The sequence below is a fragment of the Trichoplusia ni genome, chromosome 6 (genome assembly GCF_003590095.1).
Source record: "Trichoplusia ni isolate ovarian cell line Hi5 chromosome 6, tn1, whole genome shotgun sequence".
Classification (NCBI taxonomy): Eukaryota; Metazoa; Arthropoda; class Insecta; order Lepidoptera; family Noctuidae; genus Trichoplusia; species Trichoplusia ni.
In genome coordinates, this window is record NC_039483.1 from 14,687,141 (window position 1) to 14,830,257 (window position 143,117).

The 143,117-nt window shown below is 34.5% G+C and overlaps 9 protein-coding genes across 12 annotated transcripts; 6 read left to right on the forward strand and 3 right to left on the reverse strand.

The window, feature by feature from the left end:
• Window positions 1–31,958: 31,958 nt before the first annotated feature.
• LOC113495113 (inducible metalloproteinase inhibitor protein-like) lies at window positions 31,959–36,326 on the forward strand. Its single transcript, XM_026873707.1, has 5 exons — window positions 31,959–32,543; window positions 33,056–33,244; window positions 35,076–35,279; window positions 35,592–35,638; window positions 36,104–36,326. Exons 1-4 carry the CDS (start codon window positions 32,486–32,488, stop codon window positions 35,624–35,626), a joined length of 486 nt encoding a protein of 161 aa, XP_026729508.1. The 5' UTR covers window positions 31,959–32,485; the 3' UTR covers window positions 35,627–35,638; window positions 36,104–36,326.
• Window positions 36,327–39,809: 3,483 nt separating this feature from the next.
• LOC113495108 (zonadhesin-like) lies at window positions 39,810–47,543 on the forward strand. The gene is made up of 12 exons (XM_026873703.1): window positions 39,810–39,898; window positions 40,129–40,242; window positions 41,856–42,047; window positions 42,329–42,520; window positions 43,460–43,669; window positions 43,770–43,964; window positions 44,409–44,603; window positions 45,041–45,229; window positions 45,677–45,862; window positions 46,165–46,365; window positions 46,628–46,822; window positions 47,188–47,543. Exons 1-12 carry the CDS (start codon window positions 39,832–39,834, stop codon window positions 47,415–47,417), a joined length of 2,166 nt encoding a protein of 721 aa, XP_026729504.1. The 5' UTR covers window positions 39,810–39,831; the 3' UTR covers window positions 47,418–47,543.
• A 351-nt stretch (window positions 47,544–47,894) lies between these two features.
• LOC113495178 (zonadhesin-like) lies at window positions 47,895–58,453 on the forward strand. Its single transcript, XM_026873787.1, has 7 exons — window positions 47,895–48,201; window positions 48,503–48,694; window positions 48,995–49,194; window positions 56,630–56,729; window positions 57,094–57,282; window positions 57,809–58,000; window positions 58,278–58,453. Exons 1-7 carry the CDS (start codon window positions 48,129–48,131, stop codon window positions 58,370–58,372), a joined length of 1,041 nt encoding a protein of 346 aa, XP_026729588.1. The 5' UTR covers window positions 47,895–48,128; the 3' UTR covers window positions 58,373–58,453.
• A 170-nt stretch (window positions 58,454–58,623) lies between these two features.
• LOC113495109 (von Willebrand factor-like) lies at window positions 58,624–61,004 on the forward strand. The gene is made up of 4 exons (XM_026873704.1): window positions 58,624–58,955; window positions 59,427–59,615; window positions 60,099–60,296; window positions 60,860–61,004. Exons 1-4 carry the CDS (start codon window positions 58,880–58,882, stop codon window positions 60,910–60,912), a joined length of 516 nt encoding a protein of 171 aa, XP_026729505.1. The 5' UTR covers window positions 58,624–58,879; the 3' UTR covers window positions 60,913–61,004.
• Window positions 61,005–63,212: 2,208 nt separating this feature from the next.
• On the forward strand, window positions 63,213–64,750 carry LOC113495111 (SCO-spondin-like). The gene is made up of 4 exons (XM_026873705.1): window positions 63,213–63,538; window positions 64,016–64,201; window positions 64,357–64,560; window positions 64,637–64,750. The coding sequence occupies exons 1-4, from the start codon at window positions 63,445–63,447 to the stop codon at window positions 64,654–64,656; spliced, it is 504 nt and encodes a 167-aa protein (XP_026729506.1). The 5' UTR covers window positions 63,213–63,444; the 3' UTR covers window positions 64,657–64,750.
• An 815-nt stretch (window positions 64,751–65,565) lies between these two features.
• Window positions 65,566–67,457, forward strand: LOC113495112 (SCO-spondin-like). The gene is made up of 4 exons (XM_026873706.1): window positions 65,566–65,719; window positions 66,236–66,424; window positions 66,809–67,012; window positions 67,288–67,457. The coding sequence occupies exons 1-4, from the start codon at window positions 65,647–65,649 to the stop codon at window positions 67,320–67,322; spliced, it is 501 nt and encodes a 166-aa protein (XP_026729507.1). The 5' UTR covers window positions 65,566–65,646; the 3' UTR covers window positions 67,323–67,457.
• Window positions 67,458–72,394: 4,937 nt separating this feature from the next.
• LOC113495187 (aspartate--tRNA ligase, mitochondrial) lies at window positions 72,395–74,512 on the reverse strand. Its single transcript, XM_026873796.1, has one exon. The coding sequence runs from the start codon at window positions 74,317–74,319 to the stop codon at window positions 72,427–72,429; it is 1,893 nt and encodes a 630-aa protein (XP_026729597.1). The 5' UTR covers window positions 74,320–74,512; the 3' UTR covers window positions 72,395–72,426.
• Window positions 74,513–75,786: 1,274 nt separating this feature from the next.
• LOC113494959 (probable RNA-binding protein 46) lies at window positions 75,787–78,356 on the reverse strand. 2 transcript variants are annotated; one of them, XM_026873504.1, is made up of 4 exons: window positions 77,456–78,356; window positions 76,580–77,067; window positions 76,204–76,411; window positions 75,787–75,992 (listed from the first exon to the last, which is right to left on the reverse strand). In XM_026873504.1, exons 1-4 carry the CDS (start codon window positions 78,113–78,115, stop codon window positions 75,798–75,800), a joined length of 1,551 nt encoding a protein of 516 aa, XP_026729305.1. In that variant the 5' UTR covers window positions 78,116–78,356; the 3' UTR covers window positions 75,787–75,797. The 2 variants fall into 2 exon arrangements, with proteins under 2 accessions (XP_026729305.1, XP_026729304.1); XM_026873503.1 differs by having other exon boundaries at window positions 76,580–77,073.
• Window positions 78,357–79,213: 857 nt separating this feature from the next.
• LOC113495115 (vesicular glutamate transporter 1) lies at window positions 79,214–118,228 on the reverse strand. Of its 3 annotated transcripts, none has more exons than XM_026873711.1 (11): window positions 117,994–118,228; window positions 88,676–88,856; window positions 86,782–86,900; window positions 86,094–86,208; window positions 85,628–85,802; window positions 84,954–85,054; window positions 84,239–84,395; window positions 83,671–83,843; window positions 83,336–83,439; window positions 82,795–82,915; window positions 79,214–82,036 (listed from the first exon to the last, which is right to left on the reverse strand). In XM_026873711.1, the coding sequence occupies exons 1-11, from the start codon at window positions 118,047–118,049 to the stop codon at window positions 81,830–81,832; spliced, it is 1,509 nt and encodes a 502-aa protein (XP_026729512.1). In that variant the 5' UTR covers window positions 118,050–118,228; the 3' UTR covers window positions 79,214–81,829. The 3 variants fall into 3 exon arrangements, with proteins under 3 accessions (XP_026729512.1, XP_026729511.1, XP_026729513.1); XM_026873710.1 differs by lacking the exon at window positions 117,994–118,228 and adding an exon at window positions 115,296–115,632; XM_026873712.1 differs by lacking the exon at window positions 117,994–118,228 and adding an exon at window positions 91,926–92,025.
• Between the last annotated feature and the right edge of the window lie 24,889 nt (window positions 118,229–143,117).

Sequence of the window (143,117 nt, forward strand, 5' to 3'; positions counted from 1 at the left end):
TATAACATTTTCTTAAACCTTATTTAAAGCAAAGGAAATAATTTCATGACCTAGATTCTAAAATCAAAACCACAATCATTAAAAGGAATATTAAAGCGCATAAAAGCATTTATGAAGGCTTTTACGGCAGACAGCTTCAATATATTAATGTCGGGAATCCAAAGGCGCCTATCACCACCTCTCAGAGCAGACCTGGTTCAGTAGAGGAAGAGAGATGCCATGACTATCAAGTAATACACTATCTCGCTTTTACACTTACTTATCTTACATAGAAGGTTGTATTAGGTCATGTTTCTAATACCCAGATAAGTTTACTACTAATGCCATACCATACAAACCTTTGATATTTGCCGCAATATTTTGCTATTCTATTTTCTATCGATGTATCGTAACCGCAAACGCTTTGCCAAGCGTGGTTATGGCAGCTTTACCGCATGACAATTTATTATAGCAAGGTTCAAAATCGATGACTCAAATCTCAAAACAGTACGAAATGTAGTGTTTGAAATGTGGTGCTATTTTGAACTGCATGCCAAAAGGTGATCATGTTGCTTGATGTATGAACAATTGTATGAGACTAGAAAATTTGTTTATTCCAAAATATAACTATTATTATGTATTGGTTTAAAGACATGTTCAGGTAGTCTAAATAATAATGGATACGGTTTTTTTCTTCTATCCGCCAAACATAATTTGATCAAATCACAGTGACTGGAAATAACGCGTGACGTCACTTCTGTGTATGAATTTTCATTGTTCAAATTAAGGCCAAAGTACGAGTCTAATATTTTTAGATATCCATCTGACTCTGACAGACTCAATATATGTATATTTACTTTTTAGACTCAATCGTGATCCCTATTTATATTTATTCAGTTTTAGAGTTTATATAACCATAAACATTTTCAGCAAGAGCATTCAAAAGACAGTAAGTAAACCAAAAGAATATTTAACGGAATCATGTTGAACATTTAGTAAAAGATTGAAAAAAGAACAAAAGAGTTATTAGGTTATAAATTCAACCTCAAGGTGACCTCCTCTTTCATAAAACATTTAAAGCCAAAGTGTTTCGAAGGGTTAATAAAACATTATTTTTATCTAATTAAAAATTAATAAGGGCTAAATTTAATCCCCTCCCAAGGAAGTGCTTGATCCTCTTAAGATTAAGACTGTGGAATATTAATTTCCTAAGATGGTATCTCGGAAAATGGAAAAATATGCGACATTAAAACTGCGGCGTGTCACGACCCAGCCGACCTTTTAAAGCTAAATTAAAAGAGTGCGTAATAAAATAGAAAGTATATTAAAAATTGTTTGTAAAAAAATAATTTAAAAAAACGATATTTCATATTCTTGGTGCTTTTTCTTGAGACGTTGGTGTTGTTTGAATAAAGTAACCTGAGATCAATAATAAACATCAATGTTTGTTGCAATTTTTATTGATCTATAAAAGTCACTTCTATCTTTTTTAAGTCTTCGAGAAGCACTTTTAAGTCTGAGGACCTAACTTCAAATATGAAATTATTATGATTGCAGTTGTAACATAATATAATAACAAAACTTTAAAATAGAAATGAATGGCCCCCGAAATGAGTGTCGTTAATAATTGTTACCTTCTCAAAAATTTTAACCTTAATGTAAATACAAAAGTTTTGTTACAAAAGTTTTTTAAAACTCGCGAAGCCCATGGTCGACTCTACTCGTGATCTGAACGCTGGCCTTTTCTTTGTACAATGGATTAGCATTGCTATTCAATGATGTAATGCTGCCTCCTGGGCACGTTTTCCGCCTTTAGCAGGGATGAGGACGGATTTTTTGATACTTTTTAAATAGTACATTGCTATTATTTCCTATTTGTATATGCATTTAGTTTAATATAGTTTAAAATGAAATATACTAATTATAAGATAGTGAATGCACGGATAATGGACTGGTATAGGTTATGCCAAAGATTCGATCCCAGTGTAAGTAAGACAAGTATTTAATTTTGTGTAATCAATGAAGGTTTGTTCTGAGTCTGAGTGACTTTGTGCCTGTGACTTGAATGTTTGTCAAACTCCCCGCGATATAAGGATTAAAGAACTTACTCTGGAAATTGCTAAAAAAAAAAGCTCTGTTTAAAAATTAAATTATAGAGGAAAATCGTTATCCCTAGGTAACATACCACTTTTCAGTATAACGTTTTCAGTGAAAATATTTTTATATATTATTTTGATATGCGTTATAAAATAAAAATGCCAGTTCGGCCGTTCAATAGGGATTTGCGATGTGATACGATTTCGAGCTCCGATGCTTTAATCATATCAACATTCGGTACTCGACTACGTATTATTGTCATGACGATATTTTTGCATACCTATTTGTATTGCCAAAAATAACTTGAATGGTTTATATATTGGGCCTTATAGTTGAAGAGTTTTAGGTCTGAATGAATGACAATAAGTGTGTTTGTAATAAGGACATATTGGATATCATCTTTAGAGACCTATATCCGACAGTGGACAACAATAAGCTAAGTTGATGTATTGATTGAAATACAAAAGGATTGTATTTTGTATTTTCCATTTACTTTTCGACTTTTGTACTATTTTTCCAAGATTAATAATGTTAATATCCCTTTTCAGAATGACCATTTAATGCTATGTGTATAAATTCCAGGGTCCAGGTGAACGAATAAAAACACCACACTCACTATTAACAAAGATATTATAATGATATATAATAATACTGGCGATTCACACAAAAATTTACAAAAATAAATAGTTTTACATGTAACGAAACCATAGCGCGATCTAATTCGATCCCAACGCCATCTATGGAGGCTTGGGTCAAACCTTTTTACAATGAATGTTGAACTATATTTAAAAATGCAATTGATCGCGCTACGGCTTCGCATACAACGTTGAACACTATGTATTAAGTAATTTACAATCAATTTTAGATTTGATTTTTGTGGCCTTTTACGTCTGTACGTCTTATTAAAATCAATACCAACGATATCTTATCGTTAACCAGTTCAACTCTTTCAATAAAAATAAATTCAAAAACCTAACAGAAGATCACACGACCTTTATTTCGCAAGCTTCTATAGAACATCCGAAATTTTTGCGGCGATTCAAACAACAACGATTGCACACAACAGTATCATGTTATTCCTTTCGTTTTCTTCCAACCTCTAAAGTGGGACTACGAACGGTAAAAAACAGAAATCCCATTTCAATAGACTCTTGAAATTTGAACTGATTGAAGGTATTGCAGAAATACGCTGTCCGTAATAATAAAAGTTCTCGGAATCTGATTAACCAATCCCTGTCAGTCTTCGTTCGTCGGAATGCCATGAAAGTCGACTTTTGTTTTATAACCACAAAAAAAGTAGAGAGAAATGTAATCAACACGGACAGCCGGATTTTTATTCAAATAATGTAATATCGTAGTATTTTTTACCTTTAAATCATCAATCAAACCGTCATTTTTTTATACCGGCAAGTTATATTCGTGGATATGTTACCTTTAAGTCCAGAAAGTATAGAACTTGAAGCAAGACTTTATTATGAAAGTGAGACGCCACTCTACGGTAACGGTGAGTATTCGCTGTCTCGCTTTAACAAGACGGCAAGAAGTTTTTTCTCTAGGAGGCGATACGTACCTATTAATGATAGATAGATAGTTTAATATCACACCTCTTTTATTTCTCCCTAAGCTTGACATGTAAAGGAAGTAGTCCTTCTACATTTTCTTGCAACACGTCGAAAGAGACTCAACCAAACAAATCTAATAAAGTGACGTCACAAAAAGAAATTGCATTTTCCTTGTTTCATTGTATCGACTGGAATGTTATTCCGTCTGGGTAACGTTTCAATTTGCGAAGGTGAAATCTCTAGAAAACGTTTTTGAAACAATATAAACGGGATTAATCCGTTCAATTGTGTAAAAGAGGAGATAAAAGCAAATAGAATAAAAACAAATGAGGAATAAGAGGATATTGTAATTGGCGGGGTAGCTTTGACTTTGCAGTCAGATTTGTTGCTTTTTTGTGACTTTTGCCTATATTGCTCTGAAAGAAATTACTTTAGTCTGTCTGGTTTAGAGGCTATCTATATTTCAATAAAATAAAATAGATAGTAGTTAAAATAGTCACCCCCTACAACATTAGTTTATGACCTATTTTAAGCTGAAAACGGTGATGATCTTCAGTCAATCGGTACAAAGGCACAAATTATTTCAACGACACTCATAAAAGAATTTATTTAACATCAACCTTCAATACTGAACCAAGTATCTCGGGAAAACTTTTTGGAATCCTTCATTTCTCTTAATCGCGAATACTAAGTCTGTGATCGAAGTTCTCTGAATGCTATTTAGATTCTAAAGACAACTTCGTTTATTCGAAAAGTTATGTTTTCCAATTTGCAGCTATTAAACTACTTGAATCTAACTTACATTTGAGTTGAGTGGAGGATTATTATTATTTCTACTGTACCTTAAGCGCGCCAAGATTCGGATTGCTTTTTTAATTCTTTCAGCAATTAAGTATAGAGACTTAAAAGAAAAGCAATAAAAGAACATACCAAAACATTAACTACGTTTGTATCAATTGTTATTGAGTACAAAAAACGACAGAGGAACTGTAATTTAGAAGATTTCCAGTCTAACTCCTCATCGACTCGGACACCCCAACTACTACATCTAAGATTTTGGGCCATCACATGTCATGTGGGCCAAATGTTCAATAGATCAATATTTGTTTCTTTCAATTCATGACGTTATTTCTGGACTGGACGTGATTAAAAAAAATATCTAGCAAAAAGTTCACTTTTAAAAGCACAAATAAAATCTAATATTCAGAAGACCAGTTAAAACAATAAAAAATAACTGTTGAAAATAATGTTATGCTCCATTTACGTAACCATCTCGAGAGGTCTAAGCTACATTAAGGAAGCCAGAAGTTCTTAACGCGAAGTAAACGATGCACTACGTTTTAATTGCATTAATTACTGTGCAATGCTCGGAAGCCGAACAATGCTAGAATTTGCATCGCTAGCAGGGTGCCGAGGCATTTGTGGAGAATCTTGTGGCGCCTAAAAATATTAATTATAAAAAAATTGTGTTTGAGCTTTGAAATTCATATTTTTTAATGTCTTGAATTTGAGAGAAATCATTTTAAAGCAAATTCTAATTAAAAAAATAAACTTTTTGGTTATTAATATCATCAAATTTTATTGATATTATGCAGGGGTATCATTCCACCCATTTCCAAATATTTAGTTTTGTAAGTTAGTCATTTTCTTAGTTACTGTCGATAGTATATGCATCAATAAAATCATCTTTTTATAAATAAACAGTTAATAACAATAATTACTTTTAATTTATAATTTGTAATTAAATCCTAAACGCTACCGTTTACGCTGCATTAAACCTACAGTTTTTCTTCTAACAGAAAGTTTTAGCACTTAATATCTAAACTTTAAGTAACAAGTAATAAATAATGTAATAATTTTGCTCTAGTAACGCAAGTTTATCGTTAACCTGTACTGTGTACAGGTGAGCACAATTCTATTATTAAGAGCATGAGTTTGAACAAATACAATGTTTTGTTGGAAAACTAAAAAGTGTTGAACTCGCTAAGCACGCAATGTGTTGTCCCGCTCCTAATGGATATAATGATAGATAAAAACCCATCAAGTGCGAGAAGGAATTGAGGCACTACGGTTATAGTATTAATAGGCTATAGAAAAACTTGACTGCCTAAAGATATAGACTATAGATACCAATCGTTGCCTTCATTTGATTTTTTTATGAACAGGATTAACACGTAATATGTGAAACTTTCAATTGTCTATTTTAGGTATCACGGCTCACGAGATACAGCTTAGTGACAGAACAATTGCCAGACAGCGGGTTTTGGTTTAATTTTTTGGGTAGAGAATCCAAAAATATTGTTAACCTGCGACACAAAAACGACTAGGTGTTAAAAGTTGTCTGTGTGTCTTTGTGCCTTTGGCATCGTTACTGAAGGTACACCAATTTTATTGTGTTTATTATTTGCTCCTGAAAGATGAACTAGTTAACTTTTCTTAGCAATGATACCAAGATGGCCTTCACAAAACGACCGCGGAGTGCACTATACGCATTTTAATAGCCTATCTTCAAAGTCACAAATTACCTATATTACGACGCTTCATATTTACATAAGTACTCGATTACAATTAATACGGAGACCTCATTAAACGGGAATCGCGTAAGCTTCATCTGCATGTGTTGCATTATAATTAAAGGAATGCCGGCGAATATTCTCGTGGGAGCTCACGAATGAAACACAAGTGTTGTGTGCTCAGTTTTAACGCAGAACAATACAATTTTATTAACAAAATACTGGAAAGGTATATCATTTTAAACGATCTCAAATATTTGTTTTGTTAATGAGATTTTCGTGTAATATTTACTAAGGTTAATTATGTTATCATCATGTTATTTTTTTTACAACTATGTTGGGTTCAGCTTCCAGAAGGGGATGTAGCTAAGTAGGTTCCCATGTATAACTGACCTCCTCAACCATGTTACCTGGGCTACACGATACCCCTTAGTAAGACTGGTTGTCAGACTTTCTTGCTTCTGACAACCCGCGACGACTATAAAAGATTTATGAATAACAGCCGGGATACACAATTCAGAATGCCTTACGAAACACGGTGGAACTCGTTATGACATACATGGTCATCCATCTCCTGACCGATTGCCATGAAGAGGACAGACATTTGATGAACCTTTAGTAAAAGAAGCTTAAAGGTGCTTATTTTTATCAGTTACCATTGAATTAGCAAGATGGCGCATTACAGTGAGCTTAACGGCGTCTCATTTCAAAACTTTAACAGTTTTACTTTAAGATATCAAAATAAGGGCTCTATACATAACAATTGTAACAACGAAGAGCCCTTACCCGTAATGCCACAATGTGTTACTGACTGCGCCTAATTAGAGCCATTATCATACTAAAACACGAAATTATAAAAACATTTACGATATCAAAAACAATGGTAACAAAATTATACGTTAACCCACTTCGCAGGGAACAAATCGAAAACTGATTGCTATTCCCTTTAGAGAGCCTAGCATTACCTCTTGAAGTAACACTCTTGCAATTGTAGAAGTGAGACAGAACACTACACGTTGTAGAACGCTATCTCGCTTCCACGTTAACAAAAATGTTGGTTTAAGACGAGGTGGTGGGATCCCTGATTGGTTCATTGTAGCGTGGACGGGCGCTAATGAAAAACTAACAACACGACGAGATACAAATGACTGGCGTCGTCCCAATGAATCTATTTAATTCTGACTCGCTGACACAATTCCATTTTAATATCTCGTCAATTTCGTAACTAGTTTGGAGAATTTAACGAAGCTTAACGAATCGAATGTTATTTTTGCTTTTTATGTTTTTAAAGTGAAGTGTTTATTTTAATGTTTTTATTGAGTCTTAATTCGGGTTGTTATATGACAGTTGATATTATGATAAAAGTCCGTAACTTTTATTTTTTTGATACTGATGTTGTACCGTCAAAATATTTGGTTACAGAAATAAAAGATTTAATCCTTTGGGTTTTTATTAGAAAAAATCAACAATTGGTTGAATGGTTTTGAGAAAATGTGGAAGAAGTTAAGATATACTCAAACAAAAACTTTTGATTGGTCATTACGTTTAAGTATTTATTTTTCAATAGAAAGGGCTGATAATGTCGACAAATATAGAAAATGATACTCAATTGTTTTCCGCGATACTACAAGATGTTTTTTTTTTTTGCTTTGTCTACTAGAAGAATTAATCCGTCAAACACTCACAACATCTTTTATTCTATTTATTCACTTGTATAAAATAAAGATCTTTTCTTTCGATAATTTTTACATTAGTCCTGTTTTTCAAACTATGTGTTTTTGTCTGACATTGACAAATGAAGTGCCAATGAAATCTTACAAATGTTCCGTAGGTACTTATTTGAAGTACTTAAGGACTGATATTTTTCTTTTTATATTTTTTTTCTGAAATAGGTAGGATAATCTACTTTATTGTCAAAGTTAATTAAATTTTGTTCTTAGACTATTTGAATGGACTCTTGAAGCTTGCTTGTAGATTATTCATATGACGATTTTAAAGAAGCTTAAATATTTGGTATTTTTTCGTATCCGAGAAATATATGAATCCCACATGTATTTTTTTCATTCAGAATCATTTCCTTAATAATTATGAAAATTGCATGCATCACCTTATAAATGAACTACACGTCCGAAGTTTATTTTTTTTAATAAAATTCATTTGTCACACGACATATTACTTTTGCTTGGTCCTATTTGTGTGGAACCCTCAGTTTCGCCAGTGTGGCTCGCACTTCACAGGTTTACTGATTTAATGTGAAACTCGTATGTCATTCAGAAACCGATTATATTTTATTTTTGAAGAAACAATTATGGCCTCTTGAATTCTAGGAAAATTCGTGTTAAAAAAAAACATTTTATCTTTCATAAAAAACAGAATTACTTAATATCTACTATATTATGTCTCCGCATCGTGATATGGGGACATTCTATGATATAAACTCTCAATCAATAATATCGATCAATACACTATTTATGAAAGGAATAAACAAATTTGCAAGCAAAACACGCTTTTTAGAATATACTAGCTGTTGCCCGCGACTTCGTCCCCGTGGGTAGAAGATATAAGTTTTGATTTATACCTGCCCTGTTTTTTTCACATTTTCCATTGTATCTTCGCTCCTATTAGTCGCAGCGTGATGTTATATAGCCTATAGCCTTCCTCGATAAATGGTCTATTCAACACAAAAAGAATTTTTCAAATCGAACCAGTGGTTCCCGAGATTAGCGCGTTCAAACAAACAAACTCTTCAGCTTTATATATTAGTATATAGATAAGTATATTAGTATATAGATGCCAACGATATCTTCGCTACGTTTCATCGATTTTTAATTTCTCGCGCGGAGATTTTAATATTACGATAACTCATTACCTATTCACTTTTTTGGTGTAGTGTAAAAGGCAATTTTGTTCTATATTACATGTATAATATATCTAACTTATTTATTTGGATAAGGATTAATACTGTATTGTTAAAAATAGGTTCGTAAATAACCCATAATTTTACTGTATTAAGAAAACACATAAAAATGGTTATTGTGGGTTATCCTTGGAAGATAGACATATACCACCGCGGACTTTTTTGTAGATTTATTAAAGAGGTACAAACCCGCCATACATAGTTTTGTTGTAACTCAAAAGGTTTTGGCAGCGTTCTCGAGGAAAGCTCTCGAATGGCTTAATTTTTTCCGACATGTTTAACTAATATCGTTGTAATATTGTCAGTTTACACAAAACCTAAACTTATTATACACTAAAACCTTCCTCAAGAATTGCTCTATCTATTGTTGAAAACCGCATCAAAATCCGTTGCGTAGTTTTAAAGATTTAAGCGTTCATAGGGACATACAACATGATGACAGAAAAAGCGACTTTGTTTTATACTATGTAGTGATTCAATATTACTACATGAATGCAAAATCTACCAAAGGAATTAAATGTACTATAAGATTATATTTGACGGAGTTCTTGGACAAATAGTAAGCGATGTCAGTCGTCTCGCCCGCGGCACAGCTGTTGACAATCTCTAAGTGCTTTTCCACTTTAAAAGATAACTAGCTATTTATTCAGACTAGTATTACATTGGGCAAATTGTTTCTGATATTTTCTGACTTCTCCACGAGGAGTTTAAAAAGAATATTATGGTATCCAATTTTAATAACGGGAGTATTATGGTAAGCGTACGTTCCTTTCGGATTGTTACGACTTTAGCGCTAAGTACTAGCAGTTCATTTTTTTAATGGTGTTGCTTTACATTTTTATGAAGAAGATTGAACAAAAATGATAAGGTTTCCTGACAACACCACTAAGCTGAGTGTGTGCGTAAAGTATACTGAAGCTATAGTGAAAACGTTTTTGTTACATAACCAAAATTAAGCCGTCCCAAACTATAAATTATTTCTCAAACTAAACAACTACTCTTAAACCTCAAACGTCAACAAAAACCAAGAAAAACAACATTACAAATATCATTAAATCCCCGAGAACCGCAAAATCCAATTGATAGTCGATCCCAACTATAAATCAATCGTCGGACAACAAAAAGTTTCTACCCTATTCTGTTGGTACGCAGTTAATAATATCAGTCTTCTTCTAAGGCGTTCCCACGCTGTCCTGAAGCACAGATAATTATTCTTTCACCCTTTTGAACAGCCTACTATCAGATTTTAAAACAAAAATATTGTCATCGTGGAAAAGAGATGAGGTTCTACGGCGAATAGAGCACTTTCTTGCTTACACAACCTTAGCATTCTTACTTGAAATGGTAGACGTCTAGACTTCTTACGTCACCGTCGTCGTTTGTTGAAAATAATACATTTCAGGTGAGATCTTGTTCCTGGAAATAAATGTTTGTCAAGCACAGGAACCGCGGATTCACTTTATTATTGTAACTTGCTTGAGGAACTCCCGACTATTGTTAGTTTAAACTGGAAAGGCTTACAACTTGGTGTATATTTTAAAATGAATTTGCTTTTAAAATAACAGAGTTGAGAAACGGTTATTATTTTTACTGTATAAAGCACCTGTTAGGTTGGGGATTATTTCCTATTATGAATTAAATTGTTTGGACAACTATTTTGGCCATGTTTCACATAACATATGTATATTTTATAGCTACTTTAACATTAAATCGAGGTTAAGCATCGACTTTTTACGGGCATAAATTTAATGGGAGACTAATTTGCTTTTTTTACACTACATGTTCAGAAACGTAGAAAAATTAAAAGTCAAGACAAACCAAGTCAACTGAACAAAAGACGACAAATTTAATGACTTCAACACACAGCCTACTAGATCAGCAGCAACGGAACTTTATCAAGCCATACATACATCGGTTTGCTCTTTAATTTCTGTGTGTGCGATCCCGAGAGATTACTTCAAACTGTCGAGGAAGCCTCAGGGGTCAGCCTTATCCTGTGCCACCCCTGACATCGCCGTTGAAAATGTGTCAGAATGGGGATACTCTGACACATTTTCACCTGTGACGTTGCTTGCAAAACGGCTTTTATTCTTGAATGTCTCAAGAGATTATACACTGAATTTTTTGCCTTTATTTTTACATTTATAGAAAAATATTTCATAAACAAAGAAAAAATGTGGCGTGACTTCATTTTACGATAACTAGCATTCTCTAAGGAAGTAAAAGGCGTTCTTTTATATTTTCGTAAGGGTCATTTGATAAGCTGCGCCCACAATTTTCGGGGTTCTGAATCTAAAGGATAAAAATAGAACCCTATTACTACGGCAGCGCTATCTTTCCGTCTGCCACCAGGCTGTATCTCTTAAACTAGACACTAGAAATTTATACAGATAAAATGCAACTGTTACCGCTAAAACAGCAAATAATTTAAACATTAAGGTTAATTAACGCTTGTTACAGATGCTGATATGTAGCTACTTAAAACAAAAATCGATTTAAAAGTTTCATAATTATAAACGAAAATTTTCTAGCCTTATTTGAAAGCAACTTTACAAAATTTAACTAACTAATTAAAATAAGTAGTAAAACCACAAACATAACAAATAACAGGACAGTTGTAAAGTTGTTACAATTAAAAGGTTGTTACCGCCTCCTGTTGGTATTAACAAACTTGCGAACTCATTGTGTCACAAATAATGTTACACAAAACGTAATTTTGTTTAATTATGTTCGTGTGTAACCTGCCTACGTGACATATTTAGGTTGCGTTATGTACGTACGTACGTACGTAATGAATAAAGATAAAATAATTAAAATAGCCTCGTGCGAATGTACCAGGAAAAGAAGAAGAATTTACAAAAACTACATAATTTCTTACATTTTTGTTTGTATATACCTAATTTTGTTGTATTTAGACAATATTGAAATAATTTACAAAAACGTATTAACATGAAGTACATTAACTGTTTTTTACATATTAAAACCTAAACTAATTTTAGTTTTAAAACCTCGCCGTAAAAAACAAATACAAAGTGAAATATTTTAACCCTTATATTTAAAACAAACAATACATCATACGATTCAAACGTAGCGATCATTATTTTACATCCCGCCTCTTAACTTTACTATCAACTGTTAGAACTAAAGCTAGGACTATAATATTCTCAGGACCAATTTATATTCCTGGACAATAAATGGGTATGTATTAGGCTAGCCTAAAACTCCATTGTAATGGGTAAATGTCGTCTATTAATAAGTAAAGACCTCTCCATCAGAATGTCAGAGTTAAAGGTCGATTCAAGTTGATTCATTTCAACTTTTTTCTATGAAATAGTAAAATGGCCTGTTGGTCTAGTGGTGAGTGTCCCTGACTGCTATACCGGAGGTCGTGGGTTCGATTCCCACCCAGAACAAATGTTTGTGTGATGAGCACGATCATTTGTTCTGTGTCTCGGTGTAATTTATTTATAATATGTATGTATTTAGAAATAGATGAGTAACTTTATCAGTTGTCTGGTTACCATAACACAAGCTCTGCTTAGCTTGGGATCAGATGACTGTGTGTGAGTTGTCCCCGGATATATATATATTTTTTTGGACGTAATGTAAAAATCTAAGTAAGTGTCAATGTTCAGCGTACATTTAAATTAGTACTTTAAAGTTTTTTTTCATCATTTAAGGTTTTTCTACCTTCTTTTTGCAATCGGTTCTTTTATTTTTTATGTTTGTTACTTCGTTAATCTGGGTGAATAATTTTGTTGATTCTTTTTTATTTAACGAAAAATAACTGCAATTTCGTCAAGTTTAGCTTAGTTGTTTTTTCTTTCAAGTCGGTTGTATGTTTATGTTGTTAAATTAATATTATTTCAACAAACAGAAATTCTAATGAACACAATGGTTGCCGTGCTAAGAACAGGCCACTCGGATCATCCCGTGGCGTGGTGTATACTAAATATGCGATGAACTTTAAAGCAGCGTTGATTCGCCAGCGGGGAGCGTTAAAATTTTACGTGGCTCTCAGCGTCAGTAAACGAACCGCACAGTGCGGGCTTGCAGAACTATTGTAAAACCTACTTTACATACAGGAGGTTCTATTTTTAAAGGAGCGGTCGTACGGAAAAATTTGGTGGAGTCAAGTTGTTGATTCTAAACTTTGTTGCTTATTTTGATCTTAAGTTGTAGTAATAAATGTCTTCCGTGTCGAGTTTTGAAACTTACTTTTTTTATCCAGCTCACTGTTGGGCAAAGGTTTCCCCTAAATCCTCCTACGATTTCCTATTCTACGAAAGTACTAAACAATTTTTTTGTAGGTTCTGCTACTGCGCATTATTTTGTGCAGGCTATTTTAGTTAAATAATGTTATATAGACATTCATTTTTACTAAATACCCTTTTTCAGTAATGTGAACAAAAATTTTATAAAAACAATACGATTTTAATCATTAAAAACAATAGCACCATGTAGATATCCTGATAAAATTTAAATACTCACTAACTATCTAAAACCCATCAGGCAGATTTTGGTCCGACCGCCTATTGTAATGTCTATTTACCCAATGTTTCATTTATTAGAGTACTTTCCTCGAATGGGATTAAACAAAAGCTTTAAGAATAAGTTTATTTAAATAATTATGGATATTATTTTCTCTCTCTTTGCGGTTCTTAATTACGGTGACATTGATTAACAATCATCGAAGAATCTTTGAAAAACAAAACCAGTTATTGATCTCTTAAATGCTACACTCAACAAATAATTGTTTCCCATTGATTCGACAAGAAGAAGTAATTTAACCGTACCTTGTAAAAAGCTCTCCTTTCAATATCAATAGGACAACCCAACATGAATATACAATTAAGGCGTGAATAGAACGGACGCATTCATGCTCAAAACATGTCCGAAACATAAGAACGTTCCAAAATGTTGTGTACACTAGAATATAGAATATTTAGCCTCAGGATGTGGGGCATGTCTAGTGTTTGGTCTGTGGACGTATCACAGCTTAAGTGACTGGAAAACGTGTCACGTGAACGTGAAAAGTGACTATGATGATCGTGTAAGAATAAATAATAAATTAAAAATACTACTTATAAGGCTCTTAATAAAACCCAAATTACGATTCCACTTTGTGATCGATGGGAAAACCCCTTTAGGACTTCTGTTTTCAATAGAAATCGTGCCATACATGCACCCATTGTATGTACGACAATTACGTACAAGTCAGCATAAATCGAGTGTCGCATAGCAACAAGCATGTTATCAGTTTGGGCGGTCATTTGGACGGTTGCCATGGTAACCCTGAGAGACCAATTCCTTTGAACTAACATGAGTCTCGCTCAAGAACTCTTAGCATTTATGTTAACGATTCCATTGATCACAATGTTGAGATGTATTTATACGAATTTACATTTACATTACTTTAAGTCATGACTTTAATCAAAAGTTCTTAGCTAAGATACATACATAGGTTTAAAATATATATTTAAGAAAACGTTATAAGATATAATAATTTAAAAAATACTCACGAGCAGCGGTGATTACTTTTCCACTTTTAAAATATCAGAAGTAGGTTCAATACTAGCTTCAGAATTCTGACATCACGAAGCAGACACATATTATATTTGAAAAACATTCTCACAAAAGCGGATTAATTCAATTCATTTTCTAAACAAAACAAAGCATTTGTTTGCTAAGCAATAAAATCTGTTTAATTTAAAAGCGAAAATATTTACGACAATTATTTGGAACAAAAGTTTTATTAATTATTACGGCATTAGCTTTTTTGTTTTAAACTTGTTGGCAGAATGGCGGTCACATTTCATTTGATATTTGGGGCAGCATTTCGAATAACCCTGTCTCGTTAATAGTCATTTTATTTCCTCCATTATTGGGTAAAGTATAATACGGTCAATTTTAAAGCAACCAGTGAAGTGTTAATTGCCATAAGTTATTCGTTCAGGTCATTTACGTATCAACATTTAAATTATGTTGATCTTTATGAAAATGTGTACATATATTGAGTCTTGCAACACCGATTTTCATTACAATATGTTAATTTGCAAAGCTTATTTCGGGCGTATTCTGTGAAAGGTTATTTTTTGAATAAACACAAAAATAATATAGTTATATAGGTAACTAGTTGTTGCCCGCGACTCCGTCTGCACGGACTTTAGTTGACAGCGTTCGGTGGACCCCGTTTCCATGGAAATACATCCCCTTAGTGATCTTATAGCAGCTTTTACACACCTTTTCAATTTTCCCTCGGGAATTATTTCAAAAATCGGGATAGAAGGTAGCCATGTTCTTTTCCATGTCAATGGCTATATGCATGATAAATTTACAACAAACATCCACACTTTCACATTTATAATATTAGTAAGGATAACTAAAGCATTATTCACATTACTAAAATCTGCGTCGAATTCTGTTTTCGTCCAAATTATAGTATCTAACACTACTTTACAATTAATTGTCTCAACAGATGTTAAGTCCTCATTTTAAGATGATCTATATCTATATCTATACTAATATATAAAGCTGAAGAGTTTGTTTGTTTGTTTGTTTGAACGCGCTAATCTCAGGAACTACTGGTCCAAATTGAAAAAATCTTTTTGTGTTGAATAGACCGTTCATCGAGGAAGGCTTTAGGCTATAAACCATCACGCTGCGACTAATAGGAGCGAAGATACAATGGAAAATGTGAAAAAAAAGGGCAGGTATAAATCATAACTTATATCTTCTACCCTCGGGGACGAAGTCGCGGGCATCATCTAGTTGGATAATAAAATCCAAAACATATCGCTAAAACTTTAAATAATTACGAAGACAAACTGACTAAATAAATATCTAAAGTTAGCCTAAATTATTACGATCTATTATCAAATAACCTTAAACTACCAAAGGTTGTTTAGCGACATTCAAAAGCACTTTGATATAGACCGAGTCTTGCTCCATTTGTTTGGGCACTATTCCAAAACTAGACAAAAGCATAACCATTTCGTAAAAAAAATAGATTATCTAGCCCTAGACATAACAGCGTAGACGTTCCCACGGAGATTTTTGTAATAATGACTTATGTAATCTGTTTAAGCTGAAAGACAATTAAAATAACAACTCTTTGTAGACTTTGAAGTATGTTACTTGACAGCTATAATGTTTTTGGAAAGATAAGATTCTAAAAAACATAAAAATGTATTACAGGGACACACCCATGAAATTATGACCGCAACTAGATTGCTTTACCTCCATTGTCTTTTTGAGTATTTGTTGCTATAGCATGTCATACAACATTATTATCTACGAAGATTTCAAATACTAGCCGCTACTGTTCATGAGAAGCCTGGTGACAGACGGATAGACAAACAGACAGCGGAGCCTCAAAAATGCTGAAACTACTTCATACGTAGGTATTAATACTAATTAATTCTGTACAGCCAGTCAGACTAAAAATGTAGGTATAATTTGTATAAAATCTAAATGTAGAAGGCCATCTGAACCACTCAAGAAACATGTAGCGACGGGACGGAGGCGGGTCAATTATCTCCCTTTGTACGTTTTCAAAGCATTCCAATACAAATTCTAGGTACAACGTGCGAAGCAATCCTGAATGAGAAAATAAAAACCGTTTTTGTAAGAAACGTGATTAAATTTGTAATTTTGTTCAATCAGTAAATTTGATTAAGAAGTAAAAATGTAACTTTCATTACCCTTAGAAAATTTAATAAGGCCGTCAGGTAAATTTCTAAAAATATTGAAAATGTATTTTTTTTTATATTAAATCAATGAAACTACGAGTACTTTAATTTATTAACCGACTTCAAAAAAAGGAGGAGGTTCTCAATTCGACTGTATTTTTTTTTTTTTTTTTATGTTTGTTACCTCGTAACTTGCGATTGGGTGAACCGATTTTCATGTTTCTTTTTTTATTTGAAAGCTTGTGCTTCCCGTGTGGTCCCATTATCACCATTTCAATATCTGATGATGGGATCTTGTGGAAATCGGGGGAACTCTTCAATAAATAACAGCAGAATAACCGCAATTGTTGCTATAGCATATCTAAGCGTTGTTTACACCATCATACAACATATTATCACGTCTGTACTCACTACAAAGGTTATAAAAACTATTTCGAAAAAAAATAATGTTCAAGGTCACTTACAAAGTTTTACAAAAAACGCAATACTGAAACTAAAATAAACATAATTAGATGTTTGTTCTGATGAGATATTCGGTTATTCAAAATGGCCTCCATAATTAACAACACTCTCAAATGGTAACAGACTGGGTGGAGGCTTTCGAACAAATATCACTGGGAATTCTGGGCAGTTTCACGGGGGCAAAGAACTCATTTGGGCAGCGCGTTTAGTAGGCCTACCCATACTAAAAATCACTAACTTTCCACTAAAAAGTGAAAAATAAAATTAATTTTGGAAAAAAATAAAAACCGACTTCAAGACTACACTTACAATATATACAATTGAACTAAAAAGTATAAAATAATATTTTAATTACAAGCCAAAGAACACTAAAGGAAAATCAACGAAATTATTGATACTTATGCATACTATTTACATTTTAAAATCAGTTATTTTTGGAGTCGGTGCCAGCCAGAACAAAAACAATATATTAATGACACAAAAATAAATTATATAAATAATTGAAAAACAACCGATAATTGAAAAGAAGACAATAAAATAATTTATCTATTAATAACACAAAAAGAAACATAAACTAATACATACAAACATAAAACACAACCATCAGCGTCTTCTGCCCTCACGCGTCTGCCCGCATTTAGCACCGACCTCAAAAATAACTGATTTTAAAATGTAAATAGTATGCATAAGTATCAATAATTTCGTTGATTTTGCCTTTAGTGTTCTTTGGCTTGTAATTAAAATATTATTTTATACTTTTTAGTTCAATTGTATATATTGTAAGTGTAGTCTTGAAGTCGGTTTTTATTTTTTTCCAAAATTAATTTTATGTACACACAAAGTAGACTTAAAAATAGAACATAAGAAATAAGATTATTCTTACTGAATCACCTTAACTTTTTTCACGATAATTTTATTTTTATAATGCGCACTAAGCCTACTATCTGTCAATAATATCTACATGAGTATTCACCGAGAAATTATAGGCAACTTCGCAATCCACAGATTGTGCTCCATTTCCATGAAAGAAAATTCGTATTTAAACATGGAACGCAGAACTATAGAATAAATATTTATTATACAAATAGTTGAGCAATAAAACATCTCAACATTTTCTTACATAAAGGCCAGCATTCATTGTTCGATTTATTTTCCTCTCACTACTTTTCCACTTCGTTCGTCGCCATCATGTCTAAGTCTTTAAGGCTGATTTAGACCCGGCGACAAATATCGCGCGTGTTGCGATACACTGCCGGTCCAAATATGTGACTTTTTTATACTAAGGCTTAGCTATTCCGCAATGTAATACAACTTGCACGAAAATTCTCGACGCGTCTAAATGTGCCTTAAGTCCGTATACTCCTTATGCTGCCATTATTCTATATAATAAAATGTCCATGCCGTAAATAAAAAAAACAAGTGAATAAATCTCGTTGCCAATTATTCTCTGTATTCGATATTTCAATATATTTTCGATCAAGTCATGCTCCGCCAATTCGAAATATAAATGATTTACTTGGCATAAAATGGTGCTTGATGATGCGTGTATGACGGACAGTTGTCATGGTGCGAACTGAATTTTATTAAAAACTTTTTAATGAACTTTATTTGTCTTTATCATTTGTTTAACGAGCATTTACTTTTCAATGAAAATTTGTAGGCAAACCTTAGTTTAAAGATCCAATCAAAATCGCATGTCATACATAGGTACATGAACAAACTTTCAATGTATATTATCATGAGACTGAACGTAAATGGTAGGTACCTACCGTCAAAAAATGTTTCAAGAAATGTACAAATTAATAGGAACCTTTTCTGTAAAAAGGACGCAATTTTCACTAAGATATTCTCTGGATATGCTCAGTAATTGTATTAACATATTTGAGTAAGGTCGAATTATTTTTCTGCCTACGAATAACATTGCTTAAATTGTTTAAAATTACGACCTGAATCACGAATTACGACGAATGGTCGTTGTTAATATTTTCACCCATTAGAGAATGTTATGAAAAACTTTATGACTGAAATTAATTATTCACGTTTAATAAGCGACATTTTTTTTTAAGATTCTTTATGAACACTTATTTTAGTACAATTTAATTATTATGTGCCAAGTTTGTTTATTAACTAGGATCCAAATTATTCGACCACACCAATTTTTAACTCCATAAAAATCTGATCAGTTCTGGAGATGACGGAAAGGCGTACCGGACGACTAACAGCTAAAATCAGCATTCTTCGTTTCCTATTGCCAAATATTTCATAACTTAAAATATGCATTTTTAGACATATTGTATTGTATTGCAACCTCCATCTTATCACTAATCATACTTACACATATATTGAAATTATTCATCAGTGTAAATGCAAAGCCATTTTCTTAATAAAACTCGACCTCTGTTCAACTTATTTTTCACTGAATATGCTTAAGAGAAAAATAAAAACAACAATATTTTTTTGCTCAGTGAAATGAAAAATCTCTTGGGAGCTGCGGACGACCTCTACTATTTCCAGTCTTTTTTCTTAGTTTTACTATTTTTCTAAGAACAACCGAACATAATGATCAACAACAAAAAAAGACAAGGAAGTCCGTTCTGTGGTAGAATTTCGCTTGCGATTGACATTTTCGATTTAGTTGTTCGACAAAAGCTCGTAGAAGGAAACGCAACATCATCAATCTTGAGTCACGTCACGAAAATAACGATAAAACGCTACAAAGAGAAATGGGTTTCTTCTGGGACACCGTTATAAACAATTTGATGGGAAATTACAGGCTCTTACTTAACGTCCCGATAAGTACGGAGAAGCTTTTTGATGCTATGCCATGACAGTCCGCGAATGAAGCTGTTATTACATCGTTGTATTTAGAGTTTCCTGATGAAAAATACGACTTGTTTATGTAATATCAAAAACAAAATCAAATCAATTATCATCAATAAATCAATTACCGAATAAAAATTTAATCAAATAAAATTTTATAGAAATTACAGGTATTACACGGTTTACACGTATAATTCAATGACGGTAGTAGAAAAAAGTACTGTAAACTGATTGTATTCCAAAGGTAAAGAAATTAAAGTGTCATCAAATCATGTAACTTTTTTAAAAACTTAACTTTTGTAAATCACTTACTTAAAACATTCGTCCACTTCTTACACTCAATTGGCCACTATATGAAACAAAAAAGACAAACAGAAGCCTGTCGAAAGCTGTCGAACATTAAAAAAAAAGAACTAAGAACAATTAAACTTCGTGACGTTTTTATCATTAATCACGAGACAGATAAATCACTGCGACTTAGACATGTCGGTGTCAAACTTCCTCACTCCGAACACATGTTGAAATAAAAAACTTGAACAAGTTAAATAGCTTTCTACCGCAGAACAAAGTTGTGCCGCATTGTTATCTCGTGGTTGCAAATGTTTTCGTTTTAATTAGATTCCGAAATAAATGGGCCATTGTGTCTTTAGTATTATACGTTTAATTGCAATTATAATTTGCAAGGGTTATTGAGTTTTAGTTAAGCGCAAGTACATAATAAATTTCAATAATTTTACAAATCAGTAACTTAATTTTTTAAACCTTATTAAGACAGATAATTCTGCCAGCCGAGGTTGAGGTCACAATACCACTCTCCACAACGTGTTGTGGGTTCGATCCATGCGTAGAACAAGCGTTTATGTGATTCTCGAATGCTTGCCGTGGGTCTAGGCGTCCTTGTGCATGTGATTAAAATGTTTAAAGTTTAAATTCCTCAGTGCAGAAGTCGTATCTTATTAAGTAAATTGAATCGGTAAACCAAAACCATATTTTTATTTGTACGACGATGACGTAATCAATGACTACAATAACGACTACAATTAAATATACGTAGACACCTGCCGGAATTAATTTTGTATTTGGAACGCTGACAAATTCATACCGATTCTCCGAATTCACACCATTTGTATTTAATTTGGGATTGGATGTATAAAATAATTTCGTAAACTCCTAGAAATCTATTATTTGATTTTGAATTGAAGTAATAACGTAATGTTTTTAATCCTTCTTTGCTTATCTGGCTGCCACTGGCCGAGTTCCGATTAATCTCATGGGGTAGAGCCTTTTCGAGAATTAACCCATATCATAAATCAAACTGTCTGTAAACATCATCATCTAAACCCCACTTAACTTTTGGGTAACAAAGTAATTATAACTATATAACAGAAAAGTTAACTCAGGCGCATTTAAAAAACAAACCGTCTCGTACCTGGCCAAAGCCTTCGGATGAGTATTATAATAGGACCATACTTTTACGTAAGCTTGAAGTATTAAAAAAAATTGACTTGAAAATGTACGTACAGCCTTAGTCATTGCTATTAATCTATCAAAAAACTGAAAGTTCTGAAGTAAACAATTTCAGCGGTAGTTGGAGAGATTGCCTCAAGGCAGTATTCTAGGTTCCAATCTAGTGCAACATAAAAATTCTTCGGAAATTGTCTTCGAGCCTGTGAATTCCTTAGGTACTAAATTAACCCATCTTATATGTGTCAAAATGTATACAAACATCATCTAAACCGCACTTAATTATCGTACATCATGCGTAGTTGCGTATTAATTAATCTAAGGTATTAATTAATTAATGAATCTCGAGCCGGGAGCGTTCCAACAACTCAAGCGTCGCGCTTATAAATTGATTTATTATTAAAATCAGCAACAAACTTTATGTACTGTCGAACGCGTGACAGTGATTACACTTTGATAGGAACGTCTTTAGTTAAAAGATTTTTGAAGGCTTGTCACATTTCTTTAAGGTTACATGTAGGTCAATATACTTGTAAATACTCGTATCACACAAATCAATCAATGTAAGATTATCTTTTAATTGGGAAGGACCTTATCAAATTTCTGTAATAGTTTTTTACACCATTTTATTTTATTGAATGAAATAAAAATGTGGTCAATTTACTTTTAGTTTATTATTATTTTTTGTGAAACTTCATCTATTCCAAACGATAAGTGCTGTTTAACTCAATTGTTATTTTTAAAACAATGGATGACCAATACCATGCGTCGGACTGTACTTCGTCTTTATATCCCGAGAGAGAACGATTAATTTCGCCGAGACTCGTTTTGCAGGCGACACTAAAGTACAGACTCGGCGATAATAAGATTAAATTAGAACTTCAAGATGGGTGTTGCGAAATGTAATTCTTTTACGTCAGGGAGAATACAATCTAAACGGTTGCCATGGTAACAAGGCACACAAGATTGCCTGACATTTTTAGGGCCACTATAACTATTGAGCTTGTGTTTTTCGTCTTCTACGTCACGTATTCTTTAGAAGCCTTCCTCTGAAACGTTTCATTAAAATCCCATAATGAAAATGAAACAAAAATGATGCATATTAGTTAAAGTAAGTACTTGGTCAGCTTTCAACAAGGCACTGTAATCATTGGTAACAAAGCCCAAAAATAAATACAAATCACACACACTCAAATATAATTAATAACAGTGTGACGTGATGCCAAAATGTGTGACAACTTAACACAGATTTCCACTTTTCATTTACACATTTTTCGTAGCGCTACGAGCGCTTGACATGTAACGTTACCGCTACGGCCGCTACGTTATGAATGGTACGTCATATTCTGTCAAATCAAGCCATAGCTAGGCCGTGTTTTTTTAATTTTCCCCTTTTAGATTATAATGCACGGATAATTAACACGTAGAGAAATAAAAGACAATAATGGCAGTGCTGCTGAAATGTGTGTCATTTGAACAAGGATTTTACACTTATCTTTTCTATAGTAAGTACTTTTCTATACTAAGCTACGACCACAAGGTCTACACAGTAGTTACAGTGCAATAGATCTAGATTTACCTTTTTCCGGTATATAGTCATTTTATGACTTCATACCAACATTACTATACCTGGAAGTCGTAATGAAACCTATTAAACAGCACGATTCCATTGAAACCACATTTAAACTGGTGATAATTTCGTCATAAATATCTAAATTAATCTGCTTACTGCACTAATCCCTATAAAGCATCGGCTAATATTGTTTATATTCATCGGCTGGGGGCCTACCATCATCTGTTATGGTTATGGAAAAGAGAAAATGCAACGCCATCTCGCTTTAAAAAACATAATTATCATCAGCCCATATTCGTCCACTGCTGGACATAAAAAAAGATTTCATTTTAAGTAGACCGTTTGCCGGGCAATTTTAAATCGTTACAGTAATGGCAGAAGGTAAGGTTAGAAAATGACATTCCTACGGAGAAAAAACTTCTAAAGTTACTATTTTAAAAATAAGCATACGAATATAATTATACAGTATATGTTACAGATTATTTTTTACATATGCAAGAACAGCGTATAACAGTAAAATAAGCTTGATCTTTCAGTATCAAAACATTCCTAATGTTAGAGACGGTAGTATGCCCCCGAATTTAATAGCATTAATATTCGTTGTTTTACTCCACAAACATAAACATCACTAATACGGAATAACCCAATATTTCACCTAATTTGAAACTGAAATAGGAATTTACGTTACAATTTGTACCAAAATATATGTAATTGCACCTCATTTGTTGGTATCGGGGGAATATTTCAACTGGATGAAGTATTTAGGGCAAATATTGGTTTTTGAGGTTAATACAGTATTGAAGCATTTTAATCAATTTGGTATGATGTTATTTAAAAGTGGTTACAGATTATATGGTTAATATTTGATGTATTAAGCACGTGCGCTATTTTGAGCGCAATAGCGCGCATACCGCAGTAATCCGAATACGCTTTTAAACCTCTACGCTTTACATGGTGCTTGATAGGAGATTAACAAATTAACGGAAGCATTTTGTATCGACTAGCTACATTCTACACCATTCCTGCAATAAATACTATAGGTGCAGCATTCAGCGTTGAGGACACACCATTGAAATCCGTCACATATGTCTGTTAGGTTTTGCATATAGCTATATATTATTTAATGTCATAGCTTTTCCCACACTCTTCGTTCTCTTGACTCCTTCATAACGAGCTGCTGAGGCGTGTCGTGATTGAAATGTCACTTATAAGGCTATTTAGTAAACTTTTATCTCAGACACTTGAAAACGGTTTTAAAATCATAATAAAGGCATAAATGCGATATATACAGAAAAAGAAATGAGAGACTGAACTGCACACGCTTGTTTCACCTGTCTCTCATTATCAGTTATAAATTACCAATTCGGCAGAATCTAATCCAGCACAAACAAAACAAAAGTCCATATTCAGAGAAAACAAAAATTCAAAAATGTGAATGCCCTTTAACCGTCACATAAAGCAGATCGTTGTGAAGCGCACTCACGCGCCATCCTATCTTATGTGCATGTTGAATGTCGCGGTGCATTGTCAGTATCCAATAACCCGGTCGCGAGGCGCCGAGGCGTGCCAATTAGCCTTCAGCTCAACCTTCATTGTGCAGCCGATGCACTATTCATAGATTATATTGGAACCTTTAGTACGTTTCGTTATATATTATTTTCAGAGACTGCGTTTACGTGGTAAAAGCCTGCGCGGTTGCTTTATGCTCTTGGGGTAGGGTTTGGTTATTGTAAAAACATTGTGATGGAGAAGGTAAGACGCGCAAAGGCAGAACAAAGTGGAAGAACATTTCTAAAAAAAAAGCCGATTGTCAATCAGGCACCTATGAAAGTATTGCGAGATTACAGATAGGTTAAGGGATATAGGACTAACTTCAAAAGCAGTAATTTCTATAATTTAACACCAACCAAGTTATAACCATACAAAAACAAATAAAATAGCTTAAATTGTAATGCTTTTTATGGACCACCTTACATAAATAGGTAACACTGCTTAATTATATTAACCAACCTAAAACAACTGAAACTCTACATCAAAATTATTCTATTGTAAAACTCAACGTGCCTAATTATTACGATTTAATTATAACTCATTCTTTCATATTTACATTCCGTAATGAATTGCGTCTGTTAAGGCCTTTTCAAACCAGAAGAACCACTACGTCTTAAAGTAATATTTATCTGGTTGTGGAAGCGTGACAGTGCTTTACACGCTGTTGAGCGGCATCTCTGTTCCACACCCGCCATTATAGCGCCTCTAGAGCGATATAAACTACAGCTGTGGGTAGAGGTACGTAACGGGTGGGCTTCGCTCAATGACTCTATTACAATCTCTACGTTATATCAGTTCCGTTGTGGAAGCACGACAGTGCACAACACGGCCCTCTGGAATATAGTATATATCTCACAAGGTATTCCACACACGACGCTTGCAAAATCTGCTTTGGTGTTAATAGTCATCATTATCCATAGCTCTACATGGGCCTCCCATATTGCTCGCCAACGAGATCTATCTTTGTCTACTCGCATCCAGCTCCTACCAACAGATCTGCAGATCATCACTCCACCGTGCCTGAGGACGCCCTGCACTGCGTTTGCCGAGACGCGGTCTCCACTCGAAAACTCGTTTTATCCAACCCTAATAGTAATACGCAGACCGTGATGAATACCGATAATGTAGTCATAATGAGTCCTTAAAGCACTGAAGTGTTTTTTTAATTTATTGTCTTTAACATGTAAATGTAAAATTTAGTATTAATTTTTATCCCACGTAAATGTCGCTTATCCTCAAAAATTAGGAATAAAAAATGTTTCGTGAAAATGTAGAGCCAGCAGCAAAATTCCAGGAGCAAGTAAAAATTACAAAGCACCAGTATTTTTTGCTATCTTCTTATCGTTTAACAATTCTTTTGCCTGGTTGCCACTATGCAATATCTGCCTGCCCAAGGACAGACAGATGAACAACGTAAACGACAAAGTAGTCAATAGCGTTCCGTTTTTACTTTTTGGGTAAAGTACCCTAAAAAAAGGTTATATGTAAAGTTGTCCTAAAAATCTAATTATGGTTACCCGCTTTCATCTCTGCCTGTACTGTACCGGTATAATTATATTTTTCAGCGAAAATCTTATCGTACCGGTCTTTTATTTAATAAGTATGGGATTTATAAAATAAAAGACCAGAACTCCATTGTATTTAGTTTGAAAACGCGTTCCGCTTTTAAACCAACCATTTTTTTAAGGTTATTATAATTTGTATTTTAGTGCTACGCACAATATTACACGGGATTAAAACCTTTTTGCTTTAGCTATTACCCTAAAACGAAATTGAGTACGAAAGTTCAGACATTATCCGGGATACTAACAATTTTCGTGAAAACGAAAATTGTTACTGAGGTTTAAGCCGTGATTTTTACGAAAGATTGACAAAAATAATCTGTTTTAAGCTTATACGAATCATCTACAGATTTTTAAATCATAGGTTCCTTTATTTAAACCTCTTAAAAAAACTAAATTTCCTGGGCAACACAATACACCTTATTCAAACCGGTTGTCAGACTTTCTAGCTTGAAAATACCGGTAACGACTGTCAAATAAAATGTGTGACCCACAATTTAACGTGCTTTCCGAAACACGGAGGGACTTATTTTGACATGGATGGTGGACCCACGGATCAATCGATTCAAGCGAAGCTGTGAACCTGTGATCGATCAAATAGTGCAGTTTTAGTTGAACCAAAAGCTCCACCTAAAAACGACTCCGACCCTAAGGAATTTAGTTGCTCAGTACGGGGGTCGATTTAAAAAACAAATATAAAACAAAAAACGTAACATGTTAAAAGGTTGACAAACGAAGCTTAAAAATAACCTCCTAAAATTTCATTGCTTTATCAAAGTAGAAAATTTAAAAACAAATAAAATTCTGTCTGGCCATTTAAAAACATTACTTCAAACAATAGAGCACTCAAGTTTTTCAGTACAGCAAACGACGCCAAATACTATTTAAGCAAGTTTATTCAACGTGCGCATATTTTAATACAAGGCATGTTTAAATGAAAATTATTTCGTTAGGCGCCGCTGAATAAATATGATAACGCATACTCAGTGTACACTCCTTAGTTATGAATATTATCTACGGAGGCGGGCTGTGTGAGAAATGAGGTAGATAGTTTTACTCGGACTCATTCGTGTGAGCATTTTGTGTATGTAGGTGTGTGTAATGTGTATCTATGAATAATTTGCCTGTGTGTATTTATACTATTTATACACTAACATCAAAGTTCCTGGTTCGAGTCAAACATACGTATGCTTTGGGTACCTAAGGTTTTGGGTGGACTTAAATGATCTACGAGCTTCAAAGAAACTATAATCATTATGTATTTGTAAATAAGTAAGTAATAGTAGAGTTTTGACTCAAACCCCCTGTTCGGCTGCCATTCGTGGGTTGCTAAAAAATGGTGATCATTCGTTAATTTTATGTTCTATAGCACGTCGACATAAGACTATTCACAGTAGTCAGTTTAATTTAATGCTAAAATTTCACCTAATTTTATGAACACAATGCTCGAATAAACAGAGGTAGAATGTATTAGTTAAAGTCAACATTAAAATTATCTTTCAAAATCAACAATGTCAGTACCAAGACATCCGTTATTAACATAAGAAAATCCTTTGTTAAGTGTGCTTACGTCTTCGTCTTTATTTACCCAAGACCCTAAAATTAGCCACGTAACCTAGCTTTAGTACCTAACTAATCAAATTTACACCCAAAGGCGTCAACTACGATAACAATTGCTGCTAATAAATAAAACACTTATAGAAATGAAATTTTATTCTGCACTTCTTTCACTGAGTAATTCAATCACCGCTTAAAATTATTAATTTCAATTTTTCTGAAGCAACAATGAAAATATTTCAGAAACTCCAAGTGATGTCGAATTTACTGCAGCACTCAAAACAATTGAATAGCATCAAGTCAAAAGTCAAGCTATACAAATCCACGGGAAATAGGCGTGAAGGAAAATCACAAGCTAACAGAATGAGCTTGTTACTCTACAAATATCAAACAAAGGTTATTCTCGTTCGAGTCTAGTCTGCATATCAAAGGCGGAGCGCTGACGAACACCCTGACACTGCAAAATCTGTGACACGTAGAGATTAGTTCGTCAAACAGATGAAACGGAGCTTGTGCTAATCTGGTAACCTTGTTGTCATTGTAGATACTACGGCAGGAACACCATTCCTGGAATAAATGTTAGTTGATACCTCTAAAGTGCTCTTGGCAGGCGTATAATAACAATACGGCAATGATAAGCTAGACTAAGATAAGCTATAAATTAAACGACATATCATAGTTAGGAAAGTATCTTCAGCAACATCCAAATTAAAGATGAATATGTACAGAGTACCAACACGATCGGATTCACCAGAATCCAAATGAACCTCAATTTTATTTTAAACATTTCACAAACCACGTCAGAAAAAAACTTAAAGCACCTAAACTCGAGAACCAAACTACAGAACAAAGAAGTAACAAAGTCAATTTCAACGAGCATCATTTATCCCGTTATCTTTTATCGTAAAATATACACATATACAGTTTCTACTTCGTCCCGGCCTCATAACATTCTACTAAAGGCAACACATAAACTAACATAACGTAACATTAAGTTATAAGCGTGGCAAACCCCGAATGTTTTCTTTCAATTCCTCGGGGGCGACCACAAAATTGCCTTCGTGTATATTTTAGCGAAACGATATGGTTCCGCGCGAGCACTGAATGTTGGTGATGATGAGCATTTATATTTTACGATTTGATACTATCGCTTTTCACGATCTTTGGAACTGAGAGCGGTCGCAGTAGCATATCTTTAAGTCAAGTATATTTCAGTTGTGAGAGCAAGACGTTCTTCTACGCCGTGCTAAAGCTATCACGGTTACGCAGCTACTACAGTCTTACTTAAGGACTGCTGACCATCTGTTTATTTTCGTTTACGATTTGTAAAAGTTTTAAACGATATTGTAATATCGAGTGAGGCACTTCATAACTCAAAAATGGTTGATTTTATCTTTAATTTTATTTTCCATCCTCCCAGCCAGCCCAGTGAATTTAAAGCCAAAGCCGCGAGCAACAACTAGTTAAGAAATCGATTGTTTCTCGACTACTGAGAGATAACATTAATTAAAATAAGGTGACCCTTTTGTTAGACTAACGATTATAAGAGAAAGATAATGAACAAGCATGATTCAGTAGCAAATACTTACTATAAAAACACAATCTCTGTATCGTTAGACAGTTCGTCGCCAGACATACAAGGCTATTCGGAAAACCGAAATCTGTGTTACAGACAAGCAAAAACAAAGTTATACATCACCCGGTAGTTATTCATAACGAACATCAATCTCATCAAGCAATACAACAATTTATGCAGAGAATCCTTTATAACATAGCGGTACAAGGGAAATGTACAAGATAAGAAATATAAATAAAAGAATACAAAAAGCATGTTACAATATGAAGCGGCAAAAAGCGCGCGCGAGGCAATTTCGGTAAAAAACAAAAACAACGCAAACATGTGGCGATTCTGACACTTTTTTTTTTTTTCCAGTTAGGTCGAGTATTTTCTTTTTTTATGTAAAGGAGTTTTTATTCGGTTTGTGTTTAATGAAAATTCAGGAATTCACTTGAAAAAGTAAACAAATTTTGTCGTGAGTATGCTGTTTTGCATTGATACCGTTAACTTGAATGCGAAAGATATAAGATAAGATATATCCTTGACTGGCAGTTTTAAAGTTGAAAGTAGGAATATTCTAATAAAACAACGTTTCCCTTTTTGAAGAGTTCGACAATACATGATTATTAGGAAGTCCATTAAAAAAAGTTTCAAGTCTTGGCTGATGTCATAAAAATGAAAATAAGGCACTCAGTTTTTTGAACAAACCATCCAAACACTTAGCTAAATTAATCTAGTTCGCTCTAGCGAAAACACTGATTCACTAAAAACAAGCTCCTACCTAGAAAAATAAACTGAACTGTTCACGAAAATGTGTGAAGATATTTTAAATTTAACAAAGCAATGCCTTTATGTCCTATGTATGGATTTGAATGCACGAGGGGCAGGTTCGATCGAAAGGCAAGCAACTACCATGGTGATTTTGAAGTTGCAGGTACTTTCTTAAGAATTCTATGAAACCATGACTAATAATTTAGGAAATCGTAGTGAGAAATAAAGTTATCTAAAGTAGTTATCAATGCTCAAACCTCCTCTCTTTGCAAAGAACCCTGGGCCCAGCAGTGAGGACGTTACTTGTAGTCTGGTATTATTTTATACTAGCTGTTGCCCGCGACTTCGTCCCCGTGGGTAGAAGATAAAGTTATGATTTAGGTATACCTGCCCGGTTTTTTTTCACATTTTCCATTATATCTTAGCTCCTATTAGTCGCAGCGTGATGGTTCATAGCCTAAAGCCTTCCTCGATGAATGGCCTATTCAACACAAAAATAATTTTTCAATTTGGACCAGTATTAGAGATTGAGATTAGCGCGTTCAAACAAACAAACAAACAAACAAACTCTTCAGTTTTATATATTAGTATAGAGTATAGATTTTTCGACACGAAAATTATTAAAACGCCTGTAACCGTATCAAGATTATTTAATCACATGTTAAAACCGACTAGGAATATCGACGTAGACGTAAAAACATACTTACACGAAACTCTTACAAAATTATATTTACTTAACGTTCTAAAAATAGACAGCTAACCTTTCACGAGGTAAGCACCTAGTGACACATAACTCAACGGGAGAGTGACGAGAAACGGAAAACCAATATTTCTCAGTAAATATATAAAGGAGACGTCGCGTAAGAAGACCTGAAATAATGGCAGACACAAAAACAATAATGTGTTTCTTATAGACGATGTCTATAGTAAATTGGATATTTCTTTATTTCCAACGTTAATAGGATCTAATTTATTATCTATTGAGAGAAATAGGTAATGAGTATAAAGATATAATGCATGTATTTCATTTATTAGCTTCAGCAACTTTTGTTTTAATTGGTAATAGGCGGCAAAATATCTGTTTTTGCTTGTGCTTAAACCATTAACTTAGGTTTAATGAGACAATAATTTGTTTGGAGAACATGGTCTTAATATTAAAAGTTCACACTAATGGTAACGCTTACTTTACGAGTACATTGCCAACTGTCAATTGCAGTGTTTCTGGTATGTGCTTACACCAGTGTTGGTAAAAAGATAGCCAACAATAAAAAGCTACATTTCATTCCACTAGATCTGAAATCCCTTGACGAATTCGGGCCCAAAAAACTTGTAATAAATAAATCTCCCTTATCATTTTGTCCGAATGAAAGAGTTGTGACAAGAATTGCCTTATCACGCTCCTTTCAGACGATGAGCGAGCAACTTGTCACTTTTATTAAAAAAATATCCAGTGAGTTGGACAAATTACTGTTGCTTCCTTCTTTTACGGAGTTGCTTCGTTTTCGTGCATTTTAAAGGATGGAAGGTTAATCTCGAGTATTGTTTTCTGATTAGTGGCATATTTAATTTGTTTTATGCCACAACCTGCGTGATCTGTGTGCTTTTCATTCATTAAGCTTTGGATGTTCATGAGACTTGTTATTATAAAGCTCTTTTTGGGATACTTCTTTTTTAATTTATTTGTGCAAAACATATTGGAACTGCATAAACAATTAGTAACATTACTTTCAACTAATATCAAAGCTTTATATGTAGATATATATGACCTTCATGTATGGTTCCTAAAATAACCTTTTTGCAAATATATTTTTTTGTAAGTAAGTTGCCAACGTTAGCACATCGGGCGACAAAATGTTCAGGACGGTCAAATGTTCGATTAGATTAGTTCGGTAAACTTAATTACTTCACGGTCAGTAGTGATGTCTCCCAAAAATAGTTTTTACTTGATTAAAATTACCCACCGTTGCAGTCAAAATACTTATCATTCGTTTTCCAATTTAGACAAGTGGTGCTTGTTGTCATGTTTTTATCATGTAACATTCTAGCTTAAGTGTTTTGTCTATATTCTTATTATATTATCTTTTTTTGTTTCCATATTTTATAATTATAAATAAATTCATATTTGAAAAATACACATATTTTGAAAGTGCGCCTGACAAAAATGCACCTGCAGTTTGTTACCTGTCTAATTTTTAACAGCAGCATACAGCGCCATCTCTATCCGCAACACGTAACTAATTCATTTTCAAACAAATGATACAGGATACTGGTTCTATTCGTAAATCATAGATGGCGTTTTTCCCAAGAAAAATGTGTAAATATTTAGAGTAAATAGTCACAAAGACGTCGTAATAAATAGTACATCTTTCGTGTGCTAAGCTCATTATCACAATAAGAGCAGTTACGAGATGACTGGGACTGTGTTTTTTAGTTTGTGCATCATTTTCCTTTCAATTGGTTTTTCTAGTAAGTGTCACAATAAAGTATTTTAGTATTGTTCGCTAATATGTTAAACTTAAATGATTTATGCTCAAACGGCGTCCGTTAATTACCTTTTATAGGAGTGAATGCTTAAACTCTAGTAAACATTATTATGTCCAGGCTAAATAATTGTTTCGTAACTCTAACCATGAAAAGTTTTTTTATGGACTCTTACTGCTTTTAACAATTCGCAACAATTAATGTGTCTCTTATTTTCAATAATTAAACACAAACTTTTTAAATACTAAAATTACAATTTCGCGAAAAATCCTAGTGGAACTTATAAAGAGTTATGCTAAAAATAGTAACAAAAGGACGTGGATCAGCTGGTGCTGTACCAGTAGCACGCCCGTCACAGCGCTGGTTGTCAGCCACTAATCAAATATTCATTTGTTTCACACATTGTTTTCAGTGCACAAAAATACTCTTCTTGAAATCCGGCTTTGGACGTTTTGACTACATAATACCTTAACTTTTTTAAACATAATATTTTCCAGGACAACTATCATGTGGCCCAGGAGAAGTAGTGGACAATTGTCTATCGAACTGTCTCGACTACTGTCCTGTCAAAGAGAACCAGGATCGCGACTGCTTCGCACCTGTAGTGTGCGGAACCCCAAGGTGCAAGTGTGCCATCAATAGAAGACGAGATGTCAATGGAACGTGTATCCCAACGACAGAATGCCGTGAGTAAAAAGTTTTACATAATATTAAAAATGACAGATTTTATCCATCTGGTGACTCTTAAAAATTTTGACAATAGAATTATGCCTCCTACCTGAAGCTTTTTCTCCTTTTTCGTATAGTTTTGGTAAAGGATTTTTGTCCGAGCTTTTCTAAGAAGACGGGTGGACGTGAAGGATGTGCGAATCTTGATGCTGTCCATCTATTTTGACCTTCAAAACGTGCTGCTTAGTAACCTAATTTGAGTTCATGACTTTTAATTTTAGGATTTGCACCGTACCAATGTTATTTTTTTATTTTGCGTAAGTACATCCTAATGGGTATAGGCATGCAGAAGCTAAGGAGTAACAAACAAATCGACAAACACATCTAAATAGTAAAATGTTTCATAGCAGTAATTGAAAAATCATTACACATATTTCACACATAGGTGATATTTTTTCTAAGAGAAGTATAATGAATATAATAACCATTTTAATATCCTGTGTTAACACCTGCTATAAAATACAGGGAGGTATGACTAGTGCATTAATAATGACTACAGCAATTAAGTCACACCTCTTGATCGAGTAAGTTTCATAAAAAGTTATTGATAGTCAACTGTTTAAATTGCATTTATCTAGAACGCTTCCCTAGAGAGCGCTAGACCATAGAGTATACACTATAGAGTCCACTTCTGCTCAATGATTTAAAAAGATATATCCAAGAAAGCAATGGTCTCCTGCCATCCAACATTCATTTATCAATAGATGAAAATTTCGTGGTTATTTTTTTATTATTATTTAATACTTGACTAATTTTCTTGAAGAAAGTTTTCCAGATTAATTAAAACAAGACGAAAGTTTCTAAGTATGTGTGTTTGACACTAGCAGTCACAAACAGAGTCACAGTCTCCAAAAAGTAGCTCAATTTTTATACAATTTAATGTGGAATTAGCTAATATATAAAAGAAGGAAAATTCTAGTAATACAGAATCGTATAGTATTGTTAATTATCATATATATCTATCTATCGCGGATAACTATCCGTGATAATGTAAAAAGTTTAGCTGGTAATAATTTCAATTTGTTTTTTGCCGTCATGACCCATGTTAGCAATTTCCTACTGTCACGTGTTGAATAATAATCCGTTAAATTGATTACGTAATTCATAATTGATAAACAACGGTAGCCGAATTGATTGCGAATTCCTCTGACTTGAGTACAATGACGCCTAATATCTGATAACGTAACATCGTACTCACTATTATGTCAACGAATGTTAAAGAAAACAAATAAACAACTATCAATTAGGTTTTCGAACACAATCACAACATCTGAATAATTGAATAAACATTTTCTTACGAGTAAATTTGTAATTGGTTTACGAATCACCGAATCTCTATTGTTTACAAACAATTGAATACAATGGAATCTTTTATTGGATTAATCTGATCTTTGCGTGCTATTGTTTTCGCATAGTTATGTCAGACCCAAATGCATACAGTGAAATAATGAATCCCAAATAAACGTAATGTATCGCTGTCCCTTAGAAAAAAAGTTAAGATTTATAATGTAAGAAGTATAATCGCAAGAATCAAACCGTGTAAGGATTATTGAAAATTCTACGTAACAAATTAATAATTAAGCGTTACTAGCTGCTGAACAAGTCGAAAACGATCCGACGGGTACATAAAATCGGGATTAAAACTATCCTACGCTAAACTTAAAGTTAAGGTTTTATAAACTATCTGTGTACCGAATCCGTGCAATGATTTTTGTGTAAAAGAGGAACAGACTTCCATACAGACTTTGTCGTTTATAATATTAATAATTATTCGTTATACATTTTCAGCTCCATTCAAATGCAATCGTCCTAATGAGGAATACGTCGCGTGTCCGCCATATTGCCCTACCGATGACTGCAAGCAAGCCACGCCTGATGGAAAATGTCCACTACTGGGTCGCATACTCATAGTGGTGGAGTGCATACCAGCCTGCCGGTGTATTAAAGGATACTGGAGAAGAAATGGCGTCTGTGTACCTTATGAAGAATGTCGTAAGTGTCAAAATCGTTTAACAGACGTATTAGTAAGGATTACCTTATGAAGAAAGTCGTAAGTGCCAAAATCGTTTAGCAGACGTATAAGATTTAGTATTTGAATCAGTTCATGACTTTATCAATGAAATAGTTGTGAAGTAACTTATTTAAATAGTAGGTACTTTTTCAGTCTAGTTCTAGTCTTTTAGACCTTAGTTCCTGTTACATAGTTTGCTCTAGATCCTAAACTTATTTAGATTTAATCTAAATAAAACGAAGTCGCATTCGACATAAACATTTAATTACCTAAGCGTTTTCTTTTCTTTTCAGCGCTACAATTCTTACCAAAACTTTTGATTGGTTAAACGTGGAAAAAGGTCAGTCTAATGAGTTTCTAATGACCAAATAACGTCAATACCGTTGTGGATTAATACAAATTCAATAAGAAGAATTGTTGAGAAGTCTTCAGTCCCCCTCTAAAGACATGCTCGTCTTCCCACTAAAGACATGTTCGTCTATGTACTTAAATGGGTTTTCCCCCATAACTGTTAAAGAGAATATCTAGTACTATTATAAATATTAGAAGTTATGTTCAATGAAGTGGTAATCATGGTAGTTAAGAAATGAAAGCACTTTTTGCTCGATGGTCCATACTGACTGGCTTATGGCCTAGTGGTTAGTGGCATTAACTGCTATACCAGCAGTCATACGTTCGATTCTCACTCAGGACAAATGTTTTTGTCATTTCATATTAAGCAAGATCACTTTTTCCATATCTGGGTGTAATTAATCTACGAGTATATTATGTACATATTTAGAAATATATCTTTCATCATTTACAGACATAGCGGTACACAAGGAGGACTGGCAAACTCGTGCCCTAGAAAGAGGAAGCTAGGGCCTTAGCCCAGCAGTGGGACAACTTGAACTGATTGATATTAAAAATATAACCTCTATAATATTCAATCCGAAAATTTGGACTACACCTACTAAGAAAACCAATAAATGGAAAGCAATTTAAATTAACCAACAAAATGTTATTTTTAACGCACTGGTTCACACACACTTTATTATTAACAAATTCCTATGTGTTAAGACTTAAAACATTATTTTAGTTTTCTGAAACTAAACTTTACTAATATTATAAACGCCAATATTTGTATATTCGGATGTATGTCTGTTTGTTACTTTTTCACGCTCTAATATCTACACCATAAGCTAAACTTATTAAAGATTCAGCTTATTACTTGTAAAATTACTTTCGGTGGCCTATCACCCTCATTTAAAGAAATATTATTTCTGTTGTAAGAGAAGGACGCCGCTCTACATTATGTCATGCGCTGTCACGCTTCCACAGTCAGAATAATGTTATCTTAAGATGTGATGATAGACCCCCTGAAAACTGAATAACTAATAATTTAATTTTAATTAATTTATAATTGTTTTTTTAGTTAAGTGCTGTCTTATAATATTGTAAAAAGCTTTATATAAAATCGTTTTTATTACTCACGTTGTTGTATTTACCACATTTATTATTAATGTTTGTTATTGATTGTTATATTATAATAAATAGCTTTTTATTAATGTTTTATTTTTTTTGAGTTATTCGTATTTCACGACAATTATACAGTTTAGATTTTTATACAATCAAGAATATACACTGATATGTACTAAATTCAAGAAACCTCATAGTTTTTAATGGATATCAGGATATCAAATGGTAGTCTAACCCACTGTGCGCTACGCTTTGCGGGTTCGATCCCCGCGTAGTACACGCGTTTGTGTGATCCACGAATACTTGTCCTGAGTGAGTGTGAGCACATGACTTGAATATTTCTGAAACCCTCGCAAAACAAAAACTAAAACTGTTTGCTGCGTAAGGTAAAGCAAAACGCAGAAGAAAAAAAAGGTTGGGTGAAAACGATTTCCCATACCTAATGTTACACTCGCATAGTTTAATGAAAAAGTAAACTAAAAGGGACCAGAAAGCCTACCACCACATCCCCAAGAAATATTATTGCCATTATGGAAGCCTACCAGCACTACATAGTCAAGAAACGTCTCTTTTACACAACGGGCAACATTACACTCATTCTTCATAATATCTTGGTAGGTCTTCAGTGATCGAATGCTAAATAAAACCATTTTTTTTCTTAAGGTAAATTCATAAATGACTGCACGGATATCCAAGTGGTAAAGGTCACCACGCTAATCCCACCATGCATGACGTTTCACGGGTTCAATCCCGTACGGGTCCAACATATGAAAATACATAAAATATTAAGAAATCACTGTTGGAAAAAACACATCCAGTCAGACTAACTCACTACGGATCACATTGCTGTAATTTAGACATTATGATAGTAACTATATGACTCAATAGTATTAAACAATGCCCCAGTGACGAAATACTACACACAATACATATGTGTGAATCAGTAAAATCATAAAATAATACTGGCCATGACTACATAGTACCTACTATTTTATATTCTGTGCCACGAAGCGGTCGGAATCGAACATTTTTTTTTTAATAATCTTAAACACGCCTCAACGCGACGCGGCCCAAACAAATTTGCAACTTCAAGTTGTCATGCACTGTAGTTGATCATCGCGTAGGTATAGGCGTGTGACGGAGGCCTAGAAAAATACACAGCGACGCCAAGCCAAATTAAATTAATTACAGAATCTAAAAAAGGAAATCATGTTATTAGGTTGTGTGTTGTCGGGAAATTCTCAAATTTTCCCCCTCTTTATAAAACAAGGGGCTTATTGCTTGTGACGTATCTGTGACGTCATACTGTGGTCATACGCGACGCAATGCTGGTTTTGTCATTGTTATGTATACAATGTAATACTATTATGTTTTTTTAATGACGTCACAAGTTTTCTGACCGTGTGTAAGGTGTATATTATTATGATTACGTTCGTTTTCCTTATTATACTGACGTATTTCATCTTATGACATGATCAGGGGATCACTTATTAAAGTACTTCGGTTATAGTTGGGAAATTGAGACGGCGTCTTATAATCGGTCCAGTGCGAGTTGGGGTTTCTAACAAATAGGTTTCTTGGTTTAACAAAATAAAATTAAAAATATAAATTCTCTGTAAATGTGTCTGTAAAACCTTACCCAACCTACAAATAACTCGTATTTTTATCAAAACGCAAACACAAGACAAATTAAATTGAAAACCGTCAATCCGTTCGGGAGCTGTGGTGCCAAAGACACACAGGGCGTCACATGAAACTTATTTTTCTCGTTGGGGTTTATAAAACAAATCGATTCGATATATTTGGCACTCAAATATGTATCACTGTAACAACCGTTGCTTATCCTTGAACCTCATTCAGTAGTTCTGGTAATAGTGGCAACAACAATACACAATCTGCGAAAATTTGAAACATGGGAATCGTAAATAGTAAGGATTTCATATTTAGGAGAAAAGTGGATGAAGCAACAAGCAATTCCAGGAGGAGCAATGATAGGCATGTGTATCAGGCTAACTTATTGCCTATGCATCAGAATTATCAGAAAATTGCATATTAAAGCAGTTGCTGGAATTTAGACCTGCAACTATGTGCAAAATAATTCAATCTTTGAAACCCTAGTTCACATAAATACCTTTGTTTAGTCCTAGCTACCGCATTAGGTTAAGTAACCTGTAATGGTAGATTAGTGTGATAATTAAATAAATAAATAAATTTCAACTGTTTAGGCAATTTCGGTTCATGATATACATCCCGGTGGCAAACACATGGATAGATAGCGAGGCGGCGTAATAGGCTTTCTATCCTTGGTTTGAACCCTAAATAGCTCTAGACTTATGTCTCTTAATATGAATCTGTGTATGATTTTTAAAGTATTTATTTCTTTTCTTCGCTTCTTAGTAGTAAATATAACAACTGTCCGTAAGAAAGTTATCGTAAAGTCACTTAATCAAAAAGTTAGAGACGATTGTACTTACATTTTGTTTACCCCTTAACAAACATCGATATGTTCATACAAGAATAATAAAAAATGTAATGTGTAAACAAACTTAAATACTCTTTAACAATTCGTGTAACAGGTGGTAATAAATTAATCCGGTTTTGCGATTATCATACGAACGATGATAACGGGTTCAGTACCATGGTAACCAACTCATTGACGGGTACTTAAAACATGTAATACAATGCCTTTTAAGTTTATTGTTTTTGAATTAATTTTGTTTTCTTGACAAATATAATTTTAAGACGGTGACTATGACGAAAAAGCAATTATACGTTGTATTCACAAATTTCTTATGGCGACGTTAACAGAGCATTGCGGAAAAGGTATTTTTTTATTTCTATTACTACATTCAAAGAAATCATAGCTATATATAAACCATTCAATATAGGAAAATCCGCTGTCTTGTACGAATACAAAATTACATTTTTTATTAGTCACGGCAGAATTGTGACGTCACTACACTTGTATCAGGCATTAGTCGCCGGTACCCTAAAATACAACTATGTAATATGTATATGTTTGTATGTATATATAAAGTAAGTTAATTACGTACGAACAGACGGTGCTAAGTCGCGATGGAGGTCAGAGGACTGCTTGTTTTAGTTTTAATAGCCAATGTGTTTGTTTTAGTTTCAAGTTCAGGTAAGATACGCGTCTTATTTTATTAAAACATAATTTAATGAACGAAAGTAAATAGTTTATGCCAAAAAGGCGATGTTAGGCCTTGCTTTAAATTTTTAATTGAATTATCATTTTTTTACAGTCACGTTTTTTAAGAACCGTTCGATAAAAAGGACTGACAGTCGTCTTATAATTTAAATAAAAAATGAGTTTTTTTTTAATTGAATCGTTTTGCTTTTAAATATGTTCAGGCGAGGAAAATAGCAATTCAAGTGAAGTAGAAAAATCTTCCAGTGGCCATGGACGCGCTGCTTTTCTTCCACCAAGGAGAAGAAGACACACCAAACCAAGAAGATGTCGAAGAGGTAAGTGAGATACAAATAATATAATAATATTACGAGGCTGCCCGCACCCCACTGCTGGGCAAAAACCTTCCATTGGGAAAGGTTTGAGCATGATTATTGATTAAATATATTGACTGTATGAACGCCATGTGGTAATGGCATAAGGTAACCCCGGCAAGGACGAAGTGATTAACGTGACGCTAGTTCGATCTCCGCAAAGGATCGTGTGTCACAAATTCCTGTTTTTTTAACTTCTTTTTATAGGATTTGAATTTCAGTAATCGGAATATTTGCGGTCTTAACACATATTATAATCTGCTCCAGATAACCGTAAAAGTTATTTTAGCTATTTTACAAAAAAAAAATCCCAGTTTATTTTTTAAACAAAAAATTCGTCCCACTTTTGAGTTACTAAACGAAAATAGAATATAGAATCAGTCAGTAATCAGTTGTTAAAATATTGTATCGTGATTATATTCAAACGTGATATAGCCATAAACTTAGACTTTTTTTTATTACCAGTAATAGCATATTTTTTACACTAGTCAATAAGTACTATACTTAAAATTGAATATGTTTAAATTTTATCTTCCATGCTTGTTTGTCACCAAAAGACCGAGTACGACGAGCATATGCTAATTATTTTCCCCTGAATTAGTTTAGCTTCATTTAGAATCATCAATTGAATTAAATGTTCTTCGATTTTTTTATTCAAATATTATTAACGTGTCAAAAAGCTTGACGATTTTTATAACAAATACGGTAGTAACGATAATTTATTATGCTGCTTTTCTCGTATCGGTAGATATTAAAAATACTATTGCCGAAAACTGAAAAAAAACAATTCGTACACACAATGTAACGGTAAAAAAATGACGTCTTTAAGTAATTAATTATTCTATAACATGTATACAAGTGTGAACAAATCAATAAATGATATCACCCAATAAAGGATAAAAAAATCTGTTTCACACAATACGTTGAATAGATTCTTACGTCAAATAATTGTATGAAAACAATACAGTAATTGTTTTTTCGAATTTTTATTGATTTTGATATATTTTTTTAATAGTACAATTCATTTATTCAAAAACTTGTCACGTGTAACTAGCTGAATCGAGTTTACTTATTGTAAAGGCATTTAAAATTTGTGTCGCGGGTTTATTTACAAACATACACTCAGGCTCAGAACAAGCATTCGAGACCACACAATTGCTATGCTAATGTCCCACATGGGGATCGAGCCCGCGACACATAGCGCACATAGGCTTTTTGATGTGACAGACAATGTCACTCGGGTATCCTTGCAAACTGGATTTAAAAAATAAATGAAAAAGAAATCTAAACCACTGTTGATATTTTTTGAACACTCATTTTTGCATCGTAGCCGCTAAAGACTCTATACCATACCTTTAAATCAAACTTTATAACCACTACCGCTTTAAGTACCTACAATTTGTGCAGTCCTTAACAAAAGATGCAGCTCTACAACAAAACGGTACCATCTCGCTTCTACTACTGTAAAAGTCTTACTTCAAGAGACAGAGGCCCAGAGCCTTTATGGACAAATGAACACATGTAATACTCAAAGTACTTAATACACTATTAGTTTAAATATTTCTTTAAAATTTCAGGAAGTAGATGTGGCAAAGGAGAAGAGTTTTCCACGTGTATCCAATCAATAGTTAGGCCGCAATATTGCGCGGAAGAGGAAAACCAGGGAGTCCGTTCAATGGATCCAGTTAATGCATCGTGCAAGAAGGGCTGCGTCTGCAAAGTTGATTACTTGAGAGCCGATAACGGGACTTGCATACCTAAGGACCAATGTAAGTCTATATTGTTTCATAGCAGATAAATACATTTCTAAAGCCGAACGGTCGACTTTTTGAATCTAATCCGAGGAACGAACTTTTTCAATGTAATCCTAACCCGTAACCTTCTGCATTACGTTGCTAGGTGTCGGACGTCCTATAAGACCATATTAATGAATTAACTTTGCATGAGTAAAGTGGCCAAAATTAATTATTGAACTTTAAGTAGTAGAAACTCTGAAGTATAATTTTCCTAAGCTGAAAGATGACCTTTCTAAATGTATGTTTTTGCTTAGGTGTACCGAAGTGCTGTAATAACGAAGTATTAGACACCTGTCCAGGTCCATGTGATAATGATTATTGTCCTAAGAAGGAAAATGAAAATGCTGACTGCATAGGAGCTACAGTCTGTCTTAAACCCAGATGCAAATGTGCCTTCAACCATCGACGAGATGAGAACGGGAAATGTATACCAACCACTAGCTGCCGTAAGTACTGCATATCTTCAAAACCTGCAGCTAACATTACATATTCAATGTAAAATATAAATAAATTGGAGAGATTGAAGTGGACCATCGACATCGCTTTCACGTAGAAGCATGTCTGGAGAAGACTTTGTATATTCCACCTGTACTATCTGTATCTATGCAAGTAACTTGAATGTTTGCGAATCAGAAGCAACACAATAATTACATACTTTAGTGTGTCATTTGAAAAATACATTAAATTTTGTTTATTTTAATTATATGTAGCTGTTGCCCGCGACTTCGTCCCCGTGGGTAGAATATATAAGTTATGATTTATACCTGCCCTGTTTTCTTTTCACATTTTCCATTGTAACTTCGCTCCTATTAGTCGCGAGTGGTTTATAGCATAAAGCCTTCCTCGATGAATGGTCTATTCAAACCAAAAATAATTTTTCAATTTGGACCAGTAGTTCCTGAGATTAGCGCGTTCAAACAAACAAACTATTTAATTATATAAGAATGATTGTAATCACAATGTTATCCATGTTTATATTAATTATTATTGTATACCTAGTGGGATCCTTATAAAATGCTGTGCTTACCTTTAATTTAGATGCATGCAATGCTATTCTATATGTAATGATGTACTATAAATGTCTTTGTGTGTATTTAGTTGGTTTGCCTAATCAAATAAATAAATATAAACCATCACGCTGCGACTAATAGGAGCGAAGATACAATGGAAAATGTGAAAAAAACAGGACGGGTATAAATCATAACTTATACCCACGGGAACGAAGTCGCGGGCAACAGCTAGTATTAGTATAGATTGATAGTGTTGTAAATTGACTTGGGAAGAAATGCTACTGTGTGGCATGTAGTGGCTAGTCGCAAAAGTACTAGCTACATTATATAATTTTATATTGACAGTAATTCATATTATTAGCCTTGCTTTCACAGCTCCCTTCGACTGCAGCGCCCGCCCGAATGAAGAGTTTGATGCTTGCCCTCCGCTCTGCCCCACTGACGACTGCAGTCAAGCTTCACCTTCTGGCAAATGCCCAGCTCTCTTTGGCAATATCGGCATAGTTCTACCTTGTAACCCAAAATGCAGGTGCATCAAAGGCTACTGGAGAAACAATGGAACGTGTGTGCCTTATGGACAATGTCGTAAGTTACATTAAATAAAATATTTGTGACGGTATTTATGATGAAATGGTTTCGTCGCTATTGAAATAGAGATAATCCATGAGTTCTTTTGGTTTTACAGCTGGTGTCTGTCCTACCAATGAGAGGTATTCGGAATGTATTCAAGGTGAATGTAGAGCACTCAGTTGTACCGAAAAGGACAAATCAATACCGTGTCCGAGGATCAAAACAGAAAATTGTTTGAAGGGATGTGTGTGCGAGGAAAACTATTTGCGAGCAGCAAACGGCACATGTGTACCGAAAGACCAATGTGAAAGTGAGTACCCATACAAAATTTCATATTTCAATACCAGTAGATAACAGTGCCTGTAATATAAAATTGGACTTAAAAGAGCTGTACGTAAATTACATTGGGCATAGTGGCATCTTACTTCAACCACAATCTTGTAGCAAAATTTAGTTTCAAATTTTTTCACCAGTAAGAAAAATCGTTTCAGTAAATAACTGTCCAATTAACGAAAAATATGTAGAGCCAAGGATTGTTTCCAAAAAGGACAGCATGTGCCTTGTCCAGATGTACCAAAAGAAAAATGTGATAGTGGATGCATTTGCAAAGAACAATATTTGAGAAGTGAAGACGGTTTTTGTGTCCCAGAAGAAAGTGTGAAAGTAATCAAACTTATTTGACTAGAATGAGCTCCAAAACAAATGTGTTTTTGTTTATTTATTACTTTTTTAATAAAATGTTTTCAAATTACAGATAACGTGTGCCCTGCTAACGAAGAATGGTCAGAATGTACGCAAGGGGTTTGTAGAGCATTGAATTGCTCTCAAAGAGGAATCCAAGTGCCCTGTCCTGGCATCGTAGCGGGGAGCTGCATAAAAGGATGTGTTTGTAAAGAAAATTACTTAAGAGATGATAGTGGAGCTTGTATACCGGCTGATCAGTGTTACGGTAAGATTTTTGGCAAAACGATTTTACTTTTTTTTTAACTTCGACAAGGAGTTTCTTAATTCGTCCCTATTTTTCTTTGTTAGAACTTACTGAACTGAGTCGTTGATCCTGTTTTTTTTAACGTGAAATAGCTAAAATATTGCTTCTTTTATAAATTCTTACTCCTTTTTATTGTGTAACTATCCGTATCAAACAAATTACAAAGACTTGGTGGATCCCAAAAATGCTAGTCCCATGAGGAAAAAAGATTTTTGGCAACAACTTGGCAAAAATCTTTTAGGATCAATTCGAATTTTCTACGCTATGCCACTTAATTACTTATATGACGTCGACTTCTGTTTCGTATTAAAAAGGAATCTTAATCGCGAACTTTCAATGTTAATAGACAAAAAAACACGTCTTTATAAATTTAATGACATCCAAATGATTGTTTACAGCCGGTGTGTGTCCAAACGACGAAGAATACGTCGCATGTAGTCAAGCGTTACGAAGACTAACGAATTGTTCTCAACGAGGACATTACATTAACTTTGACAGCCCCGAACCGTGTGAAGGTGCATGTGTCTGCAAAGAAGGCCTTTTGAGGACAAACGAAGGGCTTTGTGTACCAGAAGACAAGTGTGGAAGTAAGTTTAAGCTTATTTTCGTATGATTGACATACAATGTGTCAAACGGTGTCGGTTCTAAACACCCGTGGGCACCGACTGCACGGCATCTGACGTGGCTTGGGTGTGCTAGTTTCCTCGACATTTTTTTCTTTACCGTTTTTAGCAAGTCGTAATTACCTTGTACTACGCACATAAAATTGAAAAGACATTGGTGCGTAATTGGATTTAAACCTACGACCTTAGTTTCAACCAGTGATATTGGTAGCTACTAGGGTATAAAAAAAACTCTTTCACTTAAATTTTACCTTCTGTAAAATCGAAGTGGCCTTGCAAAAACTTAGGCGCTTTCTTTGATTATTTTCCAAAAAAGGTTTAAGAATTCTAATAAACTGCTAATCTTCTTCAGAGGCAAATAAAAAAAAACTAAAAGCTATCGACTACTTATGTACCTTAACTTCTTTACAGACATCACTTGTTTCGATAATGAAATTCTGGACAACTGCGCCAAGGATTGCAACTCCGACTACTGTCCGTTTGCGCCTGATGTTGAAGATTACTGCTATAAACCAGAACCTTGCCAGCCTAAATGTAAATGCAGATTCAACTATAGGAGATCAAGCAACGGTACTTGCATCCCCACGAGAGATTGTCGTAAGTACTATTTTAAGTAAAGGTGTATTCATGATTAAGAAGAATAAAAAACCACTTCTCTCCATGAGAAAACTGTCTTAAAATCAAAACTAATCACAACGATTTCCCCTTATTAGATCGAATAAAATTAAATAAAAAAGAATTATATTAGATCTATATAAATTACGTCACTTTGTTAGTATCCAAGCTAAAGTATCCAATCATGTGCATTTTGCTGATTGTACATTACCTACAACTACATCATTGAAAAGTAATAAAATATGCCCTAAGTATTACCTCACAAGATACATTTTTATTTACAGCCCCTTTTGACTGCTCTGATCGACCAAACGAGGAATATAAATCCTGCCCACCGCTTTGTCCCACCGACGAGTGTTCTCTTCCAAGGGTAAACGGCAAGTGTCCGTTCAGGATAGGTGTAACCCTGGAGTGCAATCCAAAATGCCAATGTAAAGAGGGCTATGGAAGAGTCAATGGCACCTGCACCCCATATGAGCAATGTCGTAAGTAGTTTAAAATTGAACTTTATTTCAATAGCAGTAAGATTTCCTTTTGTTTTTCCCTTCTTGCAGATGTTAACAGTTGTAATAATAAGGATATTCTAGGAATCAGCAGTTTATGAGAGGCGGCAAAATTTATGTAAATAATGAAAAGCTTTTCAAACAAAATTATCCCTTAGTTATTGAGCACTTGGTCCATTTTTAATTGTCAGGTTTCAACCATGCTCCACTTCTTCGATAAAACAATACTTTGATGAATTCCCAGCGGATCTTTGCCCAGCCAACGAGGAATACTCTTCGTGTACACAGGCAACGTGCCAGCCACAAAACTGCACCGATAGAGACACCCTCGTCCCCTGTCCGGGATACGACAAAAACTCCTGTAAAAGGGGATGTATATGTAAGAAGGATGACTACAGAAACGAAATTGGAAAATGTGTCTCATACAAGGAGTGTGGAGGTAAGACTTGGCATTATTTGAATAATAGGACTTGTATTATAAACAAAAAAAAATAAAGACGATAAGATGCTTTTTATATCAACAAGCGCAAATAAAGCAGTATTTTGTTATTATTAATATGTTTTCTTACAAACACTTATTCTAAAAATAAACGACATTCAAATGGTTTGATACCCGCGTATCGGAAGTCAAAATACATTTTGGACGACTGAAAATAAAGTCGTAAATTAATAAAGATTATCGGATATTCCAATATGGCATTCGGCATACGGCCATTACAAACTCGAGTAAAATAGAGTAATAACGTTAGTAAAGATTGTCTCAAACCTGTCTTATTTTAAAACAAATGTTATCTTTTGTTCTAGGTCCAATCTGCCCCTACAAAAATGAAGTGTTCACTAGCAAAAAGGTCGGATGTCCACCGAACACGTGCATATCTCTAGTCGCCAAATTCAAATGTGATGCAGATCAAAAAGTGGAGCCTGGCTGCGTCTGCCAATCTGGATACTTGAGGCTTAATGAGACCTCACCCTGTATACCTATATGCCAGTGCCCACAAATGTCTAGTTCACCCGATTGTATTGGGAAACAGTGAAATAAGACTTCTAGCAATAATAGGGGAAACTATGCTAAAATGTAGCTATTAGTAGAGGATAAATGTATATTAATTTAAAAGTACAATGCTATGTTTTGTGCGCAATAAAAAAATAAGAGAAATCAATTGTGTTTTTTTTAATATATAATATAAATATATTTTAACTATTACCCGATATTTACTATTTACGAAACAGTAAAAGGCAAAGGACAAATCAACCATCGACGACACAAAAATAACAAACGTGACATTGGCAATGACGAGGTGCTTCCCCTGACTTCACGAATACAACAAATAAGTTATTTAAAAACAGCGTCATACAAAGTTCAAAACAGGTTTCTGTCTAACTAGTTAAAAGAATTTACTCACCAAACAACATAAGCAAATGACCTATTTTTAATGTTTTTTTCCCAATTTGGATTTGTACTGTGTATAATTATTTCGAGCTTGGATTTTTTGTTAAATTTATTGCTAACCGAAAAAATACCTTCCAATATCCTTATTTATTTCCTCTCAATTTTAGAGGTTTTTCCGTCCTGGTTACACATTTAATGTATTCAAAGTTTATGTGCAGTCCTAATTATATTCCTTCATGGAATATAATAGAAGCACAAAACAAGATTTCGCGCCTTAAGCTTCAGGTGCGCTAACCAAGTGGCTATGAATTTAAAGTTGAACTAAATCATTGTCAGTTCATTTCAAGCCGTCAACATGATAAGGTTATTCTTCATTTTGTTTTGCTGTCACATTGCGCTGTGTCGTAATTTCTTTGAATATGATGAAGGTAAGTGATCTTTATACTATTCGCGTATTAGCGTACAGTGAGTATATGTCCCCCAAAATTTACTAAAGCATTATAATGGGTCACATGTGTGACACTACACAATTAGTTACTTATGGTTGGAACCTCTTTATTATAACTTTACATACGATGTTATTTTTATATTGAATACGTCATGCAACGCATTCAGCTTCTGTTAACACTAATAACAGCTTTAGTTTTCTACAATGCTGATGAGTAAAACGAATAATCTTCCGGGATCTAAGAAAGTTATGTTAAAGACGGGTTTTTTTTTTCTTTTTAGCCCCGCTGAACTGTAGGCCAGACGAAGAGGTCCAGTGCTTACAATGCCCGGGAGAAAAAACTTGCAGACGACCTGGCGATCCAGGGATAGCATGTCCAGCCTGGATTAATGCACCATGTTACAGACAATGTGCTTGCAAGGACGGCCGCTTGAGAAACCGGGACGGTTCGTGTATTACTGATGAAGAATGTGGTGAGTGTTTTGAACTATATGGACAGCCGAGGGACATGTATGATTCTATCACGTCCATTGCCAATATGTAGGTACGACGTGTTGCGGGTTCAATCCCCAGGTATAACAAATTCCTGTGTTTTGCGTTTATAATTTTAAGTTCGATCGAAGTTAAAAAGCGTTGACTTTAAATAATTCAAGGATAAAAAGTTCTAAGACAAATGTTTAGCATCATGGATCCTTTTTTAAGCAAGCATGGTATAAAAATGACCGACTTATTAACAGGTCAAAGTTACCTTATAACGGTTCCTTCTTTTTCAGATAGCCTGAAGTGTCCAGGTGCACACGAGAACCTAGAATGCCATGGCATCTGTGATAACGCGTGCGAAACAATACACAGACAGAATAAGACAAACTGTCCGTCAACACCGTATCGTTGTATAAAACAATGCTACTGCGAAGATGGATACGCGAGAGACGAACAAAATAATTGTATTCCTATTGAACAATGCGGTACGTCTTAAGAAAATCGGTATATCCAGTAACTTTTGTACAGAATATCCACAATATATCATTTTTATATTAAAAGACACTTTATAAAAGTTACCCTTCAAACTCATCTCACAGTTAGATATTCACCGACGGCAATAACTAAAGCATAGTTTTCCACTTGTTTTTATTTTGTAACAGTTTACTCGCAAGTATTTATCGGGATAACACGACTAGTTTCGAACCCAACCGGTGTCCTTTATTAGTATCCGAGGCAACAGATGCGACACGACGGACAGTCGAGTCACTTTTTGGTAATTTGCGAAACTAGTCGGGTGACTCCAATAAAAGAGCAAACCGTTATTGTATAAATAAATAATCGTCCACCACATGACATTTTTTTTAATTAACGCTTGACTTGTGACCCATTTCTCATGCCTTAAAGCAATTAACCAGTGATGACGCTGGTAAACAAAAGGGGAAGTACTTGGGTATTTCAAAATTAGGTAGGCTTACATTAAATTTGCATGGAAAAACATACATATATGTAAATCCTTATAATAAGGCGAATTAAACTGTAACCGATGGGGCAAATCTATGTTCTAAATCTATGTTTATTAAAGTTGTAGTTATGAACATGTTGCAAAGAAACTAACAAAGCAATGATGCAATGTGTACGTATTATTAGTCATCATAGTCTCGTGATTAATGTACACGGATGGAAAAAAATAGCTCCGCGTGTTTTTTCCAATGATATGCTATGTACATATGAGGTTTTGTATATTTTTTACCACTGACATTTGAAAAACAACGATACCTATAGTCCGATTTTAATTTGAGGCAGTAAAATGACAATTGCAACTGTCATGTATACAAAAAAGGGTGACCCGCTACAATAGTGATGTTTGGAAATCTTACTACGACGATGACATTTAGTCATGCTTTATTTTATTATGTATCAAAAATTACTATTTCTATTAATTGAGCTTTTATAATTGTAAGTTGATATTAAATTTGTTTTTCATCCAACCACTGCATAATGTTTGAATTCATCCAGTTTGGTGTTGGATGCGCTCGACTTTTCTTGCATGGTAAGGTGCTTCATCTTATACCAGCACCGCATTTGGCTTTAATTTTATAAATTTAAATTAATATTTTTTTTACATTTAAAAACAGTCACCGTGCATAATATTATCTTTTGACTAATTGTCGTAAATATATTTTTTTATACAGAGCTAATTTGATATCTGAATAAAAAAATGTAAGCTCGACTAACTTTTGATTGTAATAAGTCGATTCTAACACATCACTATTTATTTGGAATTAAAAACCTGCCACACTGGAAATGTCATTTTACTGCCTCGAATTAAAAATCGGACTATAGTGAAATTAGTGCAATAAACATATTCCACAATTTCGTATTTTCACTTTAACCTCAATATAAGTTACTCTGCTTTGTTATGAGGCCTTTGTCTCTTTACGGTGAAAAGAAGAGAGAAAGACATTCTAAGGTCATTAATATCCAAGGAAGACACATAGTGACGTAACGCTGACCTAAACTGTCACGAGCTTTTTTGTTCTAGCTGACGTCACTATAACGAGGTAGTCTACGGGAAAACCCCTTGTCATAATACCGGTATTATAATAATACGAAACTTAAAATAAGGTTTTCTCGTCACGTCACTCATAAAAATGAACTATTTTCAAACGTTTTTGGCTAGTTACTTTTTGAACATTTATTATTAACTGAGACCTTAAGTGAAAGACATGTATCAGAAAATGCAGAGGAGGTCACCCTTTAGCCTGATAACTCGAATTCAACGCGGAAGCCCAGGTGTTGTGGCACAATTTTGGGGAGGCCTATGTCCAAGCAGTGGAGAGCGTTAGACTGAGATGATTGACTGAATTAAATCCCTGACCTATGTAACAATAAAAGCAAGATAACAATAACAGTATCTAGTATCCATCCTTGTTGAAAGTTAACAAGATTTGTGCGTGTCAACAAGACTCGGAGTATGTGCTATAAAAGACTGGTAATGGGTATTTACAACGTACGTTCAGGCCTACGTTCAGCAGTGGACGGCGATAGGCTGAGATGATGATGATGATGAATGGGTATTTACAACAGTATTGATGACACAAATAGCGGGAACAGAAAAGTACCTGGTATATAAGTCGCGTCTGAACTGTCATGAATCTGTTTGATTCCGTAGCATTACTTTAATCAACATTCACAGTCTTTGTTAAAACGAAATAGATAATGACTATGTTCTTTAACGTAAGATTTTTTGACAATATGCTTTGTATTTCACTTACCACATTACGTTAGAAGCTCTTAACTAAGCATCCTCGGCTAAATGATAATATATTATTTTATTTCAATACATTTTTCTGTTCGAGTTTGTAACTTTAATACAGAAATGTCACTGAATTCTTTTATCGCACACCTGAAGACATCTTTCTTTTTCTTTTATGGGACCAGACCCATCATCGTCATTGCCCATCATTGCAAGTCCTGTAAACCAGGATCGACAATGATAACCAACGAAAACCGCCTTGCAATTCAGTTCAGTTAGTCCCAGGGAAGCGATTTACTGTCCTGGAACCCAGGTCGAAATCAATAAGAAATAGTAAATAGGAAGAGTAGGCAAGAATATTTAAAGAAATATTTTCTGGCTCAAGCAAAACATTTTAAAATTTAGTTTATAATTTTATTTTATAAAATTGTTATTATTAGTGTCCCATTCGTTGTGTCCCAAAGGCATGGAAACCAATAAACTTGAATTTGTACGAAGCTCCTTCAGTAGAAAAGATAAAACCATTTTTCATTCCAAATGTTGCGAATTGAGTAAATAACGTGAATATGAAAATGAACGTATTTTGATAGAAAATTGCCTAAATGAAGATGTATGTCAAGGATGTGTTTTTGTAAGATAATTATTGTTTTTTACCTTTAAGCTGTCAAAAAGGTAAGTACTTGCCATTTCATATTGGTTCTGCTTATAGTCATAATATCTCTTTGTATGAATCGGGATTTATTTATAGAAACTAGTTTTTGACTAACATAGCATAACATTTGCAGTAAAATACAATGGAGAAAATTAAACCTTAGTCACGACTTCTGGCTTAACGTACCACGTCTTCAACGTCTCTTTTAACTACGGCTTAGTTGGAAGGGACTGAAGACCGGCGGAATCAAGACACGTCTTTTAAAAATGTAAATGGAAAAATACATTCCAAATTCCAATGATGCTATAGTTTTATACTATAACATCATTGCCAAATTCTATTTGAGTAAATCAATAAGCACAATACTACAGCTGTTTGATTTAAACCAAACAACATGAGTAATGGGCTCGACGACCTTAATAAGGAATTTTTATACAATGAACTGCCAAACTTAATAAACGATTAACAAACAAACTTATATTAAACAAACTACCTTTTATTATTAACTTATTTTATCAACTGTGCGATTCGGTATCCATGTGATACGCGTATAAATTATACGCTTATCACATGGAACCCTGAAAAACAGTATAAAATAAAGAGGAAATTAATTTACCTTATCAGAGCGAAGAGAGTCGTCAACATGTTCAAATACTTTATATTATTGACACTATGTGTGAGCCTGTGCGTAAGCCAGTCAATTGGTAAGTACAAAATACTTTCTAACATTTAATTGTATCCGTTTTTTGATATTTTTCTCTGATCCAAACTTATTTCAGTATAAGCCTCCTGCTACTCCCAGGGTGCCTACCATGTGTATGAATGATTACAACGCATTGCCATACACCGACACAAAAAGGCGGATGACGTGGTACGGCGGTTCAGGTTAAAGGTAAAAGTCTGACACTACCCATTTCCACCCCCGAGGGAGTGGATGTCCAAGAGGATTCTCCCGCCTTACAAAAAAAAATGGGTACCTACCACCTCTCAAAGTATGACCTTGTTACCTTTTTTTTGGATAGGATTCCTCTTGGTAGTGTATAACTCTGACTAAACCAAAGCCGCCGTACTATATAATCCGCATTTTATTGTCATGTACATGGTAATGCGTTGCAATTCTTCATACACTTCTTTGCTACCATAATCACAAGTCCTTATTTGAGAATTAATAGTTGATATCTACAATTCTTCGTGCATTATCTTGCCACCATAATCATAAGTCTCTATTTGAGAATGAATAGTTTATAACTAAAATAGAATTTTAGTTTAGCAGCAAAAGAACGAAAGCCAAAAGACACCACCAAAACAAAAGGGTGGGCCAAGCCAGAAAATTATCTGAATACACGAAAGGGCTGACTGAATGAATAATAATTTTATAAATACCTTTTATTAGGTTCATGGAGTATTTCTTCAGTGTCGAGAGCATAATCTGGGGATAGTAGTGCCAGCGTTGCACCGACTAAAAGTCCCCTAACCCATTCATGCCTTTAACGGAACAGGCATAAATCGCTCGCGCATGTTCCGTACGACGCTAGTGATGTACCCTAAGTAGTCGATCAACAGAGCTAATAAGCAAAGCAATCAATTCAGCATGTCGTCGTAACTCCATTCAACAAACATAAAATTTCGTTTTCCAGAATGTACAAGACCCAATGAACATTATGCATGTGGAAGCGCCTGTCAAACAACATGTCAGAATTTAGGAGAGGTTTGCCCTATAGTAAATATTCGGTGCAACGATGCGTGCTTCTGTGATGAGGGACACGCAAGAGACGGCGCTGGAACTTGCATCCCTATATCACAATGTTGTAAGTATTTACTATTTATTTTAGCTTAGAAGATCACCTTTTTTGGCCTTATTCAAGAGTGACTGTTACTTTTTGTGGTACCGTATATAATTTTCGTATTGCGGGATATTTTTTTATAAACAAAAAGGCAAAAATACGCCAAGGCTCAGAACAAGCATTTGTGAATCAAATACTTGTCAGGTATTGAACCAGCGATACACCGCCACAGTGGATTTGGCGTGGTGACCCATACACCGTGGCTAACCATGCAGTGCTTGTCTCCATAGCACTCTTGAGGACCACACTAAACTATGTGACTTTTAAGGTTGCGGGCATATGTTTATTTGTATGTGTTTCTTAAATAAAAATTCCATTTTCTTTATTTCATGTAGCTTAATATGAATATGCATTATTCTTTTATTTTCAGAGATTTAACAACTTGAAGAAAACAAACGAAGCATATTGAAATATGACATCAAGTGACACAATTTCTATTTCTATTTCGGTTCGTTTTAATTAGTAAATGTATTAAATAAATTAACGTTATCGTAATTTGTTTGTTTTTCTTATTGTGCTAGAATAAGTTATCGTGAATTTTCGTTTATATAGTAACGTTATTTGCGTACGAAATACGTAGATTCATTGGCCTAGCCTTTTCCCAACTATGTTGAGGTCGGCTACCAGTCTAACCGGTTTCAGCTGAGTACCAGTGTTTTACAAGGAGCGACTGCCTATCTGACCTCCTCAACCCAGTTACCTGGGCAACACGGTACCCCTTGGTTAGACTGGTTGTCAGACTTTTCAAGCTTCTGACTACCTGTAACGACTATCAAAGATTATTAAATGATGTAACGGTTTACTCACGCGTATTTATCGGGGTAGCCCGACTAGTTTCGGACCCAACCGGAGTCCTTAATCATGAGCAGACGCGGCGGGATCGCGAGTCGAACTTCGAGTTCGACTCGCGATCCCGATAAATACGCGTGAGTAAACCGTTACATCATTTAATAATGATTCAGTCTCACGATAGTTATTATAAAGACTATCAAAGATGTAGGAATAACAGCCGGGACCCACAATTTAACGTGCCTTCCGAAACACGGAGGAACTCGCTATGACACAGATGGTCACCCATCTACGGAACAACCGCGTCAAGCATAGCTTAACCTGTGAGCGTTTCACTTATGCGGTTATAGCTTAGCCACGAGCTCCTCACGAACGAAATACGAAGATATGGCAACAATAATAATTTCGAAGAAAAAATTTCTCGAAATTCGATGGATAGTTCCGCCATAAGTCATTACGATGCAATAAACAACAAAAAAATCGTTCAATTACCTCGATAGCTTAGCTGAAAAAGGGACTAGCAGGAGTCGCAAGTTCGAATCCAGCAAGCCAGTTTTTTTTTTTACCCTGTTAATTTGCATTGAACACACTCTTAGATCATCGTCAATTTGAGCGATCAATTTTCATTTTCATAAAAGTTGATCAATATCTTATTCTGCATAAAACACATGGTAACAACATGGCCTTGAAATGGAGAATCAAAACAACTAGCTTTAATAGCAAAATAATAATCTGTTTATTACAAGATGTATGGTCAAGAGATATGGTTATTAATTTTATTTCCTGTTGTAAGTTGCTCGATCATTGGAGTTGATATATCAATGACTAGCTGTTGCCCGCGACTTCATCCTCGTGGTTAGAAGATTTAGAACCGTTTTCGCAGTGCACGCAACGAAAGCCCTCAAAGATGAATAATTTTCCCTGTTTTTTCCACATTTTCCATTGTATCTTGCTCCTTTTAGTCGCAGCGAGATGTTATATAGCTTATAGATCCTTGATAAATGGTATATGCAACAAAAAATGAATTTTTAGATTTGAACCAGGAGTTCCTGAGATAAGCGCGTTCAAACAAACAAACAAACTCTTTAGCTTTATATTTTAGTATAGTATATAGAAGTATAGATTAGTATAAATTTGCAAAAACGTATATTGTTAAAAGCTTGTATACATTGACTTTAAATATAAATGTACATATGTATGTAGCTAATTTAACTAACCGCAGATTGGTATTCCTTTGTTAAGGTAGGTACTTACGCAACCGTTTAAACGTGTTTTGTTTTTAAACAATTAAAACGGACTTTGTTTACGTTACTTCATTACTGAATAAAAAGGAGGAGTAAAAAGAGTTGTTCAACTCAATTTTGATTTTATTATTTATTTTTTGTAATTCTTTCGAACTTTCGAACCCGAAATTGCCTACAAATATTGATATGGCAAAACAACGTTTGCTGGAGCAACTTCTAATAATAAATGTCTTACAGTATATTAACAGTAAACAAATAAACATTGTTAAATAGCATCATAACACAAGTCCTTTAAATTAATATTAAAGTTTTCTAAGTGTCTGGTATAAGGCATGACAGGTATAAGGGGAACCACCTAAAACTGGATCCTGGCATTGAGAAATATACCTTCATACTCATATGTTAAAGCCTAAATTATATTGTAATTGTGATTGTAATACACAAACATGAGCACAGAAATAATTACATTTTTACAAATAATTCGCGAGTAATCTCTACTATTTCCCTTTTGGGTCCGTCACGTGAATTGAGAAGAGATGAGACTTTACGCCGTGTATAATATGTAGACCCTCTAGATGAATTTCACTTTGTCGATGACCGTGTTTGTCAGAGTCCCCGTATATATTGAGCGATGAGATTAGGCTTTTATTAGTCCGCGGGAAGCAGTCAAGATGTTCAGGCTACTCATAGTTTTATTTGCCGGTCACATGGTGATGTGCCGTCAGCTAATGACAGACTCAGGCAAGTGTCAAAAAAAAAGCATATCAACAATTTAAACATAACGTGTTTTAGATAACCGCGTGATTATTATTTAAATTGTTTCCTGTTCCGTTGCTTGAATATGCTTTTTTTATGTGTTTGTACCTCATATTATAGAGCACATACATCATCTATAAACGACACTTTAAAAAATTATATCAGACTGCCACCTTTTTCGTATATTTTTTTGTATGTGATTTTGATGTATTATAAAAAGTATTCTTTTATTTTTTACCATAACACACTCAAGGCATAAAATATTTTATCTCTGCCTTTTATCGATACGTAAGCAAGAAAATAGATACTGAAGATTTACTAGAAATTAAGTGTTTACTACTGTTTCCAGGACCAGAAAAATGTAAACCCGATGAAGTGTTCCAGTGCATCCAGAAATGCCCTGGAGAAATTACCTGCAGAAATCGTGACGTTGAAAAAGAATGCCCAGATGTCATCGAGGGCTGTGTTCCTAAATGTGTCTGCAAGGAAGGTCTCTTCAGAGCTGATGATGGCAGCTGTTATGATAAGGAGCAATGCGGTGAGACGTCTGAAAATTAAAGTCTTGATGATTTGACATTTTCATCTAAGTTAATTTTATAAATATATTTTTGGGTGAATAGATTACGATTCTTAAAATAATAGCTTCCTGGTTATCCAATGGGTTGATGGGCTTGGTATATAGCGACGTTTCACGGTTTCGATCCCCAGGTAGATTAAACGTTTGTGTGATCCACTAATGTTTGACCCGAGTCTTGAAGTCTTTGTGCAAGTGAGTTGAATGTTTGTGAAACCCTCGCGATATAGGGATAAAATTCCTTAAAACCGGAGTCGTTAAAACAAAACAAATGCTAGACAATAATGTTATTTTTTTTTAAATCAGGTCTAGCAATTAAACTTCTTTTGTTGTACAAGTTATAATACCTTTCAGTCAGTGACCTGGCCCTAGACTACATAAGCTTATTGCGATAATTAATTTGCAGCTTAGTCTTCGCTGATGTACTTTCTTATACTATACGATTCAATTTACAAATTAAACTAGGTACTATAAACATATTTAATTCCAGACAATACGCTTTGTCCTTCCGAAAACGAATTCTACGATTGTGGCTATAATTGTGACAACGTCTGCGGCTGGTCAGAACAAAACAGGACGAACTGCCCGAATACGGAAAACACAAAATGCAGACCAAGATGTTACTGTAACGATGGATTTGCAAGAAACCTCTATGGAACCTGTATTCCTGTTGAAGAATGTGGTATGTATGACAAAAACATATGTATAGGTCCAATCGTGTTGATGGAGCTATTTTGTTTGAACCCCGACCGGTTATCGGTAATCAAAGTCATGACGTCATTTTCTTCAGCTTCCCTTTTTTAATGCACGATAATGGCTACGATTTTTCTGTTTTGTCCTGCAAAATTTAAATTGTTCAAATTACATTCAAGGAAACTTACGCGTAGAAACCAGTAAAATTATTTTACGTATTGCATTGCACTTTGTAATTTTTTTACGTTTTTTTTTTTGCTGTTCAGAAGCGGATCTGGAACATCGTCGCAATCGGGACCCGAACCTACCGCCTTGTTGCAAAATATCGTACGGATTTCCACTCGACTTCGAAAATAATTAAATGATTTATTGATTTTCGATTCATAATGATTTTATAAGTATGATTCACCCTGTTTGTTTGTGTGAATAAAGAAATTTATATGAAAAAAAAACTTTGTTGAACGGCTTTTATTGCTTTAATTTAATTTAATTAAAGACAATTTTTGAGTTCATGGTCAAATAGGATAATGAGTTTTTTAACGTACATTTTAAAATGATAATTAGTTCTAAATTTTAAAATTAGCTTTATTTGTTTTCTGTTCAACAATTAATTTTGAGTGGCTTTCAAAGTCAACAGACAGTTTATGGGACAAATCTGAACAGGATGAAGAAGTACTTTAAATTAGTACGTCATTAATACGCCAGCATTAGTTCGTGTTAGATGTAGAAGATCTTGAGATTATAATAACAAGACGGTCAAGATAGCCATCTCCAGTACAAAAACAACTCAAAAGGCAACTGAACAGGTAAACAGTATATAAATTAAGACGTAAGAATATAATACGTCAGTACGTGCGGTGACTTAAAGATGAAAATATTATTATTAGTGGTTCTATTTTCCTGTTCGACGGCGATGTGTCGCCGAGTAAACGGATTTGACGCAGGCAAGTATATATATTCTAATATTTGTTCTTTAAACAGGTATAGCATGTGTTAGTGCGTTGTAAAGACACTGAAACGGTTCTATTAATTATTTTAATGTAGAAAACCTTGGTTATTTCTAATAGAAACTTGAAAAGTATTGAATTGCGAAAAGCACGTGAAAATTATTGGGACCACATTTTAAGTAACATGTGGTCCCAATAATTTTCACTGATGATGTTTTTTTTTGATACTGAAAACTTGTTTTTCTCCTCTTTTTCATACCTATTTAACATTTTTCTTGACGCGAATGTATTGCTTAAGTGTGGAAACTGTTTTGGATTATGTGTTGTCTAGTATGGCTGTAATTGTTTAAATATAATTTCAATTTCAATTCAGATTTAGGTAATTAATTGCAAAAAGCAAAAAAACGAAATACAATCAAACGGATCACTCCATTGTTCTTGGAGATAAAGTAACAGTTTTTTTTATAGAATCGGCTAATTGTACTTCGGATGAAGAATTCAAATATCTGGAACCATGTCCGGGAGAGGTTAACTGTGGGAGCCTCAATGCTGCCGTAGCATGCCCCGCAGTCGTACAACACGCTGTACCACAATGTGTTTGCAAGGAAGGCCTCCACAGAGGCTATGATAATCGTTGTTATACTAAAGAACGATGTGGTAGGTTAACACACTGATAATCATTTCACACTGTTAATACCCAATATTCCATAGGGTACTATACTAATATTATGTAACACCTTTTCAACACATGGATCGCTTTATTGCATACCATGTAGGGCACTGGCAATGTAGAAGAAAGGAGGATGCTAAAGCTTCTTATATGTGTTGCTTTTGTAGAATCGTGATACCTACGTGCCGTGCAGTGCTTCGTCACGTTGTCATACTATCACGATGATAAGAGGATCACACTAGTTTCTCAAAGTTCTAGCTGATGAACCCTAATAAACGCCCATGCTCCTAACTATCATACTTCGTCTTTGTTCACCCAATCACATTTTTTTTGTAACAAAGCCATTCATACTGCTCAGACACAATCAAGCCTCGATCGAAAAAAAGCTATTCAAATTCGTGGGGGATTCAGAGAAAATAGTATCCTGAAGAAATAATCCTTTAGATTTTTTGCCCTTTCAAATGTTTCAGACGAATTACTGTGTCCTGGCGGCAATCAGTTCTTCGAATGTGGCGACGTATGTGATAATGTCTGCACTATGTTGGACAAACAGAACAGGACCAACTGTCCGGAGTCAGTGTATACTTATCTCTGTCTACCACAATGTTACTGCAACGATGGATACGCGAGAGACTATAAACAAAATTGTATTCCCATTGAAAACTGTGGTATGTATGATTATAATCAACTTACATTTAATAATTTATTTTTTATATTAGTTTTGAAAATTGTAAATTTTATTAAATAACCTAACAAACGTTGTTTTTCACATTATAAAAAATAAAAAAAACAATCAATTTCGTCCAAAAAATCCAGTTGACTTAGGGGTATGAAAAATAGATGTTAGTCGATTCTCAGACCTACTGAATACGCATATAAAATTTGGTAAAAATCGGTAAAGCCGTTTCGGAGGAGTACGGTAACTAACATCGTGACACGGGAATTTTATATATTAGAGAAGATTCTAATTAACTGCTGCTCCATAAAATTACTTAAGTATTTATAGGATCTTAAAAAGTTATATTATTATTTTTATATGCCGTAATGGTAAAACATGACTGTGTTCAAACCCACCTATGTAATATTTGACATGCATTTATGTACATGCATACTCATGTTTGGTACAAATAAATTGATTGATTGATTAAATAAAAGTGAGATTGGGGTGTGGAGTGGTGACTCCTAAAAATGATGGAAACATTCAAAAGCCTAATTTAATTTTTTGTTGCAGACTCGCTAGGCGACAGAGTTATGAGTGAACTACTTGACAATATAACTAGATGATACATACATTGGCAATATTTGCTAGCTATTTTCCCCTCTCGAGTTCCTTGAGAGGGGAAAATAGAAATCTAAATAAAATGTTTTATTTATCAGAGACTGTTTTATTTCTTACCTACTCGTATATTAAAAATAGTAAGTAATACTAATCATTAAATGCGATATTCTTCTGAACGCAATCGTTAGCGTTTTCTATTACATACATTTCGTTTCATCATCATCATCATCATCATAATCCTATGGACAAAGGACTCTCCCATAGCTCTGAGCTCTCCAATGAGCGCGGTCTTCACCTCCCGTCCTCAAAATCCTGCCCAGTATCTTACCCACAAACATAAAGATAGCTTTTTATATGATGAGTATTCTGCAATACAAGAAAAACACCTCCTTAGAGTTGCAGAACACTATAAATATAAATTGAGACTATATCTTGATTAGTCTGCGTTGAGTGGTCAAGATGTCAAGGTTACTCTCCGTTCTGGTTATTACTTGCTACGCTGTTATGTGCCACGGTTTATTTGGATATGATGGTAAATATTCCTTTTATGACTTCCTTAAATAGGATCTGTTTAAACAGACCAAACTCGTGTTTTCAATACTGTTTTTGTTCATGAAAATAAACAACTTTCATAAAAGGAAAAATTATATCGTTTGAGCTTCTTTTATAAAATTGTCATGAGCTGTTCTATATATTGTATGTAGAGGACTTTTTTTTGGGAACACACCATCTGGAGAAAATTAAAAGAAAAAAGAATGACATAGTGAAAACGCCTAACAAGTTGTCAATATTAAAGTTACAAAACTACCTAAAATAAAACCTTTTGATTTTAATGTTACGAATACTTACATTTTTTTTTTAAAATCACCCAATTTCTTTTCTTGTTTTAGAATTTCTCAGTAACCAGTAAACCAGTACATGTAACAGCTGATTATCTATGTCCCCCTATATGTCTTTGCAAGTTTGGTACCGTGAGAGCTAATGACGGGATTACTTGTGTTTCAAATGAAGAATGTGGTAAGTAACTTTTGAGAATATTTATTTTAAAGACTTCCACATTTTATTGAGGGGGACAAAATCGCGGCTTGTCGCGCATATTAGCTTATAGCCACTTGACTATTCGTGCTGTCTGAATATGGATGATGACTGGGTATAAAAATAAAAAATATCATTAGTCCCTCAGTTAGATAATTGAAAAGTATGAGACGCGTATTTTTTCCTTTTTCAGAAAAACTATTATTGACAAAGATTAACTGCTTTAAAGTTCAGGAGAGGGGGCTTGTGACGTAACGATAGAGTAAAATTTATACTCAATCGTGACGTCACGCGTAAGTATCATTCACTGTAATTTGGTCAATTTATGTTTGCGGGACAAAATAAAAAATACGTATCCATTATTATGCAAAAAACTACAAGACGTCCGTCTTGTAAATTTAGCAAAAAAAAATTGCCATCATCCCTATTATAAAGACTCAAATTATTTGGTGGGCGAAAGTGGGTCCTGACCAATCCAATGTATTATGACCCTCAAAAAGTTCAACTTAGTAGCAGAATTTGAATGAATGGCTTTTGATTTCATTGATTTTTGAGAAATTTACTGATTTTTTTCTGCCTGGTAAAAGGATTCGAAAAGAACACAAACTATTTAGACAAATCGAAGTAACCAATATTAAATGTTACAGATAAACTGAAGTGTCCAGGTACTAACGAGCATTTTGAATGTAGCTTCGAGTGTGATGCACTAGACGGACAGAAAATCTGTACTATAGAGCATTGGACCTGTAAGAAAGGATGTTACTGTGATGAGGGCTTCGCAAGAGATGGTGACTAAAACTGTATTCCAATAGACAACTGTGGTACTTATTAAGATTGGTTGAAGCCGCCCATTAAATAAGGAAAAAACAATAATCAAGTCAATATAAATACAGAATAATAGTTAATCAATTTTTGGAAGAACCAATTAATATAACATAAAAAAATGAATCTTGAGGTTCATGTCAGACTTTGTTTCAGTATTCAGGTCTAAAAAATCCTTATAGAACCCATACGATGGGTGATAAAAGACAATCTACAAGCGGTAATTGTATTTAAAGTATTCCATTTCCTTTCTAGCTGAACCTAGCCGCACCACACTGAGTCTTGAATAATTGTCTTGATAGCATCTGGTAAAGGTCCGATGAATGTAGATGTATCACTCAAAAATTGACAAAAAAAGGAAGAATATAGGTACTCAAATTAAACAATAAACTGAATTGTTTTATTAAAAAATTAACACTTTTTTTCAACAATCCAATGGGGACCAAGTCGCGGGTATAGCTAACCGTACAGTTATACCTAAAAATATTCAAGAAATTCTGAACTAGATGATCTAACCTAAAGTTATAAATCGATATGTATTTCCGAACGCACAATTTTTGTTGTTTATAACTCTTAAGTGATAACAAACGAAACGCAAAGCAAATAAGTAATTTACACAAACGGCTGACATTTGGTTTATACGAACATCAGTACAAGTTAAGCCTACAATAAAGCCCACGATGTTAAAGTTGTTCATAGTTTTGATTTCCTGTTGCACGGTTATGTGTGCTAAAATATTTCATTTTAATCTTCATAAAGAAGAACGGTTCGATGGTAAGTATTAAGAGAATTAACTTTTTCTGCCCTTAATGCCTTTGATATATCAGGAATTTATAAAAGTAAATGCTTAATAACATAATTAAAAACTTTTGATTTGGTTTTTTAATTAAGTAAATGCTTGTTTAAAGAATGTGTTCAAAATCATTGTTTTTTCTGTCAATTAGCCAAGTTTGCCAAGCCATTTACATTGTTACATTAATGACTCAGATGCATGGTTTCAAAATGTCAATCCTGTAGGGAAGAAGAGACAAGAAGCTCCATAAGTTATTCTTTTAAAAATGACTATAAATAATATACAGTATAAATAAATATATTCTCCTCTCTTATCTGTATTTTTGATCGTTTGATCATGGGACGCACCAATTTTAATAAGGTAAAAAATCGGAAACCAAAATAGAGACCATCTAATTGAAATACACTCAATTAACGTTACAAAAATCTTAACGTTTCAATATATCATTGCCCACCTAGGTATGAACTGCAAATCTGACGAAGTAGCCAAGCGGATATACCCGTGCCCAGGAGAACGTAATTGCAATGATCGTTACAACCCACGACTATGTCTTGCATCCATCCAACGCTCCTATCCTGCATGTGTCTGCAAGGATGGACTCTTGAGAGCTGAAGATGGTAGCTGTTATACTAACGAACAATGTGGTGAGTATTTACTTATATCTGTGCTTGTACAGGGTGCGTTTTAAGAGGAATTATATTATAGTGCACTGACTTGCGAATGGCATCTCGCTTCCACAACGGCAATCTCCTACGAGTACGAAAAGGACAAAGGAACATCTATTTCCCTTTTGTTCCAGATAAGTGGAAGTGTCCAGGTGATCACGAACACTACGAATGTGCCAGTGAATGTGACAACGTGTGCGCCACACTGGACAGACAGAACAAGACCAACTGCCCAATAAGAAAATATGACAATTTTGACATTTGTTCACCAAGATGTTACTGTGACGACGGGTACGCAAGAGATGATAAAGGCAACTGTATTCCTATTGAAGACTGCGGTATGATGGAACATTACTAAGCATTAAACTTTTTCGAACATGTCTTCGAAAAATAACACTTTATTTTTGTTTGCAGACAAGCTTCGCACTCCATAAACTGGGATGAAGATACTACGGAAAAGTGACAATGGGATATTATTACTGAAATTATTAAATTTGGTTTTAAACAAATATAAATAGTTCGCAACCGTTTACTTTTACTTATTACTTGATGTATGTACATTAAGCACGAGGTATATTACCGGTAATCTATTAAGTTCAATGAGGTTGGAAGTATAGATAACCTCTTTATAGATACCGCATATGATTGTTTTTTTGTAAATTCGACAAACTATGAGGAAAACACGGGAATAAAAAGTGCAATATAATCGGTTGATTCGTAGTGCAAATAAAGTAAATGTCGGCTTATAACCCACTAACTAACAGTGTCCTATACAACAAACTTATGCTCCTTATATTTGAAAGGCACTAATTTAACGACTACGTATATAACTAGCTAATACCCGTGACATGTGGGAATCGTTTGTAGGTCCTTCAAACCAATTTAAATACAGAACAAAAAGGAAAAAAAAGTTACATAAATTATATTTTTGGTATGGAATTTTACTTGAAAACCATATAACTGGCGATGGAAACACACAAAACTCAATAATATTCACTACTAGTCTCTATAAATTTAACTCAAATCTATAGGCAAAATGTCCAGAATATTAAGATGGACTTTCCTGATTTACAGAACAAATTTCATTATATCCATTATCCAAATGATGCAACCGTACTCCTTAATCGTAATAAATTGAAAACTAGTCATGTAACCCCGATGCTTTTTTCAATAGTAAGTCATCCCACTTAAGTCACTTCAAGAATTTCTAACCTAAGCAAATAAGTCCAACTTTATTACCGTTTTTTTTTTCTTCTACTTGTCGGGGAACTACACAATAATCTTATTTCAATCACAGCATATGTTGTTTACATTTTTTCTTCGACAATACAAAAAGAGGTTTTACACGTCAAAACAAATAATAATCTTTAGTATAAATACAGAGATGAGACTGTGTTTTTATCAGTACGCATTGTGTGGTCAAGATGTTAAGGTTGTTAATCGTTCTAGTTTCTTGTTCCACTGCGATGAGTCGTCAGGTAGATAAATACGATGCTGGCAAGTATTAGAAAATTGTATTTATTTTGCATGAAATATTTGCATTTATTATTGCAATTTGCATAAAAAGTATACATAAAAAGTAAGCTCTACGCTGTGTATTGCGACATCACTCTCTCCCAGAATTGAAACAGATTTTTGTTTAAAAGGTTGGAAGTTATTTCGGGTACCTTCATATATGCCTGTTTCTCAAGCAATTACATAAAATAACCTACAGAACAATATTAACATTCATATATTCCCACGTTTTTAAGCAGTTACTTTCTTGTATATTTGTTTGTTTGTCGTTCCTGTTGGATTTTAGTAACTCGATTTTGAGGCGCTTTCCAATAAGCTAGCAGGCTGAAATTTTCAGGATGGCTTCAAATCCGACGAGGTCACTCCTTTCAAATTAAATCAGTCCAGCCAATAAAATTGTTAATTTTCATTTTAATTAACTTACTCATTGCAATTTGCAATTTGCATGGGACTTAGCGTGGGTATTCAGATTTTTTATTTTCTCCCGTTTTGATACAGAGTCGGCTAACTGTAGACCAGATGAAGAATACGAGTGGATATACCCGTGCCCCGGTGAAGAGACATGTATAACTCGTGACGACAGGTTATTATGTTTAGAAGATATTCAGTATAAAGTGCCACACTGTATCTGCAAAGAAGGCCTTTACAGAGCTGAAAACGGTAGCTGTTATAATAGTGAACAATGTGGTGAGTATATACAGATATTGGTTAGAGTACAGTGTGCGTTTAAAGTGGGATTTGTTGGTAATGCGAAAGTGAGACAGCGGACTGAACTGGTTATAGTAGTGTCTTGCTTGTACAATGCTGTAAGAAATAACAACTGTTTTAAAAGTTCATGGTAGCGATGCCGACGCTTGGTGGTGGAAATTGAATAATTTAAAGAATACGAAAGTAATATTATGTAATTTTCCGCGATCCGAAGCAAGATGGCGATAGAAGATACCAGTAGTAATCATACGAAATTAAGAAACAAAAACAACAACCTCTTTAGTGCTTTTTTTCATTAGCATAGTTTGATATGTATTACTATATCGAATCAGATGAAAGGATACATTTTATGTTTGTTTTCAGACAAATGGAAATGTCCAGGCGATCACGAGCACTTCGAATGTGCCAGTGAATGTGACAACGTGTGCGCCACACTGGACAGACAGAACAAGACCAACTGCCCAATTAGGAGATATGTACATTTTGACATTTGTTCAATAAGATGTTACTGTGACGACGGATACGCGAGAGATGATAAAGGCAACTGTATTCCTATTGAAGACTGCGGTATGTTGAAAACTTACTAAGCCTTAAGACTGAATAGGAAAAAATTAATTTGAAAGTGAAAACATACAATTGTTTCCACCAAGTAGGCGTCTAAAAAAAATCTTGATAAATTATTCCCTGCATGAAAAAAACTTGTAACACGGGGGCCCCCATTCCCTTGTTGCCTCGGGGCCCCTGGGCCCCGAGATCCGGCCCTGCTAGCTAGACTATCATTGAGGTTTTCGCATCAATAGGCATTTCGACATTATAAATGTTTATAAAAAATCTCTTTTCAGGTAATCACACTACTACTGAAGAAAGTAATTTATAAAGATCGTGTCAAAACAGGCCAAACGAAAGAGATCAATTATTGCTGTGGAGACCGACAGCCAACAACGGTCGAAATGATGTCAAAGTTTTTCACCGTTTTTATTTTATAGAATAAACTCTCAATTCATAAATCTGCTTTAATAGTTTTATTACATAACTAAGCGACTTCTAATATGCTAGACCATTCATAAATGCGCTTATAAAACAAAACAGTACCTATTCTGTTACATGACCTATGGTAAGTACGTCATCAGTTAGACCAAAGATAAAGTACTTCCCCTAGTACCGCATACTGTTTCATCATTTTCCTCTTTCTCATGATACACGAAAAACGTAACTGTGGATGTAGTATTAAACATACATACTCGTAAATGTACAGAGTAGGCCAGTCCCACACTTGACGGAGCATAGTTATATTAAGAGACCATAAAATTAATAAACTATGATGAAGATATTGTACAAAATTGCTGTCAATATTGTTGGGTGTCAATATTGGCGGGCATAGCTAGCCTTATAATATTCTTTTATAGTAGGACACTGAATCGATACTTAAAACAAATGACGCATGTCTGTTTTATTACTGAAAAACAGTATAAAAAGGAGGAGAAACTTCGTTTATATGAGAATAGTTCGAATTGTCGTCATGTGTAGGACATTAGTCGTGGTTATTTCTTGTTTGTGGCTTGTCACCGCTCTGCCAGGCAAACCGACAAGTAAGTGTTTACTAGTTACCAATGATCGGCTAAACGATTTTTTGATGGGCAATTTAAACGGAATAAAATATGATTTATATCTAGATTTTTCCTAATATGTTTCGAAAAGAAGCAATGTTAAATTCCTGAATCCAACAAATATTATAAACGTAAAAGTTTGTTTGGATGGATGAATGTGTGTTCTTTTTCTCTAAACTACTGGATGGTTTTGGACGAAATTTATGTCCCCGTGGGATCATTTCGATTTGGCCCCTGGCAACAGCTACTCACAAACATTTTTTTCAGATGGGTCTCCGTGTAGATCGGACGAAGTATATCGATGTGAAATGCCTTGCCCCGGCGAAAAGACTTGCAAGACCCGTGACGAAACCATATACTGTCCAGATGTGATCGAAGATTGTAGCAACCGCTGTGTTTGCAAAGACGGCTTGCTCAGAAGCAATGATGGACGCTGCATCACTGATGAGCAGTGTGGTATGTAGACTCGAATAGATAAACAGCTGTTTGCAAGGATTATCAAGTATATTGCATATCGAAATTTTATTAGCCGAGTGTATTATTTTGAGTTTCTGAAAGGGTGTTGTTATTTGTCTCAAAAACTTATAATAATATACCCTAGTCAAAATCCCGGTCTTCATATCTTTTTCAATTCATGTGCGTATTACCGAGTAATTAATTAATGCTAAAATACTCGAACCGAGTTGCTAAAATAGGAAGACATCGCATGGCTGACATTGTAGTGTCGGGCCTTACAGTACCGGGATCTATAAGGCGTTGCCCGATATTTGATAGCCTAAGAACAAGCAATTTATTTGTATGGCAACGAGAAAGAAAATTCGCGTAGTTTAAAAGCTGGGAAAATGAATGCCAAGAATTCTTCTATGATGCGCCCAATTGACCGAACGAAATCTTAGAGAACGTTCTTAAATCTCTGGCAAGGTACAAAGTAATGCGGAGATTCACACGTTAATCATCCAAAAAATTGCTCTAATTTACTTCTCCACCTTTACAGATAAATTAAAGTGTCCAGGTGATCATGAACACTTCGAATGTGCCAGTGAATGTGACAACGTGTGCGCCACACTGGACAGACAGAAAAAGACCAACTGCCCAATACCCTCTGCTTACATTTGCACATCAATGTGCTATTGCAATGATGGATATGCAAGGAACGATCAAGGGAAATGTGTCCTTATTAAAAATTGTTTTATTTAAATATATGCCATAACGGGACGACTTTAGGTATATGAGAAGATAGAGTTATGATTAAGGGTCGCCAAAATAAAACATACAGTAAGAATATATTTTGTGTTTTTTTTTTTCATTCATTTCACTTGCAGTTTAACTAATATAATATAGTGATAGGTCTAATAGGTACTTAAATGGTTAATCTTCGAATCCTGCTCCCGATGCTGTGCCAACCTTTATATATGAATAAGTATTTATTAGGACGTCCTCAGGCACGGTGGAGTGATGACTTGACCAAGACGGCTGGCAGGAGCTGGATGCGAGAAGCCGAAAATCGATCTCAGTGGCGTGCACTTGGAGAGGCCTATGTCCAGCAGTGGACTGCGATAGGCTGATGATGAAGTGTTTAAAAGCTTGATAAAAAAATATAGCTAAGAAAATTAACTGTAAAAAGGATGTTATGCACCGAAGGAATCTAAAAGTTACGACCATGCAGGTTTATTACTCTCTATATATTATTACGAAATTGTTTACTGTAAACGTAATTAGATTTTGAACGTAAACGTTTAATTAAATTATTCTTAAACAAGTGATAAAGTGTACAAATATTTGAAATGGCCACCACTAACGACGCTTGTTGATTAAAGTAAACAAATTCAGATAAAATTTTAGTAAGAGACAAACTAATCGATAAAGCCTGAGTCAGACTCGCAACACTCAGGGTTCCGTACAAGTATGCTAAAGAAAAAACAAATCTGCAAAATCTGTCGTCGTGGTTAAAGAAATGTTGTTCGATGCTGATGGCATCATCTTTAAGGTGTCTACAAGAAATACCTGGTGATAAACAGGCGAACATTTAACACAGCCAACTAGTAGCCGCACATAATATATGTTACCCTTCCTTTATTCAGAGGGATAATCAAAGCCAGTGTGTTCCAAGGTGCCAGATACCTCCATACATAATTTTATTAAAATCCAGTCTTTAAAGCATGAAGAGGTTCCTAGATACCTTACAAGCATACGGACATAATCTACCTAAAAACGCGCACAAAAAAATATGTTAAATATTGTAAAAAAATAAGTCTAGTGTAATCTGCTATCGGTAATGTCTCATGACTTTGTCACATTCATATTCAATTCGGTAAAATGTCCCTAATGTGGACACACCTTAACCAGCTCTCTACACAACTGTCCTCAAAACGCAAGAAACTTGAGATCCCTAATTTGTAATAGAATACAAATACCACCACTGGTACCAACGTTTATATATGTATTAAGGTAAATTGAGTTGTTGCGTCGTCAAACGCTTCAGAGTGGTCAAGAATACAGCATGTTCAAGTTGTTTATCGTGTTGCTTTCCTGTCTTGTAGTGGTGTGTCTCTGCGGGCTAACACATAACCGACGCAAGTATTTTATTAATTTAAAAGGAGATTTTTTGCCGTAACACATATGTGAAATGCAACTATGTGAAAAAGTACAAAATAATTTAACCTACCATTTATAACTACAATTTATTAATCTGAAATCTCAACAGAATTATCTGAACGTCTTAAGGTTCACTCATATACTTAATTACGCACCTGAATAGAATTTTTTGGCGAAAGGAAATTCTCTCAGATTGCGATCCCGTATCCGTGAACTTTTGTTACGAAAGGAAATTTCTATAACATGATAGAAAACCTGCATAATGTGATGCATTTTTTTAAAACAAACTAAATTAATAAGCAGTATGCAATGATTGAGCCCCTTCTGAACTTCGGTAAAAAGATAAGCATATTTTTGCAAAGCGTGATAAATATAACTTAATTTTATTTTAAATAATAGGTAAAACGAAACAAAGATCAAGTATATACATAGATACGAAAGTAAAATTCTATAGCTTACCTTTTCTTTGTGCGATTGGTAGCTCTGAGTGACATGGCGACGGTTACGAGCGGCGCCAATTTTTGAATTAAACTATTTCACAAATATCTTTGCATGTATCAAGTCCAGTTTTCACCAATCGACATTTATTCAATAGCTTTAAGACTACACTAAGATTACTTTTAATAAGCCACTTTTAAGTTTAAACGTGAAACGTTTGAGAACTTAAAGATAACGTCGACACTGCAACCACGCCGCGCACAGCACACGGTCTGACTGTAAAAAGAAAAGCACCAAGGAGGTAATAGCAGGGTAGTTCATGAAAAGTCTTTGATTTAACCATAGGCTACCATTTATCCCTAGTGCGGAGAAAAATAGCTTATAAAGAACGATTTTTGCAGTAGAAAGAGAAGAAAGACGTCTTTAGAATTTATGCCATTTTTCTTCACCTCGCAAGAAAAGGCTTTGTTTAACCAACAACCTATGGTGAACCAACTTTGAATGCAGGATATTGATGTTTTCTAAAATTACCTAACCATTTCTTGCAGATGCTTCTACTATTTGCAGCGGGAAAAATGAAATGTATACTGACACCAGGAGATCTTGTCCACCAGAAACTTGTGCGTCCATAGTAGCCAGATTCAAATGTGACAACAATGACATCTGTACACCAGGATGCATGTGTAAACCTGGATATTTGAGGCAGAAAGTGGGTACAGAATGTGTACCGCTATGCAAATGTCCAGAACTGATGAATTCTCCGCTCTGTTATTGGAGATTCCATTTGTAATTGATTAATGTTTGTCATAGATAAGAAAGTCTGTACCTAGTATGTTTTAATAACCCAAATAAAATATTATCTTGTTTAACATTATAATCACGATTGGGGTTGAAGTGAGTGTGACGACAACTTATTTATAAAATAAATATTATTGTAATACTTTGCACATTCTACTACTACTTTAAGAACGGCGTATCCCAGTACCAATCCTTTTGCAGAATACCATGTATGACCTGTATTTTTGAATTGTTCTTAAAAGAGAAATGTTTAAATTGTTGCCATTGAAATAAGATACTTTTTCAGAAAGGATGAGGAAAACTCAAGTTTTACACAAATTAGTTCATTGCACCTTTAAATGTTACCTAAGTTAGTACTTTATTAGGTACCTACTTATGAATGGACGAAAACCGTAAACAAATTGAAACTTGCAATAGAGTGAAAAATATAATTTAAAAAAGTGTGGTTTGATAACAAAGATAACTAGACAATAAAATAAAAACAATTTGGCAGGGAAACAAAAAGAGAAAATTAAATAGTAACACTTATTTATTAGACATAATTTACTTAACAGTTGAAATATGATAATACTTTTTATCTTCTTCACTTATACTATTAGGGGCACCAGACAATGGATCTCTTCCGTCATGCGACTTAGGGAATGCTATCACATCCCTTATGGATTCAGCATTACAGGCCAACGAAACTAATCTGTCTAAGCCCAATGCAATCCCTCCGTGCGGCGGACACCCACATTTCAATGCATTTAAAAAGTGTGCTAGTGTTCCCGGATCAATATTAAGAATATTTAACAATTTCTCTTGTAGACTAGAGTTGTGTACTCTTACAGACCCTCCACCCACTTCATTACCATTCATAACTAAGTCATAAGCTAATGACCTCACTTTTAAAGGCTCACTGTCAATTAAATGCATGTCATCTGGATGTGGTGCTGTGAAAGGATGATGGCAAGTCTCTAGCCCATTCTCCCCTTTTAAAAATAATGGGAACTCAACAACCCAGAGAGGTTCAATATTTTCTTTGACTTCTAACATATTATTAGATTTCAGTAGGGATGCTAGCATTTGTCTTATTTCTCCTAAACATAAAGCAGAATTTTCATTATCTCCTAATGCTACAATTACCGCATTGGAGTCACCAATTTTGTTCAGAATATTCTTACAGAGATCCTCACCCAGCTGTTTTGATAAATTCTCATTAAGTATAATTTTGCATGGATACTTTTTGGCACACTGTCTTATTTGCTCCTTATATTTGGTAGATAACTTCCCAATTTCCTTTGTATATGGCAATGCATATGCTCCAAAGTCATTATCATTCAATTTATCTGAAAATATGCTTTTAATGTTTACAAATTTCAAATCATAAGTTAAATCAGGTTTATCAGTGCCATATGTACTTAAAGCTTCTTTATAAGTCATTCTCCTGAAGGGTGGTTTTGGAAGAGACTTTACAAATGATTCATAGAGTAATTCTTCAATCATAGTTAGGATGCCATCTACATTAGTAAATGATAGTTCTATATCTAACTGTGTGAACTCCGGTTGTCTGTCTGGTCTAGTTGTCTCATCTCTATAACATCTTGCCACCTGGAAGTACCGGTCAACACCTCCAGACATCAGCATCTGCTTGAACTGTTGTGGACTCTGCACTAATGAGTAGAAGAGTCCTTGATGATGTGTGGGCACTACAAACTCTCTTGCACCACCAGGAGTCCGACAGAACAGTGTAGGAGTCTCAACTTCCACAAACCCATGCTTTTCAATAAGGAACCTTCGCATATTATGAATCATGTGTGAACGGACTCTTAGATTCTTCTGCATTTCAGGAAACCTTAAATCTACATATCTGTGTTGTAACCTTAACTGTTCTTTAGGCTTTTGATAATCTCTTAAATTAAAAGGTAAGCTTTCCACAGAGTTCAATACCTCTAAGCTGTCAATAGTGACTTCCACTTCACCTGTCAACATTTTTCGGTTGATCATATCTTTCGGTCTCAAAGTTACACTTCCTTGAATTTTCACAACTGTTTCCAAAGGGATATTAGATAAGTTAATGTTGTCGTTGTTGACCACGCATTGGATAAGTCCGTAAGCGTCTCTGAGAAGCAGAAACTTCGATAACCTGGAGAACTGAACCCAACCACACAGAGTTACCTTCTTGCCTACATGTTCTGGCCTCAATTCACCACATGTATGTGTTCTATATGTGTAATTGTTACAATTTTCTTCATCAAACACATCTTTTAGTCTAGTATCATGTAACTTCTTCGACAACAAACACGGATTATAGGTTATGTTTTTGTATTTTGTGATAGGTCGTGTAACACTCGATATTGCTCTTTTCTGTGGTATTCGATGGTCGGTTATACAGCATGTAGATATCGGACATATCTTAATACACTGTTTGTATAACATTAAGTTTCTGGACATCATGTTTATAACAAGAAAGTTACTTTATACAAACACTCTGTTTCAAGAATGCGATTAATGTTCAATGGTATAAACCTCTTGGCTTAATTAAAATTTGAAAAACATCATTTAAAAATTGCACACATTCACTTTATATTTACTATACTTAATATAATAGTTTAGACGTATAGCCTGTTTACTTTTTAGCATGGAAAGCCAGAGTCGATCATATGTTTGCGACAACTAATGACAGTGTCATTGTGACATAAGCAAACTGAGTAAAATGTCTTTTGAGCACAGGCGTTAATTACCCTCGCCCTCGACGTCTAAACTTCGTCTAAAATTCTAGTGATGTGATCGCACTAGCCACGAACAGTAGTAAACATCAGCAGTAACGCGACTGTTGATTTGACAATTTAAAATTCTAAATTTAAGGCTTATCACAGCCTTTCCGTATCTAACGAAAGGAAAATGTAGTGTAGTATACTGTAGTTTCATACAGTACAGGAAATATTATGTCGATGGCAGTTTCGTAGTCGTGGTCAGCAGCCCATATGTAATGTACCCCTGCGCGACGACCCTATTTTTTTTTACTTAAATGCACTGGTGAAGGAGTTTGCGTGTGGTAGGTAAATTTTGAAATTATTATAAAAGGTCCCAGTTCATTAGAGCAAACTGGCACCCAGCCCGCACCACCTCGTCGATTGGCGGACGCTACGTTATCACCAATAATGCGGCCCACTCGGGACTTAAATAGACAAGCATGCGAGCAACGTTTTGTCACCTAGTGGTCCAAGCACCAGCGATGGCTTACGATTGAGGCGTTTATAGGTACACTAACCGCACTTGCGAAAAAAGTAACAATGCGGAATAGCAAAATCGCAGAGGAATATTAACAAAATAATTATAAAATTAGAAGGAATTTTAGGGTCATAAATCATAAGAAAGCATTGCTGAATATCAACTTTTATTAGTACAATAATACATAGTCTAAAAAGAAAGAACAAATTAAATCTAGTCCAAGCAGTGCATTCTCTCTAAATATATTAGCATATAAGTACAAGGAAGCACCAAGTAGGCTGCTTTACATTCGTAAATATGCCTAATGCAACTCTGACATAGATGGCAATATAAGATTTTAACTAAAGAACAATAAAAATTAAATTAAATTTAAAAATAGACCTTATTACAATCAGAGATGCGAGAATCTTTCGTCAAGAGCAAACTACGAGAGCGCGTCCGATATTTAAGGTCAAAATATAAACTAAACATCTGTCAAAGAAAAGAACTTAGAAAATTGAACAAAAAGTCGCTTAAACTAAAAACTTTTTCGCCAACCGTCTCGAAACAAAATCCAACAACACAATTATCAAATTGCATACGAATTTTGTACTCACACTAACAAAGCAAATGTTACAATAGAATTTCAGCTGTATTTACTCACTAAATACAGCTTAAAATTCTGTGACACATTCCAGGATTTTCTAATAATAATAATTTAATCAAACATTATGCCAAAGGGGCATGGGGAGTGGAAGTACTTGTGGCCGCGGCGGGTATAATGCTGTGGTTGGTGGGTTCATGTAGTCATAGGGAATGTTAACACAGCTTGGCATTGGAGACATGATTGTTGGGTACACAGGCTGCAGAGGTGGCGGCGGCGGCATCGATTGCTGGATGAAGTCTGCTTTCAGCAACTTTAAACAAATGAAAATTAATATTACAAAATATTCCTAAAGAGCTAATCAAAAGGGGAACAATAGCACTAGCTTTAAGTACAAATAAAAATCAGTTTCATAAGATTGTCATAGTTTGGACTGGAAATAACTTAATTTTGATTGCCTTTTCGAAAATGACTCATCTACCAGTATTCAAATTCAACATTATGACAATAAAAAAATAAATTACCTTTATTACTTGCAGTGCACTTTCAGCAGCTTCAACTTGAGCTTGCTGCACAGTAGGGCAGGGCCTTGTAACCAGGGGACCTATGTGTTTGGGCACACTCAGCAGAGGCACCCCCACATGAGGCAGTTCTACCCTTCCTATCCACATTTCAGAGTTGCTGGGGTCACTGTACTTCTGGTAGCTATAGATGGGCGGCGCCCACATGTATCTGAAACAATTTTCAATAGTTAATTTACAAAGGGTGCATACATAAAAATATAAGAAATCATTTAATACAAAAATAGTTTACATGGTTGCAAGCACATTTAAAAAAAAATAATTTAATAATGACTTATGAATACAAATAAAAAAAAGTAAAATTTGAAATACTACATACCTTTTGCACATTGAATCAAGCTTAGCTGGAGCCAATGGTGTCTGTTCTTTAGCACAGTATGGGTAGCCCGAGGAGTTCCTCTCTGGAGACCCACAGGATGATTCACCTGCATATGCCGACCCTATACCTTCATCTTCTTTTGGAGAAGCACTAAACTTCTTTTTGTCAAACTGCTGCTTGTACAGCATGAGTGTTTGAGCCAGGTTGAAACTGTTATTGAACTTTGCATTGCCTCTGTTCATTTTCTGAATCTGGTATATTTCACGAATGACCGGCTTGGACCACCTGATCTCCACCACACTACCATCAATTTCAGCATTCTGTAACTTCTTCATAGCCAGTTCTGCATGCTCACGATGGTAGAAATGAACAAAGGCATAGTCATAAATCTTCTTAACCCGCTCAACTTTATTGTTGATGGCCATTTCAAATACAGCCTGTATGGTCTCTGGTGTAGTGCTGATTTGAAAGTTTCGTACATAGAGCACCTTTACCTGCAAAGGAGGAGCAGGTATATTCGATTTATAATGTTTAGAACAGATCAAATAAATTTAAACAATACAATTACAAACAGAAACAAGACACTATGGCTGGGGCAATAAGCACTTGTGCTTCATGTCTAATAAATATTTACACTGCAAAGAGCTTACTACAGCTTATGTTTGTCTATACAATGTGCAATGGCGTCAAGAATTCGCTTAAGTATAATTTAAATTTATTGAAATCAAATTCGCACAGTAGGGTAGGGTAGGAGCAATAATTTTAGTTTAGGAATTCGCTTAATTAGAACGTTAATTAAATACTTATAAAAAGGACATTGATATTACGTAGTTAAATAAAATAATCCCGCATAGCAACACAATAGAATTTGCTCACCTTTTGCATCTGCTCGTCGTCAATGTCGGGTTCAGGCTCGGCCCAGTCCACCATCACTTCTTGGTCCCAGATTTTTACGCAGCCAGGAACCAGCGCTCGCCGCGCCATAGCCGCTGCGCGATGCGAGGTGAACTCTACGAACGCGAACCCGCGGTTCAACCTCTTGTCGTAACAGTTCTTGTAAAGAATTAGATCCACAATCCCAGCCACGCGCTTGGAAAGCTCCCCGAGAACTTCCTCTTTAGTCTTCGTCTTCGGAATGTTGCCGACAAATAGGCGACAGTTGTCCACAGACTTAACGACGCCGATGTGACGCCGCGGGCGTATCTCGTAGCCGTTCAGCTCCTTTACCGCTCTACAGGCATCGCCTTTCGTCATGTACGTCACGAAAGCGTAGCCACGATTGGAACCGGAGAAGTCCATCATCAGTCGCATTTCGTATATTTTGCCTATTTTCGAGAATATGGGGACGAGCTCATCTTCAAAGATTTCTCGAGGAAGCTTACCGATGAAGACTTCGCAGCCTTTGGGCGGTGGAGGGCCGCTCCAGTCCTGCGGCGGCCCGAACTTCCTCTGGCCGTTGTGCTGCACCAGCGGGTAGCCCGTCTCCTGCATCAAGTCGAGGAGTTTCCGCGTCATACACTTGCCTGGCTCACCCATTTCGTCGATAATTATTATGAACAATCAACAAATAATCAACTTCTCGCGATGCGATCACTTAATCAAATGGTCAACGAAAAAGCGGCAAATCAAAGTGTCGGCTCCCTTTATACTTTTGCCGACAAAAGTAGCGCGGCGGTTGTGACGTAGATAGAGATTTGAACGTGCCGCCGATTTTGCGAACATTTTCGATCTAAATATTCAAAAACACACGAAGGTAAATTGAAAGTTTGGTACGTGCTTTATTTCCTACATTTGTAATTTTTAATTGTAGTTATGTTATTATTTTATACGCATTTTTTATTAAGAAGTAATAAATTGAATAACAATAGTCGGTTTTTCAAAAAGATATAGTTAGGTATACAACTTCGTATTCAAGTTTGCTTCAATACTTTTAATCGATTGAATTAAAATAAATGAAATTAAGGTTTTTAACTGAGAAAACAAACAAAACTTATCTAAATACTTAATATTTTACTTAAGATAACTACTACGTCATTTTTATAATGGCTAATGTTGAAGTTGGGAGCTAATTTGATTATTGTTGCTTTTATTTTATTCCCAAATAAAAATCTTTATAAGTTCGTTAAACTAAACTTTGTTGTTTAATATTATTTTGTAGAAATATTCTCCTTTTAACAACTAAGTATTTATAATACCAGAGAAGGTAACGCTTCATTGGATGTAAATTTCATTAAGATTTTTAAATAAAATTTGAATGAATTTATAACTTTTGAAGAAGTATTCCAGAAGGAATTCATAAATAATACTCTGCTACATTTTATACGTCGCTTCGTAGTATCAAAATACATCTTAAAATAAATAAAACTACGATTACGAAACTTTCTGTTTCAATTAATTAATAACAGATGGCGCTGTCTCGAGTAATTCCTAAGTGAAACTAACCATTTTTTGAGTAAACAATAACAGCTTCTGTATTTTATTTGCTACGTAGTTATAAAAAGCAGTTTCCTGTCTAATGTTTTTCTTTTTGGAGTTAGATTCTTTTTATATGTCTCAGGAGATGGTTCGTCATAGCAGCTTCAGTGTTTCGGTAATAAAAGGAAATATAATAAACAATAAGGAAAATAAAATGAAAAGATTCTATAATATTTAATAATCTCACACAGCATACAGTACAAAATATATTCATAATCATAACACAGCATTCAAAGCAATACATACGAAACAATGATCTGCGTACTTAAGTCTAACACTAAATACTGTAGTCGTTCTATAATAAGGATATAACTTTATAGTCATGTGATGATCAATTGTCAACTATAAGCGCATTAACTAAAGTTGGAACTTGTTTAGCAAGCAGCATTTGTGTTTCGGTTTGCACTTTAAAATTAATTATTTTCGCTTGCTATCGTCAATGCGCAGAAGAGGTGAGACATGCTAATGACCAAAATGATTTATTTAATGCATGAGGTCTCTTCAACTTTAATGATAGTCGAGTCTAATACCAAATTCTAAAGGAATGCGGCCATAGCGCCATCTATTGAGTACAATCCTTAACTACTCAAGAAAGTCACATAATTACACTTAGTCCATATAGAAATCTGATCAAATCATGAGCGAAAATTATCAGAAAAAATCTTCTTACTAATAAACTGTTACTAAGCATACATAAGACACAGCTTTAGGGTAACTAACTATCACAAAACATAATATATTATACTTCATTTGTTTATGTACTAAAAACGGTGAACAATCTTATATTACAGATACCAAATCTTTGTGTGTTTCTTTAATGACTTTACTTAGATATAAAATAGAGACTAATTAATTACATTTATATATTTTATTTGGTGATGATTATTGCCGTCTAATTTTTGATTTTAATCGCCCTTTAAAAATAAGTTTTTAGACAAAGACGCTAAGATTGATTAGTTTTTTTAACTACCAAAACATATGAAGCATATAAGCAAAACTTTTTGAAGTAAACTATATTCAGTGCAACACAACAATTATACCGATATATATATTGTATTCCTAAAACTGTTTCAAATCAATACTTATCTTTACTTTGACAATATTTACTTGTTGTGGTGTGTTGTGTGGGGATAAACAATTAATAGAATGAATATTGTTTGAAATATCAACAGTTGCTATTTATCTCATCAGAATGTACAGGACACGGTCTTTTTAGAGATCTATAGATAGGACTACTTGTTCCTTTTCGTATTCTGGGTTGAGTCCTATGTCTTCTATACTTAAGGTTGTTATTTTTTGCTGAATCCATTGTACAGTGATATCAAACGGTTTTTAACGTTTTTAACAATTAACAGTTTAGCAAACGACAAATAATACAAAATATACATTCATTTAAGTATGCGAGGTATAAATAATATTTAATATACATTACTATTTTAAAAAGACACAATATTCAACATTAATAAGAAATTATTAAAATATTTGTGGACGGACAAACATATTAAAGCTTAATTCTAATAAAAATGGCGTCGTTTGTATATAGTCTATTTGCTATAAATTTTAGATACAGATATGGATCATGCATTGCAATATTGAGACATTAAGTAATTGTACAATACATGGCATACAGTCTGTAAGGACAGACGGACGGACAAAGGAGCATCAGTAATAGAGTCTGTACTGTAATACTAAAACAGACCAAAATCGGAAAAAGAAAATTCAATAAATCTATAAAAGCTGTTTGTTTTTTTCTTACAGGGGCCTATTCCTACCTAGTTGAGACTTGTAAGTATGGCAGCAATCCGTTACACAACATGGATTTGGCATGGCATACTTCTGAAAAAACTCTACTTGTGCTTTGAATTTACATGTACAAAAGGATGTAGGAAAGATCGGACCTGCTCATCTACCTTAAAAGGTAGTTGTAGCCAGTTCTATAAAGACATTTTCATAATCCGGATTCACTTAATTCAATAATGGTGACTATTCCCACATGATCCAGATATTAGTTATAGCAAATAGAAAATAAACAATTTATATTGAGTCTCTTATGTCATAAAGGCAAGTGTAAATATGGGTACAATAAACCTTATCTTAAGCTAGTGTCGAGTAAGCCCTTGCCAGGCATTATTACACCGTAAGAGATCGACACAAGGTACAGTTTGCCAAATAAACAGTAATATCAGATCAAAAGAAATTTATAACATTAGCCAAAGTACAGCAACACACGTTTGATAAAATTAAATCTACTTGCATGTCAATACAAGAAATTTTACTTACAAACCTTCTACCTCTATTATATCTTCTTAACGTTTACTATTGAAATCTTTTTTTTTCAAGCTTACTTTGTGCGTATATTGTTTGACCATTCTTTACAGTACAAATTCTATTACAGTGACTTATTTTAATTGTATGTTTTGTGTATGTGAGCGATGTCTCTCAATTTGAAACTTATATTACTAATCCTCAGATTTTAAAAGGCTGATCAATACAGAAGTTTGACACTAATTTGCAAATAAACATTTGACTTTCACAGGTTACCTAACAAAGGAGAACTAAGAGAATTACTAAATCTTTGACTGGCTGTTATCGTTTGCAAGCGAGACAGTCTCAATATATATAGTGTCGTCCTGTTTTCTTAATGGTATTCTTGAAATACGTAGTTTTTTAAATTGTTGTGCTCATTAGTACTTATTTCCAAAATAATGAATTAACCAGCCTTCCAATAAAAGGGGCATATAATATAACCTTAACTACCTAAGCTACATATCACATTCACATCTCTGAGTTCTGGTCCAGGGCCTTGTTGTCGTATCCCCTGGCGGTGGTGACGGAGGCCCCGTCCGTGTCGAAGCTGGCGTCGGAGTCCAGCTCCAGCACCCAGGGCTGCAGCTCGGCCGAGCTCCAGGCGCCGTACACGGCCGCGCCCAGCAGGTAGATGCCGCTCGACAGGAAGAACACGTAGCGCCACTGCTCCGCCGACTGGGAATGTTGGAACAATCGATTACATTTCAATGATCTTTATTGTATACCTGAGAATGACTGGATATAAAAAGAAAAAATCTCATTAGTCCCTCATTTAGATAATTGAAAAGTATGAAACACGTATTTTTTCCTTTTTCAGAAAAACTAAAATTGACAAAGAATAACTGCTTTAAAGTTTAGAAGAGGGGGCTTGTGACGTAACGATATGGTAAAATGTATACTCAATCGTGACGTCATGCGTAAGGTTCATTCACTGTAATTTGGTTATATATCTACCACGCTACGAAATCGAGTGGAGTCTAAAAGACTAATCTGAATTTTAAAATACCTTACTTATATCTTCTAACCACGAGGACGACATAATAACATACAGTGTATGGATACCAAGGCGGTATTATCGCGATATTTTCCAGATAAGCAATATTGAATGTTAAGGTTCCAGTAAATTGCTTAAATACAGTTGTAGGTTAAACTGGGAGGCCTGACACAATATGATCTGCTGAAGTGTTGTTTTCTGACTTTTAAATAACTTAACTATTAAATGGTGCTTTAAGGTCACCTTCTGAAGATAAATAAAACTGACTTATTCAGTTCAAGCTACTTTTGCAGTTCACAGGCATTTTTATGAGAACTTAATTTGTAAGTTTGTGAAAAACCTGCTTCATAAGTACTCAACTCCTTAAAGGGGAAAACAATTTCCTTAATAAAAATTAAAAATCTGAGTACGTAGTTTATTCTTTTGTTCAGGCATTTACCTTGTCAGTAACAATGGACCCGGCTAGCGGCGGGCTGATGATGCCGGGCAGCGTGGCGATGGTGTTGGACAGCCCCATCAACACGCTCGCATGGGGCGGAGCTATGTCCAGGTGGTTCACACTGAGGACGATACAAAGTTATATTAGTCGTACTCAACAACTTTCTCACAACGCCATCTAGTCTCGAACCGATCAAACTAACCGATTTGGATGATTTTTAGTCGGACCATTTTTATAATCATACAACGGTTAGTTTGAAAACCTCACTAAGTGCGGTAGATGGCGCTCCAGACAGTGGTAAACATAACATTAATTATTCTAAGGTGGGAAAAAGGTTTCAAATACATGTATATATAACTACTACTTATTACACTTGAAAGAAAGCGATTACTGTCATTTTAAAACAAAATTTAAGCAAACATTTTAAATCTCTTTTTATTTTATATAGGTAAGTGCCTACTGAAACATCTATTTTATTACATCACATCTTCAAAAATATTTCCCCGTTGGTTTTCTAATTTTCTTTGAGTCTTATATTTACCTGAATCCAGACCAAGCAAAGCCACCGAGGCCAACAGCAATAGTCAGGTACACTATACACCAGGTTACCGTGGATGCATACGCCGCTGCCACCATAAATATTGTCTGGAAATTAACAGACAAAAGTAATGAGAATCAATAATCTTGTCAACAAACCGGAATTAATATAAAGTAAAGGAAAGTTAGGTTTTTACCCAGCAACATTACCCTAATCCTTTAAAATAATAACAAATTAATTACGACTATAGTATAACTAGATCAGCTTGAACTAGAGACGGGAAGACAAAATTTACGTTACTATTTTTCGCAATACGCAACAGATCTCGTTAACTGTACCTGTGATAGAAAAGCTCCGCAGTTGAACAGCTTTCTGATATTAGTTCTGGACATGACGCCGCGTCTTAGCAGCCAGTCAGCGATGTGGCCGGCTACCTGCAGGACTATCGCCATTGCAAGGTAGGGGACGGCCGCCAGGAACCCGGTCTGTGATGTCTTGAACTTAAATACGTCTGGAAATATGAGGAGTTGGTTAAGTGAGCTGTTGAATAGCTTTAAGTGAAATGGCTGTTGATTAAGAACGAGTAATAAAGAATTGGTGCGTTGCTAATAACAGGCGGTGCGTTTGATTGCGACGCATTGATGAATTCGATGAGTTGCTTATGTCTGTTTTTGGGGTTAAAACTTAATTCAAAATGTTTTTATCGGGGCAGAAGTTATGCACCAAGAAATACAAAGAGATACTTTTGCTGATAGTACTATGACTTTATGACCACTTTAATTTTTTTGTGGTCAAGATATAGGTCGACTTCAGTATTACGTTCGGTTATTCAATAATCAACGTGCAATTCCTTCTAAGATCTTTTCAAAGTTTCAGCATACTTATTACAACAGTAAATTCACTTACCTTGCATAAAAGTAGGCAAGAAAGTGAGTAGTGTATAGAATCCCCAGTTCTCACTAAAGTGTGCCATCACGATGGCCCAGACGGGAGCAGACTTCAGCATCTTAGACCAAGGGTGGCGGATCTTGGAGCCTTCCACTGCTTGCGTGCCGCGGGAATCCTGGAATGGAGGGAAGTAGATATGATATGAGGAAACTGCCATATATGTTGGAGCTGATGAACGCTTCTATGGACTTCTACAGGTGTCATTTGGGCAAGTTCTTTTCTGCTATACAAAGTATTGATCAATTACTGAATTGATAGATTCAATTAGATGGATAGGTATTGTGTTGATGTAGTGCTAATTTGACTGACGTCCTGCCGGTTCAGTCGGTTCTCCCGAAAGGGAAGGACATGGGTGGGTTTTTAGTCAGTAAAAGTCTGACACTCCTTTCTGTTGAACCCAAAGCGGAAGGAGGCATTTGATGATTTCCTATAAGAAAAAAAGGTTGACTGATGTGGTGTAAAGCTGCGTACATAGTGTTTTGTTTATGTATCATCTGCATAGAAGCAAGAGACCCTGGATCTTGAAGAGCAAAATTTTGCAGGCCTAGTAAGCAGAAAAAAGACTTTTTTACGGGTCTGACAAGCAGATAACTTTTTAACATTGGAATATCTAAGTATCACATGTACAGTAAGATTATTCTAAATTGAAAGCTTGAAGTGTATTCAAATGTACCTGAATGTACTTGAGTTCAGCTGGTGTTATATGAGGATCCTTCTCAGGGGATTCCTTCACGACCAGCCACCATATTGTAGTCCACACGAGTCCCATTATACCTGTAATCATTCAAGTGTTTATGTTATCTTCTCTTGTTTAAAGGTTTACTTAGTTACTCCCCTGGCTCAGTGACCCAAAATGTGTCTTGGACTCTGATACGAGAGAGCGCCTCTTTAGGTAAGTTTTGTATTAAATATATTTGGCGTCGTTGCTGCTGGACACTCTATTGTCGAACCGTGTTATAGCTATAGTCGTGCTCATGTGGTGACATATCCTATTTTTTTAACGACTCCCACAGTAACGAATTCAATCCTTGTTTCGCGGGAATTTTCACAAACATACAAATCACAGGCACAAAGACACCCAGTCCAGTCTTAATTATTTAGTCCAAATGTCATCACGTTATTTTGTTATCGTCATCACTTAATTTTAATGGGACTAGCCCGCCATACATGCCCGTCATTGCAACTCCTGTAAGATAGGATCTACAATGAAACCAAAGAAAACCACCGAACACTTAAGTTCGGTGTGTCCCAGGGGGAACAATTAACTGCCTTGGATCCAATTAGCCATCACTTCTCATGGTATATCAAAGTCCTTACTACCTGTCTACTACTTCTCCCAATACTTACCGAACACATAAAAGATCCCGGGCCAGCCGGTGTACTGCGTGAGTAGTGAGCACACGGGCATGGAGACCACAGTGCCGGCGTAGCTGCCGCTGAAGGCGAACGTGGCCAGCCGCGCGCGCTCCGAGGCAGGCGCCCAGCGAGACCATACTGCGTGGATGCAGGGGTATGTTACACCCTGGAGATTGGTTGGAAGTTATCTTTAAATATTGGCTTGAAAAGATAATATTATTCAAGAAATTAGAGATGAAAAAAGTTATTTAGTCCTAGGAAAAATAGTATTTTTGATATAATACAGTAAACTATTTTTTTATTGAAAATTGTTTGTTAAAATCGGAGTTTGATGGGAATCTATAATGTTCTCAAGGGTTTCAAACAATTTAGAATAAAATATGCAAAAAAAGTTAGGCTGAAACACAGCTGTGAGACAGTACCCGTGACTACTTGCACATGTCTTAATGGGTCTTACCTCAAACAAACCCTCGACGACTCTGACAGCTATCAACAGGGCTGTGCTGGTATGGGCCAAAGGTGGCGTGAATAACGTCAGCAGTGATGTTGCTCCGATACCTATCGCGAACACCCTGAAAAATTATAAATAAGATATTAGAAAAAACAGACAGAAGAGAGCATTGTCCTTTGGTCTGGTAGTCAGTAGTCCTGACTCCTATAACGGAGAGGATTTGATTCCCACCCAGGACAAATCTATGTGTGATGAGCCCGATAATTGGTTCCGTCCGGATTTAATTTATCTATATTATGAATGAATTAAAAAATGTTTACATAAGCTTTGCTTAGTATGAGACTAGATAGCGATGCGTAAAATGCGTGGAATATAAATAAAACTTGTTTACCTGTTAAAACATTAAATGTTTCCCAATGCGAACTAATTTCAGTTACTACACTAATAGACTCAACTTGAGTAGATTTCTAGACATTAAGTATATATGGCATTTTTTCATTGTTTCACTGTTGTGTGAATACAGAAAGCTAATTATTTCCAAAATGGACTGCGACGAAGAGACTGAATAATCACCTCTTTACTCTTAAATTAGCCTATAAACTGTCTGTACAACGTTCAAAGTCAAGATATTGATACAAGGTAATCAATACGACCATCCAAAAATTTATGTATTGTTCTATAAAACGGAACGAACCTGTTACCTCCTATTTTAGCCGCGAGCCAGCCGCCTGGGAGCTGCGTCACGAGGTAGCCGTAGAAGAACGAGCTCAGCACCAGGCCTTTGGTTTGAGAACTCCAGTCGAACTCTGGGATCTGGGAGAAAATAAAAAAAGAACGTTTAGTAAAAAATGTATTGTGTATTGTAATGTTGTAGGAAGGTTAATATCAAGTTTAATGAAGTTTCCTTACAGGGCAGGAATAGTGGTTAATTTGAAGTGCTCTTATTTAAATACTAGCTTTTCTAGTCCTTAAAAACTATCTTATGTTGTTTCCCAAGGTCAACTCTATATCTGTACCAAATTTCATTAAAATCAGTTCAGTGGTTTAGATGTTAAAGCGTAACAGACAGACAGAGTTACTTTCGCATTTATAATATAAGTAGGGAAGTAGGGACCTCTGATATCGTATTGTAAATTGAGAGCATCTTTAGAATCCTAAAGCAGAGTTCACAAATATTTTTTCTGGGGGATATGTACATAAATACATTCATTTTTATTTAGAGATACATTTGGGGATACGCGAAGATTACTGTTCAATTTCTGACGAAACCTTCTTAAAAAAACTAGAAAAGAGGTTGAATATCGTAAGCTCATAACCTTTTTAAGGACCTAGTTTTTTGTAGCAACAATACAATAGTTCGGAATTTCTGAACACCAATCAAGATGACATATTAAGAAGATTTATGTGAAAATGTGTTATATGAAAGTGCTTTCGATATTGTGGTAGCAATGAATAATAAATCTGGGTTATCAAGAGATACGAATATAACAAAATGGGTGAATAAATCCGATATGGATTTGTCGCTTATGGCAACTTTTGGCAAAAATCCAGCAATTAATTTGATACTATAAAGAAGGGATATTGTATATTTGTTTATTGTGCAATCAAATATAATATGTGTAGTTACTTCACACATTAGGGAAGTAAACCGATATAAGGAATAATTATGGGTAATAGATAAGGAAAAGAGAAGTTATAAATTCTAAGAATTGATCGACTTGCAAAGAGAAATTGTACTACACCGCTATTCTACTATAAAACTGCACGAACTGTTTATTTGGTAATGATTGACAGTCCTAAAAATAGATTTTCAAATTCGGGATGTGTGATGATGAAACCATCTTGAAATAGTCTTTCAGGTTCTGTACCCAACAGGCACAGGAACAAACAGCCTAGGCTGAATGTCCGTTTGTGCGTCCATCTGACAACAGGGTGAATATTGTGAATACAGCTAGACAGTTTAGTTTATCACAGTTAATTTATTATGTTACAGCTACAACAAAAAAAAAAATTGGAAGTTCTTTTCTACTCGCACTTCACCGTTTTCAAATCTTGCCTTTTCATACAAAATCTTACGTGGCAAATACTGTACCAGATTTTAATGTTATAAAAACGGCAAAATCGTTGGTCACGGACTGTTAAGGAAAGTGCAGTATCATTATGGTCTACGTAACTACATAGGTAGCTGGTGTAGTTATATCGCTGGCGTCATCAAGTCTGCACGGAGCATTGGGATACAATGTCAGTCACGTTTCAGAGATTCTGTTGTCACGTTAAGATAGATAACCGTCAGATGACTCTTATAGATTAATTGTTGAAATGTTTTAAGAAAAAAAAGGGCGGCGTGGTGCATAAATAAAAGAAAAGTTATTTTGGATGTTTAAATACAAATTACGAATTTAAACTTAATTCTTGTGTCGTGGGAAGTTTCACTAACATTTGAGGCATATGCTAAGGTAGTCAGATAGTAAAATCGAGCTGGCATTAAATATTGGAATCTGAATCAAAGCTCAAATGGCCCTTATACGGAAAGAGGCCTGTGTCTACCAGTGTGATATTTAAAGGCTAGTTATTAAACATCTACTCACATATACCACAGTCCCATTATCCAAGGTCGTGGCCACTGGTTCAGTCATGGCCACCACAGCGACGGACAGGTTGACCCGTAGCGCGTACACGTTGAAGAACCCGAAGAACGCCAGCAGAGCCACCACCAGCCGTCTCCGCCGCCAGAAGCACCATGTCATCTGATAGTCTTTCGTTTGTTCCCTGGAAAGAAGATAGGTCACTTTTAGTATGAAAGGCATTATAATAGGTTGAGAGGATTACATGATCATTGTGGATATTTCATAGAAACAAAGCTGACTTGTTTCTGTAGATTCATTAAATCATTCGATTTGGATCGTGAACCGATTAAATAAATTAATGCTACACTAGAACTATTATTAATGTTTTCAGACTAGAACAAAATGTACAGTTTTTTGTCTTCTATTTTCTTACGCTTGGAAAAAGGACTATTTTTACACTCTGTGGAGGTAAATACTATAAGGCAATTATTGGAACCTTTGTAGTACGAAAAAAATCGATTTTGAAACTATTGAACCCCTTTTTTTTCATTATTCATAAGCACATTCGTGGACACCATCCATACCATAAATGAAGCTTTTTTGTAAATATTATATGTCTTAAATGCTGTAGATATCAAAAAGGATGTAAAATTGATGCTATCCTTTTACGAAAAAAACGAGACCTGTCAAATCGCCAATATCAATTTAAAAAATACTCACATTTGCATGTGGATTTCAAACGAAGTATAATGCATTCCTAATTTTAATTTACATCTATAATTTTAATTTACCAAAGAGTGTACATCTAATTTAATGAAACAAAAAAGAAAATGGGTTCGCATTAATTTCACGGCAATTAACACTGGTATGTAATTAAATTGAGTTTGGCTGTGTGAGATTTATAACTTTTTATTTAAAATGTGCTGCGGCACGCAAACACTCAGTAAAGTTTACTTTTGTTCTAAAAATATACATTTTGTATGCTCGCTTTACAATTATTGACATAACCACAAAAATAACCCGATCTTTGTAATGTTTTTATTGTTAACCTATAAAAAATTGGTCTCGAAATATATTAGTCGAATTTTGATTTCACACGATTGTGGTAATATAATATTTCGGTATTTATAATAGTTAACTAAATGTCCGTATATGTTCCTACTTGTTTTAAACCATGATAACATTATAATGTTCAAATAACTCGGTATAACTTTCTATGCATTTTCCGTCAACCATCACAAAGTTATTCAGGCCGCGGTAACAACTAACGAGCGCGAGTTTAGTGTTATTTCGCAACGAACCGTTGTAGAACAGGAAAAACTGTGCCTACAACGCAGATATTATGTTAGGCATAAACCACGGAACAGGCGAGTTGAGGGAAGGGTACCGATCACACAGCCGTAGTACATAGATCTTTGTTGTAATTAGCAGATGATGTACGACGATCTCTTACATTGCAGTTATGAAGCGGGACAATAGACAATATTTTTACCTTTGTAATTGTATATTATAAACGTGAAATTTTATTGGAATATGATTTGAATGGACGAATGATTGTTACTCTTTCACGCACCACTGAACTGATTTAGACGAAACTTGGGACACAGATAGTTTATAACCTGGATAGTTTACATCCCGTGGAATCATTTTCGATTTTTAGTAGTTGGTATCTTGAGGCGAGTATCGAGTATACAAATAACATGTATGAATAAAAATACATTTAATCCAATGTACATTTGACAAGCACACAGACAGAACCGAGCATCTGCAAATTTTAAGTATTTGACTGATTTAAATGCTAAGAGGATCAGACATGATTAAGGAGAAGTTGCTCGTCGTCTTCTAAAGTGACTATAGCACTTAGCCAGTGTGTCACTTCCACCTGCTCTATATTCCATTCTTATTGTAACCAACGATGGTTACTTGACGGTAAACATCATTGTTATGTAAAGACCGATCGATGTGCACTTGTTTATGTTTGTTCTAGTTCAACTCCAAACATTTGTATTGATGTTTGATGTCTATAGGTAAACAGTTTAAATAAATTACGAATATTATATTAAACAAAAGAGATTAGTTTAATTTTTTCATTAATGGCGGAAAAACTAAACTAAACTAGCGGAAAAACAAACGTTGTAAATGCCATATTAATTATTTCTAGAAAATTACTGGTGTAAAAAAAATACGTACCAACAAATAAAAGTTATCACTTAGGGTTATGAAAATTACAAAGTACCCGATTCTCAAACAATTACTTAATGTGAAAATATTCTAAACATAAAAATCGATCGAGCCGTTTCGGAGGAGCATGGTAAGTAACATTCTAATATGGGATTTTTACATTATAATAGTCATATGAAGTAAAAGCATTAACTCGGGCGGGCTAAACCTATAGGATCTTAACGCTTACCGCGCGGGCTGCTTCCATGAGGCCCAGAACAGAGAATCGTGGAAGGATTTCTGGGAGGCCTCAGCAGTGGGACACAGTGGGCTAGATTAAAAAAAAACACATTCGTCTACTTTCTCCTCCATTACGTTTTCTTCTCTCTTACCTTTGCTGTCCCGACAGGGTCCACAATTGTAACTCCCTATCTTACAAGACCTTTATAAATTGTGGAGAGCATTCTATATGCTCTCCACAATTTATCCACAAGTTTACCTGTTAAAAATACCCCATAAATAAGTAACGAACCGTCACACAATAAGTATAGTGAATGTTGTTTTGAATTTATAATCTTTATACTAATTGTTAAGTTTATACTATATAAGTACTTACATTGTTTAAAGTGATTATCTACCTTTATTTATAGTAAACACTAAGTGACCAGGTAATGGCCAGATGTATAAAAATAGTTCTAGTATTTTCTACCCCTATGATTAGTTTGCATAATCTAAACTAATATATAAAGCTGAAGATTTTGATGTTTGTTTGAACGCGCTAATCACAGGAACTACTGGTTCAAATTAAAAAAATCTTTTGTGTTGAATAGACCATTCATCGAGGAAGGTTTTAGGCTTTATATCATCACGCTGCCACTAATAGGAGCGAAGATACAATGGAAAATGTGGAAAAACCAGGGCAGGTATAAATCGTACGTATAATTTTATATTATCTCGAATAACATTACATAAACAATTAGGAGCAAAGAGACCTCGAAATAACCTCTCTAGGTATCAAACAGCACAACGATACGATTTTCCCTATTTATACAATTACTATGTAAGCCTATTAACATGTTTTGAAGGCAATATAATAATGTTAAGGACTTACTGCTCATCTTCGTAATACACGATATCTAAAGAATTCACCATTTTCTTAAGCATTATCAAAAACACTAGGTTGAAATCACACACAGAAAAAATACTCCGCTCAATTTCAATAGTTTCTTTTACAAATATTCAGTAACTATTTTCCGTCTACACTAAGACCCCATAAGGCCGCGACTAACTTATATTAGTAACCGCCAAAGCGTTACCTATACGTCTATATGTGGTAGCTATATTCGTAAGCTGTGGGAAAATTACGAAATTCATTAAAATAATTCGTTGGCTTTTAAGCTCTGAAATGTTTTTAATGGTCATAGACGTCATACTCGGTGGATATTTGATTATTAATGGTGTTGTGACTCTATAACTTATAGAGTTATAGCTTTTAATGGCGAGGTTATAGGCAATCTCCAATTGTAATACCTTATTAGGTGAAGTGCTGTAAATAATGGCAAATGAACGATGTTAAAGTACCTTGAATGCATTCCTAAGAGCAAAGAACAATAGGGATGATGATTTTTTTTTCTTTCAATATTTATAATGCACTAGCTTTTCGCCCGCGGCTTCGCCCGCGCTGAGGTCGGTTATATCGCGTATCCAAGAGAACTCTTCAAAAGTCCGGGATAAAAACTATCCATGTTCTTTCTCAAGGTCAACTCTATCTCTGTACTAAATTTCATTAAAATCAGAGGGGTTTAGATGTGAAAGCGTAACAGACAGACAGAGTTACTTTCGCATTTATAATATTAGTAGGGATGTAGGTAGGTTTATTCAACGATAGTAAGGGATTTTTAGTCATCTGAAATGGTTGATTTTCCGCGAATTCACATGGAGTTTGCTAATTACAGCGACGACTTTGACTTCACTATCGCCGTTCATTAGGTACTACACTAATATAATAACGATCTCTTAGCAGAGGTATGTTATTTTCAATCTACCAATAATTTACGTATTGTTTAAAATAGAGTAGATACGTATTCTGGTTATAACAATCCATTATCTGTAGACGACAATGACCATTGTCTATCAACTGTACTATTTGTTCTTAAAGTAGGACTATCGCTTTTGTCGAAGCGAGACGGAGGATACAAAGCTTGTAGCAGTGTCTTGCTTACATGATGGAATATTTTTTGCGAGTTTATTTTTAAAGATACTGTCTGAGGCCAGAAGACATTCATTCAGTAATACAGAACCATTAACAATCCTATATCCATAACCAAGTACATGTAACGGTTTTATTAGAATTTCATTGAAACCACTTAAATGTTATCAGCACGATAAACTTAACTGAATCGAGGGTATGACGTCACAACATACGTCATAAGGCTTTTCCGGGCCATAATCATAAGCGTGGGCTCATATTAGAAAAGTGATTCGCTATAGCGAATATTGGTACGCATACAGTTACTGAAACTTCGAAAGCAAATTAATAACAAATGAGTTAAATCATTACATTGATGACCTACTTTGATAAAGAGTAATATTTTACATTAAACGCCATGGCAACACAAACACCTGTTTTCGGTTGTCCATTTAAATTGCTCTTATCTTTTCTGGCTGTCAAGAGTGGCCTAACTTTTCAAAAGGGCAGCAATGGGAGCGCTCGAAACGTACCTTTATCAGTAAACAATAAATAGGTGTCTGTCAATCTATGATTACTTTACTACGTGAGGTTTTGTAGCGAAAGTTTATTAGATCTTTGCTTGTGCTATAAACTCATGAAGCAGAACAATTACCGGTGTGGAAGCGAGAGGCCACTACGCGCAGTGTAGAGCGCTATCTCTCTTTAACGACTACAAAAGTAATATTTTAAGCGCTCGAATTACAGTAATTGGAGGTCACTGTCCATAGTTAATTTTGATATTTAATACAGACACGTTCGTTGAAACTGTATCGTGTTCACGAATAAGGTTGCCATTTAATTACTCTGCCAATGTTGAACTTCAATTTAAATTTTGTTGTAAATTTGTGAGTTGGTAAATCAGCAGATATCACTTTGACCTTTAAATGTCATAGTAGCAGCTGTAATCTTTAAAATGGAACGGTATTGGTATACTGCTATAGTTGGAGTTGGATTTGAGTTTGGAAAGAAAATCATGTACCTACTGAGAAAAGTCTAGGAACTGCAAAGTCAATTTCAATAAAATTAATTTGTCATTCCTGATGGTGCAAAATCAATTGTTCTAATGCTACACAAATCCCTTATAATTCAAGTTCTTTTTCAACTCAATTCAATTCGGCTAGCTAGCTTATCTAGCTTCAAATCAGCTACTAACCTCTATGATACCTACCAGTAACCAAAGAGGTTCTCTTAACACTTTTCCAGCCTATACCCAATATTCTCCTGCCATAAGCCACACCTAATCAAGGCTCATTCTTTCTCAGTTACAAAGGAACAACAATGCTACTATATCCACAAGCATCACAGAATAGAATTGGAACTGTCAAACGAATGATTGGCCATAGTAGTTAAGATAACAATAGCAAACGTTGCACTGGTACGGACTATATATTTACAGAACTCTAAAATACAATAAGGAGGTTCGTATTGTGTGACATTTGAGAGTTGTGAGTGAGTATTTCAATAATAGTTAATTATTATCATTGCTGCTGAATCGATTTGGAAGATACCTGGACTTGTGGACCACTTGATAGGTTTTTTCCGAGTGCTAACGCTGACAAATAGCTCCAATGTATTGCTCGGGCAAGTCAATAACGTAACTAAACTAAAAGGAATTGTAATTCCAGTTCCTTTTCAATTCTGATGCACCTCTTAAGTAAAAGTACAAGTGCAGGGTGAAATTAAGATCGTGTTATCTAAATCTTTTGATAAATGCTTATAATGATATTTAATAGATACCCAAAGAAGCGTCAAATGGTTTAGGTAAAGACAAGTTGCTTCCCAACCATTGTGAATTCAAAGAAAATATTATCATGGTTTCATATCCCCTATACTTCTGTTTTAATGCCTTGGGGCGATGATTTAATTTCCTCGACCTTGGGATGCAGGTTTGCAAAAACATAATTAGAGTCATATTGTTATAGGTACTCATTTAAATCACTCCCACACACAAACGACTCTAAACACTTCTCATGCATACTCTAATTTTACTGGTGAAATCACAGAAGCTGCCTAGCCATGTCTGTGTAAAATATCTTGGCATGTGAGATGTTATTTACTCTCTATCAAGATTTAATCACTGTTGATCTTTACAAACTTTTCGTCAAGCTCTCAATTAGAATAATCGTATTTGTAAAACTACTAATAATCGTAATTGTAAAACTACATATGAAAGTTTTGTAATCAATGTGGTAACAACGAAGTATAGAACGAGATATGCTATTTCAACTTATGGTCTTCTATCACAATTGCCACGTCAAAAATCCCACACACAGAACTTCTATTACCACTTAAAATCTACATCTAATGACAATATTAAGCACATGTGAAAACGTATACATATATGATATTCGTTTCTCGATTTTCCACAACTGAGTAGGTACTCGTAGCTAAACAAATATTTATTCGACCTGCGACCCCCAAAGCGACTGCGCCAATCGTACCGGCAGAATTTACAAGGAACGCCTTATCTGATTTAGAATGCAGATTGCGCCAGCGAAGTGGAGGATGTAAGTCTATTTAGTGTCATATTAATGTCACTGAATACAGATATAAGTTTGCCTATGAAGCAAGTCTTCTATGGGATACTGTATTACTTTGTATTGTCAGAGGTAAACGGCAGATTAACCATCAAATGCGGCATTCAGAATAATTTAGTATGATGGGATACCTCAACTGAATCTAGTATTTTGAAAAAGAAAAGAAAATTGGCTAAAAGCCCCATGATTTAGCTTGGTAAGAAAATAGTCAGAAAAAGTTTTAATTTGAAAATAAAGTATGCAGGTTATTGAGAAAGGAGTTTTTATTACTCACGATATATCAAAATGTGAAACGCTAAATTATGTTTATAAACCATTACGTGGTGTAAAGGAATTTCTATTAAGTGGACACGGTTGAGAACTATGGAATGCTGATAAGCATGACTTTTGTGAAAATATATATACGAACACGTTGAAGTTAGTCTTTTTGAAATGTAGTTATTTTAAATGGATAACTATATTATGAGACGATATTCGATCTCCTGAATTCAAGTTAGTTTTCATGAAAAAACAGGGGAAGAAAAGTTGTATCAAGGATTGCAGCGCTTTGCAGTGGACCATCAGTTCAGACCATCATCAACACGCCGATGTTAAGATTTAATCAGTAAGTCTGGCACTACCCTTTCTCTCCCTGAGTGTCCGTGACGATTTTTCCACCATACCAGAGAAGTAAAACTGCTTCAAAGCACATCCAAACAACTTAATGAACAATACCGAATTTTAAAACAATATACTATTGATCATTCTAGAACAAGCAGTCTTTGTTTACGATTTATCATGGAATAATTTAATAAAGCATTTATGAATTTGTGTTAATCTGACGTCCTTTTAAAATTAAATAAAGACAAATAAGAAAAACAATAATAATGCAAAAAAGCGGCATGACCGTGACGTTTGTTCCAAATGCAAGTTTTTGTGATAATTTAAATAAGCGTAAATTGCTGGAAATTGTAACACAAAGCCATAATTTAATGTTACAAAATAATTATTGTATTGGTGAACAATTGTATTGTGAATAGGAACATAGTTGAATGTAATGTAAATGCAAATAGCTGGACAAAAAATCATACGGACGAACCAGACTGATAATTTTATTGGAAACGAAATATGGGAGGTCGATGAAATCCTAAAAAAAGTAAAAAGCTTATCATCATTTTTAAGTTTTCTTTTTTTTAAAACAGCAAGACCCATGTGTCTTGATGTATTTTGTTTTTTATGCGACTCTTAATCAGAAACGTACGGAAGAAATGAAGTTGACAAATGACACCAATCCATATAATTAACGAACAAATAATAAAACCCAATCAGTGCAAATCCACGCGTAACATAATCAATTCGATCACTCCTTAAATCTTCGATAACAATGCAATAGAAAGGAACGAGGAAAATTGTACAATAACGCAGAATGATGTTGTGAAATCAAATTATAATTAGCATGTAAAATCTGAAATTCTTAACGCAGTAGTTGAGTCTACAGGTATTGCAAAAACTCGTATGACTCAGAAGCTAGAAACAAAACATATAGGTAACATAGAAAGAGTCCCTGAATGAGGATACTGCGGCTACCTGTGGGGTGGCCTTGACTGTATCATCGGACTCTATAAGAAAAGGTTAAAACATTTAAAATAATAGCTGTGGTAATGTTGTTTATAAATGATAAATATTATCTTTTTAATTTTTTCTGAGCTATTTGCCATTTCTTCTCCATAACTATGAACTGATTTTGAACCGCGTAACCAGAGTCATAAGTTTGTCTAACGTGCCTGAAAAAGACTGAAAAGAGCTTGAAATAAAAACATTTTGATTTTGATTGAAAACTTACTACGTCATCAATTTTTAAGATGATTTTTTTTCCTTTCCTTCCCAACAATATTGACAACTAAATTCAAAAATTTCATACCAAATGACAGGCTGTAGTACTTGGGGATACAAATAAGACTCGAGCGAAACACCCGGAAAAAAAATACAGGAAAAATATACACCATGCATTTTGGTCGTGCGACAACAAAGTTGGTATGAGACACGATCTCATCTGATTCCCCCTCATTCATGGCTTATGTCGTTAAGTAAAATCCCTGTGGTAAAATTAATTCGATGGTACCATAAGATCTTCGACACGGGTGCCGACCGACCTAATTACGTTGTGACCCAATTACTATTTTAAAGCTTTCCTTACGACAAATCGTTTGATTCGTTTCATTGATGATTTACGTTTATGGAAATCAATCGTGGCGGTGGCAGATCGTTTTTATTTGAAAGTGAATTGAGTGCGATTGCTTTCTTAGTGGTGATGGCTTGCGACGTAGATTTTTTACAGTCACAGGTACTAAGGTATTTTATTATTTTTTATAGACAGAACTTGCTTTGGTCTACTTTTATTTTACCTAATACTATTTAATTGCTAGACCACTTAGACAGAGCCACTCTAGACTGCCTACTAGTAGTATGAGTACCCTTAAATTGTTCATGTTGAAATGTTCATTATCATTTCAAGGTTAAATAAAAAATATAAGTGCTTTTATTATGATTTAGTTAAAGATCAACAATCTTTAACAAAATCATTGTTTGATGTGATCGTCATTGTTATACCCCATAAATTATTTCCTTCGCGGAAAATTAACAATGACAACACGAAATTGCAAGTGGAAAGTTTATAGAATGTGACAACAAAGAATGTCTTTGTAACATTAATCGTCTTTTCAAGATTTCATGTCAAATCCATAAATCAATGGCACACTTTTCACGTTCAAGGTTGGTTTTAACAAACTCGAGGAATATGTACATATTTATATAGCAGACCATAATAAATATCGAGATATGCGGAAATTGTGAAACTATGCTTGTCATTTTGTCCCTGATAATAGAAAGGTAATACCGGTAAATAATTTCAGGATGAAAATGATTAATGTTAGAGCAAATTTACCGTATTATAGTAGATACATTTTTGCGGTACTGTTTGTTCTATTTCAAAGACTGCTGTCTGTCTCCATTGTGTTTTTAAACCGTGAAAGCTAGAGGGTGCAGTATCCACAAAAATCAAAATGAGGTACTGTAGGTACGGTTGTAAATTTTTTCATTAGTCTTCTTTTACAGAAGCTGACTGAAGTAGGTAAATTAGAGGGACACTGTTATTTCGATTTGAATTTTTAAAGAGATTTTATTACTAAAAATGTAATTGTCGAACATATTATGTCAAATGGGACTGTAGCGTGTGTAGCGTCACAAAAGTACTTGCATCGTGAACATACCATTAAGTAGGCATACGTTTCCGCATTTTTTGTACACGTTTAGTCATGATGTATAAATAACAAACACAAATACCAGATCAAGTTGCGTAGGGACATAGATACGTGCATATGTTGGTACTCAAGTACAAATAAGGCGTAATTGAATTATTATTTACTACATATTCAGTATACTGAGAGATAGTATTTGCTGTTGGTGAAAAAGGAGGGGCTTTTTTGTTTACAGGTTTTATATGCATCTTTTTCAGTGTATTCTTGGACTGCTTCCCCGAAGAATTTATAAGGTTATTGTATAAGTATAACTATCGCTGCTCTATCTTAGGACAAAGCCACCATAGCGTTGCATCACGAATATAATTTTTTCATATATTCACGAGCATCTATAGGAAACCAGGAGAAGACCTCAATTCGTCGTTATTGTTTTATTTTGGTCCAATAAGTGTGAAACGTGAAAACGAAAACTAGAGCTTGCGTCGATTGTACCTATATTTTTAAAGTAATACCGATGCGTCAACGCCGTTGCTCCTTCCCTGCCAATTTTTTCGCAAAGTGTCTATTTATCTATTATCTATTTACGTATTTATATTTCAAAGTAATAATCTTGCTTTTTTATCCAAACGACTGACTGACTGATTGACGTCCAAAAAAAAGGAAATTTTGCGACCATGCTTTTACCCGCATTAACAGTGACGACAAACGGAGGACGTTTGTAAAACGTCAACTAATCTATTCAGCTTGATCTAGATCGTTTAGTGAATTAATGATCGCGTTAAGTACTGGCGCTAAGTCCGGCATGGTATTGTAAGGAAAATGATAGAGTACCTATTATACGGCAGCCGTATTAAACGCTAGCATACCTATAATAGGTATGCTAGCGTTTCTAAGTCCCAAGTTTGGGTAGTTAGGTTTCTAGAAAATGAGGCATCTATTCCACTAGGATATCTACTTTACCCTACTTGAAACTAAAATCTACGCGGACGGAGTCGCGGGCAACAGTTAGTTTCACATAAATATTATTGCAAAAATTCTGGAGTTGGAGCTCCAATCAATACACGTCCTATAAAATATCTACCTGGGATTATCTATTTTCATTGCGGTTTTGCAATTAAGCATAGATAAATATTAACTGTTTACACGCCTGCTCAGATACATGACATGACGTAATGTTTCGTAATACTTACAAAAACTAGCATCACTCGACTTCATGACCTCTGACCTAAGTTTTATTTTTAATCTTAAAAAATAATCGCAACACCATTCTCTTTAGTAGCCTCTAGCATGAAAAAAATCAAGTAAAATGTGAAATCTGAAAAGACGTTCTCGATAAAACCAACTTAATCGATGAGGCGTCAACGATAAACATTCTAAGACTGGAAGCTAATGATGTACTCGTTTCATGTCCATTAGCTAACAATTACACCACAACCACTGACTCGATTCTTAAGCCTTCAGCATCGAGTAAAAGCGGCTACCTGTTTTCACTTTCATCAACGTCTGATGGTGATGGGTTTAGGATATATTTATTATCTTTACGAGATGCTTTGATGGCTGTGATTAATCATACTTACATTTGACTAGGAAATAAACTTAAGTAGTACTTAATCTTTGAAAGTGTCAGTGACTAATTACTCGAGACATCGGCTTCGACTTTTTGTTTCGAATATCATCTTTGTAGAAAAGTATTTTAGCCAATTTTACCCATATTCAGGAAGTAGTTAAGGAAAGGCCAGTTTAGTCTATTCATAGACTAATTTGACATTAACAAATCAGGCCTTGAAGACATATTTACATAATCAGTTGCATAGGTTAATAATGCTAGAATATGATTGTATAGAAACTCAGTTAATTATTATAAAAATAAATTTAATGTCACTAGATTTCCTCAAAAAAAACCTGGTTTCCTAACTTCTTTTTGCTTTTAGCTCATTTTTTCCTTTACAAATTGCCAATGTTCTCTATCATCTATAAGCTCATTTATTACGACTTCTACAGTATTTTATAGGAGTCTTGAAATATGTTCCATGTCTTCACAATATCGAAACATAATTCCTCTTCTTGCGATAACGTCGTCTAGAATAATAGCTTTTCGTTTTGTGAGCGCGATAAGCGTGGCTAGTTAAACGGATCATTTGTTTTTTTTATCTACCATGAAGAAACTATATTAGAACAAGACATTTTCTAGGGTTATTAGTGGCCATAGGGCCGTGATCGAATAAGCTAGAATTTGAAGAAACCTCTGAGATGAATTAACCACATCACAAAATATCATCTTCAGTAGAATGATGATTGTACCCCATTTTCCTACCACCAAATTTATCATTAAACGAAGGTAAGAACTTGCTTGATAAAGTCATCAATATTCTATTGCAGTGCGCTGTCATTTGACTCCCCACTCGACTATATTTTTCAGACACTTGGTTATTCTTCTCAACTTTTACACCCATAACTTCTAAACGGCTCGGCCGATTTTCATCAAACATGTCTAAGACCACTCGCACATCATTTACCTTTAATATAAAATAAACTAAATTGAAATCACTCAATCCTTATGAAAAATATCATGACACTCATCGTCACCTCTCGAATATGGCCGATGCAATGGTGTATTTTATATTTCATAAGGTAAACGACCATGTCCAGTAATGGTGGCCAGGTCAATGTACAAATTTTCGTCTTATCTTTATGTTGTTACCGGACAGATTAGTGATTACCTAATAGCTATACTGTTACCCCAAAGTTTTAAATACCGGTAAATATGGGTAATGTTAGTACTACAATACTAAAGCAAGTCAATGACCGGATTGCTTTCGTAACTCTGTCGGTATTAGTCGATCTAGTTGTTCTTCAAGACGTTTTTGTTGACGGTTTATGCGACCAACGAACGGTTAATTGTTCTTTTTTTCTGAGTTTAAGATGACAGTCTGCAGAAGATTTTTCTAGTTTGTGTAGTCGAGAATAGATGACCATATTGACCATCGGTAACCGGTATAAGTGATACTAATATTGTTTATATAATAAATAAATATGTCTGATTTAAACACAATAACAAGACCGCGATTTTGCCTTGAAAATTTGTAGGTGCGAGCTCCTAGCAATAAGTTCCGGCACATTATTTTTTGGAATTACGAATATTATCGCAAAAGATCTTTACCTACGCAAAGGGAAAAAATGAGTCTAATTCTGAGGCCCAGCTGTCTGTTCGTCCGCCTGTCAGAAGCCTACATTTCATAAACCGTGATAGTTAGACAGTTGAAAAGATACACAATACGGATAAAAATAAAAATCGAGTTAAAGAAACGTACTCGCTCATCTTCTACACCAAAAACTCCTTATGTAAACAGATAATCTTAATATCACCGTGTCATCGTCAGGTTTACGTTACATGTATGTATGCGAATCTATTCTCTATACTAATATATAAAGCTGAAGCGTTTGTTTGTTTGTTTGAACGCGCTAATCTCAGGAACTACTGGATCAAATTGAAAAAATATTTTTGTGTTGAAACAACATTCATCGAGGAAGGTTTTAGGCTATAAACCATCACGCTGCGACTAACAGGAGAGAAGATACAATGGAAAATGAGGAAAAAACAGGGCAGGTATAAATCATAACTTTATCTTCGAACCACGCGGACGATGTCGCGGACAACAGCTAGTGTATTATATTAGTACAAAACTTCAACCTCAAGTACGGCGAAGCCAAAAACATAACATTATTCAATACATTTAATTGTAATTACAACCTTTCATTTTTTAGTTCAGGGTCTACAAAGGTATGCTATTGAAAGGCTTTTAGTTCGTAATCGTTCTAAGAGTTAGACGGTACTTAGAAAATTCTTGCACGTATTTAAATACATTTGTAGTGTTTTTTATTCAAAGAGTAAAAACGAAATCATATTACTAAAGAACAGCCGTTTGTTATTGTTGTCTCTCATGAACCGCAATACCTAGACAGTTAAGATTCAAGACCTAGTCCTCTCGAACTCAAAGTTGTAATGCTACAAATTAAAAGACAAAAAACATGGGATAAAACAAAATACAGACTATGATAAAATTTATTATAGAACTTCCCTAATGTCTATAAATGGCGATAGAATAATAATAGAACAAAATGTTGTGCAACAAGATACGCGACATTTAATTTAAATTATGATAAATAAATGCTGTTTTATTAACGAGAACAGAACAACTATCTAATGATAACCATTAAAAATGTAGGAAGTACGAATTTTAAACAACCTTGAATGCTATAATGTCCCGAGTTCCGTAAATATTTAAAATACACACGAGAATATGATCAAACAAGAGGCAGAGGATTAAGATTCGTGTTTAATGTTTATGTAGGATAAACACTTTTGCTTTCAACCACAAACATTAGCAATTCAAATTAATGAAAATGCAAATTAGCGAATCTCAACATGGATCTCGTTTCATCACGTGTAAGTTTAATAATTCCATTCTTTGGTAATATGGAATGTTACATTAGAGAAAGACTTGATGACTACGTAAAATTATTAGAAGTCATTTCAATATCTGCTTTGTTAGAAAGAAAAATGAGAAAGATGCAAGGTTTTATACAATGCAGATCTCGTTTTAGTAAGAAGATAAGTCGTGGAGGTAAACCCTTTTTTTGGTTAGGCGGGGGAATCCTCATGGACACCCACCTTCTCGTGGGAGGAAGTGGGTAGTGTCAGACTCTTACTGATTAAACCTGAACTGCCGTACAGCGTCCCCGTATTTAGTAGGTGCGCGGGCATGCATAGCATTTCACCATTGCATTGCACCGACTTCGGGGCACCGTCGGCTGATAGACGGCTTCCTTCGTTTCGGAGGCCGACGTGTAGGGAGCGTCGGCCTTTCCACCTGGTTCTAGGACCACATTAACTGCACAAAATGTGGCCCCCATGTGGTGGAAAACCTACAGCTGGTGCTAACGGGAGGGGAACGACGGTCCTCTACATGATATATAGCGGGGGTCTTGCTTTTACAATAAGCATGATGATATGATTATGAAATTAGTCGTCAATTCAGAATATTACAGAACACTTTTCCAAAATACCTTATTCTGCCTATTGCAGCAGCCTTGCCTTTAAAAGCTGTAGTAGATTTGATGTCAAGCCTCACAATAAAAGGCGTAATCGTCCACTGGGACAAACCATACCAGACCTTTATTAAACCAAGATTGAAAACTAATGGAGCCAATTATGTAAGGATCACGCGATCGTTCTTCCTTGGGAAAATTCCTAATCAATTCCGCGATAAGGAATAATAACAGCCTATTACAGTGTATTACGACATTCTCGAAATAATTTTCAGAATTCCTCTTTGTGCTTGTTTTTATAACTGAAAATTACATCATTTATTAGTTTATTAAACTTGTTAGTTGTCGTAGCAAAAAATAGACAACTAATTCACGAAGTATGTTGTTAAATTAGAATTAGTAGAAATATTTTCGGCGTGGGATCTCCAATTGTTTTTTTTTGCTGTCGGTTCAGTGACCAAGGTTTGTGTTAGTTGCACGATGATGTTAGCAAAAAGTTTTTATTCTTTGCAGCCTTATCTTCAACAGTCTTATTTTCCATGTTGGATTGGCATACCTAAGTGTAAAGATACCTCATACCTAAGTTTATGTAAATGTTTTTGTGAGTACAGCAAACACATAAGTAACGGTATTAAAATGAAATGTATTCTAAGACAAAACAGAATTATATTTCAAAGTAAATCCCAAGCTTTAGAAGAACTCAGACATTCTAACTTACATCTACAAATTTTCTTTAAGGATTAGGAGATAACTCCACGCATCATTTATGTAAACATTACAAATTACGAAGTCACGGGTTTTCTTTTATAAACAGTGGCAGCAAAAACTCTCTGTAAAATTCCCACCGGTATGATATTATTATGTGCATTATAAGTTAAAATATAGTTTTTATAGCAGTAATGAAATCATTTTTTTTTCAGGAGCAAACCTATGTGCTGGCCAAAATCTTCTTTGTATTTTCCTTACTATTTCTCATTAGTAGGTACTCAATTTTTTATGGATTTACGCCTGACTTTTATCTTGATTGGCTCAGTCTAAGATCGATTATCCATCTAAAAACTTTAGGTCTTAATTAGGCCTTTTTAGGCACTTTTTCACTCACACCAATGTCGATAGTCGATAACCACGTTACGAGTTGAAGCTGGGATTTCGCTTCGAATTTATAGGGTTGACCTGCAGTTGCGCGGAAATAAAATGGACTGGATGCGAGCAGCCGAAGATAGATCTCAATGGTGTGCATTGGGGAGGCCTATGTCCAGCTGTGGACGAATATGGGCCGATGATGATGATGATGATGATGATGGAGAAGAACCAACAGGAAACTTCATCACACATAGAAATACACGATAAAAACACTACCCACAATAACAACTACTGGGAAGTGTGAAGGTGAATGCTTATGGATAAAAAATATTAATGAGGATATGAGTTGAAACTTTAATGGGTAAACAAGTTTTAACACTTTTGTCATTTAATTAGTGTCTGTTTGTCTAAACCGAACCGTTTGTCTAATTTTTGTCCGATTGAAACACATTGCGTAATTAGGAGGCACTTTGGCCTGAATAAAATAATATCATTTCTTGATCATTTCGTAAAGGCATGCCTCATTACTTTGACATCCTGTAATAAGTAATTACACAAGTAATCGCGATAGTCCAGTACGTAGGAATATCTTTAAAGTATATTTATAATTTGTCTAGTACTTATAATAAAGCTCTGCTGGTCTAGTTTTAGTTTGAGACTAGATGACGTTCTATTCAAGTTGCGGAATAGTGTACTTTAACGGTAAATATTCATGAATGTTACCATTCAGCATTAAGGTAGTAAACTTTAACTACGCATATGAAATAATAAACAAATAACAGTTTATGGTCTACTAATTAATTCAATTGTTTTTATTGAGCAAATAATGAAGCAATTAACGTTTAAATGCTTGTAATTTATTACTATTTTAGTGTCTTCTATTCCTGTAGTAATAAATAAAAACTAATCATAGAAAAAAGGTTTTATTGCACGAGTCTAGAACGTATTTATAGATTTCTTCGAACTGAGAATGACGTCATAATTCTAATAGAATCGTTCAAACATATGTATACCTAGATTATATCACGTATAAGTTTAAAATGATTTTAGACACGTGACCGAGGTCTACATAGTTGGCTAGTATTTTTCTGGTCAATATACATATAACATAGCAAACTTACATATAACGTTTCTAATATTGGTATATGTTATTGGTATATTATATCATTTCTGTGACGTAATTACGATAACATTATTCTTATTCAAACTATTATTAGATATAGTAAAAACATTACGATTCGTGTATACCAATTACCAAGATATTTGGCATGGACGAAGCAGATATTTAGGATTAACACTTAGGCTTCTTCGTTCAAGTTTGGTAATATTATATTACCAGCTATAACCGACACCCAGGCGAGCGAAGCCGCAAGCAATAGCTAGTATTTAAGAAACGATTGGCGGATACGTCCTCACTAACTTTTTTACTTACTTAGCAGTTTTTAGGGTCAATATTTAGCGATATTTTATTTCCAGACTGCTGCGTGCTAACGTTCTTTTGACACTGATTGATAGACGTGTTGTTTGAGCAATTAAGAGTTTAGTGTTGGCTATAAATCGATAATTTAATAAAGAACTATAGCTACATAAATGTAAGTATGTAGGTGTTCATTTTGAGCTCTATTAGCTCTATACCAGCTACTATTGTCAATAACTACTTACAAAATTACGTCATAATATAAATAAATGTTTGAACTTCTCAAGTATATCTGTTTTTTTAAGGATTAATCTGTGTTATATAGATTAAAAGAGAGATTTTTTAAAACATTTTTTTTTATAAATACATCACAATCACATGACCTACACAACCATCAAGCTGATGCCGTTGATGGCTGTGAATTTAAAACATACGTAAGTATTGATATGGCATCTGACTTGAAACAAAGGCAAAGTTTTTAAATAACTTGAACAATGTTTTATATAAGGTATTATAAACCACTGTAAATCTCCGGAAATCACGAATGTCAAATTCATTAAGTGTAGATACATTTAATAAGGCACGTTTTGCGATAAGCCTGAAAAAACAACTAAGACACTTCTGCAAATGGCAATCACAACATTGACTTAAGAATATAGTTTAATAAATAACAGAGGTATTGCCTTGACAGGTCTCTGGAAAAAGCAAGGATTTTACCACTACTTCTCAACTTAATACTGTTGCACTGTTTTTGTTGTTGTACGAACGAGACAGCGCACTACACGTCATATCGGCATCCCTCTTCCACAATTCTTAGGTACTTCAAGATGCGGTGGTAGGTCCCAAGGATCGATAGTATCTAATATAAATTAATTGTAATAGATTTAATTAATGGTGTTAGGCAAGTGACAGGCTTATCTTATCTCAACTGCCTTTTTTGTTTGTCGTCTGGTTTTTATTAAATAAAAACGAAAGGTGATTATGGAACACTGCACTGATTCAAACCAAAGCTTTTGAGATGATTGATGATTGACAATGATTTTAATGTCTGTAATTACGAATGCGAAGAAAAAAAAATTAACGTATTCTATTACCGTTAAAGTCACAAGTCTTCTACACAGCAGATTCTTTAAAGGCATATTTTTAATAGTTTAAAATCTTAAGCCTATTTCGTAGGTCAGACAATAAAATATTTTAATTAAAACGTTCACTTAACATAGGAAATAATTACCTTTTACATTTTAATTCCGAGTATACATGGCCTTTGTAATATGCATACTATTTCGTAATGACGTTTTACATTATTTTTTATAGACATTGAATTTGGTAACGTTGATCATTACATCGTCAAGTTTGTACCGTGTTATTTAATTAATAAAAACGCAACATTACGACTTAAGAACGGTTATGACACTCATTATTTCATTTGATATCTGTTCATTAATGTTTCCGTGTTTTATATAGAGTAATTGAACTCATAAACAATGCAATCAGCTGTTTATTTTGTGTTTATGTTTCTTATGATATAGAATAAAAGGAACCCCTTTTTGTTGCTTTCACAATGGGATATTGGCTCCATTCGTTTCCTGTATGTATGGTTAATTAATAAACAATACGTATGTTGCGTTATTAATGATTAAATGAACAAAATGTCTGTTTTTCAACTTTCATTAATTCTTCGAGCCCACGAATTAAAGCTAAGGAGTGGAACTAAGGGGACTCACTTCATGTAATCCATACAATATAATATCTAAATTACGAACACGAAACCACTATATTCGGCCCTAAAACAATGTGTACACGTCCAAAAACTACATCCATTGAATACAAAACAAAAGAACTACGTCTCTGTACAAAAGCCTTGTTAGAGAATATTTTATCGTATAAAACGCTAAGGAATGCAAACCGATATTGTATTTACGTCGTAATACTATACGTCTGTATTGTGTCTTTATATGCAGACAGTCGTCTCATTAAAATCAACGCATTGTCAAATGAAATATCATCTCAGTTTATGACGCAATCGAAGATAAACTGGAAGGAATTATTTCTGTTATTCTAGTTTATTGTATCTTGATGTCTTTGGTGCGAGAACAGAAATGTAGTTTTAGAAACTAGAAATTTTATGAGAGGTTTACGATGAAAACAATGGAAGGCAAGCTGTTATACTGTTAAGGTGGTTGTTAGAGACGACACACGTCTACAATACTTAACGATTTTAGTTTTCAAGTAATAATGGACATATAAACTAAAATAGGTACAGTTACGTGTTATTGAAGGCTTAAGTCGGGAATCAAAGACTTGCATCGCCTTTTACCAGTTATGTATAAACGTAAAAGTTAACTTAGTTAATAATAATTCCAAGGTAAAGATGTTCTGGGCATAGGAAAGATAGGGTTTAAGCATTAATCATGACAGTTGTCACAGTGGGTTTTTGGCGTTAGGTTTTCATTAATGTATTGAGTACCTATGCGTATTTTTATTTAAGAAGGACTGGCGGAGGTTTTTTACACTTACAATAGGCTTTCTAAAATAATATTCAAATTCGGTTCAGTAGTTCCTGAGATTATTATGACGTCCCAAACTAAACCACTTTATTAGTATTACGTCATGTAAAACGTACAACAAAATCAAAGGAGGAAAACATTTTTTTTTAATTACATTTCCTGCAATACTTTCGAAACGATCTAAGTTTTGACATTAGCATCTAAATTGAATAAAGGCAAACAGGCAGTACAATTAAAAAAGGAAATTATTCGCAGTAAAAGAACATTAAATAATAATCGAATGTAATGTTCCAAACTAAGCTCAACAGATAAGGAAACTACAAAATAATGTCGCTATAAATTGCATAAGAATGCATTCTAAAGCATTCTCTTTGAAATAAACTACAGTTAATGTTGTAGAACATTGAAATTTACGTCGTTATCCAAATCTACAGTCTGGTCTTTACTCAAGCTGTTAGTCAACAAATACTCTTATTAAAAATAGTTAACTACCATATTTTACATGAGGAAACTGCGAGTCAGACTTCAAACAACTATTTAACTGATTTCTAGTAAGTAACACTGCATTCCAGTATGGCGCACATTTTTTTTTGCACTCGCCATCGTGCACAGGCATAAGATAAGGATTAGGTACGTTGCTTATTTCTAATGGCTATACCAAACAACGTACACCATGGTCGTAGCTTGGTCCGGGCCAGTGGAACGATGCCGGATATTTTGCCCTTTGGAAGGGATTTAGTCAGTTGAAGTCAACAACGATACCACTAAACCCAAAGCGGGATGACGCACTTGATGATCATCGATCCGAAAAAAATCACAGCTTGATCATAATTCATACCTTTTCTCAATGAAATTATAAAACCATTTTTTATTCCTATCAAGTTATCCTGCAGATTAGCGCGTTCAACTCAAACTGCCCAACAAACTCTTGAAAGTAATTAGGTGCAGTTGACCATGGAAAATGAATAACTTGTTGATTGGTATAGTTCTACTAGTTACTGATAAGCCACTTCCTGCAGATGCATGTCGAGGCTAATTCAAGGTGCCGTTCGGACTTCAAAACGTTTTACGCAACGAATTGTGAAATTAGATGCACTACGTCGTTTTAGATAAGGTTTTTATTTCCAACATACATTTTCATGCTCAAATTATTTATTCTGAAATGAGAAGTTTTATTTGTTATTTTGGTTTTTAGCAAGACAAGGAAAAAATATAAAACTACCTACTGCTATTTATCTTCATTTGCAAAAGTTTGATACCTAGTGGAACTGTGGGTTTTCTTATATTTAAGACCTTTCAAGTAAAACCCTCTTCCATGCGTTTATTTGTTTTTCAGGGAGACAAAATTCCACACTCATGGTCGAGGCTCGCGAAAGGATCCTGAATGCGTACTTTGAAATGTTCTATTTTCTAGTTCTTTACTTTCATGTCGCTAAAAAGGTCTGTTAAATAAAAGCACCTGAAAACAGTCAACCATATAATAAATCGCAAAGAAAATATCGTACAATGTCTTGATCAGGCCATTCATCATATGTCAGTGACTTCAACAATGCAAAGGTAACATCCAAATGAACTTCATTTGGCTCATGTTTGTCTAGGCGTTATGTAAATTATGATTATCTAGGTGTGTTACATGCTAAACGACTGGGTCTTTGACATGAATAAATATCTTTGATTGGCGTCAAATAGGTAAGTTGATAATATCAAACGATGACGCAATTTGAGTATCTCTGCTGATTTGTGAAAGGTGTAAGATTTCTTTTCACTTTTTTTTCATTGTATCGTCTTCATTCGTGGTCTATTGTATCTTGTTTTACAAAGCAACAGTAGTTGACAGCGAAACTTTGGTATAGACAGACAGACAGGCAGTATAAATAGGTAAATGTTCTGGTATTTATCGATACATGGAAGAGTAGGTACGATAGGTTTTTTCGATACGGAATTTCTGGATTCGGTCTCCACGATCATGGCCCGCGATAGAAACCTATAATAGAAAGCTTAAAAACCTCGCTTTGGAATTTTATCCTTGTATCGCGGGGAGTTTAACAAACATTGAAGTCACATGCACAAAGCCACAGGCTCAGAACAAGCAACACTTCACCTCACATGGTATATAAGTCTCTCTCTTACGAGAAAGTAATTTCATTTGGTACCAACAATCAATTAAGTTTACCGTGTGCATTCACGCTATTTCAAAGCCGTGGCAAATTTCATCCGAATCTATCGGCTGTAATTGATTATCAAACAATCGCTATGATCCAAATATTTAGATTATAATCCGTGGTACTATGATTGACACTTCAATTCCAATTAATTTGATTTACATAAATATAGCGAAGTTAAGCCCGCTGGTAACAGGGTCGAGTTTAATGGAAAATTCTCATGGACATGTGGGAATGTTGTTTAACGAAGCCAGCAAGGGATAGTTGGAGTGTGACGTCACACAACTAATTTAACTGGCTCGAAAACAATACGATTTGTTTTTTTCCGTTCGGCTTGTGTTTCTCATATAATTTTATCATGTTGACACTTTTTGAAGTAGGCTTCTATGAAATAGACACGAGATTGGGTTCTATTGTAATTTAGGATTGAAAAATCACAAAACGAATTTTAAAATTTCGTAAATGTAGAATTTTAATATTTGATATTCTCACAGATAGCATCGAAATTATGCACATTTGCATGAAAGTTGGCAACACCAACACGGACACATAATATTGCCACACATCTAAATGTCTTAATGGTATCAGGTTGCAGAATACTGTCTCGGCTTTACTTTCCAAACTAAACCACGAGGAAGTGGTAACATGAAAAGTATATATTCCATGTGGTTTTTGGATACAGTGAAATTCTTACAACTTTGGTAAGAAGAAAATACCTAAACTTAATACTTTTAGGAATATAGGTCGGAATGTTTAAAGCGAACATAGGTAGAAAGGAGTGTATTGCGGCTAGAAGCCAAAAAAAGGTCATCGAAATTTGTCAATAAACTGCAATTTTTCCAAAATGCCAAAGTCGCAGCTGCTTAGCTGCTTGTGAATAAGAATGAACTCTAAGAGGGTCCGAAAGAACCAAATACGAGGACATGAAGACTAACTAAACGCAGGGTATCAATAACCTTTTCAAACTAGAACAACATAGCATCACTGAAAGTTTTCATCGCTACTAACCTCTTCAGAACTGTACGTGTTCCACTTACCTAACAAATGCCTTCATGTTACTCACTTTTTACCCTTCCTCTACAATATAAGGCACTATCAATATTGCAGTGAACGCATAGCGTGTGCAAACACAATAGTCTCGACGGATAATCTTTATTGTTAAGGGTAAGTCGCAACCCGTGTTCACGTTTTATTACATTACCTACTAAAGAAACTTGAGTGTACGAATTACAATTATGAGGGAAGAAGAACTACAGGACTGTAGATAAAAAGAAGGGTGTTTGCCAGCATTGCATTTTTTGGTTGTATACTTCCATTTACACTTGAGAAAAGAATTCACATCACTGCTTGACAACAGAGATGACATAAGCCTTCAATCAATCAATGCAGCCTAGTGAGGACCAATGCTGGATATAAGCCTACCAAAAGTTACGCAAGAACATCCAGTCCTCCGCCTTCCGCATACTGTCAAGCTTCCGTAAGCCTTAGAAACATCTTTTTGAGTATTCAGCAGTGTCGCGTTGGTCATCTGCCATACGGGAAATGTCTAACATAATAGTAGATTAAATAATGTATCACTTATATTCTACTGTCCGATGTACTGTATAAAACCGTGTGGCCAAAACAATCATATCATCTATTGGAACTGATCTATCATATTTTAACATTTGTCTACTTTTTAACCAGGTTTAATATTACAAAGTATGTTACAAACCACACCAAATAATTTATTAAATTATTAATATGAATACTACCTGCGTGTTTTTTATACTAAAAAACACAGATACAAATCTAGCAAAAACTTAGAATAGATAGATTATAGGAATAGATTCGAAAATCAAGACGCCATTATTCCTTTTTTAAAGCCTTGGCTAAAAAGAAAAATAAACAAAAAAAGAAGATCAGATAGCACACAAATTGCAAAGAAAACTTAGGGCATCCTATATTAGTTGGTGACCTATAAACCGTCAAATTCTTCGAGAGATGAGATGTTGACCGTTACTCGCTTGTATCAATAGCACCGGAAACTTTGTTGTGGAGACCGCCAAGTGGTCTCCAATCTATAACAAGTTTAGTTGTTACATAAACTGGTTGTCTGTATAAAACACGTGGATATTTACCAAGTCTAATGATGTGTACGTACCATTTTGATGTCCTTTGAAGTGTTTACCGATGTGTATTTATTGTACGATGTTGAAGGTACTTATTTATATAGGAGAACCTGGTAAATAAACAGTATACACAACACACTGTCTAGTAGTATTTTATTTACTATACTTTAATTACAGATTACATAAGATATTTCGAACTTATAAACCAATAGCACTCTACATAAATATGCTTAGACATATGTACATTATACTTGTTATGCAAATTTGGTAACAAAAATATTTGACCTATAAGCGTAGACTGTTTTATAAATAGAGCTACGTTTTGAATAACATAGGCTTGGCCATAAATGTAGCTAAAGAATTGTCTTTTGTTGCTTTATTTCGGCTTTTTTGCCTGCATGCTACAGATTCACTGTTCTATCTAATACCTTATAGACCTTTTCGCCTTGGAGTGTTAAAAAGTACGCGGACTCTTATCGTCTAAGGTAAAACCATAGAGTTCGTGTCCCACCTATCTACTATCGGGGACCATGTGAAATCGCCATGATAGATAGATACATAGAATACTCTTTATTGTACACCATAAGGAAAAACATATTAGGTCAATACAAACAAATATGATGAGTATAAAAGGCGGTCTTATCGCGAAAAAGCAATCTCTAGTAGCCATGGATAGTTTTCATTGGTCAAACTACACTACGCGGGCAAAGTCAAGGAACTTTTACATAAAAAATAATTAAAAGCAAGGAGTAAGTGTTTCTCCTCATGTAGCGTTTCAGACTCACATCAACGCTAATATCTTAATTAATTTCACACTGCATAATTAATTCGCCTTAAGGAATTCCATAGCGTAACATCATTGTATTATGGATATTAATACATAATTCAATAGTTACACTACAATTAGCACTCCAACATCGATTTTACATATCGATGTTGAGAAAATAATCGATACTGTATTTTCTTGCGATAGACAGTATAAATTTAAACGCATACATTTGTACTGGATAGATATTATCTCAACGTGGACCAAGATCTATGCTGTAGTTTGTATAGTATTATGTCCTACGAAAATATTATCATTCATTCTTAGTTTTCTTTGTTTTACTTTAGAATGTGGTTATGTTAATAATAAGTGATTCATACCTTTAGCTCTGAGGCTGTCGTCGAAAGAATTACGTTCAGACATTCATGCGCCATTGTAAAATAGCAGAATCGGGGCCTAGATTCTATTATTTTACTTGTTATAGTAAAATTTGGCTGCTTTCACTGCTTAGAATTAGGAATTATGAAACTTGAAGCAAATTTTCATATGCAAGAAACGTCACTAAAAAGAATTTAGTTTCATACAATGATAAAAGTGTTGTAACTAAGATTTCCTCGTTAAAATAATGAAAAGCCCAAAATACGGACACTAAATTTCAGGTAATAAATAGCAATTGACCTCACGTGAGTGGAAACAATGAGTACAAAAGAATAAATACTTATGGAGCACTCATAAAAACAAATGAAAGAGTCTAAACACATACATATCTACGTACGTACTTATGGTTAAATGGGCTGCTATCTGTTCAAGAGTATTTACTGGTCGACCGGCAATTTGCGGGACCTTGGGAGCGAGTGCAGCTTTAGGCAACAGGTAGGCAGTAAAACGCTGCATTTGCAGGTTAGTTTATAGCGTTGTTTGAGGAAAATGTGTATAGAACATTGGGAAAAAGTGAGAAAATAAGTGGCAAGGTAATTGTTAGTCTGTGTCCCTAGAATAGTTATAATTTATCTTGTCTACCTCCAAGATAAAATGGAAGGCGAACAGTTTAGAAAACGACATGTTGTTAGTCGTATTTTCACACTGCCTCGCCAGCTATGTAAATTGGCGTAAAAACTGCGATACACCAGTACAAATGGAACTATCGATAATAATCAAAACCGGCTAACGTAGCAGAACATTTTTTTCCAACACGTATAATGCAAGCATATGCTGAGCCGAATTATTCTCACGTCCAACTAATAGTCAAACCAAAATAAACCTTAACTCCACGACATAAGGGTATGAAAGGTTTTCATGTGAGCTACACACGCAGAAATGCGACATCCGCTGGCAGTTTCAAACAATTGCATGTTTTCGCAAAACTAAACATCATAAACTAACCTTTGTGTGCTGTTATAGAACATTGCTGCTTGCCTTTTCAAGTCGTCCGATACAGTATTGTCTTCATTCATTTTCACAGCACTGAAAACACTGGTTTCGGCAACTAAATCACTGGGCGACACTAAACTGAGTCACAGGAATTTCGACTGTGGAATTTGGGTGTAAGGTTGAAATTCCTTTATGTTAAGGTTCAAAGGTGAACGTCGGTTAAACTGGTTGATATTTGGAGGCCGGCAAGTCAGCGTTCGACGCCCGCGCCTCTCACTGTGCGAACTGACACGACAATCGACTTAGATCGCCCACTCAGGCGGTCTGCACCCCCCACTTGTTTCTCGTTCCATTACTTCGGACGATACGACACGGTGCCATGTTACGGTGGACAAGTGCACGTCTGTCAAACGTTATTGAACTGTTTGGGTAATTGAATCGTTCTATGATACTTTGTTTTGTTTTAGACCGTTGATTATGGCCCCATTGAGTATTTCTGACAAATTGTTTTAGCGCCGTGATGTATTGAAGTAGATTTATCCACTTAGCACTGAGGCTAGATACGACTGCTTCAACGGAGTGAAACGCTGCATTTATAATATCATTAAGTTAAACAATTTGAATTTATGACCGGACTAAAAGTGCATTGGCCTCACTCAGTAGTAGCAGGAGAAATAGCATAGATTTTTAGTTTTATTACAACGACCATGCGAGGCTTTGACGAAGAAAGACGTTGCTCTTACCATCTTGTTTCCACAACTGCAAAAGTATTGCTTTAAGAATAAAGAAGGTTGAGTTCTGGGAATGTAAAATGATGTTTGATCCGCGCACATTTATGCTTATTGGACAATGGAAACAAGCGGCGTCTAGATGGGCTGAAAGCATTGTCAGTGGTCACTAATATTTGTCACGGATATAGGCTTACTGTAATTTTTTTTTATTTGAAAACGGCAATTTGTTTCGAAAATCTTAAAAAATGTCTTCAACTATTTTAAAATATGAACTATTTTGATATTCTAATTGGAATAAGATAGTAGAAAAACAAAATTCTTATTAAGAAATCCTCTCAAATAGCTTTCTACTTTTTATTAAATCTACATAGTTAATAAGAGAGCAGATTCTGATTGCTGTTTCAGAGTAGAAGAAAGGTAAGAAACGTAAGAAAAATTTCTTAATTGTTGAGACAACACTGACAATAAATCAATAAAACCTTATTATTTATTCCAATATTTAGAAATTCTGTGTTGACAAACACAATCACTCAACCGGTAGTCAAACTAGATGGTGATCAGTAGTCATACCATGAAAAGACACCTGAGCCAAGAAATTGGTTGTCTATTGGCTTGTTTTTAGTGCTACTTCTATTATTCCTGCAACTTTTTGTCATTGCTTCATTATGCCTTACTTGAACAACTTGTATTTTTTAGGCTCCCTTACCCAAAGGCTAAAACTGGAACATTATTTACTGAGGCCCTAATGTCTCTCCGACACCAGGCTACATCTCAAGAACTGTGATAGCTAGACTGTTTGAAGATTTAAAAGATAACATATTTCTGTTGCGGCTGGGGCATTATGCTTGTTACAGGCATGAATTTGTTTACACATAAATATGGGTTTTCCAACCAATTTGTTTTTTTTAAGCTTGTTATTCATACAGAATCTCAGTGTTATGAGTCAAACTTGCATTTGACCAGTATTGTTTAAATAACACATAAGATAAAAGTATGAGGCAAGCAAATCCTGTTATTTGACTACTTAACTACAGGTGTTCTATCACCACATCTTATAACATAATTATTATGGTTGTGGAAGAAGGACAGCACAATACATGGAATAGTGGCATGTCTCTTTCACACATGAAATAATGTTATTTTGAAAATGTGGCGGTAAGTTGTCTAGAATCCGTTCACTATACAAATATTGCTGCATTGTTTATACAGTTATTAATATACCATTAGTAGGCCGATTAACATGTTTGCTTACAGATAATACTTTAATGAAAGTACAATGGTAGTATTTGTCTTACTGATAAAAATGGGCTGAGTTTGGCTTATGTGCGGGACAGGGAGCCCATCCCAAGTAAACAGACACTTATAGATACACTAATCTATTTAAAAATAAGAGTAAATGTTTCTAATGAATGTGTGACTATCACAGTTAAAGAACTCAACCGAATATACTTGAGTGTGATCTCAAATATAAGGATGCTAAAACATAATATTCATAGCTTTTTTGATGAGAAAATTGGGACAAAACCTAGTAATAACTTAAAGTATGTTACTATAAAAGTATAAAAATAAATAATTATGTTTTTCTTTAGATAAAAAGTATCTTTCAAAGAGGTTCAAAAAGATTGTTTACCTTTTTAAGTTTCTTATAAGATTCTTCTTATTTTTTTTATCAAAAGATATAATATATGTTACATGCTTTATCACATCAACCATTAACAACCTCTTATTTATCAACACCATAATATTGGTAATAAGTGTAATTAAACTAAAACAAGTTTTAAGTCATTAATTAAAAGATTAATTGTTACACTGTTATAGTTAAATTGATAGAATTTATCGAACCCAATTTCGTCACAAATATGAAACCGGAAATATCCATTTAATCTACAAAAAGGTTAAAATAATAAATCAACAAGTCCGGAGACAAATAAACAAATGTTTAAAATGCGAAATCAAAAAAGAAGTTGGTTTTAACTTACTCTTTTCCCGTCCATAGTGGAGTGTACGTGTAATCGTAGTCTGGTCTGTTCGCCATTTCCACACAACTAGTTTTCACTTATAATAATGTAATTTTCGTAATATACAACCTATTTAATAAAACATGATACATAAATATTTACACACAATTTAGACATTTTGCCATTTGATTTTGACATTTCACGTTGCCTTGGTTTTTGCGTTTCGTCCTACGCAAGTAGGCATTGATTTACCACAAAACTTTAACACTCATTTGCTTTTTCATACCTCAAATCTTGTAAGGTAACATGTGTGCAAGTAGGTACATTTAGAAACCTTAATAGGTTAAAGAAATATTTACAAAGAAAACATTTACCTATCGAAACGCCTCCAAAAATAATATTCTGTCCGATTAATCTGTACATTTGCTTACATTTTAACAATAGGCACTACCAACTTTTAACCATTCTAATGAAGTTATTCGTTAGAATGTTTTATTTCCACTTATGCTTCTTAGTAGGTAAACATTTTTATGCGAAATCTGTGCAAAATATTAAAACACAAGCTTTAGAATAAGCCGATTAACGAACCTATCTACCAACTTTTACGTTAGTTTTTAACATGTAAAAAGTTTTCGGTTGTTATTAACAGATGCCGCTTTCCGATTTGTTTTTGGGAAACCCTTGTTTGGATACTTTGAAATCAGGCTAAAAAGTATAATTATGTACCAAAGGAGGCTCTTTTAAAACAAAAAAAGAGAAAAGAGAATAGACTTACGAAAGTTATTGTTGGGTCAACGAAGTCAATTGTTTGTGATGTTAACACAATGTTCATCAGAGTGAAAGACATTGGCGGAAAAAATGGCAGAACCAGCTATCAACAATATGTCCCTTACGTGCCGGCCTGGAAGCGGTATGTGGGTGACCTAATTTTTTCAGAAGTTATTACCCAACTTATTATGGGGAGTCATGGCGATGCATTCTATGGGGATTTGCCTTAACTGTATGAACATGGTGGTTTACGTTAGGGGACGAATCAATTCACTTGGATGATTCGAGATATTGCTGAGTTATGGTGATAAAATATTTTATGAACATGTTTAATCATCGTCTTTATTATCTATGTAACGTCTGGTTTTGATGAGACATGGGTTAGCATAATCCTCAAAGCGTTGTCTAAAGTTTACGCTCAATTACACAACTAAATTAAAACTGCATCAATATTTGTCACGAACTATGAGCATTTAGATAAATAAAATGTGGCTTTTCTGGTACATGTGAAGTTGAAGCTTGGAGTTGGTCTTGTTTGTCTTTCGACATTGTACCTACAGACTCGCTATCGCTTACAGTAAAGTCTCATTTACATACAATACAGATATTATTTAACTTCACGACTTTAGTTTGGAATTGCAGCTATACGGTAGAGTAGAAGTAAGTACGCAGTCAAAGTCTGCGCTACCTAATTGTGAACAAGTAAAGTTTTCATGATGACAGATTCGTAAAATTGGAAACATTCGATATTAGGTATTGCTAGTAAGTTCCTAATATAAAACAACTTTTGGATGCTCTTTAGGTGCATATACTTTTTCCTCTCAAAAACCTTTACAAATAAAGTCAAATATTTATTTTTAGTTCTAAAGTGTTAACATTGTCAAAAATCATTATAGGTCCTGTAATGAACATTATTTTGTGTGTGTGAAACTCTCCGCGACACAAGCATTCCTTTAAAAACTTATAGAAAAGATAGTAATTTTCTTACATAACTTGATTATCTACACGATTACTCTAATATCGGATTACTGTCCGCCATCATCATGACGTCATCTATCTTCTGGCCATTCAACAGAGCCCAGTGGTGTCGCCCGTCCATTTATTTAGCCACCCATCAATCTCGATACCCGTTTATTATTTCTGCCTTTCGTGTCAATATTGGGTTAAATAACTTAAGATACGCCAGATAGGTTATCTTCAGACATTAAAGTCGCATTACGAATGGCATTTGGAAGAATAAACGATGCAAGTGACTTATGAAATTGTGCAATCACTTACATGAAATTAAGCTGCCCTGCAATCACAGCAAATAAAGTTCATTTTAATGTTGTTTGTAGCAGTAAAGGTGATGAATGGTAAGAAATAATATCAGGAGGCAAACCGCCAATTACGTATTATTGTGGAAGAGAGATATCGTTACATAATGTAGCGCGCTTTCACGCTTCCACGGCGGCAAAAATGTCATTTTACGAGGTGGCAGCATACGGTAGGACCAGCAAACCTTTAGCCATTATCTTGGTAATGATTTTGAGATGTAAGTGTTTTTTTTCACTTTTATATTATTTCGAGAAGCGTTTACGTAAATAGAATTTGCAGTAAACACAAAAACAGATGACAGGAAGCCCGCATCCAAATACGTTACACACCCAGTGAACAAGCCTTTACAAAGACGAATATTTCCAAAGATAAATCCGAAATCACGCGGCAAACGTTCATTTATCAACGTAAATTCAATGCAATTTGTAACAGTGACTTGCAAATACCTTATTGCTTTCTCGTGTATGAAAATTCTTGATCCTTAGAATATATTGCGAAATGCTTACGCGATTTAGACGTTATACTTCGTCTTGCGGAAGTCTGTGCTGTAAATAGACGGATAATAGGCAATTTGATCGTTTTATAATACTTTATGTGTTATGCTGGCATAAAATGGTGCACGTTCTCGTGTCGGGTTAAGGGTAGAGGAATATTCCGGACTACATTGTAGCTTAGTTTCGCAAACAGATTAAAATTGTTTGAAGCTTCAAAGGTTATTGTAAAATGTTGAAGCATTAAGTTTAAGGGTTATTCGAACAGCTTAGTGGTGGTACGTTCGCACTAACGTGTCGTGTGCTTAATGAAAACGAATTTTTAATAGCTAAGAATGGTTAACGAAGAAATTATGAGAACCAACAAGGCTAAGGTGTTTTCAAAGGTGCTAAGTCAAGTCATAGGGTATAAATCAGAGGGGTAATTTCTGACAGCAGATTATACATCAGCCATGTGAAAAGAAAACGTTCGAAAACGTAGGTACCTAAGATTCTCTGTAGGAGTCCACAAGACTTAAAAGGTAATTAAGGTATCTCTACTGTAACGATAATAGCTCATATCATTTACACATTAAGACTGAAAATTTACTGAATATTCGTGTCTTAAATCAGAAAAGACCAGACGTAGGTATAGAGGGCTTAGTCTTATAGTGGCTTTAAGCATTTAATATAGAAGCAATAAACCTTAATCGAGTCCGAGGCCACATTATGCCTGAGAATCCAGGCAATAAAAATAGGCACTTACGTGAAGAAACAATTCAGCCCATGTTAAAGATCCATAGATAAATCTAAATGCTAACTTTTGCTTGAAAATTTAAATTCAATGAATTTATAGGTAAAATGCCTTAGATTTACGAGAATTTGAATTTGAAAGCAAGCTCTAATCACAATATGTGCGGAAGCATGACCGAGTGACCTCAGCTGTCCATAGGGATAAACTTATCCGAAGTAGGTTGAAAAAATAATGGTGAAATGCTTCATTTGCCTATTTCATAGAAAAAATATTCGATTTTCACACAGATTTATCTTGTGTAGACAAAATGTATCTACTCTCATCATTACTAGACTCAATAGGGATGATGACAATTTGTTTTCAATGCCGGTCATGCGGTTTAATGAATAATAATGGATTTGGTATTTGTAGTTTGTGCTCCAAGCATAAATTGATCAAAATAAAGTAAATGGAACTTGACCGTGACGTCACTTCTGAGGATATCTTTGCGGAGTTATAGCCTCACAAGCTGTTCTCAAAAACTTTAAAATAGTTTATCTTTGTATTTTTATTTGGTTCAGATTATCGCAAAAGCAGTGTTACTTCGACTTCTAAGTCAGAGTCAAGCCATCCCGTTACTCTGGTTGAGGCAGTCGAAGAGCCCAAGATCACAGTACAGTAATATACTACTGTGCCGAGATGATTTTAGACAGTCGCCAAAAATAGGCGTTAACGTCGAACATAAAAAAAAGATATATACCTCTACCGTTGATAAGGCCGTTCTTGGGCCAGACAATCACAGCGAAAAAAAGAAGCAGGTTCAAAATGTTTTCTTCTAAAAATAAAGCCTTCTATAAATTGTAAAATTATCTTGCATTTCCCTTTAAGCAGATAGTAGCTTACAAATGTCAAGTTAGTTTCTGACATAAACTTTTAAGAACACAAATACGGGCCAAAAATTTCCCGTCGCATACCAAAGTTTTATCAGATTTGAACTTTAACTTTATGTGTAGTTGGGTGAGATTGTTTCTGACCGAAGATAAGGATTTGAGAACTAAGGCTGGTTTCACGGGGGGTCCAGGAAATTTGTAAGAGAGAACTGTGTGAATTAGAAAGATCTCAGAATTGGGATGCATGATAGGCTGTGAAAATTAATGGAAACTTTCTTAGCATCATTTAAATTGTATAATGACCGTTCTTTTATGCTGCTTGTAAAGTAATTGCAACTTCTTTAAGCCAGGAACTCCATGAATACATCCAAAAGTTTAAAGTTCAGCGAGTCCAAGGGGAAACTATTGAATGTTTTCGCAAAAACCCTTATTATTCACATATAGTAAGAAGGCTTTTTATGTATACAAGAATTAAAACCTTTTTGGTTTATTGTCTTTTGCCGTTTGGTGTCGATGCGACCTGTTCTAGGTTAGCCCCAACAGCGTAACCTGCACAACCTACATTATATGGGGTACATGAACGGGTTTCTCGTATATGTTCAGCCCGTACGTGCCGCCCGAATAGCTGTGAAGCCAGCCCTACTATCTTTTATGCGGACTAAAAATATCCCGACAAAGTAGGATTACGGTATACGATACATTTTCATGAACTAATATTATTTTTCAGTTTGGTTTTCGCCTTTCAAATGAGGTTTTAGTTTTCTATTTTAAGAGTAGTGTCAAAGAAGAGTTAGGTAATGTCAATAGCGACTTGATATATTTGAAAAATGGTTTTAGGAGATAAAATTTAAAACGCTATAGTTTTTTTTTTATAATAACTATCGTGAGACTGATTCATTATTAAATGTTCGACTCGCGATCCCGCCGCGTCTGCTCATGATTAAGGACTCCGGTTGGGTCCGAAACTAGTCGGGCTACCCCGATAAATACGCGCTATAGTTTGCTATAGTTGTTAAAGTGGGTTTGGACTATCTTGGAACGAACCTAAGGAATAAATTGTTTTTTTTTCTTCATTTTTGATATACTGCAGAATGAGATAAACATCTCTTAATGGTGTTTTAAAAAGTATGCTTTGATTAAACACCTACAGAAAATTGCCTTGTCATTTGAAAACAGAATTTCTGTAGGTAAGATTGTGTTCTAAAAGGGTAGATAAGAGATTACTTATTTTAAAAATGCTTATATGCTTTTGCCTGCCGGGGTTCGCTTTAAAAGAGGTTCGATCAAAAGATTTATTTATATGCTAGGTTATGAGCCACTTCCTGCATAATCTACCTATCGACTTATTAGGTAACATGAAGGAGATGTTAAAGTAATTTACGCTTTTAATTGAAAAACATAGAATATACGATTATAATTTCATTTCGAAAGTAAAATTTAGAAATTACAAAAAGGATCTACCAAAAAACAAAGAGGATATTTTTCATAAAACAAACAAACAAATATTACGATAAAAGTTGTTTATCGTAATATTTGTTTCACGTTTACACGTAGTTTTTTTTTCATAAACGGAATATATGCCTTCTATTTTACTCATTAGTATCTGGATATGGAACCAAGTTCTTTTGACAGACAATGTTCTATATAATACATAGTCTTAAATCGCTCTTTGCATAGCTTAGTGCTTGAGCCTTCTAGTCAGACATTTCCACCCTAAATGTATGACTATTAATTTCACAAAGTATGTTAGTATTACCAAAGAATGGTTTGACGGAAATACACTATTCTCCTCTTTTCTTTTTATTACACCACATTATCAATAATGTGGGGAAAACGGGTCAATTGGCCGCAAGTTACTGGCTTCATAAAATCTAACAACTAAATATTTCGCACCTACAACGGTCGGATATAGACATAAACATAAAATAACCTTAGTCCATATATTCCTATTTTATACACTCCATTAGAAATCAGAATTAAAGATCTTATTCAAATCCAGACCTTCACGAATTGTGAATATTATCTGGCTGAACAATAAAAACAAGAGTTGATTTGTTCCTTTTTCAAAAATTATGTTTTGTTCAGAATAGCCTTCTAATTGAAGGCTATTCTGAACAAAACATAATTTTTTTATCAATTTTATAATTGTGTTGGTACAACCTTTTTTATGAAAAGTATCAACAGATCTCTACTAGGCATAGTATATAACAATGTGATTTTATCAAAAAATTGCTAGAATTAAAAAAGCAGGAACGAGGTCTACGAACATATTGCCGTTCAACCAGGCAGACAACGATCGCGTGGAAACGAGATGCCACTTTGAGTACTCCATTTCGCTTCCACAATTCCTCGTTACCTAGTCCAGTCAAAATAAACAAAAAAAAGTCATAACTTAGCCAAAATTCGCATAGAGCTGAAAATTGGCAGAGACGTTAAATACATCATTATAAAGAAAATATCAAAAGTCCCCTTCGATCCCACTTCTGCAAAAAAAAATATTCAAGGTCAAACATGCAAAATTAAGGTTTTTTTCATTTTTCTCCAAAACGGTAAGTTTTATCGTAAAATAATACAGACAAAAGTTGTAGATCATACAATTCTCTACAAAAATGGTTCAGTCACTTTTTCTCTTACGACTCACCATTCGTGAGATATCGCGGTTTTAATCATTAGAAAATTCATATTTTACATAATATGCACTAAAATGCAGCCTGTATACGTCATCGGACGTTCAATATAAATGAAAATAAGAAATTATTGGTTTGTGCTACTTACACAATATAAAACTTGTATAAATTGAATGAATATTTTAAAATAAAAGACCATACTGTCAGTCCCTAATTCCCTTCGTCGGTAACCTTGAGAAACATCTTCTAGCTACATCATTGTTTGAGTGTGGAGGGTCATATACCTGCCTATTTTTGAAGGAAGTAAGCGACATAACTCAGTATATACTGTTAGTTTTGAAAATTCCTTTTTGGTAATATTTTCAATTTTAATTTGTGCTGTTAAATAATTTTAACAAAATGTCAGAAGTTTGTTTCATTTGTGATAAACCTTTGGAAGAAAGTGAAGTTGTTGTTGTGGATCGTGGAATGAAGACTTTGATTGATGCAAGTGTGGAAAGAAATGATAAGTTTTTTGAATACTTATGCATTTATAAAAAAATACGACTTGTAAACGTGGGTAAAGCTTTTATCGTAATGTAAGGGACGCTATTGTTTTGTTTTGAGGCAAGTTCCACTTTGTTTTTTGGTAGTTCCTTTTCATACTTTACGAGCTGACCCAGCAAACGTTGTTTTGCCTAATGAATTATTTCTAGTTAAAAATAAAATCTTATTTTTTTTTATTGTGAGCAACCCTTAACACTTAGGGGTATGAAAAATAAATGTTAGTCGGTTCTCAGACCTACTGAATACGCATATAAAATTTGGAAAAATCGGTTAAGAAGTTTCGGAGGAGTACGGTACGAGTAACTAATATCGCGACACGGGAATTTTATATATTAGAGAAGATTATTATAAAATATTTTTTCGTCTTCTTTGCATCTTGAATTAACATTAAACCTGAATAAATAAAATCAACATAGATTCAACTCAGTATTTGAGTGTTTATCTTACTTAGTCTGCTTTAACTCCTAATGCAGGATACCGCTGTTATGGAGTACCTACAAATGAACGGGGACCAAAATAGACCTGCTTGGTAGTAACTGGCTTCCCTCAAGGCGATGTTTCTGCTTATTTATTCAATGGTCTCTTAAGCTTCATGAATTAATACAGACCCTCGAAAAAGATTAATCTTTAACGTGCTCAAAATACCTCGCGCGAAAACATTTCACTACTAAGAACAAAACCGAGTTTTAATTCACGTTTGCCTCCGCTTTTTCCGCAATTTGCTACGTGACGCGTCCTATAACAAAGGGAACATGTTTTTACAGACTTCATACTGTGTGTTCAGGGTTTTATGAGCATCTACAGTCACTGTATGGGCGTTCTTTGTAATGTAATGAATTCAGCAGTGGTAATAAGGTTGAAAGTCATGTGAACAAGTCAAAAGTACAAAGTGGAATCTGCCTCATTTTGATGTTCATCGTTTTAGAAATTTCGACCTTAGTAGCTATGTATTTTTTCTATCTTGCAGTGATGAAAAAAGGTTCCAATAAAAGCCTCATTTCACATAGAAAATGAAGGGTATTGGTTTCCTTGGAAATTGAGTGCTTTTTGCCGATTTCGGACTATTAGTTTCAGATATGGCCACATTACTCCATAGCCAGTGAATTTCCTTAAAATGATGGAATCCGTTCAGTGACTCATCTGAGAGACATAGAGACATAAAATATAGAAAAAAAGTCTAATTAGAAACTTGTTCAACAAACCCCGACGCTTATAAATCTATAAAGCCATCCCATTCACGTCTCCATCAGGAAGCCACTTGAAGGTCAGAATTAGCCCATTCAAATATGGAGGGATCTCGCAAATGACCCCCAATTTACATAATCACTTAACATTTTACATGGGGAGTAGCAGTTATAGGCAATTCAACGACGTCGTTGCATTTGTTTGAGGATAATGCTTCTGTTTGATTAAAATTAGCAAATTCATGGCTATTTAAGCTGTTTGTAACATTACTTTTGTTAATATCTTTGCCGATCTTAAGTAGTCTAATTTCGTTTTTATTTATGTTGCTTTCGGCCGAAACTCTGGCATAGATTAAACATTATTTTGCTATGAGAGCGTATGGGCTGGCGGATTTAATATTGAAATGTTTTGAAGCCAAATTTAGATATTACACATCCGTAATAATTTTTGTGGTTGTTGCCAGAAAGTCCGGTAAAGCACCTAGACTTAGACCCCCATATATACGTATGATACCCACAACAATTTATTATAGTGTACAATTCCCACTTATATCGGTTTCATACTTTCTGTTTCACACTTCAGGATGCGGGCAGCACATGTCCGATATACGATATCAACCATATAAGATTGCACACGGGTTTCCATATTGAACGGTACTATTTGATACATTTGCAACGGTCTAACGTAGATTTTCACACGCCAGTATACACAAACATAGAACAGAAACTTTTTATACAGTATGGAGGAATAATAAATACTGTAAAGTTAACAGAAAGACAATTTCAGGCCTTGGCGTTTGGAATATTTTAACTGTTACAAAAAAAACTTTAATTTGTATTTTCCCACGTTTTTATTCACTCACCTTACTTGTATGTTTTTCGTTCCGGTCGAATTTTTTTAACTCAATTTGAGGCACTTCGCTATAAGCTAGCATTTTGAAATTTTCAACGTAGCTTCAAAACTGATGACAATGCAATTTACACCTATAAAAACGGATGTACCGATTTTATTAAAATTTTAATGGAGTGACATTTAAAAACGTGGATTTTTAGCTTTTTAAACTATTTATTTGATATTTTTTCTTTAAAACACATTTTAAAATATTATAAAGCGTACGTACAAACGTTTGAAGTGTTAATTTATCTCAACAAAAAGACAACACCTACAATGATTGGGGTTTAGTACAATCGGAGCTTTAGGCATACATTTATCTCAAATGAAAACAATACAAACCTTCCAAACAAAACATAAGACAATCAAAATCGAAAACAGAAAGCACATTCATCAAATTATTTCAAGAGAATAAATAAAATCAAACTACTGCAACGAAATCAAAGAGTATGTTTAGAAATCATTATTTGAACCACCTTTGTGAATGAAAACTAACAATGAGTAAAGCCGCACTTACATAGTTTCAGACATCAAAACAATTTGTACTCTCTTGAACTTTACGAACTTAAAAGGTTATTGCTTTATTCAGACGAGGTTCACCTGAGTGTAAATGATATACTCGTAAGTACGTGCTACCAATATGGAAGACTTTTCAAATGCTGTTATGCTCGACGTTGTTATTATGCTTGTAGTTTCTCAGGATCTTACTGCGTCGAACTGTGTCCAAGAAGGAAATAGAATGTAAAGTAAGCAATGCCTTGATAAGGTTTAGACGAAGATTCTTGGTGATCTAGAGTCCTGAATATTCTGCAAAGTGACATTTACAATTAATACAATAAAACAATATAAAATACAATAAAAAAATTAACTCAACGAATAATGCTCAAAAGTATGCAAATTATAATTTCAAAAATTTAAAAAGTCACATGCAGTTTTCTGTCGCGGAAATCTAACTTGAATAACATACACAGATCGAAAAATTTAAATGCTTTACCCCTAGGTATAGGTATCCCCTTTTACTTAGCAGCCACCAATCTTTATACACTGGCTCCGAATTTTCTAATAGATAATATTCATAAAGAATATTTTATAGTTCATTTTTTTACTAAGTACAGTAAGCCCCAGGAAGCAACATGGCTGACAGGGATTAACAAGTATTCTTAATAAATCTTACAAAGAACCTCATGACGCATACACACCAAAGTGTTTAACTGCAAAACGGATACAAGACAAACACGATAGAGATTTTCATATTGAAATATAATATCGTTATGACGTCACCAACATTTAATTTTACCACAGAGTTCGCATATTTTACGGTTGTTTTTCAAAACAGATGATCGTAAAACTATTGTGAAGTGTTATGTAACGTATTGAAAATAGAGGCCCGATGCGTGGGTGTTTCAAGAATCGGGAAGTCGTAAACTATGAATTTTAGTAAGGATATGCTGTTGTTGTTATGATGTATACATACATTTAGGCATGTTTCTTAGAAGCGTACTCACAGGTCGATTGCCTATAAACCTTAACACAGGTATGGTGTATTTATCTGTGAGTAAATGTTTTAGAATCAGCTGGATAAATGCAAAGTAATATTCTGCAATATTTTGCATTATGAATTAGGTAAAATTTTAAATTACGACCAAATTAACAATCTGGTGTTTTTGGTTTGCCAATATCTAAATGACGTTGTTAGATCAACGAACAACTTTACTATGTAATTATAACAATTTATTTTAAAGAATAGTATAGTTTATGAATTATGGACTTCCAGAAGCGTATCGTACGAATTCGTAGATCTGAACACCGGAAACCACTGATGTCTCTTTTAATTAATGTTAATTACGATGTAAATACTTATCATTTGCCTAAACTTTGAAGGAAAAGATCGTGAGTTAATTAGTATCCTATGATTTTTAAATAGTATCCTTTGATTAAAGGTCGTGTTAAGCTACGTGACAGGCTAACGAGTGGTATAATACCTCTGACACCACTGTATATAACCCCAAACTGTTTTACCTGTTCATTTAAGCTAATTTTGTCTAAATAATGTTCTCTGAGTTACAAACATTCCTCAAAGTTTTGGGACCATCACACTTGGTTTACTCTCTATTAGTTTTCTTTGTTCTTAGGTCGATGACATCATTATCAACACCTGCCAAACGTTGTTTGTTGTTGTTTTGATAGGTTTAAGTACAGACAGGAATTTATTCTGTACCGAGGTAAAGGTAAAATGGATCGGTTTGGATATAATTTAAAGTTTAAGAAAAGATATCGGCTTAAGTTTGTCTGTGAGAAGAACTTTAAACGATATAACATATTCTTTAAAATTGTTTGTTTCATGTTTTAGAGAGGTTCAGACATGATTGACAAGATGGAAACGATTTATCATTGAACTCTTCTTTCCCATCCAGAACCGAACCGACATGAAAAAAATAAATTTTGAAAATCCTCACGCTACTGCATTAGGTACCTATATGAACATCTGAAGGCGGATTAAATAACCTAGAGACAAAAAAATCAAACAAACTTGTAACATGAAACCAATCACAACGATGTGTTCGCTTAAATATATCAGATCTAAAAATATGGCTCTCGACAAATCACAAAGATTCTCCTCTCCAAAAAGTCAAGTGCGGTCGTCTGTAGTCCCATATTTTAACATCACACGTCTTTATGTCCTCAGCTATAAAGGTCCTGAATCAGTGAATTCGAATGGCCGAAGCTCTATCTGACAAAGTATCTTCCAAACTATTTGAATTATAGTGTAATGAGTATAATGAGTTATAGTGATAGTGTAATTTGAAAAGAAACCAAGCAATCCTTTCATTGTTGAAAGAAGCAGAGTACCAAGTGGCTTTTGAAATGGATATCTCGGCATGGAAGTGAGACACCGCTACGTGCATTGTAGAGCGCTCTCTCACTTCCACACTCGAACAGTTAAGTTTGTCTGAGGTTAGTAAGAGACCAGTACTTGATGCTTATTTGGGATTGAGGGATTTATTATGCTACTAAATCTTTGATGTATTCAATTGTTCATCTTTTCATTCAAGTGCCAGAGTCCAGAGTTAAATGCATTTCGAATAGTATCTTCAAGAAATCACCTTTTAGTGGTTGGAAATAAGGACTGGTTCTTGAGTTGGTCAAATATGGCAAAAGCAGTTTACTGTGAAACTGTTTCGCTTTACTGTGGGAATTTTTGATGCAAACTTTTTGCGTGTTTCAGCGGGAAGATTCATAGAAAAACCACTTATTTTTTCGTAGAATCAGTTTTATTATTAGATCTATGAACGCTGGTGTAATAAAATTACGAATGTTTGTAATTTCCACGATGCATAGTGGACGTCTCATATTATTTCAGTTTTATTTTCAGCTGTTTATGCACAGCTGTGAGAGACTCATTATATTTGTATTATTAATTATAGTTATTCCCCTACAAAAAACCACGTACACGTATTCAGTACCAATTTTCTATTAACTAGGTGTTTTAAAAATAAAATCTTCTGGACCAAAAAAACCTGTTTAATTAAACTTTTTATGAGAATTTATTAACCTCCAAAACATTGTTATCACAAAACTTATGTCACATTGAATATATTTTTTAAATGTAGAGCTGAATTATTGAATAAATACAGTTTACTCACGTACCACCCGACTTACTGGGAGACTGATAAATTACTGAGATTACACTAAAATGATGCTCTCATATTTCCATCCCTTTTCTACTGAGCGTACATTATGTTATGATTGTTATCCCAGAGAAGATGAGCACTTAAATAAAACAAAACAGCTGTTCTAAACATACGATTTTTTTATGGTAATTTTGTTTTTAATACATTTTGATAGTGAATTTTGACGTAAAGTTTTTTTGTAGGTATCTAACTAGCGGTTGGGCAAGATATGAGTTACAAATGTTTAAAAACGGAATAGTAGTTTTAGAGTGCATGCATCTTCTCAACTTTTTTTAAAATATTTCATTAGATCTCTGCTCATATTACTTATATCGTCATGATGATTATGAATTTTTGTTTTATAGTTCTTGAGGTGAGCCCGATCAAATAAACAAATCCTTATATGTTTGTATTTCAAATGCACAGTGAAAACATAAACAAATTATTATCATTCAATGTATTTTATACATTCTGAAAAATATCATTTTCGATGCGGATTATACTAAGAAAACACTTACTGAATCACATCAAAAATAAATCATTCAGTCTCACAATATAGCTCACTTTTTGTACCGCCTCATTGTATCGATAATCACAATAATATTTTACTGTTATTCGGTTATGTGTTTGGATAGAGTAAGAGGTAAAATAAATACGATCGAACATAACAGATTGTAATGAGCTTCCTTAGACCATCACTGGGATTTCGGAGAAGATTAATAGCACCCACACAATATTAATAAGGAAAATCTTATATTAACTGGTATTTAATAGGTACTTAAATAAGTTCAGAAATATTATATTTTCAGAGTTAAAGGTGAAACTGCAAAGGTTTTATTAAATATTCTGGTGGAGTAGTCCAGGCCTCTTTTACCCGGAAAAAATCTTGGGGACTTGCTTTGCCCTGGGGAAAGCGGAAAGGGTTCTTACTGATTACGAACTAAAGAAATGTGCAGCAAGCCGGATCAATCCCAGGAGAACATCCCATGGACTATTTGGGTCAATTAAGAAATATAACTACATCAAAAAGTGTTTTTAAGGGAAGAGACATACACTCACAAAAAAATTAACTTCAAATATTTCAAGACTTCATATCTGTAGGAAAAGAGTTCGATGCAACTTCGTTCGAAAATTTCCAGTACCGCCAAAAAAAAATGTTTAATCTATCCAAATTCCCACGATCCATCACGCATTACCTGCTAATACTAGCAACATATTCCCTAAATCAATAAAATACACGTTTTCTTTGTTTGTTTATATCATAAATTTAACCTTAGTGGTTGAACTCTGAGTCATACTAAGCCGTTTCTGATTTAGTACGTTTCAGATCAGTTATTTATTGGTATCGCATCATGGAAATAGCTTTCGCAGATAAATGCGTTGTCTGCATTTGGCGAATCAATGTGTCATGCTTACTGCAATGTGTATAATGGACCTCCTTTGTGAATCGCTTGCGTTAGGTTGGTAGGTCTGTTTAGACGTCATGAATAGAATTATTGTTTTTGATTGTCAATCTGATCGAATTATCGAGCTATTCGCTTTGTACTTTGGCAGCTAAAATCAAATTGAATTTGATTGATTATTTCTTTCGCTCTATGTTAAACCTATCCAATTGAGCCATCACAACCACAGGATTACTCTAACATAATGCTAGGCTGTATTTGGTTAGTGATCTTCTAGTAACCTACATGAGACAAAAGTCCTTGAAAAAGGGCTTTAGTACCTACTTCTTTCTTTGGTATATTGTTGTCGTGACCGTTTTTAGTAGCAATAAATAATAATATGTTCCCATTTTTTGCCCTGAATTAGAACGATCGGAGAAAAATACAAAGATCAGTTTTTATATGTTTCAGCATATAAAGGGGGACAGTTTAAGATGTCGCTGCAGACTTCATACAATTCGTCTTGAATAAAAATATTTACCGAAAGATTGGGTAGAACAAGATTATTATTCGAATCGTCGGTTTGAAACGAAATGGAAACTAGCTCTAGATATTCTGACATCATATTTCAAACTGCATATCAATTCCCTGGAGACAACTTCGCAGAATCTTGCAATTCAGCTGTGCAATAAGACACAAAGTTCACGATAACTTGGTCTCTATCATAACGTAATTAAGAGGTTTTCTAAGTAATTGTATAAGCTTGAAAATTGAACTATTCTTGAAAATATTTGCTATAAAATACAAATGATTTCTAGTTACATGAGCCAGTTGCCCTTATTTGCTACGGCAACTGGCTACCGAGGTCACTTGGAATTACTGTGAAATTTTAATTTGACCTGTTTTTTACACTTATAGGTGTGATGACTTCAATGAAGCGTACTCATGTCTTAATTAAAGTATATTTACACACTAAAAGTGATGTTAATACACCCTATTATATAACCATTGATGTTTTTACATGTTGTCAGATATCTTGCTTTCGGCTACCTCTAACGCTATCAAAACTAACAGTAAATGGCGGTGTTTATTAATTACACTGCCTAAACTACAAGTATTGTAAATTAGATACCGTAAGATGTCTTCTTCTTCATCTTGTCCTTAACATATTAGCATCCTATGCAGGACACAAGTCTCCTACATTTTCTTCCATACTTTAATATCTTCGTATCAAACAGCCAATTTTGGGCTAAAAGGCAGCAATAACCCAACCTCAATAAGAATCATATTATTTTCGTAATCCAAACTTCTTCGCGGCTATGAGTATCAATAAATGCCACTTACCTCTCATCCGCCGCTCAGTACTTTTGCCAACACCTGAGAGTACGTTCTATAAACACTCAAACGTCAAAACACACATGATAATGACGTATTGAGTGCGCCATATTTTATTGATGGCCTACTTCTGTCTATTATTGATGTTTGTTGAAGTGAAAATTATTAGCACGTCGAATAATATGTTGGGAAATGTGGATTTGTATTTATATGCTACAATATCATTTCGCATTCGAGTATCTGGTTAAACTTGGAAGTAAAGAATGAGTGATCATGGATTTTATTGTCAGTAACCATAGGCTGAAAACTGTCCTCATTATTCAGGCTCGCTATTTGTCCGATCGTGTATCCTATGATTCACGAACCATCGTAGCTACACGGTTTAAATTTTCTCAGATTATGTATTTCTATTGTCGCTATAACAAACCGTTTTTGCGGTTATAAATTAGTTTTTTTTTGCATATTCGCACGGACCGTCTGTGTTGAGTAGGCTAGTACTTTAAGAGGTTTTAACTAGCCTTAAGATACCATGGAAACAATCTTTCGAGAATTCTGTATTGACTTTTAAAGCTAAGTGATTACAAGATATTTATTACTTTAAAACTTTTCATACCATTATTTAAATCTCTAGCAACCAAGTAGGTATAATAATCTCTTAAATGGTCAATCCATTTAAGAGGTTAAAGGAGCAAAACATATTTTATATAAATTAAAAAAAAACACGACATTTCTAATTCAGGTACTATTTCTGACAACTCTACATAATAACAATAACAATAACCATAATTTGGAATCTCAAAATTTATTTATTAATTTAATCATAAAATCCAGAGCATTAATATATAATACGCACGTACAGATCAACCTTACTTATAAAAACTTTGAGAACCATTTGATTTAAAAGCACTTAACTAAGTCTGATCCTGCGGGCCTTAACTTTTAACTTCAAATAATCCTTTTAGTACAATTTACGTGATATTTAGTTTTATTTCCATTTCGAATATGTGAAATTATTATTCTTTTATATAGTGCATATTGTATTCATAGCACGTAGCAAGGAGGATAATCTTTCGAGCGTTTTACACGAAGAAGGTACGATTAGAAGTTCCACGTAGCTTGAGGAACAGTATTTAGGGGTAAATGTGGTGAGGTCCACTGTCTTTTCATCCGCCGAAACTCTATCACGAGGATGTATCGCATAACTGTTTCATAAATAAGATGGGTGACCATTTTTTATGTCATTTGTAATAACGTTCAGTGTCGCAAGCCCGGTTTGCACTTTAGATTTACATTACATATGTATCAGTTTACAAGTTAAGATTTTTCCTATAACATGACGGTAAAATAAACATTTTAAAAGACGTCAATTGGTCCAAAAATGGTACTTCGGGAAATAGGGTAAATATGTACTGAGATTCCCAAGTAATGCACGGATCATTAAAAAAAACTGTAATGTCTCTTAAACTGTCCGAAAGCTTCTCCTATTTAAAGAAGATACAGGCATTGATATGCGCTGAAAAAAATGATAATATACACAAAATGAATAAACTAAGTGCCACTAGCTATTTGCTTCTCGTCCAAAGTGGATATTCTGTACTTATTTTCCTATTCATGTGAGTCTTATCCGTGCATGGCGAGGCGCCATTTATGCACGTGTGGAATATCATACCAAAGAGTAGTCTGTTTTAGCTTCTACACCATAAAATTACTAGATGTTTGTGAGTCATTAGATTACTGATAATTCTTTGATTTAGATGCATCAGTATGGGAACTGAGAGCGTTATCCATAATAGATTCTACTTGGTACTTATGTCGGATTTATTAGGTCTATTTTGAATAGTTTATGACGATAAGAGAGTTAGTGATGGTAGACCAGCTAGAACAAAATTACGTGTTTTGTGTGAACAAATGGCTCAGATCAGAAAAGTCTGTAAGAAAATGGGGAAAACTAGTACTAGGTTACATAAAGAGTGCGATATATCCCCACACCGTGTTCTTGCATATTTAATCCCTTCCCCAGCTCCTGAGTCATGTATGACTGTTTCTATTGTTAAACTATAGTCTCTTTTGGTGGGCTGAGAATTTGTTAAGTACCGTTACAGGAATCCCGGATCTATAGCAAAAAGAATCCGGAGCATAGTCACAAATCGTAATTTTCAAATGTATAGTAATGCCATTCTTTTTCAGTAGAGAACGATTTTTCTATATTTCGATTAAATTTAGCTCTCGAAAGTAATTTTTCTCCTGGTCGAGACAAGTACAAGAGCATGTCAAAGAACCCATTGTACCTGAACCTCATAACAAACAATTAAGAGATGTTCCCTTGTTTTTCATTGTGAAGCAATATTTTAACGAACACATTAATTTTACATAACAAAGCAACACATAGGGTCCGATTAAAATCCTTTTAGGAGAGTAGAGCCGCGGGCGAAGGTTTTGAAGGGATAAATTCTGTCTTACATAACACATCCCAATTTATGTGAAAAGGTAGCTATAGATGGGTCTTCGGACGCTTTAAATTACGAGTTTTCAAAACGTTTTCTGGGTCAAGTGTATACGTTTATTCGTATATCGTCAAGAATCATTATTTTAATGAAAAAAAACTTCTAATTTTACTGTTAAGTTAGTTTTAAAGCAAAATATGTTGTTCCTACTGTTTGGGCTTAGTCTTTTGTATTGTTCGCTTCGATTTGACCCATGAGTTCTGCCTTCTTACCTACATTGTAACCATTCATGTGGAAACAGAGAACTCTTCTTTTCTTTCACTTATCCCTTCTCTTTCCCATTGCACATAGCTTGCGGAATTAGCCCTACATTTTTATCCTCCTCCCATTGTCCTCCCATTTGGTCCATTCAAACTTTGTGTGGGTTTGTATCTTCATCAGATTTAGGCTGAAGAGTGCATCTTCACATTCTCTGTAACAGTACCTCTTTCGAAAGCCTCCGTCCATTACCACCCTCTCTATGGGTGATTAGGGCTGTTGTACTGTATTATATACAATGTTTAGTTGGGGTTACGTCATGATAGAGTCTTATTGTGATTTAAGATAGCTATAGGAAGTTTCATAATAATAGAAGAAAAATAGTTTTGAATAAGGAAGTGTTTATTGGCAACTGTTTGGTTATTTCAAATGAAAGAGTTTAAAAACGTTAGTACATTTTTAAAAACCAAGATTGAAAACATCCAAGAATTGGTTATTCATATAGGGTTGAGTTAGGGTTGAGTCAAGTTTTAGCAACGACTTGTATGGTCGTTAATTTGATGATTGGCCATATTTTTTTATAAATGATTTTACTAAAAAAATATCTGTAGTTTTAAGTATTATATCTATTTATCACTCAAAATAATTTTAAACTACAGCAGAAAACTCGAAAAATTAAAATTAAAGTTCATGCCGTTTTCAGAATACAAAATATCACTGAAACGAGAATCTTTTTGAGAATAACATTACGTGGTGTTTCTAAAACTTCTACAATTCTAGTTAATGCAACATAAAGGCAAGCTAATTATTTATTAAGTAAGATAATAAGTATAATGGACTGAGCTCTATCGCGTTGCAGATTATAAAAGCTTTGTATTTTACAAAGAATTAATCTATCTTGGCTTTAGAATTTCTCAACCAAATGTTTCTTTTTTACAACTGCATGTAGTCTCAAACTGAGCATAGCTTATATAGTGCTAGATAACTGAAAAATATACTTATATATTTCTAAATACGTAGATACATGTTATCGATAAATTACTTCCAGACACAGAACAAATGATTGCGCTCATCACACAATCATTTTTTATGGATGGGAATCATAGAAATCTAAATAACAAGGTAATAGAAGTGCCAACGCCGCGTGACCTTGTCGCCACACTGGTGTCTTGGACGACACCAGCGCGCGAACTTACGCTCAGTCGCTCGCGGAACGTCGTCACAGCAAGAACCACTAAAAATGGTGTTTTGCGGCGTTTCTCAGGCTGGAAATTCATCTGCATCGTGTAATAACATAAATAAAGAAATAACATTTTATCGGTAAGTAAATTATTGCAGTAATATTGATGTTATTGCAAAATTAAATTTCAAAACATAACCTTCATTATAAACCATATTTATATCGCACCATCCTGCAACAATTGCATTCTTTACTAATCATTGCCTCTGCAGTAAGAGACTTACAGAAATGCACCGTTGTAAAAAGAGAAATGTATAACGAAAAATAATATTTATCAATGCGATCGTATTTGTAGTGGTACGGCCGCACAAAACTGTCGGAAATAGTGATGTGGTTAAGTGCGGACAAATTATCCAAAATGAACATTGTATACGAAAAGTAACAATTTTAATAGTCGTTTGTTTTTGTGAACATATTATTGAATATATTTTTATTTCAGAATCCCGCAGGATGCAAATAAATACAAAAGACAAGTAGATGACTACCACGGGTAAACGAAATTGGTACCCTATAACTTAGGCCGAATATACACTATGAAATTAGTTGCATGCTTGATAACTTGCCGCCCGCCGCCGCCCGCGCCCCTCTCCATTTTTACGGCTCGGACCGCGCTCGCAACTGAATGTTTCAAAAAGTACGCCATGTGCTATAGCATAGCATTAATAAAAATTGCAATTTAAATTTATCCAAATCTCATAAATACCTATATTTTTATTATGAACGTTTACTAGTCATTCGATACATGAACTGGGCTGCTTTTGTAAGACGACTAAAAAGTCGCCGTATAAACCAAACCTACCTAGGTACCAAGTATTTCCTAATAAAATTTTTTTTTGTCAACCGACAATTAGCGATTTTTTTTTTTTGTAAGTAGGTACTTATTATAATGCAATCCATAGAAGAATACAACAAAAAACATTGTCACTCATAATTTCGTCTTTAATTATATTTCGGATCCGTAGTCAATCTAGGGATTGACTACGGTGTAGTTTACGTAAGTACTACACTAGGGTGTAGTTTACGTAATCACTACAACTAATGCAAAAAAATGCAATGACTGTGTGAGTTAGTGAATCCATACAACGACAAAGTCAATCTTATTGCATTAGACGTACGGCCTAGTGTTGTTTGCTTGGTCTTCTCGATGTTAATGTTTGCGTGATTGCGTAGTTATTTGCTGTGAATGTGTTGAAGCCCCGCCCACCGGCGACATGCGTTTCGATAGATCGCCGCGGTGTATGCCATTTCTATTACCTTGTTATTTAGATTTCTATGATGGGAATAGAACTCACAACCTCCGGTTTGGCAGTCAAGGTCACTAACCACTGATACTAAATCGGATATTTTGAATTCGTATGTTTTGTAGCTGGTATGAAAGTTTTTTCAAATCATGTTTCATTATAATACATAAGACTTTGACATTAACATTAACATACATTTATGTAAATGTTGCACTGGTTTGACAGATTAGTTATGGCCTTTAAACAGTTTGAACAAACACGTATCGTTTAAGACCAGCTATGTAAAATCTGTGAAAAAAATAATTGTATAATATTTAAAATTTCCTTTTTATTGCGTTTAAGACCCCATAATATTTTTTGTTTGCGGCCCTCAACAATCTATAAGAAAAAGGTTGAATATGGTACTCCAAAAATGACTAAAGACTGCAGATAGGTTAGTTTAATAACGTTAAAATTAAATGACATCTTTCTTAAAACAATTATATGGCAGTCATATAATATGGCTTAAATTATATAATAATTATACGATTCTTAAACTTATTTATTCTCATCTATCTCTCAGTAAAAAGGTTTTTAAGAACAAAGGAAGGAACCGTTCTCAAAATGCCGTTCTTATCTTATTATATTTCGGAGTTATTAATAATGCAAACTCATTATTATGGAATTGAAATAGAGTTGGCTTTCAAAATGGAAACGACATTTGAATTATTTTTCCTGCACAATTTTTAACAGGCTGGTTGTGTCTGACAATACCAATTGGTCAGATGCATGAACAATTAAAGAATTTATCTGTATTTTAGACGAATGGCATCTCAGTTCGAAATTCGATTAATTATGTGTCTACGTATGTGACGACTGACGACTTACTTGATGACGCTTTAGATTTGTATTATTAATGCGTATTCTAAAATCTATATATTTGACAGACTCCTATATGTCTAGAAGTGAAATGAAACATTTGGAACCTATGGCACAAGGTTCCAAATGAGACAAATAGCTCTACTCGTATTTATCTGTGCGCGTAGCGCTATGTGTGCGTACCGGTAGAGATTGTTTAGATTAAGTCTTTATATGAGTGTGGAAGTGACACACAAATAAAAGCTGTATTGGTGCACAACGTAACTGCATATTTACAAGGATTACAAAGCGGTGTGCGCAAAGATGAATTGATTTATAATAAACGTAGTTTGTTTAGATTTACAATACGATCTACAATGTAATATGTAAACAAACCATTATTCAAACATTGCATCTCACGATTAACTTAGCCTATTGGTGGAATATCGAAATCCATTATCATAACTCTCAAAACGTTAAATTACTATTGCGAAATTATTGCGTAAAATGCTTTTAGCTTGCACTGTGAAACACTTGATGCAAATATGAAAGTTTCACCGGAACTATTTCCTTATCTTTACGCGCCCTATAGCGCATCCAATTTTGAAGATATTTTTAGACGGCAAACAGATTCAGTCCATCGATCCTGCTACCACCTCATCGATTACAGTTGGACTGAGATGGAGAGAGATAGCGTTCTACTCGTCTTAGAGTTGCGTCTCTTTCCCACTAATGCAATATTAATTCTTTCAGAAGTAGTTATGGGTTCGTAGGCTAGTCTCAGCTCAGCGTTAGTTACACAAACGTATTTATGGAGTAGACCAACTAGGTAGGCAGAAGTGCCGGTCTAATTACATTACGAAAGAAATCGACTATCCATTTCAAGATAGCGTTTTCTGCCTATTTTCATGTGAAAATTTATTGTTGGAAAAGCATCTGATACTTTTGGTGTTATTATCGAATGAGTATCAAATTGTAGAGAGGACTTGGACATTAAATTAAAGTAAATTGGATCTACATTTCAATTATGTTTAGGTATGTCTCGTTATAAATTTTCCTTTGTTGAATTATTATTTAGTTACTTCTCAAATGAGATATTATGTATCTTGGCAATTGAGGTGGAATTGGAAACTGATGCATATTAAAATACAGTTTATTTAAGAAAATAAAAGTCAATATTATATTACCTCAAATGGCAATTGAGACGAAAATGTTTATTTTTAGAGTACATACCAAATACGAAACATACTTTATTTCTTTTACTGCCCGGGCTTTCCCAGCTCAGAAACATAGTTAAAAAAGTATTGAACACTTAAGTTAGCTTTTCCAAAGACAGATAAATTGATCTACTTATACTTACTCCATTGTTTCGTTTCTCATCCGAAATTCACTAGTATAACTATAAGCTCGATATCCAATATGTATTTAAATAACTTTACTTCTCACGAGAACTTATATACAAGGTCTCTCTGTCGCTTACAGTGAGTTAATACTTATATTTACCTTATTTAAGTTTTAGCCTCTGGAGTATTGAAAAGTTTCATAAAAAAGAAAACGATTCCCGTGTTTGATCCTTGTTTCGCAGAGGTTTCACGAACATTCAACTCACATCACAAACGTTTATCCTACGCGGGGATCGAACGAGATACATCGCGCTCAGAGGGTTTCTCGTGATGACCTCAACCACTCGGCTATCCAGGCAGTCAAAAAGTTATTGAAAACGTACGTGATGTTTTAGGATTCATGTTATCACAGTTTGGTAAACATTTAAACAACTTTACCTTTTCCTTAAAATAGCTGTGGTTTTTGTCGTAATTATCATGGTGTGGTAAGTTTTAGTTTGCTTTTACTTCTCAAGTTTCCACATTTCAACCATTCAAAATTTTCTTCACGTTTCGGAGAACTTTCTTCAATTCATGAAAGGTAACTCGTTCTTAAAAAGTTTTTCACTAACAATATTTCTTTATAGGTTAAGGTAAAGTTTTGAGTTTAGTTTCCTCAAAAAATACGCCCATCTATCGAAAGTTTTCAGAACCGTTTTTTGTGGAACTTTCTGTTGATCTACGTATTGAATTCGTATGGACTATTTCTGAATATGTATGGACTTTTGTTTGGTTTAAAAATTGAAGTGTTCGTGGCCTAGATACCTTTTTACTTTTACCATTTTGCAACAAATTTTGTAAATTTCTAGGGTTTCATTCTCGAAGGATAAAAATGGAATGACTGAGGATCCGCTGTCTGCCCGTCTGTCTATCACTCCGTCCCTCCGACCGTCCGTCACCGGGCTCTATCTCATGAAACGTGCTAGCTAGATAGTTGACACTTTTACACATGATGTATTTCTGTTGTAGCTATATCAACAATGAAAATTAAAAATAAAGACTGTATCCGTTAAGCAACAGTCATACTCGGAAACAGAACGAATTTTAATCCTGGGTGGGAATCAAACTTTCGATCAGCGGTAAAGCAGTCAGAACCACTAACCACACAACCAACTGGCTAGTCTTTAATATTACTATTACAGCTAACTCTACAATAATCATATTTTCAAAGAGAATTTTGACCATCAAATCCTTTGACTTTGTAATATCGTGTATAACTCAAAAGTGTTATGAATGTAGAATTAATATTACACTCAGCGGTTTAATTTCATATTCTCTTACTACGACCTCCTAAGGCAAAACTTTAGCTACTGTGTAAGCGAGAAGCCATTACTTGCAATGTAGAGCGCTGTCTCACTTCACGATATAAACAGATCTGTTTTAGGATTTCATACATGTTCTGTACTGCAATGCATGATTCAAATATATCTCGAAACTAAGGATTAATTGCATTCGTGGTAGAGCTGCTTGTAATTAGTTCTCGTATCGTTTTACACATCATTACACTAAGACCTCTAGGATAATGTTAGGTTGTAGCTAAAATTACTTAAGTTAACAATCATCAAAATTAGGAGAGTCAGATTGAGCGTGAAGAGGTACAAAATATACATAAATACAAACTTTCTCCTTTATAATAATTATTAACATGGTGTAAGACGAAAAATGTTTGTTAGGGTTACAATGTATGGGCTTGTTCCGATTTAAAACAACAATAGGATTGTTATTGGATAAGCTCGGGAGCAACATCATCTTAGCCAAGAATCAACAACTGCTGGAAACATAGGTTTTTTCGTTTCCTGTCACATTTTTCTGTCCTGCGGATCAGCCGACCAGTTCAGGTAAACATACTCCTCTTAAAATGTTTATAGCATAAAAATAAAAGTTACCTGTTGCGTCTCCGTGTGACTCTCAGAAATTTAACTTATTAC

Excerpts from the sequence above, each read along its gene's own strand:
- LOC113495112 (XM_026873706.1), top strand. The coding sequence starts at position 65,647 with ATGTTAAGGTTGTTAATCGTTCTAGTTTCTTGTTCCACTGCGATGAGT. Across the intron at positions 65,720-66,235 it reads GGTAGATAAATACGATGCTG|AGTCGGCTAACTGTAGACCA; the intron begins GCAAGTATTAGA and ends GTTTTGATACAG. Across the intron at positions 67,013-67,287 it reads TATTCCTATTGAAGACTGCG|GTAATCACACTACTACTGAA; the intron begins GTATGTTGAAAA and ends ATCTCTTTTCAG.
- LOC113495113 (XM_026873707.1), top strand. The coding sequence starts at position 32,486 with ATGACTGGGACTGTGTTTTTTAGTTTGTGCATCATTTTCCTTTCAATT. Across the intron at positions 33,245-35,075 it reads TATCCCAACGACAGAATGCC|CTCCATTCAAATGCAATCGT; the intron begins GTGAGTAAAAAG and ends ATACATTTTCAG. Across the intron at positions 35,280-35,591 it reads TGTACCTTATGAAGAATGTC|CGCTACAATTCTTACCAAAA; the intron begins GTAAGTGTCAAA and ends TTTTCTTTTCAG.
- LOC113495115 (XM_026873710.1), bottom strand. The coding sequence starts at position 115,366 with ATGAATGAAGACAATACTGTATCGGACGACTTGAAAAGGCAAGCAGCA. Across the intron at positions 88,857-115,295 it reads TTCTATAACAGCACACAAAG|GGAACAAACGAAAGACTATC; the intron begins GTTAGTTTATGA and ends TCTTCTTTCCAG. Across the intron at positions 86,901-88,675 it reads ATAATGGGACTGTGGTATAT|ATCCCAGAGTTCGACTGGAG; the intron begins GTGAGTAGATGT and ends ATTTTCTCCCAG.
- LOC113495108 (XM_026873703.1), top strand. The coding sequence starts at position 39,832 with ATGGAGGTCAGAGGACTGCTTGTTTTAGTTTTAATAGCCAATGTGTTT. Across the intron at positions 46,366-46,627 it reads CACCCCATATGAGCAATGTC|CGGATCTTTGCCCAGCCAAC; the intron begins GTAAGTAGTTTA and ends ATGAATTCCCAG. Across the intron at positions 46,823-47,187 it reads CTCATACAAGGAGTGTGGAG|GTCCAATCTGCCCCTACAAA; the intron begins GTAAGACTTGGC and ends CTTTTGTTCTAG.
- LOC113495109 (XM_026873704.1), top strand. The coding sequence starts at position 58,880 with ATGAAAATATTATTATTAGTGGTTCTATTTTCCTGTTCGACGGCGATG. Across the intron at positions 59,616-60,098 it reads TTATACTAAAGAACGATGTG|ACGAATTACTGTGTCCTGGC; the intron begins GTAGGTTAACAC and ends CAAATGTTTCAG. Across the intron at positions 60,297-60,859 it reads TATTCCCATTGAAAACTGTG|ACTCGCTAGGCGACAGAGTT; the intron begins GTATGTATGATT and ends TTTTTGTTGCAG.
- LOC113495187 (XM_026873796.1), bottom strand. The coding sequence starts at position 74,319 with ATGATGTCCAGAAACTTAATGTTATACAAACAGTGTATTAAGATATGT.
- LOC113494959 (XM_026873503.1), bottom strand. The coding sequence starts at position 78,115 with ATGGGTGAGCCAGGCAAGTGTATGACGCGGAAACTCCTCGACTTGATG. Across the intron at positions 76,412-76,579 it reads CTTGATTCAATGTGCAAAAG|ATACATGTGGGCGCCGCCCA; the intron begins GTATGTAGTATT and ends AAATTGTTTCAG. Across the intron at positions 75,993-76,203 it reads GTGCACTGCAAGTAATAAAG|TTGCTGAAAGCAGACTTCAT; the intron begins GTAATTTATTTT and ends ATTTGTTTAAAG.
- LOC113495178 (XM_026873787.1), top strand. The coding sequence starts at position 48,129 with ATGATAAGGTTATTCTTCATTTTGTTTTGCTGTCACATTGCGCTGTGT. Across the intron at positions 49,195-56,629 it reads TTGAACAATGCGGTACGTCT|GCTTTTATTAGTCCGCGGGA; the intron begins TAAGAAAATCGG and ends CGATGAGATTAG. Across the intron at positions 58,001-58,277 it reads TATTCCTGTTGAAGAATGTG|AAGCGGATCTGGAACATCGT; the intron begins GTATGTATGACA and ends TTTGCTGTTCAG.
- LOC113495111 (XM_026873705.1), top strand. The coding sequence starts at position 63,445 with ATGTTAAAGTTGTTCATAGTTTTGATTTCCTGTTGCACGGTTATGTGT. Across the intron at positions 63,539-64,015 it reads TAAAGAAGAACGGTTCGATG|GTATGAACTGCAAATCTGAC; the intron begins GTAAGTATTAAG and ends TTGCCCACCTAG. Across the intron at positions 64,561-64,636 it reads TATTCCTATTGAAGACTGCG|ACAAGCTTCGCACTCCATAA; the intron begins GTATGATGGAAC and ends TTTTGTTTGCAG.